This window comes from Schistocerca gregaria, chromosome 3, assembly GCF_023897955.1.
Source record: "Schistocerca gregaria isolate iqSchGreg1 chromosome 3, iqSchGreg1.2, whole genome shotgun sequence".
Taxonomy (NCBI): Eukaryota; Metazoa; Arthropoda; class Insecta; order Orthoptera; family Acrididae; genus Schistocerca; species Schistocerca gregaria.
In genome coordinates, this window is record NC_064922.1 from 324,764,550 (window position 1) to 324,908,728 (window position 144,179).

General features: G+C 40.9%; 1 protein-coding gene and 1 pseudogene across 2 annotated transcripts; both read right to left on the reverse strand.

Annotated features, from left to right (window-relative positions):
* Positions 1–19,506: 19,506 nt before the first annotated feature.
* Positions 19,507–95,716, reverse strand: LOC126356245 (uncharacterized). Of its 2 annotated transcripts, none has more exons than XM_050007075.1 (6): positions 95,010–95,716; positions 76,153–76,272; positions 68,267–68,324; positions 50,159–50,451; positions 39,176–39,689; positions 19,507–23,176 (listed from the first exon to the last, which is right to left on the reverse strand). In XM_050007075.1, the coding sequence occupies exons 1-6, from the start codon at positions 95,166–95,168 to the stop codon at positions 23,145–23,147; spliced, it is 1,176 nt and encodes a 391-aa protein (XP_049863032.1). In that variant the 5' UTR covers positions 95,169–95,716; the 3' UTR covers positions 19,507–23,144. The 2 variants fall into 2 exon arrangements, with proteins under 2 accessions (XP_049863032.1, XP_049863033.1); XM_050007076.1 differs by having other exon boundaries at positions 39,608–39,689; positions 95,010–95,385.
* On the reverse strand, positions 68,903–69,020 carry LOC126356741 (5S ribosomal RNA; annotated as a pseudogene).
* Positions 95,717–144,179: the final 48,463 nt, after the last annotated feature.

Below are 144,179 nucleotides of genomic sequence, written 5' to 3' on the forward strand. Positions count from 1 at the left end.
AAAAGAGCACAGGTAGTCCCAGTCTTCAAGAAGGGTCGTCGAGCAGATGCGCAAAACTATAGACCTATATCTCTGACGTCGATCTGTTGTAGAATTTTAGAACATGTTTTTTGCTCGAGTATCATGTCGTTCTTGGAAACCCAGAATATACTATGTAGGAATCAACATGGATTCCGGAAACAGCGATCGTGTGAGACCCAACTCGCTTTATTTGTTCATGAGACCCAGAAAATATTAGATACAGGCTCCCAGGTAGATGCTATTTTTCTTGACTTCCGGAAGGCGTTTGATACAGTTCCGCACTGTTGCCTGATAGACAAAGTAAGAACCTACGGAATATCAGACCAGCTGTGTGTCTGGATTGAAGAGTTTTTAGCAAACAGAACACAGCATGTTGTTATCAATGGAGAGACATCTACAGACGTTAAAGTAACCTCTGGCGTGCCACAGGGAGTGTTGTGGGACCATTGCTTTTTACAATATATATAAATGACCTAGTAGATAGTGTCGGAAGTTCCATGCGGCTTTTTGCGGATGATCCTGTAGTATACAGAGAAGTTGCAGCATTAGAAAATTGTAGCGAAATGCAGGAAGATCTGCAGCTAATAGGCATTTGGTGCAGGGAGTGGCAACTGACCCTTAACATAGACAAATGTAATGTATTGCGAATACATAGAAAGAAGGATCCTTTATTGTATGATTATATGATAGTGGAACAAACACTGGTAGCAGTTACTTCTGTAAAATATCTGGGAGCATGTGTGCGGAACGATTTGAAGAGGAAAGATCATATAAAATTAATTGTTGGTAAGGTGGGTACCAGGTTGAGATTCATTGGGAAGAGTCCTTAGAAAATGTAGTCCATCAACAAAGGAGGTGGCTTACAAAACACTCGTTCGACCTGTACTTGAGTATTGCTCATCAGTGTGGGATCCGTACCAGATCGGGTTGACGGAGGAGATAGAGAAGATCCAAAGAAGAGCGGCGCGTTTTGTTACAGCGTTATTTGGTAACCGTGATAGCGTTACGGAGATGTTTAACAAACTCAAGTGGCAGACTCTGCAAGAGAGGCGCTCTGCATCGCAGTGTTGCTTGCTCGCCAGGTTTCGAGAGGGTGCGTTTCTGGATGAGGTATCGAATATATTGCTTCCCCCTACTTATACCTCCCGAGGAGATCACGAATGTAAAATTAGAGAGATTCGAGCGCGCACGGAGGCTTTCAGACAGTCGTTCTTCCTGCGAACCATACACGACTGGAACAGGAAAGGGAAGTAATGGCAGTGGCACATAAAGTGCCCTCCACCACACACTGTTGGGTGGCTTGCGGAGTACAGATATAGATGTAGATGTAGATACTCTGTATTTCTACTAACATTTTACAACTGTTGATGAATTTCATTCTTCATGTTTTTAAATAACTGAGATACTAAAAGTCTCTTCACTATTGCCTTTTGTCTGCCATCTGTCTGCAGGTAAGGACACATTTCTTTGTTACTTGTAACTTTAATAATAATAATAATAATAATAATATTCAATTATACCTTTATTTAGTGGACATTTGCTTAAAATCCCTTTACTAATGATGGATTCAAAATTTGTTTATGTTTCAGCTGTTTAACTTCTTTGGGAAACGATTAGTTTGGTGACATGATGATTTTGCACCATGATATGCATATTTGTGTTTCCTATGTGTTGAACCTTGCAATCTAACTTTCTCTTTACAAATTCCAATTACTGTTTTTGTGTTATGTCAATCATTTGGGTGCATTATATTCTGCACCATCTCAGTCTGCCATCACCCAAGCTTTTCTGCTACCCAATGATGACTCTGCATCTGACAGTAAAAGAAAACCCAAAACATGCAGGTAAAGCAGACATTGTTTGCCAAGTTGGAGTTATAATACTATCCAATATGGAAATTTTAATTATTCATGATTTTAATGTGCTCACCGTGTGGTCATTGAGATGTATCCCACTTCCCAACAATTAGCTTTTGGAAGATTTAAATTCAATCGTTTTATTACACATTCATTCCTTACTTTTTTCATGGAATACATTACAAAATTCTACAAATGTACATTCCATTAATGGTGTCCCATCTAGTATTTTCCCTGTGTAGTTATACAAATATTACAGACTGATTCTGTAATACTCACACAGGATGATGCACATTGTCTCATTCTGTTGTGTTGCAACACGCTATTTGCACAACTGATTGCCAAAATCATCCATTCTGAACATTCACTTCAGCAATTTTCAGTGTTTTCTAGTCTGCTTTTGGTTAACCAGATTATTTTGAACAGAGCTTCTGAGTAAATACAGTTACAGAACAACAACAGAAAACCAAAATACTACATTTGGATTCAACTATAGGGATGCAAGAATATTAAAACAACAGTACAGTATCACCTATATGGATACAAGTTGAGCAATTTGTAAAAGTCCAGTCAGCAACTGGAACAGCAAAGTAAACTGAGAGGCTCTGAGTATGCGGGGTTTGAGTGTTTGCTAACTTTCCCAACAAAGGGCGGTGTTTGGTTTGAAAACTTAGCTTTTATTTTGCATTTCCTTCATCCCTTTCTGCTGTTGTTGGCCCCATCTGTCATTTACCTTCATATAAGAGGGGCGTTCAATAAGTAAGGCAATAATTTTTTTTTTCTGGAAACAGGTTCGTTCCGTTTAGGATTCCAGTAGACCATATTATTCCCCATACTTTTGGTCACAAAACAATCTCCCCCCCCCCCCCCCCCCCCAACATAATCTTTATTCAATGTGATAGTCTTAAGTCACCTCACTGGGAGGGCTGGTATGCTCCCCACATTATACCACTCTACTGTCGACATTGGCGCCAACATTGTGCTGTATCAATAACTTCCCCATCATCCAAATACTGCTTCCCACAAAGTGCATCCTTCACAGGGCCAAACAGATGGAAGTCAGAAGGTTCAAGATCCAAGCCGTAATGTGTATGTGGAAGAACAGTCCAATGAAGTTGTTTGAGCTTCTCTTGGGTGCAAGGACTAGCATTACGCCTTGCGTTGTCATGGAGAAGGGTTTCACTTGCATTTTTGTGATGATGAACAGACTGCAGTTGTTTCTTCAATTTCCTGAGGATAGCACAATACAATTCAGAGTTGATCATTGCACCATGAGCGAGGATATCAAACAGAATAACATTCCAGAGTCGCGGAAGACAGTCACATGACTTTACCTGCTGAATGTGCTGCTTTGTGAACTTTTTGTTCGGAGAAGAGTTGGTGTGGAGCCACTCCGTTGCTTGCCATTTTGTTTCTGGTTCAAAGTGATCAACCCATGTTTCATTGCCTGTGATGATGTTTGACAAAAAGCTGTCACAATCAGCCTCATAACATACAAACAATTACACACAGCTGGCTCTTCATTCTTCTTTATCGTCTTCTGCTAGGTGGTAGGAAATCAAGTGGGCACATACCTTTGAGTATCCCAACTGGTGGCCGAGTGTGGCAGCACTTCAAACGGAGACATCCAGTTGAGTAGTGAAGTGTTTGTTTGTGATCCGTCAGTCACCCCGAATGAGAATGTCCACTCATTCCAACACTGAAGGTGTCATAGCTTTGTGTAGCCAGACGGAAAGCAGGAGATCCAACAGGTTTTCGTGACTTTGTTGTGATGGTGACAGATCCCTTGCCCAATGACTCACCATACTTTTGTGCACTGCCAGGCCTCCATAGATATTCTACAAATGGCTATGAATATCTGTGACGCTTAGATTTTCCACCAAAATTCAATGATAGCTCTCTGCTTGGAGCATATCTCCATTACATACACCGTTTCTAAGGCTACATATAGTGCTGCCACCTATTGGATATTCGTGAAACTATAGAGGCCAAAGTGGGAATGTTCCATGATGTCTCACAACAAATCCCACATTTTTTTGACTGAAATTGACCAAGAAAAAAAAAATGTACTGCATTATTTATTCAGTGCACCTCTACATAATCATATTACATTCTGATGTTTCCATGGTTGTATTAATATTAAGCTGTAGAACCAATAAAAGGAAAGAGAGGGGTGGGGGTGGGGGGGGGGGGGTGGGGGGAGCTGCCTATGCACATAAAAATCAAACTTACATCCCAGGCAATACAGATCTTACTGAACACGTTTTTGAATGTTGTACCACACAAGCTAATAGTACTGGCATTGTAAGTAAAACCCACTGTCAGTAAACATCTTCAATTTCAGTGGTTTGATAGAGATTCAGAGAGGAACAATTACACTAATGAGCCAGACTGTTATGGTCACCTACTTAAGAGCATGTTGGTCCACCTTTGGAATGTAATACAGCAGTTATTTTACATGGTATAAATTCTACAAGTCCTTGGTAGGTTCCCAGACATAAGTGGCACAATTTGTCTACATGTATGTCATGCAGTTCCTGTCAGGTATGGACCTGCTGTCCCAACTGTGTTCCATTGGGTTTTGATCAGGAGAATATGGTGACCAGTATGTCAATGTGAGTTCACTATAATGTTCCTCAAACCACTGTAGCATTATTCTGGACTTATCGACTGTTATCCTACTGGAATATGCCATCATTGTCAGGGAAGACATCAAGCATAAACAGATGCAAGTGCTCCACTATAATTACATGAGAATGTTCCCCATAGCCAACAGTGTCTCCACCAATGTGCTTTCGTGGCACAGTGCATGTTTTGAGCAGCCTTTCACTTGAGTGACAGCATATCTGGACATGGACTTTGACCTAGTGTAACAACAAATGTGATTCATCGAACCAGGTGACAAGGTTCCATTGATCCATGGTCCAATCTTGATAATCCTGTGCCCAATGTATTGTAATTTACAATGTATGTTGGATGAACATGAGGATACATAGGGGGTCATCTGCTGCAGAGCCCCATATTCAACAATGTACACTGCTAAACATTTGCACCTGAACCAACAAAGAACTTCATTGTTATATCTGCCACAGATTTCCACCTATTCTGTTTTACAAAGCAGGCAAGCCTTCAATCTCTGTGTTCTTTAATGAGGGACAACATACAACACTTGGTCACCTTTCGTGATATGACCATTCTGCAACCACTTTGCATATATGCTCACAGCAGCAGCATTGAACATCTGACCAGCTTTGCCATTTCTGAGGTGCTCATCGCAGGTGCTGGGTCATAACAATGGTCCCTTGTCACAGTCACATTTGTTAGTGTTTTCCCCATTTGAGGCCCATATCATCACTAGAATGATTCCCCATTCATCTTTGCTCCAGATTTCCAGATTTCAATAATTTCATGCAATGAATTTCCGAACATATTTTGCACAGGGGGGTGGTGCAACAGCCAGTGACAACTCAGGGTAGCTACTCAAACTTGGAAAACAAATTAACCAAGAATTCCAACTGTGAGGAGGAACATGGTGTCAAGAAGTTCCTAATAAATAATTAATGGTGTGTGGAGGGAGGGGGAGGGGACAGCATACCACAGTAATGACTTTTCTACCCTCTCAGTTGAACAATATACCCGCCGTAAGCGGTAGTTCAACCACAGTTTTGAAACATCAATAATTTATATGGAATAATATTCTTATGATTAATGCAATTTAAGATACTAAGTATTTTAAAACTTGTGATTTATAAAACTCAGTAAAATTCAATTTCAATGTTAGGTCAGAAACACAGAGTTCCCTGAGGTTTTATAAAATTCTCTGAGATTTCCCCTTTTTTCAGGTGGTACGTGATTCCCTGAGAATTCCAGGTTTTCAACTTGTAATTTGTCTTTAAGCACTAACTACAGTAATTTAAATGTAAATGTGATGATCAACTCTTTGTCTGCCATAACATCAAATGTTAACAACATAATGCACTGGTTACTTAAATTTTTATCATAAAGGAGACTACTGTGTAACAGAATCAAAACAAATGAGCCTGCCAGCTCAGAGATAATCTGCATGAATACCATTGGGAAAATATTCACAAAGCAGACAATGTAGATTTAAACATGTTGTAATGTCGTGGTGGTCTTCCATCAGAAAACTGGTTTGACGCAGCTTTCCATGCTACTGTATCATGTACAAATCTCTTCATCTCCAAATAACTACTGAAACCAACGTCTTTTAGTATCTGCTTACTGTATTCATCTCTTGGTCTCCCTCCGAATTTTACCCCCACACTTCCCTCCATCAAACGATCCCTTCTTCTAGACAGGTGGTGCCACAAATTTCGTTACTCCCCAGATCTATTCAGTACCTCCACAATAGTTATGTGATCTACCCATTTAATATTCAACATTCATCTATAGGAACACACTTCAAAAACTTCTAACCTGTTCTTGCCTTAACTGTTTATCGTCCATGTTTCACTTCCTTACATTGCTACACACCATACAAATACTTTCAGAAAAGGCTTCCTGACACTTAAATCTATATTCGATGTCAAAAACTTCTCTTCTTCAGAAATGTTTTTCTGTCCATTGCAAGTGTACATTTTATATTCTCTCTACTTCGGCCATCATCAGTTATTTTACTTCTCAAATAGCAAAACTGATCTACTGCTTTAAGTACTTCCCAATGTAATTCCTTCAGCATCACCTGATTTAATTCAACTACACTCCATTATCCTTGTTTCACTTATGTTGATGTTCATCTTAAATCCTCTTTCAAGACACTGTCCATTCCACTCAATTGCTCTTCCAAGTCCTTTGCTATCTCTAACAGAATTACAATGTCGTCTCTAACAGAATTACAATGTCATCGGTGAATCTCAAAGTTTTTATTTTGTCTCCAAATTTTTCTTTGGTTTCCTTTACCACTTGCTCAATGTACAGATTGAATAGCATCAGAGACAGGCTACAACTGCATGTCACTCACTTCTCAACCATTGCTTCTCTTTCATTCCAGTAGGAATCTCCAAAAACAAATAAGAGGAGAATTAAAAATTGAAAGGGCCAATGGACAGATAACAACTGGAGTTAGAGTAACTTATGCTAACCCTACATAATTCAGCCCCCCATGAACAATGGACCTTGCCGTTGGTGGGGAGGCTTGCGTGCCTCAGCGATACAGATGGCCGTACCGTAGGTGCAACCACAATGGAGGAGTATCTGTTGAGAGGCCAAACAAACGTGTGGTTCCTGAAGAGGGGCAGCAGCCTTTTCAGTAGTTGAAGGGGCAACAGTCTGGATGATAGACTGATCTGGCCTTGGAACACTAACCAAAACGGCCTTGCTGTGCTGGTACTGCGGACAGCTGAAAGCAAGGGGAAACTACAGCCGTAATTTTTCCCAAGAGCAAGCAGCTTTACTGTATGGTTAAACGATGATGGCGTCCTCTTGGGTAAAATATTCCGGAGGTAAAATAGTCCCCCATTTGGATCTCCGGGCGAGGACTACTCAAGAGGACGTCGTTATCAGAAGAAAGAAAACTGGCATTCTGCGGATCGGAGCATGGAATGTCAGATCCCTTAATCGGGCAGGTAGGTTAGAAAATTTAAAAAGGGAAATGGATAGGTTAAAGTTAGATATAGTGGGAATTAGTGAAGTTTGGTGGCAGGAGGCACAAGACTTCTGGCCAGGTGACTAAAGGGTTATAAACACAAAATCAAATAGGGGTAATGCAGGAGTAGGTTTAATAATGAATAGGAAAATAGGAGTGCGGGTAAGCTACTACAAACAGCATATTGTGGCCAAGATAGATACGAAGCCCACACCTACCACGGTAGTACAAGTTTATATGCCAACTAGCTCTGCAGATGACGAAGAAATTGAAGAAATATATGATGAAATAAAAGAAATTATTCAGACAGTGAAGGGAGAAGAAAATTTAATAGTCATCGGTGGCTGGAATTGGAGAACAGGAAAAGGGAGAGAAGGAAACATAGTAGGTGAATATGGATTGGGGGAAAGAAATGAAAGAGGAAGCCGACTGGTAGAATTTTGCACAGCGCAGAGCATAACTTAATCATAGCTAACACTTGGTTCAAAAATCATAAAAGAAGGTTGTATACGTGGAAGAATCCTGGAAATACTAGAAAGTATCAGATAGATTATATAATGGTAAGGCAGAGATTTAAGAAGAGGTATTAAATTGTAAGACATTTCCAGGGGCAGATATGAACTCTGACCACAATCTACTGGTTATGAACTGTAGATTAAAACTGAAGAAACTGCAAAAAGGTGGGAATTTAAGGAGATGGGACCTGGATAAACTGAAAGAACCAGAGGTTGTACAGAGTTTCAGGCAGAGCATAAGGGAACAATTGACAGGAACGGGGGAAAGAAATACAGTAGAAGAAGATTGATTGGTTTTGAGGGATGAAGTAGTGAAGGCAGCAGAGGATCAAGTAGGTAAAAAGACGAGGGCTAGTAGAAATCCTTGGGTAACAGAAGAAATATTGAATTTAATTGATGAAAGGAGAAAATATAAAAATGTAGTAAATGAAGCAGGCAAAAAGGAATAAAAACGTCTCAAAAATGAGATCAACAGGAAGTACAAAATGGCTAAGCAGGGATGGCTAGAGGACAAATGTAAGGATGTAGAGGCTTATCTCACTAGGGGTAAGATAGATACTGCCTACAGGAAAATTAAAGAGACCTTTGGAGAAGAGAGAAACACTTGTATGAATATCAAGAGCTCACGTGGATCCCCAGTTCTAAGCAAAGAAGGGGAAGCAGAAAGGTGGAAGGAGCATATAAAGGATCTATACAAGGGCGACATACTTGAGGACAATATTCTAGAAATGGAAGAGAATGTAGATGAAGACGAAATGGGAGATACAATACTGCGTGAAGAGTTTGAGAGAGCACTGAAAGATCTGAGTCGAAACAAGGCCTCCGGAGTAGACAACATTCCAGTAGAACTACTGACAGGCTTGGGAGAGCCAGTCATGACAAAACTCTACCATCTGGTGAGCAAGACGTATGAGACAGGCGAAATACCCTCAGACATCAAGAAGAATATAATAATACCAATCCCAAAGAAAGCAGGTGTTGACAAATGTGAAAATTACCGAACAAACAGTTTAATAAGCCACAGCTGCAAAATACTAACACGAATTCTTTACAGACGAATGGAAAAACTAGTAGAAGCCGACCTTGGGGAAGATCAATTTGGATTCCGTAGAAACATCGGAACATGTGAGGCAATACTGACTCTACGACTTATCTTAGAAAATAGATTAAGGAAAGGCAAACCTACATTTGTAGCATTTATAGACTTAGAGAAAGCTTTTTTTTCAAATTCTAAAGGTGTTAGGGGTAAAATACAGTGAGCGAAAGGCTATTTACAATTTGTACAGAAAACAGGTGGCAGTTATAAGAGTCGAGGGGCATGAAAGGGAAGCAGCGGTTGGGAAGGGAGTGAGACAGGGTTGTAGCTTCTCCTCGATGTTATTCAATCTGTATATTGAGCAAGCAATAAAGGAAATAAAATAAAAATTTGGAGTAGGTTTTTAAGTTCACAGAGAAGAAATAAAAATGTTGAGGTTCGCCGATGACATTGAAATTCTGTCAGAGACAGCAAAGGACTTGGAAGAGCAGTTGAACGGAATGGGCAGCGTCTTGAAAGGATGATATAAGATGAACATCAACAAAAGCAAAATGAGGATAATGGAATGTAGTTGAATTAAGTCAGGTGATACTGAGGGTATTGGATTAGGAAATGAGACACTTAAAGTAGTAAACGAGTTTTGCTATTTGGGGAGCAAAATAACATGATGGTCGAAGTAGAGAGGACATAAAATGTAGATTGGCAATGGCAAGGAAAGCGTTTCTGAAGAAGAGAAATTTGTTAACATCGAGTATAGATTTTAAGTGTCAGGAAGCCGTTTCTGAAAGTATTTGTATGGAATGTAGCCATATATGGAAGTGAAACATGGACGATATATGGTTTGGACAAAAAGAGAATAGAAGCTTTCAAAATGTGGTGCTACAGAAGAATACTGAAGATTGGATGGGTAGATCACATAACTAATGAGGAGGTATTGAATAGAATTGGGGAGAAGAGGAGTTAGTGGCACAATTTGACAAGAAGAAGGGACCGGTTGGTAGGACATGTTTTGAGGCATCAAGGGATCACAAATTTAGGATTGTAGGGCAGCGTGGAGGGTAAAACTCATAAAGGGAGACCAAGAGATGAATACACTAAGCAGATTCAGAAGGATGTAGGTTGCAGCAAGTACTGGGAGATGAAGAAGCTTGCACAGGATAGAGTAGCATGGAGAGCTGCATCAAACCAGTCTCAGGACTGAAGACCACAACAACATAATTCAGAAGATGGACTATCCAAGATTTAGAGGTAAACTACCAACTATCATTGGCAAATTAAACATAGAATGCACAAGAATAAAACATAAAGCAAACTATATCTTGAGCCGTACAGTACTCCTTATTAAAAAATAGAACAGTGAAAAATCATACAGAATTTCCTGTTATTATTTCTAGCAGAAATGAATGACCACAAACGTTAATGATAATTTTTTACCAGTGACAGCAAATATGGGACCAATAACTATCAATCAAATGCAGATGCATTTGATTTCGCCTGACAGCCAATGAATAAACTCATTGAGAGACATTACTTTTGAGAAAAAAATGCATTTTATGAAATTTCAAAAACTATTAGTCATTGAGTCAAACCACACACCAAGAGTGATCAAGACACCCAACAGAAGATATCTGGAGTATGAAGCAGGTGGTCGTAATGTTTTAGTTCACCAATGCATGCCTGTTAACTTGTGTTCACAAACTTCATCAATTCAGTGTCATAACTGCATTTTGTATTACAATATGACCTTTCAATCCACTATAGTTACAAATATTGTTAAAGAAAGCAGCTAATATTAAAGTTTTTACACTACTGGTCATTAAAATTGCTACACCACGAAGATGACATGCTACAGACGCGAAATTTAATCAACAGGAAGAAGATGTTGTGATATGCAAATGATTAGCTTTTCAGAGCATTCACACGGGATTGGCGCAGGTGGCGACACCTACAACATGCCAACACGAGGAAAGTTTTCAACCCATTTCTCATACACAAATAGCAGTTGACCGGCGTTACCTGGTGAAACATTGTTGTGGTGCCTCATGTAAGGAGGAGAAATGCGTACCATCATGATTTTGACTTTGATAAAGGTCGGATTGTAGCCTATCGCGATTGTAGTTTATCGTATCGCGACATTGCTGCTCGCGTCGGTCGAGATCCAGTGATTGTTAGCAGAATATGGAATCAGTGGGTTCAGAAGGCTAATACGGAACGCGTGCTGGATCCGAACGGCCTCGTATCACTAGTAGTCGAGTTGACAGGCATCTTATCCGCATGGCTGTAATGGATTGTGCAGCCATGTCTCGATCCCTGAGTCAACAGATGGGGACGTTTGCAAGACAACAACCATCTGCACGAACAGTTTGATGACATTTGCAGCAGCATGGACTATCAGCTCGGAGACCATGGCTGCGGTTACCCTTGACGCTGCATCACAGACGGGAGCGCCTGTAATGGTGTACTCAACGATGAACCTGGGTGCACGAATGGCAAAACGTCAGTTTTGCTATTAATTCGGGTTCTGTTTACAGCATCATGATGGTCGCACACGTGTTTGGTGACATTGTGGTGAACACACATTGGAAACATGTATTCGTCATCGCCATACTGGCGTATCACCTGGCGTGATGGTATGGGGTGCCTTTGGTTACACGTCTCGGTCACCTCTTGTTCGCATTGACGGCACTTTGAACAGTGGACATTACATTTCAGATATGTTACGACCTGTGGCTCTACCCTTCATTTGATGCCTATGAAACCCTACATTTCAGCAGGATAATGCACGACCGCATGTTGCAGGTCCAGTACGGGCCTTTCTGGATACAGAAAATGTTCGACTGCTGCCCTGGCCAGCACATTCTCCAGATCTCTCATCAATTGAAAACGTCTAGTCAATGGTGGCCGAGCAACTGGCTCGTCACTATACGCCAGTCACTACTCTTGTTGAACTGTGGTATCGTGTTGAAGCTGCATGGGCAGCTGTACCTGTACACGTCATCCAAGCTCTGTTTGACTCAATGCCCAGGCGTATCCAGGCTGTTATTACGGCCAGAGGTGGTTGTCCTGGGTACTGATTTCTCGGGATCTATGCACCCAAATTGCGTGAAAATGTAATCACATGTCAGTTCTAGTATAATATATTTGTCCAATGAATACCCATTTATCATCTGCATTTCTTCTTGGTGTAGCAATTTTAATGGACAGTAGCGTATAATCTGTGATACCATATTATCCGCAGATGTCTTGGTACACGTTTTCCTGCAAGTAAATAATTTCAAGATTATCATTTCGGCACAAATGAAGCTAAAAATCTGGAAAATGAGAGTTGAAATGGTATAAACCATTGAAAAAACTGTAGTCAGATACTTCTTGTAGCCATTTTAACACATATTCAGTGGCTCAAGTTTATTAACCAATGTCATCAAATATTTGTGTTAGTTAAAATTTTCTTTGGTTCTCACTCTAACTCTTATATTTAAGACTGGTCATATCTTTTTGAATTAATTTAACTGCCACAACAATTAACTTCACAATTTTGTCATTTATGTGTACATTTTTGTTGAGTTTTGCTGTTCTTTACAATTTATCTTTATTTACATTTTCATTAATTTTACTATGTTCCCTAAATTACTTTAATGGAACTACAGTGGTGCCATGACTGAAAATGTAGGGGGTTGCAACAGGGTAGTAAAAATTAAGTGTTTTGTGGGGCTGTATATTTGGCAGTATACTTTTGAGGCATCAAGGGATCACAAATTTAGCACTGGAGGGCAGCGTGGAGGGTAATACTCATAAAGGGAGACCAAGAGATGAATACACTAAGCAGATTCAGAAGGATGTACATGACAAACTTTTGTACAGATCCAGGAATCAGAGGAAATAGTTATAAGTGTCATCCCAGTATATCTAGAGGGTGAAGAATTTCAATTGAGGTCAGCTGACAGAAGACATTAAAGCATTAAATATGGATCCAAATAATCACCTATCAATAGTTGCAGGGACATTTTAAAGACTGACCATTGCTTAAAGAAACAGTGTCATGGGCACCCCAGGTAAATTAGAGGGTAAGATTGGAATGGATTGGATTTTAGGGTCACCAGTCACTCCATCCTGGGAGTATGAAACTAATAAAAACAATTCTAAAGGAAATGACATGTTGTTGTTGTTGTTGTGGTCTTCAGTCCTGAGACAGGTTTGATGCAGCTCTCCATGCTACTCTATCCTGTGCAAACTTCTTCATCTCTCAGTACTAACTGCATCCTACATCCTTCTGAATCCGCTTAGTGTATTCATCTCTTGGTGTCCCTCTACAATTTTTACCCACCACGCTGCCCTCCAATGCTAAATTTGTGATCCCTTGATGCCTCAAAACATGTCCTACCAACCGGTCCCTTCTTTTTGCCAAGTTGTGCCACAAACTCCTCTTCTCCCCAATTCTATTCAATACCTCCTCATTAGTTATGTGATCTACCCATCTAATCTTCAGCATTCCTCTTCCATTTCCATAATATTGTCCTCAAGTACATCGCTCTTGTATAAACCCTCTATATACTCCTTCCATCTTCCTGCCATCCCTTCTTTGCTTAGAACTGAGTTTCCATCTGAGCTCTTGATATTCATATAAGTTGTTCTCTTCTCTCCAAAGGTCTATTTAATTTTCCTGTATGCAGTATCTATCTTACACCTAGTGCTTAGCCATTTTACACTTCCTGTCGATCTCATTTTTGAGACGTTTGTATTCCTTTTTGCCTGCTTCATTTACTGCATTTTTATATTTTCTCCTTTCATCAATTAAATTCAATATTTCTTCTGTTACCCAAGGATTTCTATTAGCCCTCATCTTTTTACCTACTCGATCATCTGCTGCCTTCACTACTTCATCCCTCAGAGCCACCTATTCTTCTTCTACTGTATTTCTTTCCCCCATTCCTGTCAATTGTTCCCTTATGCTCTCCCTGAAACTCTCTACAACCTCTGGTTTAGTCAGTTTATCCAGATCCCATCTCCTTAAATTAGCAGCCAAATAATTTCTTAATATTTTCACCAAATGATAACTTGCTTATGTGGAAAAATGTTCTTGAACAGGCCATAGTCACAAGTATAAATACAAAAATAGATATGTCACTTTAGTTTCACAAACACATAAATCAACATGGTGCATACTGGGTTTGTTTCACAGCCAGGACCCTGATGTCACACAAATGGGTTTTTGGCAGCACAACAGGACATTGAGAATTTCATTTCTGTGGTGTCGTCCAACATGTGAGGTCATAGGTTACAGTTGGTACCTCACAACAGGGCCACAAACTAAGGAAAATTGCTGCCAGATACAGCCACAAATGAAAGACCTTAGCGAAGGCAAGTCTTCAAGAAGTTCTTTATGCCGCTGGATGTCTCCTTCCATCAGAGAGCAGCTCCACTGACCCCACTCCATGACAGCCAACTATGAGAGCAGCAGCATCACAGCTCAGATCTGGTAGCACTTATATTGTTAGTCAGAACTGTGTACCAATGTTTATAGTTAAACATACATTAATATGTGACATTCATTCAGTACTAGTCAGTGTTATGAACAGTTATTCTTGTGCTCTGTGGACATGGACTGCATCCAAGTTAAGTATTCTATATTAAAGTCTTAAAGTCATTCAATACTTTATGGGCACTTTAGTACCTACTCGTCTTTCTCCTGAGGCAAATCTAGGCTTGCTATGAAGACACAACAGTTTCAGTATTTACTGAATATTGTTTTTACTATTTTGAAAGTTGGTGGTGACAACCAGATCTACAGCAAAGCCTGTTTGCTGATATAAGCAAACCAAGCCAATTCCACCGACTCAAATTTGCACATTTGGCAATGTTTAAGTACTGTATTTGCATTTATACTTCAGCACTATGAAACATGCATCTTAGTTGATGCCCCACACTAAGCACCTTTAAAATTGGATCATTTTGGTATAAAGTACGCTGCTACAATTCAAAAGCCCACTTGAAGGCAGCAGTTGACAAATGGGTGATGTAGCATACAGAACAATACTGCTGTGACCTCATTGCCTGGGGGCAGGATTCACCAAATGGTGCACAGAAGGCATGCAATAGGGCCACCTGGCAGGTACATGCACTAGCTGCACCTGTCCATAAGCAAGGGTTTCAACTCTCTGAGACTGCAGACATGTGTGCAAGTTGCTTTTACGCGCGTGTGTGTGTGTGCTTTTACGTGTGTGTGTGTGTGTGTGTGTGTGTGTGTGTGTGTGTGTGAATCTTTTTGTCCTGCTATCGCGACTCAGCATCTCCGCTATATAGTGAGTAGCAACTTTTCTTCTCTGGTATTGTTACATTCCATCCTGTATTTTCCGTTGTTTGATTTTTGCCCATAAGCAAGCTGATACATACTTCCCAGCTCCCATGTCACCTGGGGAAATGCTGGAACAGCCGATTCTGTAAACTTAGGAAATGTGACTTCGGCAGATACAACTTATCAGCCGAAATCATACCTAAGGCACAGTTGTTTGGGAAGATGAAGCCTCGAAAAAGTCAAGATCTAGTTTCAACAATAAATATCAGTAACCAATATTAATAAACTACTGTCTTCAGATTTACATTTTTTCCAGGTAATGTGGAAAATGACAAAGTTCACAATATTTGGAAAGGCCACATATTTCGTGTCATGCTGTAAACACTGATGACTTTGCATTGTGTGGCACATTACTGTTTATGCTAAATTTTATTGTTCTTTTTCTGGGTCATAGGAGGAGGACAGAAAGGAGGCAGAGAGGGGGACTGCAGCAGGAAGATATGTTACAAAGGCTCCTAGCTATGCCTATGCACCATTCATGTGATCAAGAAGTAGTTGTAAGCCCTCTGGGGGGATTGTTGGTAGTGTGTGGCTCATCATGGTAAAAATAAATAACAATTACTTTGTTCATAATGCTTTTATTCATACAAAATGAATTACATTGCACACAAAGACAAAAGGAACAACCACTCAGAGGTGGGCCACACCTTACAGACAGCAACTAAAAAGATGAAAAAGGGAGCCAGATTACCATTACAGGGGTTAGGGAATGAAACTGTGGACACAAAGATTACATTTATTGAGGTTTTGAAGCAATACGAAAAGTGTGGTTCAACCACGAGTAAGGTGTGGACATTTCTCATGAACATTGCAGAATGGTCATATTGAATCTTGCTAGTTAGTGATACGGCACATACAGACATACTGTTCAAATTATAGCTTACAACTTCACAAATTAGAAGATTCTTTTCAACTGAGACTTTAAGGAGGGAGATGGGAGTGTCACTATTACACATAGTGAAACTCCCTTGCAGACAAATACATTTTGTACAAATAATTCATAAATTTCAAACACCTTACAGAGAAAAAAAAGATATGGCAACACTTACTACTATACAACAAAATATTAGAGGATTAAAATCTCAAACTGCAACTCTGTTTCAATGAATTAGAAATTATTGGGCTGTTGCTGACTGTACAACATGTAAACAAAGGAATACAGAGGGGTACATGTGCGACAGAAAAAATCAGCACCCCATCATCATGCAAAAAAATGGGAGTGGTTATGTGTGTGAAGTTACCACAAATTCAAATCTATATGTATGACTATTCCAAATGTGAGGTACAGATGTCTACTACCACATACCTAATAATTACAGTTTACAGAGCTCCTCTATGAAACTTTCATTAGTTTCTACAAAGATCTGAAACATAATTGTGTTTCCCGTCAGATAAACAAGTAGCAAAATAGAAGATGTTACAAATTTTCAGGGATGATGGAGAAAGGTAGAATCCACACAGGTTATGGTGGCTGATGTGCAGTGATCAATTTTCGTGCAAAGTGCCGGGTGAGTTCATTTGTTTGTTCGGAATGTGGGTCCAGATTCGTAATCACTGCGCCACCTCGCTTGGCCATGGTGTCTGTGTTTCCTTGTCAATGACTGAGGAAAACAAGACTTAGTTATCTCAGTTGGCTGTAGAGCACAGATGGGTTTTTCTGTACTCAACCATAACTACACGAGTGGAAAGCAGCAGTTTAGTGCTGCTGTTGTATGATCTGCCAACACATGATAATGGTTTTCACCGCCTTGTCTGGCACATGTCTTAGTGGTGGATTAGCAGTAAGTGATCAATTAGTCTTGTTCTGCATATAGGAAAACTATCGCTTTAAGCATAGGCTAACACGTGTTAACTAGGCTACTGCCAACCTAGTGACAAGGGGGCTAAACCCTGCCAATTACTAAGATCTAAATTAACCCACACCTACTGGCCCAAAGGGTTAGTCCCATACTTGTAAATTATAAGACCCAAGTCAACTTGATGCCTTACTTGAAGTGATATTATAGTTATTGAGACTAAGCAGTTGTAAGAGGACAGTAGTTTGGGTATAATGAAATCAAAGGCCACTAGACTGGCAGCTTTAGAAGTTTAGAAAGAACAAGTGTTGCCTGCAGGGGGAGCAACTATTAAAACTTAACAAATGACTTTAGCGAAATACTAGGAGCAACTTGTGGCTGTTTCAAAAATTTAACCTTACAAGTTACTGTCACTAATTTAAGGTTTGCTGGTATGTGTTCTGTGTAACCGTCTTAAAAATCTTACATGTGTTGTGTGTGTCAACCCTGTGAAGTGTAATGTCCTTGTATAGTGATGTCTGGTATTTTGGTGTTCACTTACTGTAAGACGTTTCTGAACAAGGTGTTACTGAAGTTTAGGAGGGTTTTATTATCAGTATTAAGAGAATCCTATTTTTAGTATTATAAATGTCAAAATTATCTAGTTGTAGCTTTTGCCAGAGATTTATAATATTAAATAGCTTGGAGTTATAGAGTTTGCTCGAGTCACTGTTTATTCATTCCATTTGGTTATTTGATGTTTTTGTGGTTGTATTGCTTTAAAAGAGCAGATCTGATGGCTGGGTGCACAAATTGAAGGTTCGTGATCAGTTTTTTTTCAGGTTTCTGTTACAGAACAATGTCCTGACCCCAACTGCTTCCCACATAGGGACCCTCCAAAAACAAGCTGCTTCTGCCATCACCATCATGTGCCCCAGCAGTGTGAAGTTACGGTGCCTGGTATTTTGTCTCCTTCATCAACATATCGCTGGGCCTAAATGGCTCGGAGTTCTGTGGAATTGGAATTTTGAAAGCGTAAGTATAAAGGAGCAAGATTAATACAAGAAACTTGAATCAGCTCAATCTACCCTCAATTAAAAAACCCAGTGCTCCACTCCCAAATTTCCTTGGATTTAAATGGTGCCCCAGAAGTGCAGAACTGTGATTAACTGCTGAACACAATGTGACACCATTCTTTAGCAGTAGAAGCTTCCCAGTCCCAGTGCCACTCCAAATGCAGCTGTGTGTTTAGGTATTAATTGCAGCCTATGCATGTGATAATAATTCCCTAGTTCCACTGCTGCTAGTCTCCAGACCATGGTGCTAGATGACACAATGTTGCAAGGAGTCTATCACTTGCTCTTGGATAGGTGTGGTGTTATCTATACAAATGTATGCTATAGGTTTGCAACTTTCGACTGACGAAGTGAAATAGCCTATCAAAAGAACATTGCTACAAATTCCAAAACGTCCCTTTATATGGCGGGATAACGCTCTCCCATATAACAATTTCACACGTAATCTGTTAAAAAAGATCTCCGTCAGTGGGTTTCAAGCTCGGGACCTTTAGAATGACAATCTGACACACTACCAACTCACTTTTAATGACCTTTTACGCATTTTCTACTAGACAACAGCACACATCACTAACTAAATTGGTGTTCTGGTTTATACTCTACCGACACACAATGCTTGGTATCCATCTGAGTGTCTGACATCTGGACGTTCAGGTGACAGTGCACAATATGGTATCCTACCTCATGGTCAGACATGGTCACCCTGAACCTTCACGGTGAGTTCTCTTGCAGCCCGACCACACGCAACTGTCACATTTGGATATTGCACAATTTGAATAGCCAGCCAATTGGAGACTCACAATGATGCTCCCAATAAATCCCGTCATGTACTAATAGTTCCATCTCAAACGAATATGTGGCATCTTCATATCCTTCACAGAGACCAACTCAACATCGAGCACTGTTCGCGCCTCTTATATAACATACCATGGCTGGCAACACCACTAAACATGAACACTAAAGCACTTTGGTAGCTGTTCTACCTATAAAAAAAAAAACTCTAATCATCCTTGCCGATGCCATTTGCATGTACAAATTTACACTTACATCCAACTATATCTTTTGGGTGCTTCACTTTTTTTTGTCAGGCTGCACATGTTTCTCAAAACGAAATATCTAACATCATTAAAGACTCAACAGACAACTTAAAATGCACCAGCTACCTGCAAGATAAAACTTGAGCTGACATCATGTAATTACATTAATCAAAAAGTCAAATTGTGGTGGATCCATATATGGTAGGAGGTTTATTAGAGAACATCATTTCAAATGAAAGTGTATTAAAATCTTTATTTTAGAGATAAGAAAAATCTATTAAAAACTATAAATCAACACTTTTTTACAGGTTACAGACATACTTTATTCACAGGATATCATTTGAAACAATCTGTCTTCCTCATCAATATAACTAAACAATACACATCATTACAACATTCTATTTATTTGTCATTTTTAAAATACATCTTTGCACTATGTGCTCAGTGATGGAATGTTTTTTTAATTAAAAGTTTACAGGTACAATGTAACAGTATCATTGGTACAAACATTTCTTTAACCACAGAAAATGTGGTTCAACTTCTTAAATGCAAGAATGTAAAATAAAATCCTCTCTCATCCCCTCTCAACCATATACAAAATACATACTTAAAAAAGCAGACCAAAGCAAATGAGTATTTACCAGCAACTGATTTATCCAACTATCTCAAACGCAACAATGCTTCTAATATGTATTTAACACACATTCAGTTTAAGATACTGAGTGACAAAGATATGGCACAACAGATCAACAATGAAAAAACAACCCATGGAGAAAAGTGACACTTTGCATCACTGTTCCAAAAGAATCATATGGTGGTAACTTCTCCCCATACAAGATTGTAAGGAGTGTCACCGCAGATGGTTATCTGGTGTTAATGACCATGGGTTGTCATAGCATTTTCCAGGTATTTGCTCTGAAGTACATAACATTCTTCTTTCATGACAACATATGAAAGTCCAGAGTTGCTTTTTTCCTTTTCTTTTGTATTGCTGGCATTAATATTGTTAATCACTCATTAGGAAGAAATTTGGAATCTGATGAAATTATGAACACAATTCTGCTTCAGCCATCCATCATCTTCACTATACACTGTATTACCAAAGCCATGCAGATAACACAGGCACTTTAGAAATTCTGTTTACCCATTAGATAGAAAAAAAACTTTAACTCTTAATAATTAATTCATATAAGAATTTCTTTGTAAAGGAAACACTGAAACGCAAGTTAATATACTCACATTGTTTTCAAACAAATAACTATAGTGGAAACAAGACATGAATCACTATTTTCAGTATTGATTTCTAACATATTATTACAGAAAATGCAATACCAATTTTGCACTTCTGCTATGGAGCTAAAGTTTTGCTACCTCATAATTCATATCTTAATTTATACTAAGTGAGATGGCACAGTAGTTTAGAAACCAACCTCTTATTATAAATGAAAATGTTCAGATTAATTAGCCACTTTAAGTAATGTACAGTTTCTATGTTTTACTTAATTTTTTCCCAGCAAACACACTATGATAGTTCCATGAGCAAATCTCCAGTTGCTAACTTCCATACACCTTCCCAAATGAGTTATTTAAATGCTAACCATCAAACTGACAAATGTCAAAATATCTTGGCCGAAAGCTTATGTGCTTGCTGGTATTTTTGTTGTGACTGTCTGTGAGTCAACATCACTATGCAATGAGTAGAAGTCTACTCTTTTCATAATATAATCTTTATCCTGGTCTGAACTTAGGTCAGAGAATTACTTCTGGATTTACTTGCAATAAATGTGGAACATTACAAGCAGTAACATTCCTTCTAACGAAAGGAATTTTTTCTGTTATTCTCATACACTCCTTCTACAGTAGCTTATCTTCAGTGAAGTTAATTAAATATTTCTAATGACTATGAAAAATATAATTTTGATATTCTCTTGATATTAATATACAATACCAAAATAACGTTGTATATATTGGACACCATAGAAATAGAAAGCAATGACTAGCTTTCAGTTACTGCCCATAGTTAAGCCACAACTAATTCATTTGTAAACCACATGAGGTACACAGTAATTGAAACACTCGCACTGAACAATTAGTTAATGGTAAAATAAGATTCTGAATGGTTTATTTATTTCACTTCATTTTTCACTAAAAAAAGCTTAATGTTCATATGGTATGGAAAACTAACAGAATGTAAATAACTTAGCAGTAAAGGTAAAAACTCACAGAATAGTAGAGGCACTGAGTCATCTAAAGCACTTAGACAAGGTTGAAAAATTCACATCAAGTATTCAGTCTGGTTTATGTTTATGTGCGTGTTCACAAATCAAGTTCAATGCTTGAAATAATCCCAATAAATGGAAGACAAGGTACCCAGAAGAGGGAGGGACAACTGTGATCAGAGAAAGTGATAACACTCTAATCTCTCTCACTGACTTACATATCTAATTTATGGTCTCTGTTCTCCAAGTTCTCATATATTAACACTAATCAACACAGCTGCACATGAAGGTGCTGGGAGAGTAAATCGAAGGGCCCTCTACGCTGTTACTGTAGCAAGTAATTAAAATTCTTTGAAATGATAAAAAAACTAACAGAATATCATTTAAACAAAACACATGGTAACTGCAATTACCTACTATTCACTTATTCATCCACAGTATTCCATAAATCTAATCAAAGGGAAGCATTCAACAATATGAAATGAGTGAATGTTTATATTATTAACAAGGAGCCAAACTTTTTTATTTTGTATACAGTCACAAACCTGCATTAAAGACAGCCAAGCAAATAGGGTGATTATTTGGGATTTACTTCATTACACACACACGCGCACGCACGCGCACGCACACACACACACCCACACACACCCACACACACACACACACACACACACACACACACACACACACACACACACACACACACACACTTAAATAAGGACTAGCAGGAGCCACAGAACTGGAAGTGCAGGCTGGCCAGACACCAGGTGGATGGATAGCCGTGCGTGGGAAGGAGCTAAATAGCTATAAGATATTAACACACAAAGTGGGCCTTGTGTATTCTAACAACAGAGCCATTGACACGGACTAATTAAAGATAATAGGAGGGCAGCACATCTGGTTAGAGAGCATGGGACGAGAAGAAGAAAGAGAGAGGGCCTTTTGGTGGGACGGACCTACGTCATGAGAAGCCAATGAATAGCTTAGGATGCAGTGTATGACCATACTGAGAGGCAACTCTACCCCTCCACCCAGGCTCTGAAGAATGCGCTTAACAATAATGCACAAATACCATCAATAATGTGGCAAAAAGCCCTTAACACTAAGCCATGCCAAGCACGTGCAGGGAAAAGAGTAACACAACTTGGCAGCAGGACACACCAAGCAGATAGTGTTGGCAACAAGTCTTAGAGAAGTTGTTGGCAACAGTTGCAGGCAGGCAGCTGGTTGGATCTAATTACAGTTCATCACAGAGCTAGTCACCATATCAGATGCGCATTTAGGCAGTGGCAAACTACAAGAAGCTGTGGCAACTATCACCATAAGTAGGAGTTTTGCCCCACAACAGCTGAGTCCAAAGGGAGTGCTGGCGGGTGCAGGGTAACTTAGGGCTACAACAGCACACAGCGCAGATCTACAATGCACAGAGGTGCCCAAGCAGCCAGCACTTCACAGGTTTGAAACCACGGGTCAGGGTTCAGCAGCAGCAGCAGCAGCAGCAGCAGCAGCAGCAGCAGCAGCAGACTTAGCAGAAGCAGATGAAGCAGCTGTAGCAGCAGCAGCCAAGACGAACGATGGAGTCGGCTCAGCCAAGCAGGTAACGGCCAACACATAGCAGATCATGGGCACTTGGGCAGTGCACATGCACCAGGTTACTCAGAGCAGCTCAACTCGTCTCGATACACTACAAGAAAAGTGGGTCGTATTTAGTTGACATTTTAACAGCATACTGTCCTGAATTTTAAAGTGTTACAATAGTTAAGTTTGGTAAGATAGCTCCTGTAGAAGCATCATTATGTACGAGTGCTGTTAGATTGTCAGTTAAGATGGCTTTATGTATTACTTCCAAGGTAATAGAGGGGAATACATGAGACCTTAGCGACTTCATAGGGAACAAATGCCAGTTTTGAATTAGTCAAGCCAGAGGAACACAAAACCTTGCTGAAATTCATTAAAGCAAAAATAATTGGTGAGGCAAGGTCAAGACTGCGAACACGTGAAAGAACAGGTACACGGGAGAAAGAAAGTGTGTTCTGGAAGAAAGTTGCCCGTCTAAACTGACAATAGACTACTACCGTTGCAAAGTGTTCTGAGCTAGGGAAGGGCAAGGAGAGCTAATTTTGTTGTGGGCAACTAGAATCAATCACATGCAGAGGGATTTTAGAGAAGCTGTAACTAGGCTTACAAGTCAAGAGAAGAACTGGTTTATTCAGGACCTAAGTATGATAACAAACAATAGTAGGAAGCAGAAAATACAAAACTGGGTTGGCAGCAGCAATGGAGTTAGATCTCCAAGAGGAAAGTATGATATTATCAATGAAAGAAAATGGAAGGCCCTGAGGATAAAGTTTGATTGTGGAATGGACACAGTGAAGGCCTCAAAACAAGTTAAAGATTTAAAAATGTTTACATCTGGCTTGCAAGGACACAATGTGAGTAAATGCAGAACGAATAATCCAGAAGGCAGGTTCTGAGTCATGACAGGTAAAGAGTTCACTAACCTGGGTGACACCAATGCAGAAAGTTGTGCAAGACAGAGGATATTGACTCCTATAGATGTCAGCAAATTTGGGGGAAATCATAAAGAAACCTATGGAGATTTATGTGAATGGAGATGTCTGCAAAGTAGCCTACTAGGTAATTGTGGCATCCCATCTATGAGGTACAAAAATGTGAATTGTTTCAAGTGCAAGTGATTGGTGCATTACGCCAAGGGCTGCCCATGAAGTCATGTAGCATGCATAGAGAAAGAGCACAGTGCCAACACCAGGTAAAATGGGGAAGGCACAGGGAAACTAAGGAATGCCTAAGCCGTACAGTTGGGCTCTGTCGCTTTAAATAAACCCAAAGATATGGTGATACACTGTGCAACAAAAAATGATATTTTAGTGTTATATTGTGTAGAGTTAGGAAGGAATTAAAATTGTAAGTAGACACAAGAGCACAGTTCTGTCTTTGAAGTAGAATGACTATTACCGTAAACTGAAAAAAAAAAAAAAAAAAAAAAAAAAACCAGAAAGGCTTGATCTGAAAGGTGTCATCAGCAAAGCAGTGGCAGTGAGAACAATACACATGCTGTGAAAATACACTCAAATGTGGATGGTGTAGAAAAAGTCTGGCATAAGTTCCATGTGTATGGGTATCAGAATTAGACATACCATATGATGGGGTGATATGAAGAGACTTTCCCAACAGAACATAAGGTCAAGTTACATTATGCAGAAAAGTCTTAAAACTGGAAAGACAACATATACCCTTGATAGCAGAAGAAAAACCAAAAGGTTATGGGTTTGAAGGGGATCAAGAATTCAACAGGGCAATAGGGTTCTGACAGAAGAAAAAAAGTAATGCTGTTGAGAGTGGAAGGCAAGGTACCATGAGGAAGTGAAAGGGAAATAATTATCCTGAGGCAGGAGATTGCACATAGTGTGCTTGTGCCTGAATCATTAGTGAGAGTTTGAAACAGCAAATGCATAGAGAATGCATTGAAATTCAATTGAAGAATGTCAGGTTACTGACAGTGGAAGAGAGCAATTAGAAAGAGTACACCAAGTAAAAGGCAGCACGGAAGCCACAAACAAAACAAAGTTGTGTTAGCGCTTTACAAAAACAGCTGAGACATTTAAAAGAGGTAGGAAAAAATGCCTGTTGGTGTGCACTGAGTACGGAGATGTATACCATCTACCAGGTGACAAATTGTCATACACCTATTGATAGCACTGGATCATGCAGGGAAGGTAGTGAATGCTAGACCATACCGGATCCCCAGAGCACTAAAAGAAGCTTTAAATGAGCAAATTGAGCAAACGCTGAAAGATGACTTAACTGTCAAAGCGAAGAGTAGCTGGTATGCGCCATTATTATTAGTACTGAAAAAGACAGATTCCAGTGGCAAACTGAAGTGCAGAATCATAGTGGATTAAATGATATTATTGTAGATGATGTGCAGCAAAGTACTTCTCAATGCTTTATCTTGCAGGCAGATACCATTGAATATTGACAGACGAGGACAGAGAGAAAACTGTGTTCAGTTCAAATTATCAGTATTATGAATACTGAAAGGACCCCAGGATGCTTCCAGTGATATGTGAGTTCAGTTTTGGCAGAGTTGCAAGAGCATAATGTTTTGTTTATTTAGACAGTCTACAGATGAAACCTGCAGGGGCATAATGAGAAGCTTCATGAAATTTTTGATAGGCTGTGAGAACATAACCTGAAGTTGCATCCAGATGGAAGTGAGAAGAAAGGAAGTGATCTTCATAGGCCATTGTATTACAGAAAAAGGAATCTCACAGAACATGGCACAAGTGGAAAACACAAAGTTTTTTCCACGGTCAAGAATGACAAAAGAATTGAAAAGGTTCTTAGGATTAATAAGGTACTACTGGCAGTTCACTGTACACATCAGCAAAATTGAAAAACCACTCCGTGAGTTATTAAAGAAAGGAAAGGAGTACAACTGGGGTTAACAACAAAATAATGCGGTCAAAGAACTGAAGGAGGAATTGATAAATCCTCCACTACTTCAGTACCCAGACTTTACAAAACTGTTTTTTTCCACCACTGATGTTAGCAGCACAGACTTGGGGACAGTTTTGTCACAAGGAAAGCAAGTTGGTGACTACTTGTCCACTGCATATGCATCCAGAGCATTGAACAGGGCGAAACTAAATTGTAGCACTATGGAGAAAGAATTGCTGGCTATAATACATGCACTGAAACAGTTCCGACTGTATATATACTGAGGAAAATTTACAGTGGTAACCAACAATAAGCTATTAAAGTGGATATTTAATGTAAAGGATCCGAGTTCGCGACTGCTGAAGTAGAGAGTGAAGCTCAAAGAATATGATTATTTGGTAATATACAAACCAGGAAGGTTACCCTAACTTGTATGCTCTGAGGAGAATAATGCCCAGAGAGCTGAAGACACTAACGTGAAACAGAAGGTAGACACAATGAAAATCCCTGTAGTGAAAGCAAGTGGAGAAAGTGACCTGTGAATGTGCAAAGGGTGCAGGTAACTCCAGAAATACAAAAGCATACAGATAGCAAAAAGGGAATCAGTCTCCAAGATGAGAACAACACATTAAAAGAGATGCACAATGACCCCTTGGGAGGGCACCAAGGAATGCATAGGATATTAGAAAGAATAACAGCTTACAAGCAGTGGTGCAGAATGAAGCGTGACATTGAGGATTACATAGAAAGGACTCCACCCTGTCAAAGAAATAGGCACACACAAGCAAAAACAAGAATGTCTTTAGAAATTACTGATACCGCAAAGACAGTGTTTGAAAAATGTTCAATGGACATGGCAAGCCCTATAGACATACAGACATACAGGTATACGTTAACATTTCAAGATGATTTAAGCAAATTTACTGTAGCAGTTCCAATTGAAAGGCAAGACACAGATGCTGCCGCTGAAGCATTTGAGGGGCTCAGGCGTAAAACATGACAACTGACATTTTAGCCAAAAATGACTTACACCACTTATGATGTAGTATCTTGCTTGTTGAAATAAATAGATGAGTTAGTTTCCAAAAATTCTTCACAGATGGCAGCAGAATACAGCTTGTTTTTTCCTGGTAAGTTGTGACATCTGCATGTATAACATAACTGTGAGAAAATGGCTGCAGCGAGGAAGTTGAAGTTTGGAGGCATGAAGAATGGACAATTTTGCGATGATAGAAGAGCTATTAAACGGTGATTTTGAGTGTGATGACAATGATAAAGATCTAGACTACCACAAGACAGACTATGAAAGTAATGTCAGCAGTAATAATGAAGAAAGTAAAGTAAGTATTTACACTAACCTCATATTTTCCTTTTCATGTAAACAACGGTATCTACTGTAGTTAAGATGTTATAAATGCTATGGAGAAATGCAGAAGTTATTTGTTGTAGTTACCATATTATACATGCTATGGGTTAATACAGAGAATTACAACTGTGCTATAAAATTCTCCTATGCAAACATTTGTGAGCATATTATGTTTTAAACCATGTAGCTTGCTTGGTTAGGTAATGTTATATATCTACAAAATAATGTTCAGTGTATTTTTGATTAAGATATGTTAATAAGACCTGTAGTAGAATTAAAATTGTTAATGATTTTCAGTGTGTTTTTCGAAGCAAATCTTTTTGTATTTAAATGACATTAGGCCTACGGATTTCTTTATTTTTTCTTTTAGAATAATGCAGATCCTAAGAAAGGCGAACAGAGTCATGGAAAAAAAAAGGAAGAGGTGTATGAGCCAACAACGAAAATGCCAAGAAGCTCGCAATAGAGGTTTGCCTTATCTTCAGAAATGAGGGACAGGGAATGAGAGTCACATCTGCAAGCCTGGTCCTAACTGTAACCGCAAAAAAAAGCTGTTTCCAGTTATTCAATGAGGGAGAGAGAATGGATATCTATCAGAAGTTTTGGACTATGGGAAATTATGATTTTCAGAATGCCTACCTTCATGGTTGCATACAAGCAACCAAAACAAAGAGAACAACAATGAAAACTGACAGTCCATCGAGACAGAGCACAATCTAGTGTAAAGCACAATGAAGTTTGTGAGACTTCGCTCTTTAATATTCGTGGACTGCAAGAAGTAGGGGCATTTAGAACACTTAACATTCAAAAATAAAGGAACATTGAAAAACCCCTTCAGGAGATGGAAGGTGAGAACACCAGCATCATGCCAAAAAGTATTTGAGTGCAGATAGTGAATTTGTCAACACTTTCATAAATAGACTGCCAACAAATACCAGGCATTACAAAAGAGTTGACAGTCCAAATAGGAAATTCATAAGCATGGGGTACACAATAGAAATCTGTTATGATCAATAAAAAGAAGAATGTGAACAACAACAAAAATTGCCTGTATCCAGTGATAAATTTCGATGGCTTTTTGTAGGAGAGCACAACATAGCCTTTGAAAACCCTAAATCACACATTTACAGCATATGTGATTGACTGGATATTAAAATAGAAAATGCAAAAAAGGAGAAAGACCAAAACTTATGAAAATCCTTATCTGCTGAACTTGAGTTACATCAGTGCAAAGCAAAAGCAGGACAGGATGTTATTACACTAGCTACAAAAAATTCAGAGAAAGATAGAGGTATTTACGACATTACGACTGACTTGCAGCAGGCCCTACCAAGTCCCAAACTTTCAACTGGTCCTGCTTTCTACAAAAAGAAACTCTTCTTTTACAATTATGGTGTCCATTCTTGTCCAGAAAAAATACGGATATGTCTATGTGAGAGATGAAGGAAATCCAGGTACAGGAGCTCATGAGATTGGCAGTTATTTCCTGAAGCACTTTGATGGACATGACATTCAGGGAGACAAGTTGATAGCCATACCTGACGTCTGTGGAGGCCAAAACAAAAACTGGACCATTGTTACAGTATGGTCGAAACTTATAGCAGAAGTTAGATTCAAAATTGTCACTCATACATATCTGCAAATAGGGCATACAATGTTGCCTTCCGATTGTGACTTCGACTTAGTTGAGAAATACATGCGGAATCACTGCCAGTGTGTATTCTCACGAGTGGATACAGGTATTGAAGAAGTGTCCCAAGAAGAAACCTATGGTTGTGTACTGTACGACCACAGGTGACTTTGTGAAGATTTCAAACTTGCGCAACAGCTTCAATCAGGCTTATAAAACAGGTTCTGGCAAAAAGTTTGGAATTAGAAAAGTTGTGAAGATGGAATTGTCAAGGCAGGAACACGAAAAAAATGGAAGAATGTAATTCATACCATGGTGAAATGGATACTGTATCACTAAAGCGAAGAGGTCGTCCAGTACATCTCCTCAAAGGCTTCAAATGTCCTCTACCAATCCTACACAGAGGTCCAAAGCCCACTGACACTACCAAACTGAATGATGTTCTATCTTGTTTACCTGACATACCAGAAGTACATCATGCTTATTGCAAGACATTAAAAACAGCTGAGCAATCCAAGGCAAATGATGAGAGCAGTGACAGTAAAATCTGAATACCACTATTAGTGTTTTCAGTTATTAAAAGTGTTAAATTTAATTACATTATGCCATTAATATGTTGGCTTAAATTATTATCAACTAACTTCATAATGTCAGATTCTCCTGTGGGAAACGAAAAAAATTTTAATGCAATGAATAACATGTTATCTACATTTTACATTCACGAATAACATGACATCTACCATATAATGTGTGTCAATGTGTTATGTAAAGCTTCTTTTTTCCAATAAAAAAATTTATTTCCATTTTGTGAACCTTATCAGTGCATTCCTTAATGTTCAAATACTTAGTTAAAACTTGAAGAAAAGATATAACATAGTTAAATGTGTTGTTATATTTTTGTGGAACTTCAATTCTAATATCTCTAAACCACTAAAATGTCAGTTACCACGTTGCACACCTGAGCCCCTCATTCGTGGAACATATAATCAGATATAAAATTCCATCTGTTCTTTTAACAGGGGAAGGTTTGAAATTCTAAAGACAATTTTTTTTTTTTTTTTTTTCAGAGAAGTGCGTAAATTGTTAAACGTGAAGCATATACAGCCTTTCAGCTTACCATGCCAAATCTAATATTGCTTTGGGAGGAAATCTAATATTGCTTTGGGAAGGAAGCCATCAAACACTTGCCAAATACTAAGTCACTTCGTAACAGGTAATCAAAGTTCACAGGACAAATGGGTACCATATGCAGTCTTTGTGTTTAATTCTACACCATACGGCAGCACAGGGCACACACCATCCAAATTACCATATAGGAAGGAAACTAATATACCAGGAGACTGCAACAAGACTCAGCACAGGTAAGTTACTATTATGAGTAATAAGTCGACACGCTAAAAGTGAGAATGCAGGAAGCACACACAACTGCACCGGTATGGAAACTTACGAGAAGAAGCAAATTTTGGAAGATAGCGAAGTAGGTGACAGGATGTTGCTCTATGATGGGAATGGTAAATCTAGAAGGTTATATTCACAATGGAGAGGTTCATTTGAAGTATTGAAAGCTGAAAGCACTAACATCACGATGTCAAAGTTAGCGTAAGGAGGGCTATGCGTGAAGAGTTCAGTGAATTCGAAAGTAAAATTCTATGTACTGACTTGACAGAAAATCCTAGGAAGTTCTGGTCTTACGTTAAATCAGTAAGTGGCTCGAAACAGCATATCCAGACACTCCGGGATGATGATGTCTTTGAAACAGAGGATGACACGCGTAAAGCTGAAATACTAAACACCTTTTTCCAAAGCTGCTGTTTCACAGAGGAAGACCGCGCTGCAGTTCCTTCTCTAAATCCTTGCACAAACGAAAAAATGGCTGACATCGAAATAAGTGACCAAGGAATAGAAAATCAACTGGAATCACTCAACAGAGGAAAGTCCACTGAACCTGACGGGATACCAATTCGATTCCACACAGAGTACGCGAAAGAATTTGCCCCCCTTCTAACAGCCGTGTACCGCAAGTCTCTAGAGGAACGGAAGGTTCCAAATGATTGGAAAAGAGCACAGGTAGTCCCAGTCTTCAAAAAGGGTCGTTGAGCAGATGCGCAAAACTATAGACCCATATCTCTGACGTCGATCTGTTGTAGAATTTTAGAAGATGTTTTTTGCTAGAGTCCCCCCATGAACCATGGACCTTGCCGTTGGTGGGGAGGCTTGCGTGCCTCAGCGATACAGATGGCCGTACCGTAGGTGCAACCACAACGGAGGGGTATCTGTCGAGAGGCCAGACAAACGTGTGGTTCCCGAACAGGGGCAGCAGCCTTTTCAGTAGTTGCAGGGGCAACAGTCTGGATGATTGACTGAACTGGCCTTGCAACATTAACCAAAACGGCCAACCAAAACGGCCTTGCTGTGCTGGTACTGCGAACGGCTGAAAGCAAGGGGAAACTACAGCCGTAATTTTTCCCGAGGACATGCAGCTTTACTGTATGATTAAATGATGATGGCATCCTCTTGGGTAAAATATTCCGGAGGTAAAATAGTCCCCCATTCGGATCTCTGGGCGGGGACTACTCAGGAGGATGTCGTTATCAGGAGAAAGAAAACTGGCGTTCTACGGATCGGAGGGGGAATGTCAGATCCCTTAATCGGGCAGGTAGGTTAGAAAATTTAAAAAGGGAAATGGATAGGTTAAAGTTAGATATAGTGGGAATTAGTGAAGTTTGGTGGCAGGAGGAACAAGACTTCTGGTAGGTGACTACAGGGTTATAAACACAAAATCAAATAGGGGTAATGCAGGAGTAGGTTTAATAATGAATAGGAAAATAGGAATGCGGGTAAGCTACTACAAACAGCATAGTGAACGCATTATTGTGGCCAAGATAGATACGAAGCCCACACCTACTACAGTAGTACAAGTTTATATGCCAACTAGCTCTACAGATGATGAAGAAATTGAAGAAATGTACGATGAAATAAGAGAAATTATTCAGATAGTGAAGGGAGACGAAAATTTAATAGTAATGGGTGACTGGAATTCGAGTGTAGGAAAAGGGAGAGAAGGAAACATAGTAGGTGAATATGGATTGGGGCTAAGAAATGAAAGAGGAAGCCGCCTACTGGAATTTTGCACAGAGCACAACTTAATCATAGCTAACACTTGGTTTAAGAATCATGAAAGAAGGTTGTATACGTGGAAGAACCCTGGAGATACTAAAAGGTATCAGATAGATTATATAATGGTAAGACAGAGATTTAGGAATCAGGTTTTAAGTTGTAAGACATTTCCAGGGGCAGATGTGGACTCTGACCACAATCTATTGGTTATGACCTGTAGATTAAAACTGAAGAAACTGCAAAAATGTGGGAAATTAAGGAGATGGGACCTGGATAAACTGAAAGAACCAGAGGTTGTACAGAGTTTCAGGGAGAGCATAAGGGAACAATTGACAGGAATAGGGGAAAGAAATACAGTAGAAGAAGAATGGGTAGCTCTGAGGGATGTAGTAGTGAAGGCAGCAGAGGATTAAGTAGGTACAAAGACGAGGGTTGCTAGAAATCCTTGGGTAACAGAAGAAATATTGAATTTAATTGATGAAAGGAGAAAATATAAAAATGCAGTAAATGAAGCAGGCAAAAAGGAATACAAACGCCTCAAAAATGAGATCGACAGGAAGTGCAAAATGGCTAAACAGGGATGGCTAGAGGACAAATGTAAGGATGTAGAAGCTTATCTCACTAGGGGTAAGATGGATACTGCCTACATGAAAATTAAAGAGACCTTTGGAGAGAAGAGAACCACGTGTATGAATATCAAGAGCTCAGATGGCAGCCCAGTTCTAAGCAAAGAAGGGAAGGCAAAAAGGTGGAAGGAGTACATAGAAGGTTTATACAAGGGCGATGTACTTGAGGACAATATTATGGAAATGGAAGAGGATGCAGATGAAGATGAAATGGGAGATACGATACTGCGTGAAGAGTTTGACAGAGCACTGAAAGACCTGAGTCGAAACAAGGCCCCCGGAGTAGACAACATTCCATTAGAACTACTGACGGCCTTGGGACAACCAGTCCTGACAAAACTCTACCACCTGGTGAGCAAGATGTATGAGACAGGCGAAATACCCTCAGACTTCAAGAAGAATATAATAATTCCAATCCCAAAGAAAGCAGGTGCTGACAGATGTGAAAATTACCGAACTATCAGTTTAATAAGCCACGGCTGCAAAATACTAACGCGAATTCTTTACAGACGAATGGAAAAACTGGTAGATGCAGACCTCGGGGAGGATCAGTTTGGATTCCGTCGAAATGTTGGAACACGTGAGGCAATACTGACCTTACGACTTATCTTAGAAGAAAGATTAAGAAAAGGCAAACCTACGTTTCTAGCATTTGTAGACTTAGAGAAAGCTTTTGACAATGTTGACTGGAATACTCTTTTTCAAATTCTAAAGGTGGCAGGGGTAAAATACAGGGAGCGAAAGGCTATTTATAATTTGTACAGAAACCAGATGGCAGTAATAAGAGTCGAGGGGCATGAAAGGGAAGCAGTGGTTGGGAAAGGAGTGAGACAGGGTTGCAGCCTCTCCCCAATGTTATTCAATCTGTATATTGAGCAAGCAGTAAAGGAAACAAAAGAAAAATTTGGAATAGGTATTGAAATTCATGGAGACGAAGTAAAATCTTTGAGGTTCGCCGATGACATTGTAATTCTGTCAGAGACGGCAAAGGACTTGGAAGAGCAGTTGAACGGAATGGACAGTGTCTTGAAAGGAGGATATAAGATGAACATTAACAATAGCAAAACGAGGATAATGGAATGTAGTCAAATTAAATCAGGTGATGCTGAGGGAATTAGATTAGGAAATGAGACACTTAAAGTAGTAAAGGAGTTTTGCTATTTAGGAAGTAAAATAACTGATGATGGTCGAAGTAGAGAGGATATAAAATGTAGACTGGCAATGGCAAGGAAAGCGATTCTGAAGAAGAGAAATTTGTTAACATCGAATATAGATTTATGTATCAGGAAGTCGTTTCTGAAAGTATTTGTTTGGAGTGTAGCCATGTATGGAAGTGAAACATGGACGATAACTAGTTTGGACAAGAAGAGAATAGAAGCTTTCGAAATGTGGTGCTACAGAAAAATACTGAAGATAAGATGGATAGATCACGTAACTAATGAGGAGGTATTGAATAGGATTGGGGAGAAGAGAATTTTGTGGCACAACTTGACTAGAAGAAGGGATCGGTTGGTAGGACATGTTTTGAGGCATCAAGGGATCACAAATTTAGCATTGGAGGGCAGCGTGGAGGGTAAAAATCATAGAGCGAGACCGAGAGATGAGTACACTAAGCAGATTCAGAAGGATGTAGGTTGCAATAGGTACTGGGAGATGAAGCAGCTTGCACAGGATAGAGTAGCATGGAGAGCTGCATCAAACCAGTCTCAGGACTGAAGACAACAACAACAACATCATGCCGTTTTTGGAAACCCAGAATCTACTCTGTAAGAATCAACATGGATTCCGGAAACAGCGATCGTGTGAGACCCAACTCACTTTATTTGTTCACGAGACCCAGAAATTATTAGATACAGGCTCCCAGGTAGATGCTATTTTCCTAGACTTCCGGAAGGCGTTCGATACAGTTCCGCACTGTCGCCTGATAAACAAAGTAAGAGCCTATGGAATGTCAGACCAGTTGTGTGGCTGGATTGAAGAGTTTTTAGCAAACAGAACACAGCATGTTGTTATCAATGGAGAGACGTCTACAGACGTTAAAGTAACCTCTGGTGTGCCACAGTGGAGTGTTATGGGACCATTGCTTTTTACAATATATATAAATGACCTAGTAGATAGTGTCTGAAGTTCCATGCGGCTTTTCGCGGATGATGCTGTAGTATACAGAGAAGTTGCAGCATTAGAAAATTGTAGCAAAATGCAGGAAGATCTGCAGCTAATAGGCACTTGGTGCAGGGAGTGGCAACTGACCCTTAACATAGACAAATGTAATGTATTGCGAATACATAGAAAGAAGGATCCTTTATTGTATGATTATATGATAGCGGAACAAACACTGGTAGCAGTTACTTCTATTAAATATCTGGGAGTATGCGTGCGGAACGATTTGAAATGGAATGATCATATAAAATTAATTGTTGGTAAGGCGGGTAACACGTTGAGATTCATTGGGAGAGTCCTTAGAAAATGTAGTCCATCAACAAAGGAGGTGGCTTACAAAACACTCGTTCGACCTATACTTGAGTATTGCTCATCACTGTGGGATCTGTACCAGATCGGCTTGACGGAGGAGATAGAGAAGATCCAAAGAAGAGTGGCGCGTTTCGTCACAGGATTATTTGGTAACCGTGATAGCGTTACGGAGATGTTTAGCAAACTCGAGTGGCAGACTCTGCAAGAGAGGCGCTCTGCATTGGGGTGTAGCTTGCTTGCCAGGTTTCGAGAGGGTGCGTTTCTGGATGAGGTATCTAATATACTGCTTCCCTCTACTTATACCTCCCATGGAGATCACGAATGTAAAATTAGAGAGATTCGAGCGCGCATGGAGGCTTTCAGACAGTCGTTCTTCCCGCGAACCATACGCGACTGGAACAGAAAAGGGAGGTAATGACAGTGGCACGTAAAGTGCCCTCCGCCACACACCGTTGGGTGGCTTGCGGAGTATTAATATAGATGTAGATGTAATAATAAGAATTAAAAGAAATAAGGAAACAAAAGTTACTTGCCAATAGACTGAAACAATTCTTTTAAATTTCAGGTATGCTAATCTGACAGAACATATTCCAACTTCTCATAATGGTAGCAACATACACACAATTGACATCAGCACACCTGCCACATGACTTTCAAGTTATGTAGTTTCCACCAACTTCAGCATTACACTATGATAACTTAGGACAAGTCTACATATACCGTACCACATGGAAAACTGTGATGTATGTAAACCTGGACTCTAAAGCAGAGCAATTTTTAAAAGTCTGAATGATACATATTGCAGCAGTACAAAGGTGCAGAGACATACTACAACAACTGAATGTAGGATTAATAGTGTGTCAGTTATTAGATCAGCAGGTAACACATAACGAAGAAAAAAATTAAAAGTCTGCACCAATTAGTACAACAGCTGACAAAGCATGAGAGATTAAGAAAAGGAGGAGTCTCAGGCCAGGTAAGTAAAATACTTTTTGGCAGACTAGATTAAGCAGATGCAGCATACAACAAGGAACATATAAATACCATGGAAATGGAAGGTCCTCCAAGGTTGATGAAAAAATGTGGCAGTGGTGAGGACCACATTGTCTGGAGTAAATAGAACTGTTTATGCTTTAGAGGCAAATGAGCATGTCCCAAAGATGGGTGGAAACAGTGGAGTGTTTCATGAAAACAAAGACGTGGGGTTTAAGAGGGTAGCTCCATTCATAACCATAACAGAACAGTTATTGCAGCTGTCAGTGATATTTGGCCAGATATAGGAGGAATATGAGCAAATGAATGGAATTGCAAATACACAAAAGAGGATACTGCAGCCTCATGTAATGAATCCTGTACAGATTGTGAAATATTTAAGTTTGACATGTGATGAACTAAAATACATTAAGTTTTCTGTTCCTCTTGCTGAATCATCTGGTTATTTACTATTAAGAATAACTGAGTTAGATGGTTTTCATTCGGTTGTATATTAGGATATGTAATCAATATCTTGTTTATTGATAACTATGCTTTTAATTTGTACAGAGTACTTCCATTATCTACAGAAATTCCTCAAATGAAGGAAATACGTTTTCACAAAAAAAGTTAGAGTTCTTGCTGACAGAAGAGTCTAAACAGCAATATGCGAAATTAAAAAAAGAGGACTGTGTAGACAGTTCTTCACATTAATATCAATCTTTGACCCAGAAGACTGTGAAGCAAAATTATTGCAACCAATAAGAGAAATCCCAGAAGATTCCTCGACAAAACAGTCCCACTGAATCAAAGCACTGGGCACATCTGAACAGTAATGAATGGTTATACTTAGCTGCAAAGGAGTGTTTCATGTGAGAAAGAAGCATCTAAGGACCTAGTAATGGAAGATACTGGTAAAATAATTTTTTATATTAAGTGCAAAGATTACGGAATGAGATTATTCATACAGATAATGTGATTCTCAGTTAAAACCACAAAGAACGACATAATACCACAAATCAGTTTAGAATCAGACTGCTGAATTGTAAATGAAGGGAAAGAAAATATTTCTGTGTTAAGATTAGACTTATCATTAGACACCCACATTAGTTATAGTAATGTGTTGTTGTAAGCATTGAAAATTTTGTAAGAAGTATCCCAGAAGTATATGGAAATACTTTGATGATCCTGATTGTTGTGGGAAAATACATGTATGGACCACTATTGTAAATCAACATCCCGAGATCAGTATAGCTCAGAGCCCCCTCAACTGAGAGACTGAAATAGTTATTTATGAAAGGAGTGCTAATGAATGAGTCAATGTCCTTTAGAGATAAACGCTAAGATCAATAGAACTTTGTAAACTACACCAGTAAAATGTAATTGTTATCACTGAAGGAAAAGTATATGAAACCAATGTACTTTTTACAATGTGGAATAACTGAATGTAATGCATAAAATGAAATATTAATATCAATGTATAAAATGTGTTTCAATGTAATAGAAGAAACTTAAATAAAATTAATGTAACAAAATCAAAGAATGTAAAAATCTTTAATGTAGCTATGCCAAAGGCAAATAATGGCCATTTCTGTGACAGTGGAGGTGTCATATCCATAAGGAACGTCTAGTCTGAAGTACAATGTATAATACCAAATTAAGCACAATGTTAGCAGCAGTGGTAACCTATTAACTCTCGGGATGTAGCATGAGGAGCCACAGATCCAGAAGCAAGCTCACGAGACACCAGGTAGATGGGCATCTGTGCATAGTAACGAGCAAAAGAGCTGTAAGATATCAACACACAAAGAGGGCCTTGTGTATTCTGACAACAGAGCCACTGGCACAGACTAATTAAAGACAATAGGAGGACAGCATTTCTAGTTAGAGAGACAGTGTGGAATGAAAGAGAGGGGGCCATCTGGTGGGACTGCACTAAATCATGATAAGCCAATGAAGGCTTGGGACACAGTGTATGACCATACTGAGAAAGTCATCTCTGAAGAATTCTGAACAATAATGCAGAAATACAGCCCATAATGTGGCGACCAGTGCTTCACACTAAGGCATGCCAAGCAAGTGCAGGGAAAAGAGTAACAAAATTTGGGAGCAGGATGCTCCAAGCATATAGTGTGGCGACCTATCTCTGAGCAGCTTTAGAAAAGTTGTTGGCAGGAGCTGCAGGCAAGCAGGCAGGCAGGCAGGCAGACATCTAGGTGGATTTACTGAGAGTCCACTGCAGAGTTAGCAACTGGAGCAGATGCACAGTTAGGCAGCAGCCAAAGGACTGTATTTTGTGGTGTGGGTCACACTGACAGTTTCCTTAAAGCAGAAGGAATGGTGTTAGTCAGTCGCCATATCTGTATCAGACTTGACCATTTTGTGGACACATCTTATCTAGAGCAACTGGGTTGATTTGCTTAAATTTAAATAGATCTCATTTTGTTGAATGTTCTGAAGAGTTAAATTCAATTAACTCCAGCCTTTTACCTATCACAAAGGAGACTGCAACATCTTAGCCAGGTCGAAGTCTCCCTCACACTATGGCCAACCAGCTAAGTCTTTTGTTATAAACCGTGTCACTCAATCACAGGCAAAAACCCACATTTGGGACATGACAACAGGCACTTTGCTTTGTTCAAAACTGTATAAAATGTATAGATGAAGAAATCAATATGAAAATTAAAATTCATTATATAACATCTCATTGTAAATACAAATAAAATATATAAATCTTTGTAAAATGTTTAAATTACTCTAATGGAGGAAAATCTTTTGCAGAATGAATCTGTAATGAGTTATAGTCTCTCAGTTCTTCGTGTGGACTGGAAGATTCTGAAAAACTGTGTGTTGGCACTGATCCCAAGCTACACACTGGTTTGATATAATCTGATAACATAATTTGTTTTGGATGTGAATTGTGTTTTCTAAGAGAACTCCACGAAAGATTTTCCTTTGGAGTGGTAAAATTGGTTGGCGAGGATGGCAAACTACACCAATACTCTTTTGTCCTTTTAGTTCCTGACTTAAACTGCGCACCTAAGGCCTTACGTGACGAATCTTGTTTTTTCTGATCACCCTGTTTCCACCTTGAAGTCTCTCGGTCCGCACACAAGAAATCTGGTAAGGCTGACAATCCTGGCAAATCAAAACTGTTTGGAGCTGCAATAGATTTGACTTTACTGTTTTGTCTAGACATCTGAGATGTGTAGGAGTTGACTTCATGTACAGGTGAACTCTGTGATCCACCAGAATACATGGATACAGGACTGTAACTGGGGACTTTCAGTTTTCGAATATCCGACCAATTAATGCACTGCTTCTGAGACTCCCTGTAAGACTGTCCCTGATCACATATCTCCGCAGATTCTACCTCCATTTTCTGTGAAGCCACATCTGGCATTGCCAGTTTGTCTTCAGTGACAGAGTGAGAGAATCCATTAACAAACTCAGTTTTTAAAAGTTTTGCACCTGGTGGACATTTATCACTGGGAATGACATCCTCTGCAAAACAGCCAGCTCCTCTTTCATGGCAAGTGATGGGAGGATCAGTCTGCAACAACAAATTAATTTCAAGAAATCAAACAGAAACAGCTGTTGACACTATCATCTACTTAATATTTGCCATCAAGACAATCACTCCCAATGCTAAAGAAACATACAAGGCAGCAAATAAAAAAAGGGCACATGACAGCAACAGAATGAAATATTTTATTAATAGTTGGATACACAATTTCTTGTAAGTTAGATAGCCTCACACGTATGTCATCATAAGGTTTACAATTATTGTCAAATGTCTAATACTATTATGTGATTAAAATAACTTGTGACTTGACAGTGTAGGGGACACAGTCAATTAGTCAGGTAACTACAGTGACGAACTAGCTTTCCCTACCAAATCACCAAAAGGTGGGCAGGTATAGTACACCATGCTGCGAGTGAACAGTAGCATGTGGTGCTGATCATTTTCTTCCAGGCTTTCTCAGCTCTCCAACACAATTATAATGTACTCGAGTACTGAAGTATCCTGTGTTCGTCAGCTGTTGTGAACGAATCATTTTGTAATAATGTTGTTTTTGTAGCTATTTCATACATTTGAACACAAGGATCACCTGAAACATCTGCATCTACATCTACACGATTACTCTGCTAGTCACAATAAAGTGCCTGGCAGAGCATTCGATGGACCATTGTCAAGCAGTGTCTACCATTCCACTCTCTAATGGCACATGGGAAAAATGAGCACTTAAATTTTTCTGTGCGAGCCCCGATTTCTCTTATTTTATCATGATGACAATTTCTCCCTATGTAGGTGAGTCCCAACAGAATGTTTTCACAATCAGAGAAGAAAACTGGTGATTCAAATTTCATGAGAAGGTCCCGTCACAACAAAAAACACCTTTGTTTTAATGATTGCCAATCCAATTCATGTATCATGTCTGTGGCACTATCTCCCCTATTCTGCGATAATACAAAACGAGCTGCCCTTCTTTTAACTTTTACAGTGCCATCCGTCAGTCCCACCTGATACATATCCCACACTGCACGGCAATACTACAGAACAGGGCGGACAAGTGTGGTGTAAGCAGTCTCTTTAGTACCCCTGTTGCACCTTTTAAATGTTCTGCAATGAATCACAGTCTTAGGTTTGCTCTACCCAAAGCATTATCTATGTGATTGTTCCTATTTAGGTTATTTGTAATTGTAATCCCTAAGTATTTAGTCAAATTTACAGCCTTCAAGTTTGTGTGAACTACTGTGTAATCGAAATTTAGCAGATTTCTTTTAGTACTCATGTGAGTAACTTCACACTTTTCTTTATTCAGGGTAAGTTGCCACTTTTCGCACCATATTTATATCTTATCTAAATCATTTTGCGAGTCGTTTTGATCATCTGATGACTTTACAAGACGGTAAATACCAGCATCATCTGCAAACAATCTATGTGGGCTACTCAGATAGTCTCATACATCATTAATATAGATAAGGAACAACAGAGGGCCTATAACACTTCCTTGGGGAACGCCGGATATTACTTTTGTTTTGCTCGATGCCCTTCCGTCTATTACTATGAATTGTGACCTTTCTGACAGAAAATCACAAATCCAGTCGCACAACTGAGGTGATATTCCACAGACACACAGCTTGGTTAGAAGACGCTTTTGAGGAACGGTGTCCAAAGCCTTCTGGAAATCTAAAAATATGGAATCAATTTTACATCATTACTTCATGATTATAAAGAGCTAGTTGTATTTCACAAGAATGATATTTTCTGAATCTGTGCTGACAATGTGTCAATAAATCATTTTCTCCAAGGTAATTCATAATGTCTGAACACAGTATTTGATCCAAATGCCTAATGCAAATTGACATTAGTGACATGGGCCTGTAGTTCAGCAGATTACTCCTGTTTCCCTTTTTGGGTGTTGGTGTGACTTGAGCAATTTCCCATCTTTAAATACAGATCTCTCTGTGAGCGAGCATTTGTAAATATGGAGCTATTGTATCAGCATACTCTGGAAGGAACCTGAGTGATATACAACCTGGGCCGGAGGTCTTGCCTTTATTAAGTGATTTAAGCTGCTTTGCTACACCGAGGATATCTACTTCTATGTTTCTCATTTTGGCAGATCTTCTTGATTGGAATTCAGGAATATTTACTTCATCTTCTTTGGTGAAGGAATTTCAGAAAACCGTGTTAAATAACTCTGCTTTAGTGGCACAGTCATCTGTGACTTCACCGTTGTTATCGCGCAGTGAAGGTACTGATTGCTACTTGCCACTTGTGTGCTTTATGTATGACAAGACTCTCTTTGGGTTTTCTGCCAGATTCCAAGACAGGGTTTCACTGTGGAAATTTTTATAAGCATCTCGCACTCAAGTATGCGCTGTCTTTCGAACTTCAGCAAAACTTTGCCAATCTTGGGGATTTTGCGTTCTTTTAAATTTGGCATTCAGCCTAGCAGCAACTGCCTTGTGGTCGCTAATCCCTGTATCCATCATGATACTCCCTATTTGTTCAGGATTATTTGTTGCTAAGAGGTCAAGTATGCTTTCGCAACCATTTATGCTTCAAGTGGGCTCATGAACTAATTGTTCAAAATAATTTTCTGAGAAAGCATTCAGTACAATTTCCGATAAGGTTTATGCCTGCCGCAGGCTTAAACATATAATTTTCCCAACATATCGAGAGTAGATTAAGGTCACCACCGACTAAATTATTTGATTGGGGAATCTATTTGATATGAGACTCAAGTTTTCTTTAAACTGTTGAGCAACTATATCTTCTGAGTCAGGGGGTTGGTAAAACGATCCAATTAATAGTTCAGTCCGATTGTCAGATATAACCTCTACCCATACTATTTCGCAGGAACTATCTACTGCAATTTCACTACAAGGTAAACTACTTCTGACAGCAATATTCCCCCGCCAACTGTATTTAACCTATCCTTTCTGAACACTGTTAGGTCATTTGAAAAAAATTTCGGCTTAGCTTATTTCTGTACCTGGAACTATTTGATCTTCAGTGCTTTCTATTAGGGCTTGGAGCTCTGGTTCTTTCCCAACACAGGTACGACAATTTACAACTACAACACTGATAATTCCTACAACTACCTTACTATGTTTTACCTGCCCCCTTTTAGATGGATGCCCTTTCTGTGGTTTCCGAGACCCTCCCAAAAAAAAAAAAAGTCCCTTCCACACAGGCCCCACTACCCGTGTAGCCACTTCCTGTGTGTAGTGAGACGCAGTCATCCAAGAATACAGTCACCTGCTTCAAGAGTATTGAGGATGGAAGTGGAATTACAATCTACGACCAAAGCTGTGAATTTGTGAGCAGTGTGTGCAAGTACTTTTAACTGGGATGCAATATTTGGGGACTCATTCTAGATGTTAAATAAGTGGAGGACAGAACAGGCTTGAACATTTATTGTCTATGATGCTGAGAACTGAGAACTAAAGAAAATGGGAAGGAATTAGGTTGGGAAAAGTTGGCAAGAAAAGTAGTTATGACAGATGAGTAACCAAGATGGATGCATTCCATCAGTATACAATATGCAGACAAGTAGATGGTTATCATCAATGCCACGAATACCCTACTTCAACAAAATTCTTTTCAGGTTGAAAGAAACTGTGTTTGGTTTCTGTCATGAGAGGTTTTCATCTCTGACATCTATTATCAAGAGAAGCAACAGTGTCTCAGAGATGTCAGTATTTGCATGTCATTAGATACATTTTGTTTGGAGACACTGATTTGTTGAGACATGGGTCAATGTATGTCAACATTAACAAAAACCTAGATGAATCACACAGTACAAGTAATAAACCAAGCACCAAAAGGTCAGTTTTACTGGATAATCATCCTTCACATTGTCTCAGTTCATAGCTTCATACCAAACTGCTTGTTGCTGTTTACTTCCATGAAGCAAAGCAACTATCATGAGGAATTGAGCACCATTGTTCTCACAGAACGGTTTGCTAATTTTCTGCTAAAAGCACATGCAACCCGAAAAAAGTATGATCCACAGATAAGTGTTCTAAGATGTAATTTTCTTGCTCATTGACAAACATATTTACAGAGAGAGCACTATTTTAATATGTGCTTAATTTTAATTGTCATCACCGAATTCGGCCACGAGTTAAGTGAACTTAGCCAATTACCTCAGAAGCAGAAGAGAACCTTGTCATCACCGAATTCGGCCACGAGTTAAGTGAACTTAGCCAATTACCTCAGAAGCAGAAGAGAACCCACTGCGGGATTAGAGAATGTGAGGGAGTAATGTTTCATTGTATGTCTTCCGGTACTGACAACTGACGAGTGTGTATGACTTTACCTGTCAACTGCTATGGTACAAATTTTGACCCATAAGTAACATGGATTAGTGTGCGCACATTACAGAAATGTGCATCTTTAAATGTGGTACATGTTTGTGAAAGGAATATGAAATCAAATTAAGGCTGTTGTAATACAAGGCAAAATGTAGAAAAAAACACATTCTAAACATTTAGTGAACATTTATGATCATTTCTCATATTGCATAATGCATTTAAATATGAACTACAGTTACTGTTATTAATCAATCATCCACCCACATACGCAAAACAATACTTCATCCAGCAATTACAATGTCATCTTTGGTATCCCTGAGGTGCAACAACTTTAAACAGATCAGTTGACATGAAGTGTTCCAAGTGAAGCTGCCTTTTAACAATCAGTAACACACTAATTTATTTCAGTTACCAACTAATAACAAGATCAGTACATACAGGGCTTGAGGTGCCACCCTACAACGTTAGTACTGGCTCCTGAACAAAAAAGTTCGACCATCACTGAAGTAGAGCCAGGCTTCCTCCATACCATACCCACTTCCATCCAATATAACATCATCTATGCACCCAGGTAAAAATAATGTGGCCAAAAACAATCCAAAAAAATTCTCTTATGGAATTCGGGCTAAGAAGCTACTACAAAACTGTTGTAGGCCTGGTCCCTGTGCGGTTGCTGGAAAAATAGATCAAATAGATGCTGTAGGAAAGTTCTTGTAGAATATAAATATTTTTCACACACACACACACACACACACACACACACACACACACACACCTACATGGTGCCTGCTAGAATAATGGCAGGTGGTGGACTGGTTGTAGAGGGTAGGGTGGGTAAAGAAAGAGTTGGCTAATGGCTCGGAGGGAGGCATGCAGATTGCTGGCTGGGATTTAGGAGGGAGAAGTGGTGGGTGTATGGACTTGCATGACTATAGCAGCCACTGAGAAGCAGTACATGTTCAAGACAGTGTGGGGGATGTGAATTAGAAGAGGGTGACAGGACATAGGAAGGGGAAACAATTGGGTGGAGGGTGTGGAGACAGTGGGTCATCTGAGATTGAGGCCAGGACAATTACAGAAGCAGATGATGTGTTGCAAGGATAACACCCACCTGCATAGTTCTGAGAATCTGGTGGTGGAGGGATGGATCCAGATGGCTCAAGCAGTGAAACAGCCATTGAAATTGAGCATGTTGTGTTCAGCTCCATGTTGTGACAATAGTGGCCATTCATCCTGGTGGGCAGTTGGCAGATAGCGATACCATGTGAAAGGCTGTACAGTGTTTGCAGCAGAGTTGGTGTATGACCCAACTGCCTTAAAAGGTGGCCCAGCCTCTGCTGGGTAGGGCAGGCCTTTGGCAGGCCTGGAGGTGCTGGGTGGGTGGATTGGACAAATCTTGCACCTTGGTCTGCCTCAGGAATATGATCCCTGTAACAAGGATTTGGGTGTGAGAGTGGCATAAGAATGGATTAGGATGTTGTGTAGGTTGGTGAGCAAAGGAACGCCAGTTTAGGAGGGATGGGAACAATCTTGGGTTGGATGACCCTTGTTTCAGGGCAGAATGAGAGATAAATCCCTGGCAAAGGATATAGTAGCTGTTTCTTGAGGTTGAAGGGAGGATTGGGGTGTGTGTGAGGAATGGCACAAGGAATCTGACTGGGGACTAGGTTTCTTCTGGGGGAGTTCTTATCCCCGCAGACACATTGTCCATAGGTAGATAGGCTGAATGGAAGGCATTTCATTGACATCTTCATATCTGGACTCAGGCCCAAGGCCCTATCCACATTCCTTTAAAACCTCTACACACTTTCTCCCGTCCACTTCACCTGGTTCTCCTCTACACAACACATCACCTTCTTGGACATTGACTTCCACCTTTCTGAAGGCTCCATCCACACCTCCGTCCACATTGAACTCACCAATCCACCTGCAGACTATATACCTGCAGAGACGAGAAATACCTTGTTAGTATGCTGAGGGTCTAACAAAGGCCTTCAAAGACAGGCAATACAACCCAAACCTAGTCCACAAACAAATTTCCTATGCCATATTTTCACATAAATCTAATCCTCCCACCATCCCCCAGAATCAGCTACAAAGGAGCACCCCACTCTTCACTCAATATCAACTGAACCATAGCCTGCACCAGGATTTTGATTATCTCTCATTCTGCCCTGAAATGGAAGGCCTCCTACTGAACATTCTTCTCACCCCTCCTAAAATTGTGTCTCATCACCCACCCAGCAACATCACATCGTAGTCCATCCCTATGCCACTCCCACTCCCAGCCCCTTGTCACACGATTATAATCCTTGTGGCATACCAAGGTGCAAGACCCAGTCCAATTCACCACCTATTCCAGTCCTGTCAAACAACTATCCTACCCCACCAACCAGAGGCTCAGCCACTTGTGAAAGCAGCCATGTCATATACTAACTCTGTTGCAAACACTGTGCAGCCTTTTACGCTGGTATGACTACCAACCAGCCAGCCAACAGGATGAACGGCCACAGTTAAACTGTTAAGAACAAAATTGACATCTGAGGGCACAAGTTGCAGCTCAACACGACATGTTCAATTTCAATGGCTGTTTCACATCCCGAGCCACCTGGATCCTTCCACCTGTCACCAGTTTCTCTGAACTACACAGGAGTGACTTATCCTTACAACACATCCTCTGCTCCCATAATCAACCTGGTCTCAATCTCAGATGATCCACTACCACTACACCTTTCACCCAATATTTTCCATTGTGTCTGTCCTATTGCCGCTCCAAATTCACATTTCCACATTGCCTTCAGCATGTGCTACTTCCTGCCAGCTGCTACAACCATACAAGTCCGTATACCAACCACACCTCCCTCCCTCCCTCATTCCCTGCTGGCAAGATGGCTGCATCCCTCCAAGCTGTTAGCCACACCCCCACGCCCTCTCCTTGCCTCCCACCTTTCTCTCTCTACCCCGACCACCCAACACTATCTCCACAACTAGTCCACCTGCCATTAAGACTAGCTGGCACCTATAGTGTGTGTGTGTGTGTGTGTGTGTGTGTGTGTGTGTGTGTGTGTGTGAGAGAGAGAGAGAGAGAGAGAGAGAGAGAGACCTCCAAAAGCTAGCAAGTTTTCTTCCTTTTGTGTCTTCCTATAGACAACTCAACGCATCTGCTTTTGAGTGAGTGGTCTTCTTTAATCCGAAAGATCAAAATAGAAGATCATTTCTGTCAACTCTAGCACTATTTTAAGATCCGATGAATAGGTCAGACATTCTTAGACTTCCATTGCACCAATTATACCATAGTTGCATTTTTTTCTAAAATATTCATTGATGTTATTGCCCTGTTTGCCACAGTCATTTGTTTATTACTTAACAATGTTCCTCTGATGGCCAGCTAATAATTATGCATCAAAAGTGAGTGTGACACAAGCTGGCAAAAATGTGCCCCTCTGCTTGCTCTACACAGAACTGCCGAAAGTATCAAGTTATTTTAATTGCACAATAAGACTCTACTGAATGTCACTAATTGCACTTTTATGTATGAAATGAAATATGCCATGACAAATTTTATCTTATACACTCAGCAACTGGAACCAAACTTAGATTACAATGATAATTAACTGATTATGCTACAAATCTAACTTGGACATACTTAGAAAGGTACTTAAGTTTGCATGTTTGTTTAATATCAAGTTCATAAACATATGTTTTATCTCAAAGTTTTCAATACATGCAATCATCATATTTCGAAGCCACCCGGCTAATTCTTGCAGTTCTGTATCAGCAAATTTTTCCTTGCCTGTGAGGGCTAACCAGCAGCAAACAATGAAGTTACAAAGATCTTAACAGAAGAAGACATCTTCTTAGCACTAAAAGAAAAAAAAAAAAAAATACAGTGAATTTTGGTATTGCTGAGCGACCTTCCAAATGGCATGTTGAAGCTCTTCCATGTCAAATATTTGAGTGAATCACTAGATTATTCTAGTAATTTGATGTACTACCCTTGCTAAACTTCATTGGACCCTATCATATATGGGCAGGTTAGCTGCCAAGTGGTGCAAGTCATAAAAATTGAAAAATGGCCAGACACCACTTAAAACAGGTAGATATTTGTATCTGGGAAGTGGCACGAGTCCTAGTTCCACTGTTCACTACTACACAGCACAAAGAGAACGAAATATCATTACAATAAACAAAACTGCTACGCACCTCGGTAATCAGGTGGTTTATGTTAAAGTGCTTATAGCAGTCAAGCCACTACCACTATCTGATAACACTGATTACTTGTGTGCTCCGTGATCTGCTGTGTGCAAAACATTCATGAAATTACAATGAAATGAATACCCTTAGCTGCATATAGGCGTTGATATAAGTCAACGGGGACAGTACATATATAAAAAACATTCATATTATCACATTTGTGTGGTGAAGACAGAAGTAACACGGCCTGTGTGTTAAAGACCGTAACAATATGGATGTGACTGCTGCAGATCTACAGTCCAAAAAGGTAAGTACATATGATGAACATCAATATATTGCAAAAAGGTTGTGAAACAGTGGCAAATCTTACAAGGGTCATTCAGATAGACTCATGTTACCTAAAAGGATGCTTTCAGTTAAAACTTTTGAACACTATATTTATACATTGTGATTGAAAGTTTACATTTAAAAGTTATTGCCGTGCCATAATTTAGTCAAGAAATACATAATTATGGGCTTACAGCGAACTGCGAACTTTAAATTTGCTCTCCAGAAAAAGTCGACTTTAGGACATACTCCACTTGACAGCCAACCTGCCCATCCCATCAATGAGCACACAACATGGATGTTGCTTCTTCCGTTACTTGTGTTTTATGCAAATGCAGATTACCTACATTCCCCTCTTCAAGCTATCAATGGTACCTGAGCATAGTGGATCAAGAACACACAATAACTGTTTATTACACATCTTAGCATGTATCTTGCAATAATACAATATCTGTGTAGGACAATTGTTGCTTAGCAAATAGATAATTTGCTAAATGGGAAAAAAGCCTGTAAGTGAGAAGGCTAAATCAGTTTAAAAGATATAAAATGGAATAAGTTCCAAAGAAAAAGCTAGAATGGAGCACAAACAAGACAGATGAAGTGAAAGGCTGGTGCTGAGACAGGATTGGGCGTTGGAATGCAGTGGGAACAGTTGTGTGAGACTCCAAAGTTAGTAACCCATTCCTGGTTTCAGAATTACATAATGGCTGGGTTCATAACAACATCCATCAGCAAATACCCAAATAAATGAATGTCTGGAACTGTACAAAACACACTGCTTACGCTGAAGAGTGCCTACATTTTTTCCATCATTTTGTTTTTTCTCAAATAACTACAGAACTGCTCACAAATGACAAACTGAATTTCTGCCTTACTAGAGGTTTTAAAATGCTGATAGGGGGTCACCACCAATTTCAGGTATGAAAGGAACCAAAATTCTACTCTAAATTTATACATTCAGTACTCCAGTATGGTATCACTGTATTGCAAGACATGCCTAGTTTGTACAAGACAGTAAAAAACTGTGTTGATACACATAAATAGCATGTTTGTATCATGCAACAATATCCTATTCCATACTCATCAGAGAAGCACTGTAGCATCTTTTGGGGCAGTTATCCAAAGAGCTCCAACATTATTACCCTGAAATCGGTACCATGTTTGGTCACCAATTTTTAAATAGCAGTTAACAAATCTGCCATTACTACTCAGAGTTGGCACATTTCCTACTTGTGAGACACACAAGTTAACAGAAACTACACGAAATGCATTGAAGGTGTCAAGACAAAGGGGCTACAGATTGCAGAATGCACGGTATAAGGTCAAGTGGCCTGCACTATTTCTCATTCATTGCTCTATTTGTGAACTATGATAAGCCATTTATGACACCAAAACTAAACTGGAAGGAGCATCTGGAATGAATGGGAGAAATAAAGATTCCAAAGATGGCCTTACTATGGCAACCCAAAGGAAAAAAGAATATAGGAAGGACAGTTAAAAGACCGGACTGAAGCGAGAACAGGTTTCTAGGCCTAAACAGTTATAAAGAAGAAGAAGAAGAAGAAGAAGAAGAAGAAGAAGAAGACTGACCTCTTAGTACTGACTCCTCTTATGCAGAATATACAAAGGCACTCCAATAATAACTACCTGAAGTTTCTTCCACATACATACCATTTCTGGTTCATCAGACAGCTGCAAAATTTTCCTGCGGGCTAGGCTATTCAGTAGAGCATTACGGCTAGGTTTCAGCTTTGGAGGATGCACAAAAAGTCTTGGTCGTGAATGCTTTGCACCAGGTAATACTAATTCTGTATTCGAAGCCTGAAGCTGTGAAGATGCTGATTTATTTAATGTCAAGGTTGTACGCTCTTTGTCAGAGAGAATTAATTTGTTGCTTGCTTCTTCCAGCAAATCTTCAACACCAGTATCGCAAGAAATACCATTCAATTGTTCTTGGCTGCGGCCTGGAAAATAACAAAAATGAAACATAAGGGATTGGATGTGGCAGGGAGACAGGGATCAACTAGAGAAGGCAACTTGAGCCACACAGAGAATTTTCAGTAAACTGTAAAGACCAATGTTGATATTTAGCACCAAAAAGAAAACACACACACACACACACACACACACACACACACACACACACACACACACACACAAAGCAAAATATGCCGGAAGTAAAACCATACGAGCTAAAACTGTTTCTAAACGGCTCATTGAAGAGAGTAAAAACACAAATTGAAAAACAACACATTTTGCTGCTCTATTAAATAAAATTGTCTTCTTATTATGCCGATTTTTAAAGTAATTAGTCATTGAGGGAAGGTTAACTTGCTTTTTTAAATTATTTAATACTTTCTTAAAATGGTTTCAAGGAAAACTACTATAGTTAAATAGCTAGCTTTAACTTTTTGAAATAAGTACCCCACGCTACACACTGTGGTAAAATTAATTGGTCTCTCTGTTTTTATCTAGAGGATTTCCTTTAACCTCATCGGGTAAATAATTTATATCTTTATGTTGTTCATGGAGATACATCTCGCAAGCCACAGGGCGCATAACAATGCCGTGAAGAGATATTTTTTCAGTGTATATGGATGCTACTAATGGAGCACCCCAAGGCTTTTTATTAGACCCTTTATTCTAAATTTTGGTAACAGATACAGTGCACTATTTGTCAGTGGCGAATGCAGCGCCTGAAATAGTCTTATTACAGGGAACTGCAAAGCTGGTTTACTGCACAAGATTTACACTACAGCATAAGAAGTGTGAAGATAGTTGAGGGATCAATACATAATTGTACCTAACAAGAAAAATAGCAGGGGTGAGTTTCAGAGACATAACAAAAGCCGTAAGTATTATACTGCTATAATTACAAGTCTATGGCATTATCAGAGATCTTACTAAAATCAATGAACATAGGTTAGATGATTTTTTACAGTGGTAAAAGTACATGAAGTACTGAAAAATAATAAGCAAATGCTACATTTAAGAGTTTTTTGGGGTTGCTGGAATAGTGAAACAGAATTATGTGCATACTATTCAGATATCAAAAGGCTTGTATGATTTGGTTTGATGTTCAGGGGCCACACAGTTTTAAGAAAACAATCATTTATACTTCAGAAATAAGTGAACAGGATAACGAATGGTGTTAAGAATACAAAACGATGAGTGACCATATTTACAGGATTTAAAATCAAGACTCTCTGAGGGTTATATGTATATCAAAGTTTGCTTACAGGAAGTGCACAGGCAATTTTCAGCATTAAGCACCCAAGTTCCTAACTACAAAAAGAGGAGTGGAAAAGATTTCCATTATGAAATGAGTAGCTATCTGCATCTACAAGATTACAATGCCATTCATATGTAAGTGCTTGGCAGAATATTTCTCTACGGCTCCACTCCAGAATAGCATATGGAAAAAAATAAACATTTTCATCTTTTGATGCAAGCTCAAATTTTCCATATTTTACCACAATAATCATTTTTCCCATTGTAGGTGGGCATCTTCGAAACACTTTTGTATTTGGAATAGAAAGCTGGTGACTGGATTTTCATGAAAACATCTCAATGCAACAAAAAATGCCTTTGTTTTAATTACTGCCACTCCAACTCGCATATCATACAAAGTCAGATCATAGATTTAATGTACAGGGACTTATCAACACTGTAATTACAATTCAAATGTATTACAGGAACAATATATAATAACAGCATTAATATAAAAAAACTACTACAGTCATTTATTTGAAATAAAACTGCTAAGCTTAATTAACAATCATTTGCTTTTTTGCCCAGACTTTCACATCATTCAGAAACTATTATTGGGAATAATAGCATTTCTGCGCTAACAACTTTCATAGCTTTTCTTTCAGTTGCTCTAGCTCCAGGCGGTGAATTTGTTTATTTTTTAGAATATTGTAATTGTCATGTCATGTATTCTGGGATTTGTGCATATAGCAGGGAAGCATGAAATTTCCCTTGTTTCTAGTGCTGTATTGATGTTTAAAACTATTGTCTATGAATAACTTAGGGTTACTGTATACAAAAATTATCAGTTCATAAATGTACAAACAGGGGGCACTTAATATAGTAGAGCCACGGTAATTCGAGCTAACTGGGACTGAGGCTACCTCGAATTAGAAAAAAATCTGAAAATATGGTAACATCATTAAAACAATGGGTAAATTATGAATAAATGGTTAATAAGCACAATAATTATTAAAAATAACTAAAAAGCCAATATTGAGCATAGCTGTGTTATATGTACATATATGGACACACATTTAAAGTTGCAAAACTATAAGTTACACTTTAAAGAAATTGTCCACAGTCTTGTTTCAAGATAGAACTTAGTTTTCTAGCAGCAATGTTGTATCTTCTTCTATGAGGCACGATGTCAGTTGGTGTAGCTTCCACTTGCCACTCGATATAATGCAATGCCACATCTAGTGCTGCCAAATCCTTGATTTAAGTGATCACTGGTATAAATTCTTCAGGAAATTCCTTGTCATAGCTGTCTTCAGCAGGTTCAGTAACCGTTTCAACAACTGCAAGATCTGCAACTTGTAACCGTTCATCACTGTTCGTACATTCTCAAATATTACTCGCATTTTCATCAGTTCTGCCAATTGTAGGTCTTATTCATCTGTAGTGTAGGTATCCATTTCATTCCATAAAATCTGGTTCCGAGACATTTTAGTGCCTCCGCCTTTATTTCAGACTATAAATCAGCTATCCATGAAACTACATCTTTTATCATCATCTTTTTTTAGAAATTATTTGATGATTCCTTCATCTTCTGTTTGTAAAAGCATTCTCTTTTTTCAAGCATTGTAAAATGCCTTAGTCCTATTTGTCATCATAGTGTGAACCAACATTGTCAAGCATTAAGATTACTTCGGAAAGCAGGCACTTTTTCTAAAATCCACTTCTTAAAAATATTTTTGTTCATACAAGCACATTTTTGGAGAACATACATAACAGGCAGTGCAGAAGCAGTGATATTTTTAATGCTCTATGCTTAGCAGACTTCCCTATTACCAACACCTTCAGTTTATGGTATCCACTTGCATTCAATGCAGCATGAACTATTAACCTCTCTTTACCCTTTTTTTTTTAGCCCAGGGCAGCCTTTTCTCCTTTTGAGGCTATAGTTTTAGAAGGAAGCATTTAATAACTTAGCCCTTACAGTTGATCAGCAGTGAGACTTTCTTCTTGTATAATTTTTATTAATTTCTCACCAACTGTGTAACAGTTTGAGAAGCTGCAGAAAGTTCTTCACTGCAAATTTCAAGCTGCCTTATGCCATATTGCTTCTTCCACCTATCCCATCATCCTGAACTTTTAGTGAAATGGTCCTCACCTTCTTTAAACTCAATCCTAAAAAATACTGCTTTTTCTTGTAGAATAGGCCCTGAAAATGGATTTCCTTCTTGTAACAATATTATGAGAAGGAAAGTGGCTAGTCACCATATAGCTGAGATGCTGAGTTGCAGATAGGTATAAAAAAAGACACAATTATAGCTTTCGGCCATTAAGGCCTTCTTCAACAATAGATTCTCACAATATTGTTACATTCCATACTAGATTTTTCATTGTTTTATTTCCTTTTTGTCTTTGTAAAGTAAACCAAACAAACAAAGGTTAACTTGTTTTTTTCATACTCCGATTTCTCAATTGACTTTCAGTTCAAATGAAGAAACGGAACACTTGTCTGATAAAAATTTCAATTTGGTCTCTGTTTCTATGTCAGTCTCCAACTGTCACTTCACCAACTCCACACTCAGCAAGTAGTTTTTTTAAATCTTTCTTAATGTTTTTCCTTTGTCTGGCCTTTTGAAAGCCTCCAGTTTCACATTCAACGGCACAAATTTTCTCTTACTCCTACCACTCATTGCAATGTATGAATTAAAACATTAAGAAAACACACAGTTACATACAATGAAGAAGCAAAGAAACAGGAACACCTGCCTAATATCATGCAGGCCCCCCGTGAGCACGCAAAAGTGACGTAAAATGACATGGCACGGACTCCACTAATGTCAGAAGTAGTGCTGGAGGGAACTGACTCCATGAATCCTGCAGGGCTGATAAAAGTGCGAGGCGGTGGAGATTTCTTCTGTATAGCATGTTGCAAGACATCCCAGATACGGTCAATAATGTTCATGTCTGGGGAGTTTGGTGGCCAGCGGAAGTGTTTAAACTCTGTGGAGTTTTACTGGAGCCACTCTGTAGCAATTTTGGATGTATGGGGTGTCACATTGTCCAGTTGGAATTGCCCAATGCACAATGGACATGAATGGATGCAGGTGATCAACAGGATGATTGTGCATGTGTCACCTGTCAGCATCTTATCTGAATGCATCAGGAGTCCCATATCACTCCAAACGCAAATGACCCACACCATTATAGGACCTCTACCAGCTTGAACAGTCCCCTGCTGACATACAGGGTCCACGGATTCATGAGGTTATCTCCATAACTGTACACATCCATTTGCTTGATACAATATGAAATGAGACTCATCCGACCAGGCAACGTGTTTCTAGTCATCAACAGTCCAATGTCAATGTTGACAGGCCCAGGCAAGGCGTAAAGCTTTGTGTCGTGCAGTAATCAAGGCTACACGAGGGGACCTTCGGCTCCAAAGTCACCATATCGATGATGTTTCGTTGAATGGTTCACACGCTGACCCTTGTTGATGGCCTAGCATTGAAATCTGCATCAATTTGCAGAAGGGTTACACTTCTGTCACAGTGAACAATTCTCTTCAATCGTCGTTCATCCCGTTCTTGCAGGATCTTTTTCTGGCTGCAGCAATGTCGAAGATTTCATGTTTCACCAGATTGCTGATATCCACAGTACACTCTTGAAAGGATCATACAGGAAAATCCCCCCCTCCCCTTTCAAACCTGCCATTGTAGCGGCAGTAACCAAACTACCAACTGCACCAGACACTTTTGGTCTCATACAGACATTGCCGACCAAAACAACGTATTCTGTCGGTTTACATATCTATGTATTTGAATATGCATGCCTATACCAGTTTCTTTGGTGCTTCAGTGTATGTACAGTACACTGTGCACACATACAACACTCTAAAATTAACGTGACACAGGTAGCTCACTACAGTACACATGTTACTACACAACCAACTACAGCAGATACAACAATGGTCAGCCAATGTTGTAAAATGTGTACTCTACTAAATGAGCATTGTTGCTGAGTAGACAACGATAGGGGTAACAATAAGGATGGTATGTACCGTACAACAGATTGTCAGGCAGTCCCAGCTAGTTAACGGTCGATAAAGAAAGAGCAAGCACACTCTTCAAAGCCTAATGATATCATGAAATGGGGTGATTTCAGACACCGGGGCGGATTCGGACAGCACGGCTTATTTGCTCTTTGCTACTACATAGAAACAAAGAGTTACTTACTTTAACATCTGTGTGCCAGTTATTTTAAGTGCAAGACTGCATTTATCACTTTTCACAACTTTTATTTTGCATTAATTGTTTCCCTAGGTGAATAATTGATGAACAGTCTCAGTGTTTAAAGTCCATGCATTATCATAAAATGGTAACTTTCTATTGTTGCGCCAAGCGGGAAGTTATTGTAACCACAATTGTTGACGCACTCAGTAGCTAACAGCATTGAGAAAATTTCTGTACAAGTTTGTAGAGTTTCTCGTATAACGTTATAAAATAACAACGGTTTTTGTAAAACTGTGTACTGGTGGGGTGATTTCATACAATGCCAAGAACGTATCAGAGCAGGAGAGGTGTAATTATGACCCGGAACTTTTAGATAAAGCTGTTCGTGATATTCAGAGTGGTAAATTATTGTACAGGAAAGCGTGTGATTTGTATGGTATACCTAAATCAACCCTACAAAATAAAAAGCAGGAAGCACATCCGATAAAATGGGAGAACAGCCAGTGCTAAATAAAGAAGAAGAAGAAGAAGAAGAAGAAGAAGAAGAAATGTTGAAGCAAGACATCTTGATGGCTGCACATTTGGGATTTCCCTTCACTAAACTGGATATTAGGTATTTAGTTAAAGGCTACCTTGATCAATCTGGCCGAAAAGAGAAGAAATTTCGTAACAATTTGCCAGGAGAAGAATGGGTGCATTTATTCCTCAAACAACAGTCAGAAGATCTTTCCGTTCACTGAAGTGAAAATTTCAAACAAGCTCGTGCAGAAGTCAACAAAGAGACTGTTTATTTAAATTCTTGCAAAATAAAAACTTATTTGTAATATGTAAACTTTATTATATCATTCTATATTGCTTATTTGTAACATAGGGCTACCTTAAAATGTGTAAAATGTCACCAAAATCAAATAAAGGGGGGGGAAAAAGGTGGGGGGGGGGGAGGCAGTAACTGTCTGAATACGCCCTCTATATATTGTAACTTCAGACAGAGATTTAAAAAACACCCATGTCCGAAATCACCCCAATCCATGGGGTGCCTGCGGACACTTTAACTGCCTCAGGTAAATATACCTACACATACACTTTCTGGATTTGGGATATTTTATTCGTTACACATATACCCTACCACTTCCATAACAATCAATTTAATCTAACAATATATATAAAAGTTACAATCAAAATAACAACAAAACCGTTCAATATCACCCTGTTTGACAGTACCTGTCCATCGGTAATAGGAATGCATTAACACTCTGAGGCAAAGGTTATTTCTGTGTATTATGAACTAAAACCCCCCCCACACGGGACAATTTTAACTGTACTGTATACAGAAAATTGAAAGAAATTTCAAAATGTAGTACATTCAAAAGTGTGTAAAATGTACATGAGCACAATGTATGAAAATGGGTTTTTACTCCAATTTCATGTAAAATTTTAATTTTCTTAGGACAATTTCAAATTACATGGAACTTTGAAATACCAAGCCTCTACTAAATTTTTAAATTTATAAGCAGTGGGTGAAAGGATTCCTTTGGTTTTGCATAAACCATATTTTTAATAATTGATTTTTGTAATTTTAATATTCTAATCATTTTGCTTCCATTAACCCTATAAAACCTTATAAATTACTCAAAATAGCTGTGATAAACTACTTTTCTCATCTCCATGCTAGTTGAAAATGACAGATTCTTCAATACAAGGGTCATACTGTTTAATTTATTTGCTATGTACTTTATATGTAAAGAACAGGATAAAATTGAGTCCAGATGCATTGCTAAAATTTTAACACACCCCACTTCTTTCAGTTCTTGGTTCCTATGATTAATGTGGGCTTCATTTACCTTTGAGTTTTTAGTTTTGAGCTGCAATAAATGTGTTTTTACAATATTCATTTTCAGTCCATTGAGTTGGAATCAGTTTTCTAAACTATCTAGTAGATTTGTGACTTGTTTTCAACAAGGGCAGAAGTGTCATTGGCATATGAGACTGAGTGTGAACTTACATTAAGGTGTAAGTTGTTTGTATAAAAATAAAGTTGGAATTAGAATCAAACCTTGTAAAATACCTTGAAAAATAATTATATATTCAGAAAATAAATTTGCCTGGCTCGATGATATAACTATCTTTTGTGTTATGTTTGAGATATGACTGAAACCACTTTGAAGCACAACACCCAATTCAGTATCTTTCCATTTTATACAGGGGCAAGTGATTCTTTACATAGTCAAATGTTTTTATGAGGTTGCAGAATAATCCCGTAACTTTTCTCGACACGTCTATGGTGGAACTGATTTCTTTCACAAACTCATTAATGGCATCTATTGTGCTTTTTGCCTTTATGAAAGCCATATTGATTATCTGAATTGATGTTGCTTTTTCACCTTTTTAATTTGCGTTACCACCACTTTTCAAATATTTCTGAAAATATTGGATAATAGAAATTGGACGGTAGTTCCCCACAACTTCTCTCGAGCCGTTTTTAAGCAAAGGTTCTACCTCTGTATACTTTAGAGCATCTGCAAAGCGGTCTTCTTGAAGTAACTTATTAATTATTGAGCAAAAGGGCTGAGCTATTATCCTGGCAGCTGCTTTAAAGACTTTGCTAAGTATGTCATTTCAAACAACATAATTTTTATTTTTTAGACATAACAGTTTCCACTACATCTTAAGGATGAAATTGTCTCAAATTTGTTGAAGCATTTTTCTGCCTTCTGGTCTAAATGTACTTTTTCCATATAAGCATTGACATCTACGACTGATTTTGCTACATTCATAAAAAGTTTATTGAATGATTCTGACATTTGAGCAGAACTTGTTACAATTTTATTATTATCTTCATTGTCAGTTATAATTCCCTGTGCTGATTTTACAACAGGCCACACTGCCTTTGATTTGTGTCTGTGAGCCAAGATGTAATTATTGTTAAGCATTAATCTTACTGTTTCCATTACCCTTTTAAATATGCTTTTATACTGTTTGACATGATTAATGAAAATGGGGTATTTGTTGCACTTCATTTCCTTGTGAAGTTGCCTTTTTCCCCACTGGAAGTTTTTATTCGAGCAGTCCGCCAACTTAGCTTATTTGACACTTCTGTGTGGCATATTCTAAGAGGAAATATTTCCTTAAATACATGTAAAAAAATTTAAAAGTGTGTTAAAAAGCACAAAGATTGGAATATCTTGAACTTGCCACCCCCATCTCTTCTAATTTAGAGCAGAACAATTTTAAATTTTTAAAAGTAAAATGTCTCTTACAGTATGTTTTTCTAGTGTCTGGTGCATTTGCATTAGTTATTTCAATAAATAAAGCACAGTGGTCTGAAAAGTCCTAAGTCTACATATAGCTTCCTCACGTCATCAAATTTATAATTAGTTAAATATTATCAATGTATTTGCTCTTGTGACTTCCATGAAATTTGCCTTGAAACCAAATTTTTGGATTAACTCCATAAACTTCATTGAGTCACTGGTTTCATTTGATAAATTTATATTAAATCAGCTGCTATTAAAACTTCTTTGGCCATGGAGTGGGAGCGGCACCTGTAGAGGAGATCATGGGAACTGCAGGGGAGGGGAAGAGGAGAGGGGGACAGGATTTTGGTAAGGAGGAGGAAAGGAATTAACAGAGGGAAAAGCGGAAGTCATCAACACAGGGCGAAGTCTGTCATATTTCTGACAAAAGCCTCAGCTTAAGATAAACGATCAAGGGTCCTATACTGAAGCACCTCGTGGGTGGCTGGACATACGGCTTCATGTCACACCAATAACACACAACCTTGACTTTCTCTGGGAAGCTATCTCCCTCAAAAACCAGAATAAAGGCACCGGTATTGGTGCCATTGTCCTTAAAACCTTTCTGCACATGCCAAACAAAATGAACACCCCATCATTCCAGATCCTCATCAGTTTGAAGGATGAGGTTCCTATGAAAAATGACTCCCTGAACCATATTCAAGGACCGACGATGTGTAACGGACACAGGGATGTCGCTAAGATGATCACAAGCATGAAGAGCTGCAGATTTGGCAGCAGTAGTAGTTCTGATCAACAGAGAACCGGAAAGCATCTTACAGAGAAAGTTCACTTCATCGAACTACTATTTGATATTTCCTGCAATAAACAGCAGCTTTTTGGTGGAGAATATGTCCCCAGCCATCCTAGCAGGGAAAGTGTTTCACTCCAAGCCAGCGAGCCTGGCGCTCCTCCCAGAGTGCAGCTAGGGAAGGGCAAGCAGCAGGGTCATAAGAAGCAGAATTCAATGACCTGTTACCAACTGAAGAGACAGCCTTAGAAGAACGGTCAGATTTCCAGAGCTTGGTACGATTCATACACAAGGTATCTGCACTGATACCACTCCCCCCCCCCAGGTGTCAACCAGCCACAGCAAGGGCCACCTGATACTGAGTCCATTGCAAAGATTTCCAATGCTCCAGAATGACAACCATACACCTAGGCATGCATGGTGAGGCAACAGCTTAGGTATAAGACATTGTGATCCCTGTATGTCAAGGGGCTCAGCCAGATGGGTACACACCAGCCCCAACTCCTGGACTGGCTACGATTGCTGGTGAACTAGTGGGGAATGTAAGGGCAGAAGGAGGGGCGGAAGGAAGGGCAGAAGGAGGCATAGAAGAAAGGGGGAGGGGAATCTACACCGTAGACACTATGGAGGGAGTTGGGGGGAATCTACACCGTAGACAATAAAGAGGGAGTTCTTCCCCAAACAGCTCACACTATGGAGATAAAATTTAAAAGTGGAGGTCAAATCACAAAGGGGGGGGGGGGGGGGGGGGCGCAAAAATGTCAAAAAGGATGGATGTAAAAGGAAAAGCGAGGGAAACATAAGCGTAAGGAATACAGGAAACCAGCTGGACTGCCAGGTTGACATAAGTAAGAACACCGTGAGAGGGAAAGGAGGGGACAGTGGGGAAGGAGCAAGGGTGGGGAAGGAGGGGTATGGGAAAGGAAATGCAGCTCAAGAAGAAAGAATGGGCTGCAACATCTCCTGAACCTGCGGGTGCCAAGCACGAATTCACAAAGAACCGTGAGCCCCCTGGGGAATCTGCAGGGAAAACATTGCACTGTGTCTGACCCGCACCAAGCTGTCAACAGCAAGAGTTCTAATGCTTGAAGAGCTAAACCAAGCAACACCATACACAAGCCAGAAATATCAACAGTGCACTTAATATGACAAGAGAGCAAACTGAGAAAAATGCAACCATCTAAGTGCGGCAGAATAACAGCAGGTCAGTCTTCAACAGCTGCTTTAATTTTGTGCTTCAGAAACCAGAGGATCTCTCCAATACACACAGCACGGGCACACACTGTTGGTGGCCACGGTATCGGGTTCGCTGGCTGCTTGCACCATTGGTTCCACGTCCTTCATTGCCAAGACAGATTATCGGCAGTCACAGATACAAAATCCCTCTCCCCTTTAATTTCTATGTAAGGGCTAAAGTGCCCAGGTCTATGTTTTTAAATGTCTGGGGGGGGAGGGGGGGGGATGAAAGAAACACAGCCAGCAGTTCCATCCAGATGCCAGTCTCCACAGGTGTGGCTGCTGGATCCAAGTGTGGCTCAAAATACATCTATTGTTCATTGTTTTGAATGAGACACTGAGGTGGCATTGGAAGAAGTGGCTCAACCACCACTGCTCACTCTCCCCAAACTGCGTAAGATGAACGCTGACATGACCGTAAGTAATAATCACGGTGCGGGGGTGGAGAGTCCCACTGCCTTATATGCTGAGGGGAAATACAGACGTCGTCAATACAGGTTGAAGGCCGTGTAGTTGGCTTGTGAAGTGGCTGGCTATGCTCATGTCACTTGGTTTCTGTGTTTTATACACCTATTGTCTCTGAGCACGATGTCAGAAAGTTGCCAACTCCAGTGCTGTTTTATCTCCCACCGTAAACTGGAGACCATTATCAGAGACCAGCGTGACTGGTGCCTCTTGCATTGCAAATATAGTCTTGAGTGCCATGATGGTGGACCTCACTGTTGTACAGGACATCCGTGCTGTATAGCAGAAGTTGGACAGGGTATGCAGCAGTATGGCCCATATTTCCCCAAGAAAAGGGCTGGTGAAATCCACATGTACTCTGTCCCACGGTTCAGATGGTTGGGCCACAGCGAAAACTTCTAGGAAGGGGCCACTTAGTTCTTTGAACAGGCATGACACTGACTCATTGCATGTTTGATATGGGTGCTGAATGCAAGCCAATATACAAGTCATTGAACTAAAGATTTCATGCTAGAAATCTCCCGTAAGAAGAATGCAACAACTGAAGGATTTGCATATGGCATGAAGGTGGAACTACTATGTGGCACTTGTCACCCTCTGCTGTAGGCAACAACTCTCCTTGATGTACAATGGGTCCCTCTTTCACATTGAAATAAGGTCAAAAACTGGGATGGGCATTCTTAGACAGGCACGCAGACCATTCCGACTGAACCGCTGCAACAATGGGTCATGACTTGTGGCAGCCACTGCTACTTTTCTTGCTGTGATGGGAAGGTCTTGCAGTGTTGTGTCTAGTGCACTTTCAACCTCAAAACAAAATGATTCCTCCTTGTCAAACTACATATTCGGACCCATGGGCAACCTGGACAATGTCTCAGCATTCACATGCTATGTGGTGGGCCAAAACTGAATATTATAAAAAGAATTGCTAATAAATAATGCCCAACACTGTAGTCTCTGAGCCACCTCATCATGGAGCCCAGCCTTACGATTAAACAGCAATACCAACCATTCATGATCACTGGCCAAGTGAAATTTGGAGCCATACAGGAAAATAAGAAACTTTTTAACACCATAGATGATGGCCAATTCATCATTCTCTCTCGATGAGTAATTCTTATGGGCAGATGAGAAGGTCTTAGACGCAAAATTAACTGGTTGTTCTGACCCATCTGGATAGCTGTGGACAGTATGGCACCAATCACATTCTGCAATGCATCAGCAGCCAGTATTAAGCTTTTCTTTTGATAGAAGGTACCATGGCAAGCAGCAGTACATAATGTTTTAGTTCCAGAAGAGCTAGCTGACAAGTGCCTGACTAAACAAATTTCATGCCTTTGTTACACAGCTGACAGTGGTTGAGACACCTCCGATGCATCTGGTATGAATTTGTTATAACAGTTTACCTTGCCAATGCAGCTCCTTCAAGTTCCAAGGGAGAGGCAACTGATCAATTGTTGCGATGTGGTCATCAAGTGGTAATGATCATCTTACTTATGATGTAACCTAAATACCTGAAACTGGGTGAAAAAAAACTTACATTTTACCAACTTACAATGTAGACCACTGTTCTACAGTACCTGAAACACTGCCTGCAAGTTTTGCAAATGTTCTTCCCTGGTGTCACCAGTGACAATTGCATCATCCAGATAAGTTGCACTTTTCGGGATATGGTGAACACACTATACAATAAAATGCTGAAAAATTCCGGGGACTGATGCAACACCAAAAGGTAAACTGGTAAACTTAGATGTCAAACGGTATATTAATAGTGAGCAACTGCTGTGACTCAGCATCGAGGGGCAACTGCAGATAGGTTTCTCACAAATAAATCTTCAAGAAATAGTGTCCATCAGTCAATCTCACCAATAACTTCTCAGTGTGAGGAGGTTAGATAAACTTAACCTCATTGAATATTAATTGTGGATTTAAAATTTCCACACAACCAAATCACATCACAAACAATGATACCGACTAGCTTGATGCTAAGGTGAGATAAGCCTTAATTCCTGCAATCTGTCTAATTTAGCTTTAACTACGTATCTCGTAGCATATGGCAAAGGATGAGTACGACAAAACTTAGGGGTCGCAGACAATTTCAATAGAATGTGGGCCAAATAATCCTTTGCTTTACCCAATGCTGGCTGAAACACTTTTTTATGGACTGCAAAAGTGACTCGAGTTTTTGAAAAGGAATAACTGGAGATGTTAAATTAATGTGATCAACCATTTGGAAATCAAATCCCATAAAAGCATCCAATCCACAAATATTTTACACCGAGGTACAATCAATCACTAATAATATAAGTTCATGCTTGACATTTTCATATTTTGCTGCCACAACCAGCAGACCCCATGACAGAATTCATTTGCAACTACAAGAAACCACTGTTCAGGTAACTGCTCACAACAGGGGGCTACACAGCCATGATACATATCTAAATTGATTAACAAGGCCACAGCCCCAGTATCAAGCTGAAACTTCCTGATAAATCTTAAAACAAAAAACTGCACCCATTAACAGATATGTGAGCATGGCACGGAAAGCGCAATAGTAAACAACTGGTCAACACTGCGAACAGTATGCCGTGTAGCACAGACAGCAGCAATGTGGCCCCAGCAAACAAACTTTATTTAAATGTGGACACTTCTGCCACTTTTCTGTGTAGGGCAACTGGAGAAGCCCTAAAATCTAAGGAACTACCCAATGCCAAGGAAGGATGGCCATAACTGCCTGCCGTACCAGACCAGGAATTGCGACAGCCATTGTGCTGTTTGCATGTAGGATGGTCCAATCGCCAATAATGCAATCTGCGCAAAGATACATCACACTGACTATGATCAAACAAACAAGCTCTAGGCAAACCCTGTGACTCAACCCTGCTATCCATTCCACATATGACTCATTAACCCACTTTCATTACTGATTTAACTTAAGGTGTGCTGCCACATTAGACTGTGGTACAAAATGTGCAGTGAATGTCACACATGTCTCTTCAAATTTCAAGGCAGCCAGTTCCACACATGGACAAAGCTTTTACACCAAATTAACAGGAAGGAGCTAGGAGAAAGGAGTAGTGTACTCATATCCACCAGGTCAGCAACTTTCCTTACCTTGCAGTACAGCAAGAAATGGTGGGAGGGGGGGGGGGGGGGTGATGTGGCCTAAAACACCTGATGTCGTGGTGGCTTTTAAGACACCAACACTTGCTGAAACTCAGCATGTTGTTGCTGTAGTTGCTACTGCCATAATTCCATAAACCACTCATCCATGATGATTCAACCTGACCGAGGTGAACACGAGACTGACTCACAGCCATTTTGGCAATTCATTCCAGGGTTTTGGAAGTATGAATTTGTAGTGGGAGTAAAACACCACACTGTGTCCGAGCCGTACACAGTTGTCAACAGTGAGAGTTCAAATGTCTGAACAGCTAACTCAAGCAAAACCGAACACAGGCCAGAAATGTCAACAGTGCACTTCATGTAACTAGCACAAACTGGGAAGGACATCTCCCTGAGCAAACAAATGTTTAAGTGTGGCAGACTGTCAGTAGGTCAGACTTCTAAGTCAGCAAACACGCAAGTGATCTAAGTCAGTTGCCTCAGAAACTAGAGGCTCTCTACAATACACACAGCACAGGCGCACCCTGTCAACAGCCACTGTAACCAATTTACTGGCTGCCAGCACTGTTGGCTATGCATCCTTCATCGCCATGGTGTTATTGGCACATGCAGATACCTAACTTTACAAACCTACCTAACTTTTCCATCCAACTGTCTGCTGTTATGCATACTGTATTGAAACAATCCACATGGGAAAAAAAAATTAAAAACAAAGATTCCATGACTTACCAAGTGCGAAAGCGCCAGTAGATAGGCACAATAAAAAAACACACACACAAACACACACACAAAATTTCGAGCTTTCGCAACCGGCGGTTGCTTCATCAGGAAAAAGGGAAGGAGAAGGAAAGATGAAAGGATGTGGGTTTTAAGGGAGAGGGTAAGGAGTCATTCCAATCCCAGGAGCGGAAAAACTTACCTTAGGGGGACAAAAGGATAGGTTGGTGTTGGTGGGAAGTATCCAGATAACCCGGACAGTGTAACACTGTGCCAAAATGTGCTGGCCGTGCACCAAGGCATGTTTAGCCACAGGGTGATCCTCATTACCAGCAAACACTGTCTGCCTGTGTCCATTCATGCGAATGGACAGTTTGTTGCTGGTCATTCCCACATAGAAAGCGTCACAGTGTAGGCAGGTCAGTTGGTAAATCACGTGGGTGCTTTCACACGTGGCTCTGCCTTTGATCGTGTACACCTTCCGGGTTACAGGACTGGAGTAGGTGGTGGTGGGAGGGTGCATGGGACAGGTTTTGCACTGGGGGCGGTTACAAGGGTAGGAGCCAGAGGGTAGGGAAGGTGGTTTGGGGATTTCATAAGGATGAACCAAGAGGTTACGAAGGTTAGGTGGACGGCGGAAAGACACTCTTGGTGGAGTGGGAAGGATTTCATAAAGGATGGATCTCATTTCGAGGCAGGATTTTAGGAAGTCGTATCCCTGCTGGAGAGCCACATTCAGAGTCTGATCCAGTCCCGGAAAGTATCCTGTCACAAGTGGGGCACATTTGGGGTTCTTCTGTGAGAGGTTCTGGGTTTGAGGGGATGAGGAAGTGGTTCTGGTTATTTGCTTCTGTACAAGGTCGGGAGGGTAGTTGCGGGATGCAAAATCTGTTTTTAGGTTGTTGGTGTAATGGTTCAGGGATTCAGGACTGGAGCAGATTCGTTTGCCACGAAGGCCTAGGCTGTAGGGAAGGGACCATTTGATAAGGAATGGGTGGCAGCTGTCATAATGGAGGTACTGTTGCTTGCTGGTGGGTTTGATGTGGACGGATGTGTGAAGCTGGCATTGGACAGATGGAGGTCAACGTCAAGGAAAGTGTCATGGGATTTGGAGTAGGACCAGGTGAATCTGATGGAACCAAAGGAGTTGAGGTTAGGTTAGGTAATTCTGGAGTTCTTCTTCACTGTGAGTCCAGATCATGAAGATGTCATCAATAAATCTGTACCAAACTTTGGGTTGGCAGGCTTGGGTAACCAAGAAGGCTTCCTCTAAGCGACCCATAAATAGGTTGGCATACGAGGGGGCCATCCTGGTACCCATGGCTGTTCCCTTTAATTGTTGGTATGTCTGGCCTTCAAAAGTGAAGTAGTTGTGGGTCAGGATGAAGCTGGCTAAGGTGATGAGGAGAAAGGTTTTAGGTAGGGTGGCAGGTGATTTTCCCCCTAAGGTAAGTCTTTCTGCTCCCGAGATTGGAATGACTCCTTACCCTCTCCCTTAAAACCCACATCCTTACATCCTTTCATCTTTCCCTCTCCTTCCCTCTTTCCTGAAGAAGCAACCATTGGTTGCGAAAGCTAGAAATTGTGTGTGTTATTTTATTGTGCCTGTCTACCGGCACTTTCCTGCTTGGTAAGCCTTGGAATCTTTGTTTTTAATATATTTTTCCCATGTGGAATATTTCCTTCTATTTTATATAAACTACCTCTAGCTGGATACAAGCTCTCCTGCATGATATACTCATTTCTGTAAGCCAATATATTTTTTTTTTTTTTTTTTTTTTTTTTTTACAACATTCCATCATTTCTGCAATATTTTGATACCTGTATCGTGCTCTTGTTCATCTGGAGATTGCTTGACCCCCACCTTTCCCTCCCCTGATAGCGAAAACTGTGCACATTCTCCACCATTCACCAACAATCCTGTTAGTCTCTGAATTGACTCCCTTTGTCTTTGTGTACTATGGCTTGTAGGTAGCTTTCAATGCAATTCCAGCAAAATTTTCCAATGCATTTTTTTGCATCTCCTTCATTCTCATGTAGTAATGTTGTGTCACTGGTAAAGGTTAGAAAATCTGCAATGGTCTTATGCTTCATTTTGTATCTAATTGGCACAGCTTCAATAGCCATTGCTTTGCTCATCAGATTCCTCTGTTTCAACCGTTCATCCAACATCAAGCTGATCGTAATTGTTCAGAAACCATTTCCTTTGCAAACTCGTTTTTATTTTAAAGCTTTCCTACACTGAGCTTTGGTAGTTGTCTAACAGTTGTGTGTCTTACTAAGTCATGTGTTATGGTGTGTGTCTCTCTGTCACAAAGAACACTAAGTAATGTACAATGTAAGAGTAATGTATAATGTATGAACACTGAGTGATTTATTTCAAAGGTTTAATCTTTATATAGAGAAGACAGCCTATTCAATTCCACAGTTCCTTCATTTACACACAGACTCTTACTCTCTTCACATTCATCCTCAGTCTATACATTCAATACACCTACTTTTGTACAGAAAACACTGTAACTATCTTTGCAACATACCAAGAATTGTCCAGTTATCGAGCAGAACAAAAAGCATACCATGCTTCATACATACAGTAAAATTTGGGATACAAATTTCAGAAGCTTCTTTATAATTTGCAATGGTTCAGTTTCACAATTCTGGTGACATGATTTTAAATACTGGTCATTTATGTTTAAATTGAGTTTCAGTATACTAAATATCAACTACTACAAGAAAAAGTGTTTAAACTTACACTCTGTTTGTCCAAACTCCTCCTCTATCAATTCATTAGAGTAGCCACGTCCACAAATCTGTGGATATAAAAACCAATTTTTTTTAGCTACAATGAATTCTGAACTGAAAGCAATGAGACACTAATTTTTTCCATGTATGAGAAGCTAAATTCAGCATATTTTATTACATTATCTTTATCTTAATACAATGACTGCAACATAAATAAAAGGAGAAAAAAATCTTTATTCTCAAACTGTCAACTGACAAATAAGCTCAACAGGAAAACTAAAAATACAATTAACTTAAGATTTCTGTAGGTCTTTGTTCATGTTACCTATAGCTTCAGAAATGGTAATTGCAGATAGCTGAGCAGACACGCGTTGGTAAAAATTTATCTCTGTTGCTGCGACAGCAGTTTTTCCACCTCTTTCTTGTGAATTTTAAACAACAGTTATCTCTCCGTATTCAGGCCACGAGTGGCCTACAGGAACCATCCAACCGCCATGCCATCCTCAGAGGACGATGCGGATAGGAGGGGTGTGGCGTCAGCACACCGCTCTCCTGGTCGTAATGATGGTATTCTTGACCAAAGCCACAACTATTCGGTCGAGTAGCTCCTCAAATGGCATCACGAGGCTGAGTGCACCTCGAAAAATGGCAACAGCGCATGGCAGCCTGGATGGTCACCCATCCAAGTGCTGACCACGCCCGACAGCACTTAACTTCGGTGATATCATGGTAACCAGTGTATCAACTGCGGCAAGGCCGTTGCCAAACAACAGTTATAGTCTGTATAATAATATATAATGTATAATAGTGAACTCATAAATTTCATTTAAAAATTGAACTGTGCAAATACCAAGAAACACCACAACTTTTTCGAATGGAATGGTTTCTGCTGTCCTTGGAGCATGTTCACAAGAACAAGTGCACTTTTATTGTCCTGTGTTTTGAGATATCTGAGTATTCCATTAATGCCCTCTTCGCTATGTCCACTCATTATCTCTCCTCCCCACCTCTCACCCCCTCCAAAAAAGTCAATGCATGTGCATAAAAATGTGCGAAATTCTACAACAGGTTTGTTTCAGCAATATAGGCATATAAACAATGACACCTACCTCAAGACCCTTATTGGCTATAGGAATTACATGCATTTTTTCCAGTTGCTTGGCACACTTGGTTGCTCCAGCAACCTACAACGAAGTACTGCTAGAAGTGGAGCACTTTTTTACTTTTATGAACTTTTGTGTAAGGTACTAATCCATATGGCATGAGAACACCATTTAACATAGGTATGCAGGTTACTGTAACCTCTTCACTTGAAGAAACTTGCTCCTGTCTTGTCTTTTTAGTCTAAGACGGGCAGATCTGGTAATTAAAGGCTATGGCAGCTATCTCAGCAACTAGTTCGCAAACAGCATCTGCTGCTCTGTAGTTTGATGCACTGTCACCATGAAAAACAAAGTGATTTGAGAAATTAATGTGTAATGTATCGGTTGCCAGTAAGTTTGCACTTCTAACAACAGACTTGTTCCCATTTGATAATGCTTTTACTTGAAGTATTAGATTAAGGCTTTTTTTGAGCAATTTTTTACCTGTACCATCAATGTTTTTGTCCAATGGTGTTTTAGGAAAATCTAAATCAGGCATGGCCAAGATGGTCTGCAAGCTATTTCCCTCCAGTTACTTCTTCCCCCTCAACTCAACTCTCACGGTGAAGCCACGGCCTCGCCGCAGCCTATGGTTTGCTTGTTTATCAGCAACTGAGTGTGGTAGCATCTTTTCCACAAGTTCTTTAACAAACAGGCTCTTGCACCTTTTCTCGCTGTTCAGCTCTACATTTTGTTCATCCACTTGGTCTCACTGTTGTTCTGATTTCCTCTCCTTAATACTGCACTATTGCTCAGGTTGTCCTTTAGGTTATTACTATAGTTATTATTTTTGTTTGAGACTAGTTATTACTGTGGCTATTTTTCTATCATGATTATCAAGAATGTTGAAAAGAAAGAATACTAGAAACTATGTTTTCAATGAGGAGTGGAAGATTATATACTTCTTTGTACACAACTCCAACAAAAAACCCAAGGATTAATATGTAAAGCAAAAAATCAAAATAAAAAACCTTAAATCAAAACAAAGATAGTAATCTCACTCAACAGCTGTCTTCACTCCATAAACAACACATGGACATTACTCTCATGACGAACACTGTGCTTTAGTAGATAAGTTAAAGAAAGAGATACACGAATTGCCCGAAAGATCGAGTCTTAAAGAAAATAGTTTAACTGCATCACATGCGGTGCCCTTACAATTAGTAAAAGCTCAAAAATGCTTCAGCAACAGCATACTCGTGATAGAATGTGGAATAGAAATGGCGAAAGCATCTGATTATGATGATGCAGCTGAGCACTTTAAAACAGTTGCTTTGTCATGTAACACAGTAAAAGACTGAGTTCTTGATATGGGGCATTGCATAAAAAAAATCTAGATAATTTAGTGCAAACTGTCAGCATTATTCTTTGTTATGGACAAGAGAAATGATACAACAGATCTCAGCCCACTACTATTTTTTATTCATCAAATAATACATGACTCTTCTGTACATAAAGAGTTACTCACTTTATTTCCATTGCTCAGAACAACAGGTTTGCATATTCTCAACACAATTACAAACTGTATTGAACAAAATGGCAGTTTTAAAAAGTACTCTGGAATCTGCACTGATGGTGCACCACCTATTGTCAGTAGCGAAAGTAGTTTTGTTGATCACTTAAGAAAAAATGGAATTAATTGTTTAACTTTTCAGTGCATTATACATCAGTAAGCAATATGTGGGAATAGTGTCAGAATGCAGTGGGCAATGAAAGAAGTGACAAAATTACAAAGGTAATATGAGGAGGAAACCCATCACTGTCTCATCAAAAATTTATACAAATTTTGAAAGAACTTACAATGAATACAGATATAAATGCCTTCATTCCGAAATTCATTGGTTGAGTGCATCGAAATGCTTAGCTCATTTTCTTGCACTCGGTAGAGAGCTTTTCAGGTTTTCAAGTGAAGTAGTAAAACTGCATACTATAGAATTTGGAAATAAACTGAAGTATTCACTTTTTTTATCAGAACTAGTATTTAAACAGATTTTACTGATAATTTAAATAATTTTAATTTATGTCTGCAAGGAAAGCAACTTCTGATTTGTTTATGGATATTAGTGGATTCCAGTGTAAACTTATGTTACAATATAAGAACTTAATATGGAAAGTTTGTGTCATTTCACAAGTTTCTGTGAAATGAAACAAGAATACACAGAACTAAAATTTTCAGGATTTACTTCCACTACTGATGAAGTCTCCAATGAGTGACTCATTTTCAGGATTTTAAATCTATGGAGCTGGTTATCATTTTCTTTAACAATACAATGAAAATTAATCTACAAAGTGTTATCGTGTTCTTCAAGAAATAGTCTACAATTTAAAAAGTGATCCACTCACTCAACCTATCCAAAACCGAGATGCATCAAGTTATGAGGCCATGCCATAAGGTCAGTATCCAAAACTCTCATACTTTGCTCTTAAAATAAAATCTTTTTTCAGGTCAATACATTTGTTCAACTATATTTTGTTCAATGAAGTACATTACATCTGCTCAGCATAATGCAGTGACCAATGAGTCATTGAAACATCAGCTTTGTTTTGCTACAATGAAAACTGAAATACTGGTAGATATTTCAGAACTTGTAAAGATAAAGTTAAATAAATCTAAATATCTACATATCACATTAATGTAAGTACAAGAATTTGAGATAAATAACCAAATAAAAATTAAAGTTTTAGCAATCTACTAACATTTACATATTGGGATTAGGCAGGCACCAGCTGATTAGTCATTCTTGAGACTGGCCAGTAAGGCTGTGGTGGAGCCGTGACAGACAGCAGGGTACAAATCAAGTTGGAGTGGAAATACTCGCTGGAGAGGAATGTCTTGTGAGCCATGCTTTGCCAGGCCTTATCATGTTAAGACAGTCCGCCCCATCCCTTCTTCTAAATTCACAACATATTTCAACTGTTGCCCTAGAAGAAGAATGTTCTTCAACAGATATACATCTAAGAAAAACTTTACACAGGAGACACAACAAACTTTGTGCCCTTGGAATAGATCAGTTCTAATTCAGGCTCCAGATAATAACCAACTTTTTCTGGGAGCACATTTCCTTCAAAGGCTAAGATGAAAGTACTTGTATCTCTGATTATTCTGGGACATTTTTGTCCATCCTGGGCAAAATTTCACCTCGCCATTCGAGATTGGTTCGTAGTTCCTCATCTGTCTGTAGTGCAAGGGCTCTGTGGAAAATTAACTCCTTGTACCACATTCAAAGTATTATGTGGGGCAGCAGTCACTGGTATGTCACCCAGTAGTTCTCATGCCTGAAGTCAACTTCTCCAAATCTGTCTTCTCTGTATTCCATACAAAATAATGGTTTTGTTGCTGTAAAAGTATCTCCATCTGTTCACGTACACACCAGGTATTTAGTAAACTGCTTTGCTCCCAGTTGTCTGGTTTGTCCCTCTCCCCCCATGGGGTAGGCAAGGTAGGAAAAGCAGTGTAATTGTAAATGTCTGCACTGAAATACCTAGACCTGTCTGTTGAGAGGGCTGAATCAGAATGGGCACATTGTGTCAATAACACACATTTCATGTTCAGAGTGTCCATCCTCATGTCATCTACTTTGATCAAGGGTTATCCCCACAGCCACCTCCCAGCCAGAGCAAAGATCAACTGGTATGACAGCTATTGCCAGGAGTCGTGATGCTTCAAACATCTGGTTGCAAATGAGTTAATGTGTTGAGTATTTGATGGTAACCAAGTAAGCAAGAAAACATTTTATAAATGTTTTAAATTATGTATAAATCTTGTTGGAAGTCACTAAACGCTCTCATTCACAAATACTGGACGAATATAGCCTGGGTAACTGTGCACTGTAAGTTATGCTGCCTCAGTGCATGTAAACAGTTTCTAACTGTAATAGTTGTCTTACAGTGTTAAACTTTGAACACAAATGTACTACTACTACTACTACTACTACTACTACTACTACTACTTTGAACACAATGTGATACTTCTTAATAAGCAGGTTATGATAGCATTTAATTTTTTTAAATTCAGTCAATAATTATACAAGATGTTCAAAATCCAATTTCCATTGCCTCTGGAAGCTGTTAGACAAGCAACCTACAACTGGGACTGGGAACCTCATTAGAAATTGAGTAATATAAATAGCTTCTTCAGGCAGCATAATATTTCCTTGATTACAATAGAGTTTTACAAAGTAAACAGGTAACAACATGTCACAACAGGGGACCGTTTACAGTACACTACTATTACTCATGCAGGTTGACAAAACTGCTACTTGCCATGTGGCTAACAAAAATTTTCAATCCTTGAATCTACATATTCTTGTAATTTGTGAAACAAGATACTAATGAGTACGTGTCTAATCTTCTTTTGAACTGGCTGGGATTGTCAATTCACTACTTTGTGTTAATGGGTGATCACTGAATAACTTTCCAGTACAGTGTGCAACTCCCCTTTGAACCCCAGTAGAAGAATTCTAAATCAGTACCACATCTTGCATTATGCTTGCACAAGTCACAGTTAAGCCAAAATGAGTTCTAATCACAGTAACAAACACCATTAAGGAACCCATTGAGAAGCAAGCATATGAAAATCTAGATCTTTAAAAGAATGCCTGGAACACTTACAAGTAATTCTTCTATTGAATAAATAATTTATTCACTTTTAGTGACTCCTGCAAAATTACGTAAGGAAATACAGTGAAAAAATTTAAATATGCCACCTATGTTGTCTTTCAATCAACATTATGAGGTACACTTCTAAGACTATCTGTGTGTTAACTCCATTTTAACTTGTTACCAATGGATCCCATGGAATTTTACACACACTGTTTCAGTTAGCATGTGAGCATTAACATCTTTTTCTGGTGACTGAAAGTTATTTTTACTTTGTTTAAATTGTGTAATATGAGTATTTATGAGATTAATCTTTCACTGTTTGCTGTTGACCAGCCATAAGCAATCTCAATTATGAACAGAACTGTGTCTCATAAGGCTGACTTTGAAATCCTGATCAGTGAACATTGCAATTTTTGACCTACACTTCAAAGTCGTTGGTAGACCACTCATGCAGGCTAAGAACAAGGTTTGACTAAGTGCTGATCCTTGTGGGACCCCACTTCTTTTCTTTCCAACTCCAAGGACATTTTATTTCTCATGATACTCTGACAATTTGACACTCTGCTTTTTGTTATGAAAGTAAGACTCCAACCAAGCAGGGGAGTTGTCATAAATGTGATAACATTTTAGTTTGCCTCTCAGTCCACACGATCCAAGGGTTTGGTAAGGCCACAATAAACGAATTACCTGATAAATTTGGTTTCGGCTGAGGGATTACAATTTTTAATCTAGTATCTGTTGGTGATACACACCGTGTCCACAGAAGCAAATCTAATACATCTGTTTTTGGTTGTTTATTAGTGGGCGTAATGTTTTCTGCTACTGTGAGGAAGTAATCACAGTTCCCACCACGGCTTTTTTCTAAGAACTCAATTTCATTTGATTTGTTATTTTCATTTAATAATGTTCCAAATTTTTATTTATGCTTTGAGTGTTTCATTTACTGATCATATTGTGTATGCTTCACATTTCTAAAACAGACTATATGATTTTACAATGCAGGTGATAATGGTGTCACAGTTCTTTATGATAGCTTGTCCTCAATTATTCATTTGTTCTTAGTATAAAATACTTGAATTGTATGAGTCATTCACCTTTGTCCTTCCTCCAGTTCAACTTTACCTCTGTGCTACATGAATACGTTTAAGTTGAATTTAATATGCATTTCACTCTCATTTTTTAATGGCTGCCTGCCTTGGTCAGACATTCTCTTTCTCAAATAACTGATGATTGGTGCCCCTTTCAACTGGAAGCTGATCGAAAATATTTTTTACTGTAAAGTTCTTGAAAGCAATAATGGGTGCTATGTCAAAGGTTTTTATTTTGGGGGGGGGGGAGGAAGTTTCACCAATCTCCGAACATCTTTATGTAGTTGCCACCCTTGCTGATACATACCTTCTAATTGTAAAAAACAATTCTTTTGCCCCTGCGTCAGAAGTCATAGTTTTTGCAAATACGTCGTCACTTGCCACACAGACAGTATAGCACTTTGAGATTATTTAAGTTACACATCCGCACATTATAAAAAACTATTAATGTTGGGCTGACAGGTGACTGTTTACTTTCAGTTCCTTCATGCTAGCAAAGCAGACAAGTGTACATTATTTTCCGTTAACAAATGGAAAACAAAGACACAGTACTTGCTACAATTACAAGGTTGCCTCAAAAGTGAATGATGGCTGTGTTGGTCCACACTGGGTCTTAAACAGGTTACATAATCCATTCTTCCGTTCAGCCTGCTCTGGCCCCCATTGGCTTGGAGTCACTGGACCATTAGATACTTTCTAAGGACACATTCAGCTTAGGAAATTGAAGTAAACAACATGTCTACATAAGCCTATCAATGAATTTATCAAGTAAAAGTAATAATTATGCATATGTGATGGTCTTTCTGGAAATTTATCCAAAATCCACATAGTGTGCACAATATTAAATAAAAAGAAGTGGTGAAATAGTAAAAACGAATTGTTCCCAAGAAGGATCACAAGTGAACTAGTTTCCAGAAATGACGAATTTGCAAACCTCTAGTTCACTCTCTCACACTCCAATTCTGGTATAAATTTTGCACAGAGCTTGCTGTGAAGGTTTAATTTTTCATGTTCGTATTTTTTGTAAGATATAAAACACTTGAAAAAATATAATAAAGATTTACCTCTCTCAGCTGCAAATAAAGGTCTCTATCTCTTTCCCATGTTGTTTCATCTTGCATCTTACTGGGTGGTTGTTCTTCCATACAACTCTGTGGCACTGGGATTTTAGGTGGCGGTGAAAACTGCAAATTAAATTGACATCTTACTTACTTTCATTTACATAAGTAGGTCTGTGGAATGAACTACAGTCCTTTTTCCCTCCCATGCATTTACTTTCACCCAGATTCATTGTTCTCAATTAGCAGATTGACGAATGCTTCCAGCAAAAATACATGTTCTTCTGAAAAAATATATTATTATTCTATGTTCACCGAAAGTTCCCTCAATTACATGAGGGAACTGAGAGCAAAGAATTTACACACACACACACACACACACACACACACACACACACACACACACACACACACACACACACACCATTATACAAACAATGTAGCACACATTTCCCCCCTCTTCGAATTCACAGATTATGAAATCGCATCCAGGAAAGTCATGTTATATAACTGTGACAGCATGCAAGAAGACAAGCTATATCATCACTTGATGTAAAGACTAGCAACTGACTTTCAACATAACTGAACTGCAAATTCAACAACAAAATTGCTCCTTGGGATATTCAGTCCTGCCACAATTGCTTTCCTTGCAACTGGACAAATTACATAATGCTCCATCACACACACCATCAGGTCACGAAGTGTCCAAAACAGGTCCCTGTATAAACATTACAACCCTTCTTCTGAAAAGTGCTACTGGGGAGTGGGGATTAAGGAGGGTGGGCAGGCAGGGAGGATGTATGTTAAAGAGCCAATGCACAGAACAACTCACATTCTGCATGGACTGACCGAAATAGTAACATGATGGACTGCTACAAGTCTGCATAGTTTCAGTCTACCTCAATATTCACGTGGCATTTTTAAACTCCCTACTAACTTTTTATCCAGATGTACTTCATTCTCCCACAAAAAGGTTAAATTACATTTGAAAATGCCGCCATAGGAGCACAATATTATTTGATCTTCTTGGCCATTATTAATGCCAGCGTAAAACAATACAAACCATCAAACACACTGCATGTAGTCACATGGCTGGTCAACAGTTGCTGTCATGTTAATTCAAATCACTGTGCCACAACTGCACACACCCAGATAGCCTAACATGTTAAATCTCTGCTTCTGAGCCAGGGAAATGCCTTGGCCCTGGATGAGTGGATTAACAATACATAGCCTAATGCGTTAAATCTCCGCTTCTGGGGCAGGGAAATGCACTGGCCCTGGATCAATGGATTAATGTTGCTTGGTGGATGTGGTTTTTAGGCTGTTTCCATGCATCCCACTAAGTGAATATGGAGCTGGTACCCAAGTCTCGTCTCAGTTACACAACTCACGAACATTTAGTAATCTTTCATTCACTTTCCCCACAGATAACACTTCTCTGAGGCAGCTGGGATACACAGATTCTGACCCAGGAAGTAATGGTATGGTAACAGGAAAGTTATCTGGCCAACCCTCAAATTAACCATGTGACATCCATTAATAACCATGCTGCCCCTGTGCCAATGCAGAACAAGAATACAAGAAAATTTGAATATACCACAACAGTATGGAATAACACACTGGCTAACAATTTTTGGGACATTAAGTGGAATGATCACATAGACAAAGTCAAGGGTAAAGTAGGTGGGAGATTTAAATTCACTTGCAAGAGCCTGCAGTGTTGCCACAAGTTTCCCCAATTAAAATTCTCTGATCTTTTCCTGATTTCCAGACATGTTTTAGCATTTATCCCTGACAAATTTTGAGACTGATTGAGTGAGTGATTAATTGAGAGGGTTTATGGGGCCAAACAGTGAGATCATCAGTCCTGTAATTCCTAAGTTACTTACAGAAAAGAGAGGGTCAACTAAAAGTGGATGGATCCAGTCAGGGAAGTCAAACACACACAGTAAAAGGCATAAAAGGTTACAAACAATCTAAAAACTGGAAATAAAAGTGACCTTTCCATAGGGGAATGGTCATGGGGTCCCAGACTGAGAAAATGTGAAGAGAGGCACCAACCACAATGACCCTGCCTCTGTTCAGGAGTAAAGAAAAATCTTATATCTGGAAATAACTACTTTCACAGAGGAAACTGAGGACCAGTTCAAACATCCGTGAATTTTCTGCTGGTATTAAAATTACGGAAGACCATACATAGCACAGAGGGGACATTCTACCAATATGTGGGATATCATCAGTCTGACTCCACAACCATATTGTGGCAGTGGTTCGTTACACAGCAGAACACAATGGGTGAGCCTGGTATGACTAATGTGTAGATGGCTTAAAGCAGTGGACTCCTAAGAGGAGCGGAAGGAACGGCATCAAAGCCAGCAGTCTCCTTGATTGTGCGGAGTTTATTACTGAGAGCAGTAGTGCACCAGATGTCATTCCACTTTCGAACAAAGAGAGATTTGACATACAAAGGGGATGGAGCGTCAGTATCAGCTTATCTACCCAAACAGTCAACCCGTTCATATCCTGGGATACCCTCATGACTTCGGACTCAGAGAAAGAAACTAAGCAGGTGGCACAGTCAAGGAAGGAGAGAAAGAAGACTAAAGTAGCAGCCTGCTCAATGAGTCGGTACATACAGAATGTACATAAAGTCCAGAAACACTTTCAATTATTTATTGCACAAGAACAAAACATTGTACACATATCGTATGTCATTTTGAAGTGAAACCCAACTTCTGGGAGGAGACTTAGGGGGACCAGTGTGAAAGGCACCAATAGCCAGACGCACCCACAATGGTCAACAGGATCAGTATTTTCTGAGCAGAAAGAGCCACTGCGCCATAAACCTGGCTTCCATAATATACAGTGTGATTCAAAACGAATACCACAACTTTAAAAATGTGTATTTAATGAAAGAAACATAATATAACCTTCTGTTATACATCATTACAAAGAGTATTTAAAAAGGTTTTTTTTCACTCAAAAACAAGTTCAGAGATGTTCAATATGGCCCCCTCCAGACACTCGAGCAATATCAACCCGATACTCCGACTCGTTCCACACTCTCTATAGCATATCAGGCGTAACAGTTTGGATAGCTGCTGTTATTTCTCGTTTCAAATCATCAATGGTGGCTAGGAGAGGTGGCTGAAACACCATACCCTTAATATACCCCCATAAGAAAAGATCGCAGGGTGTAAGATCAGGGCTTCTTGGAGGCCAGTGATGAAGTGCTCTGTCATGGGCTGCCTGGCGGCCGATCCATCGCCTCGGGTAGTTGACGTTCAGGTAGTTACGGACAGATAAGTGCCAATGTGGTGGCGCTCCATCCTGCTGAAACATGAATTATTGTGCTTCTTGTTCGAGCTGAGGGAACAGCCAATTCTCTAACATCTCCAGATACTGTAGTCCAGTTACAGTAGCACCTTCGAAGAAAAACGGACCAAAAACTTTATTGACTGAAATGGCACGTTAGGCGAGTCACATTCATACTGAGTTGTTTCCCGCAGATTCTCAGTGTCCCATATACAGACATTGTGACGGTTGACTTTCCCGTTAGTGTGGAAAGTTGCTTTATCACTAAACACAATCTTTGAAACGAAAGATTCATCTGTTTCCATTTGAGCAAGGATAAAATCACAGAAATCGATTCTTTTAATCTTATCAGCTGCAGACAGTGCTTGAACCAATTTCAGACGATGAGGTTTCATAACCAACCTTTTTCGTAGGACTCTCCATACAGTTGATTGTGGAATTTGCAGCTCTCTGCTAGCTCTGCGAGTCAATTTTCCTGGGCTGCAAACAAATGATTGCTGGATGCGTGCTACATTTTCATCACTCGTTCTCGGCCGTCCAGAACTTTTCCCTTTGCACAAACACCCATTCTCTGTAAACTGTTTATACCAACGTTTAATACACCACCTATCAGGAGGTTTAACACCATACTTCGTTCGAAATGCACGCTGAACAACTGTCGTCGATTCACTTCTGCCGTACTCAATAACACAAAAAGCTTTCAAGTTGAGCGGTCGCCATCTTAGCATCAACTGACGCTGACGCCTAGTCAACAGCGCCTCAAGCGAACAAATGTACAACTAAATGAAACTTTATAGCTCCCTTAATTCGCCGACAGATAGTGCTTAGCTCTGCCTTTTGTCGTTGCAGAGTTTTAAATTCCTTAAGTTGTGGTATTCTTTTTGAATCACCCTGTAGTATGGGTATGGCCAGAGCACTGTGAAGATGGAGAAGAGTAGCATGGTCTGCAGCCCAGGATGTGTGGGCCAGGAGGTGGAGAGAATTAAGCTTCCACATGCATGTAGTCTTCAGGCAGCGCATAAGGAGCAGCCACATCAGGTTTTCAAAAATAAGGGCGGGGGGGGGGGAGAAATGGGACTGTGCTGTAACATCTAGGAGCTGGTCACCTAAATAAATTTCTGGATCAGGGTGTAGTATGAAATGACAAAAATGAATAACCCACATTTTGGAGGGAGAAAATTTGAAGACTTGGGAGACAGCCCACACAGATGTCCGTTGGGTGGCCCCTGGGAGCCGACACTCAGCAGATGGCACCGAGTGGGAGGTGCACCAGATGCAAAAATCATTGACATATAACGCTGGGGTAACCTGAGGGCCAACCGACATTACATGCCCGTTCATGGCTATGAGTAAGAGTGTAACACTTAATACAGTACCCTGTGGGATACCATTTTCCTGAATCCGAGGTGTGAGTGAAGTGCCAACTGGAACCCAGAAGAGGTGGTGGGATGAAAAAAATCATGGATAAAAATTGGAAGGGGCCCATGAGAGCCCCGCTCACAGAGAGTAACTAAAATGCAATGGTGTCAAGCCACGTCATATGCCTTATGTAGGACAAAGAAGACCATGACAAGGTGCCAACCGTTAGTAAAAGCCAGTCAGATTGCAGTTTCGAATATGAGTAAATGGTCAGTTTGAGATTGTCCCCCCCCTACGCCACCTGATACGAAGACAAAAGGCCCCGAAATTCAAGTAGCCAACAAAATCAGAAGCTAACCATCCTCTCCAGCAATTTATAAAGTACAATCGTCATGCTAAATGGGCAGTAGCTGTTGAGAGATGTTGGGTTCTTCCCAAGTTTAAGGACAGGGAAAATTAAACTGTCTCGCCACTGTGGGGGGAAGGTACCCCTGAGCCAAATGTGGTTGAAGACCCTTAGTAGAATTGCCTCTGGTAATGCCCAACTGTTGGATCATCTGGTTGTGGATGGAATCTGGGCCTGGAGCCGTGTCATGTGAAGAGGTAAGAGCCTGCGAGAATTCCCATTCAGTGAAGGGTCCATTAAAGGGCTCAGCTTGGTGAGGGTTGAAACAGAAGGTGGGTCTGTTCAACTCCATGTTTCTGCCGGAGAAAGGCGGCAGGATGGGAACAGAACGCCGATGCTGTCGCAAAGTGTGTTCTGCAAGGACCAATGGTAGTCAGAGCACCTTGGAGGACAAGCCCCTGGACAGTCGACTGTCAACCAGAAGGCTACAGGGCTTGAACCAAACCTGCAATGAGGAGCCATAAGTTCCCAAGTAAGAAACATAGTACTCCAATCATTCTGTTTTTTTTTTTTTCCCCTGTTTAATAAGGTAATGAGCCTTAGCACGGAGATGCTTAAAAGGGAGGAGATTGGTCAGTGAAGGGTATCATTTAAATTGCTGCAGTGCTCGTCAGCAGTGCTGGACAGCAACTGCTACGTCCTCGGTCCACCATAGTACTGGTCGATGACGAGGGGGATTTGTGGATAGGGGGACAGCAGTGCCAGCAGCATTAAGACTAGTGACAGAAATACCCTGTGCAACCACATCAATGGAGTATGAGAGAGAGATGTCTAAGTGCACAACAGACGTATATAAAGGCCAGCTGACCCTGCGGAATGCCCAATGTGGGGGCCTGTTTGCCTGGTGGCGGCAGGGGAATAACGGTACCTCTGGAAAGTGGTCACTGTCACAAAGATCATCACAGGGCAACCAATGTAGTCAAGGCATGAGAGCAGGGGAGGAAATGGTGAGATCGAAAGCAGTACAGGTTCCATGAGCAGCACTGACGTGGGTAGGGCAACCGTCATTGAGGAGACCAAAATCAAAGTCTGTAGTAAGTTGATCAAGTAGAAGAGCCCTACCCAATGAAGTGGCACTCCCGCATGTTGAAGTTCCCAATTCCCAAGGAGGAGATATGGGGGGCGGGAGTTGCTGTATTAAAGGAGACAGTTCAACGTAAGGAAGTGGCTACCTGGAGAGAGGTAGACATTGCAAACAATGACTGTCACAGTCATCTGCACTCTAACTGCTGTCACTTCCAGGCTGGTATGAAGGGAGATCCAGTCACTAAAGACATTGGTGCGAACCAAAGCGCAGACCTCTCCAGACACTATCCCGGGGCCTGCACAGTTCTGACAGAATGCTCAATAACACGAAACTTGAAACAGTGGACATTACTAAAGTGAGTTTCTTGAAGAGCAAGACAGAACAAAGAGCAGGTCGAAACAAGGCACTGTATTTCTGGGAGGGGGCAATAATATCCTTTTCAATTCCACTGGATTATCATGTGGTGAGAGTCCAGGTGAGACATAATGAAGCCGAGGGCAGGTCAAGTCACTTGGTCAGTGGTCTTCACCAATGAGGATTGGGTGACATCCATACAAACTGGGTGTTATTCAGGATGAGGTGGAGGGGTGAAGCCCTCCGGGAAGCCAGGGAAGCCTCATCTTTCGGCTTATGCTGCTTCTTGTTCTTCCTCAAAGGGAGGGAGGAGGCATTATCAGCAAGGGAACAGGTGGCAGTGATGCCAAGATCAGACAGAGTGAGTGGCTTTGGGGCCATCAGAGCACGGATCTCTCCTCTGTACCAAGCGTGCAAGCTTCCTGTCCCGAGAATGCCAGGAAGGGGTGTTCCAAGATGGAGCCCCATCCCTAGCACGAGCCACAGAAAACCTTCTCTTCTGAGAAGGTTTTTCCCTGGCCGAGGAGGAGAAGCAGTTCCTGGAGGGGAAGGGATAGGAGCTGCCGAGGGTGAGGAAACAGAAGGGGGGTAAGGGGGAAGAGTGAGGAGGAGAAAGCGAAACTAAGGTAGAGGAGAGATTTACAGGGTGAAATCTGTAAAACTTCTTCTGGGCTTCAAACTAGCTGAGACAGTCAAGGGTCTTTATTCCCGGAATTCTTTTTTCCTTCATGTACACTAGACACTCCAGTGAGTGAGGAGAATGGAGACCAGAGCAGTTTACACAGTTATGTGGATGAGTGCAAGGGCTTAGTGAAGAGGGCGACCACAACCGCCACAGATGGAATGGCATCGTATCGCGAGGGCATGTGGCCGAACTTGAGGCAATGACAGCAATGCATGGGAGGTGGAATGTACAGTTTCACATCACATCTTTACGCCATTATCTTGACCTTCTCAAGCAGGGTATCACCTTCAAATGCCATGATGAAAGTGCCAGTGTCTACACTATGATCCTTAGAGCCTTTCTGGACATGCTGGACGAAATGAACGCCATACTGTTCCAGATTAGCCATAAGGTCATCATTGAACTCGATGAGAAGGTTTCTATGGAAAATTACATCTTGTGTCATACTGAGTGATTTGTGAGAATAAATAGCCATGTGGGGTCTCCTAAACGGTCACAGACACAGAGAGGGAGGCTAGCTGACGGGCAGAAGTTGTCTTTATAAGGAGAAAGACAGAGCTCATCTTGTTTAATGAATCATCTTCGCCGAACTTGTCCTCAGTACATTCCACAGAGAAAACAGGTTTACTGGTGGCAAAAGTCTCCCTGCCGGTCCTCGTACAGACCAGGAACCGTGGAAAGGGTCTCGCCCCTAGCTGGCGTGTCTGGCCCTCCTCCAAGGGTGCACCCAAGGAGTGTAAGGCTGGAAAGGCAGAAACAGGAACTGAGACAGAACAACATTAAGGAAGAGACACAGTCACAGTAGTGCGGCCAGAGAGATTAACATATTTCATGTGCCAAATGTCCACCCTGGTACCACACACTCCAAACAGGAGCCTGCCTTGTGGGCACCACCTAGCCACAGCAATGGCAGCTGGGCAGGATGGTCATTGCTAGGAGTTCAGATGCCCTGAAAAGATGGGCAGCCACTCATTGGCCTGTATACGGAATTCGCAGCACAGGTACCAGCAGTGTTATCCGCGATCCCTGTGGCATCAGGGGCTCAGCCAGATGGCTACATAACAGCCCAACCACATGGACTGGCTACTGAGTTGGTGACCTAGCCAGGGGGCAAAAGGGCTTTGACAGAGAGGGAGGGGAAGGGGAAAAGGGGGAAGGGGAAAAGGGGGAAGAGGGAGAGGAATCCACACCAAAGATGCTGGTGAGGCAGTTCTCCAACTGGCTCGCACTACAGATTTCAAATTTAGAAATTGAGTTCAAACACCTTGGGGGGGGGGGGGGGGGGATGGGCAAAAAAAAAGGCCAAGAAGGAGAAGGAAAAGCAACCAACCAAAACTGCAAGACAAAGGAAAGTCATGAGGATAGCCAGCCCAACACAAATAAGAACACCAAAAGAAGGAATGGAAGGGGCAAAGGGAAAGGGAAGGAGAAGGAAGGGGAACAGCCCAGGAAAAAAATAAAATAATAATAATAAAGGCTGCAATAGCTCAGAGACCCATGCACACCACTCTAGTACCCACCATACAGCTGTTGGCCCACTGGGGAGACAAACTTTGTGATCACAAGGGTAAGTAATAACATAAGTTGATAAAAAAAATGCAAGGACTTCTGTATTTCTAAACATGTGAGCATAAATCTTAAATTTTAACATCAACATATTTGCAATGAACTGGTTTTAGATAGAGAAAGCAAGTCAAATGTTATATATGTTACATTAAGACTACAGATGTTATTTTATTTCAATAAAACAAAACACATTTGGTGACAAAAATATGTATTTCATTGTAATCGCAAGACAGATTTAAAATATCTTCAATGATTTCAGAAATAACTTCAGAAAAAAGTAGACCTCTTAGAAGAAGTTGATTAGGCAGGGAAGAGTTATGTAAACCAACACTATAGGCAACTGCAAATAAAATGGTTGTTCTATTATGTTTTTTATTGTTGATTATTATTGCCTACTGTCTTATGACTATTATTTTACAGATATTGTGTGGTTTTTCTTTCACAAAATATGTGAGTACATAGCGCACAAACTGCCAGTGACTGCCACTATTTTCTCTCCTCTTATCAGCCATACTTCCTAATATATAAACTACTTTCAAAGTGACAAAATGCAACGGAATAAATAAAAGTCTATAAAATGCCACACTGTACTATGTTCTTGGGGTGATACAGTCGCAATTTCTGAAATCCATTGCATGTGGCCTCTGGGCTGCTGAGGAGCACCACAGTCCTGAGTCCATGGATAAACCATGAAAATCAGCCTCATTACACCACACACAAACAGGCCTGGCCTGTGGGCAGATCGGTGAGACTAGATCCAACAGGCAGGGCGTGCACATTAGTGGGAAATTATGGGCTTCAGAAATGGCCTGCGGTTTTGGCCCATCATGGAAGTCCACTGATGTGGTCACCTATTTACACATGTCACAGACACCATGTTGATGAAATGAGACTGCTGTGATCAATCCATGCAACACACAACTTGTGTGAATACTCTGTAAATCAATACTAATGATGACAAGTAGCAACTCACCATATAGATGATCACTGAGCTGCACACACACACACACACACACACACACACACACACACACACACACACACACACACAACTAATTTTTTGTCCACAGCCTTTGTCAGGAAACAAGAGCACATACACATTCACACAATTATTCCGACACAACTCATGCACACACGACAGCTGTCTCTGGCCACTGCATCAACAGCCTCTGAGAATCAGATCCAAACAAACCTCTCATCACACCTCTCTGCCTCTCGTCGGCAGCTGCTAGGCTAGCAGCAAGAAGTGGTGACAGCACTGGCTTAAAGCTGAGGGGAGAGGCAGAAAGGGGAGAAGCAATAAGAATGAGGGAGTTGGGAAGCAGCTCAACTACTCAGCTGCACCCAGCCAGCGACAATGCACGACATCTCAGTAAACAAACCATTTCATCTATTGAGAGAAAAACGAAATTTTTCCAGTATTTTTTCCCAATTTCCCTGATTTGCCTGACACACTTGCAATTCCATGATTTCTAGGACTTGTGGTAACCATGGCCCGGGAAAATGCAGTCAGTCGACAAAGAAAACTGCTTATAAAACACTCACTCGACCCATAGGTAGAATATAGCTCAAGTCTGTGGGATCCGTAGCAAATAGAACAGGGGAACAGGAGCAAATAGAACAGGGGGTACAAGGGAAGAAGAAGGGTAGCACAAATGGTCTCAGATTTGTTTGACTCAAAGGACAGTATGCTGATGAACTTTAAATGTCAGATTCTAAGACAGATTAACTATCCCACAAAGACCAGCTTACAGAGTTCTAAGAAACATTGAGTGACCAGTCAAGGAGTATCCAACAAGCTCTAGATAAGACAAACCACAGTATACAGAGGCATTAAATCACTACAGGTATACAGGACCGTTTTTTTCAAGAATGGCTCTATCAATAAGTGTGGCAATTATGACATCATACAAACATACGTATTTCATCTATCAAAGCATCCCAAGCAGTAATAATGGGATTTTGGTTAAGATATTATTTACACCCTCAAACACATTACTAACTCGAAAATAACAGCCCATAGGAAATTCACTGAGGGTAAGTACAATTACAGAATGTAAGATTTATATATCAGAAGTTGCTCCGATACATTTGTTGGTTTTGCCAACTCGCAAACATAACACAACCTTCAAACCACACCTAGATCTCCAGATATGGTAGTGATGAGATTGACAACAACATTAATTTCCGAAAAACAGGTTGCTGTGATGACACTTGCTTCAGACACTAATAATCTAAGACTCATGTTCTGACCTGACCTAGACCTGAGGCTAGTTACAAATTAGTGTCACCTCAGCCTTCATTTAGTGTCTAAGATGCCAATACAAAATAACTGCTCATAATCTCTAAGTTACAAATAAGATCAGAATGTAACGGAAAATTATGATAAGAGTATTCTTAACATCAAGGGAAACTACTGATTGTTGGGATAAATCACACTACAATTTGTTATATACTAATTAACATAATCAAAACAGTGAAGTGTACACACTTCCAGGAAAAAAGTGTGTTCACTTAGCCACAAGATTACCTAGAACTATTTGAAACACAGAAAAAAGAGAGACAAGAAGAGCAAATGAAGCAAAACAGGAAACTAATTTAAAAGGTGAATAGGGAGCTTATTTCAGTGAATCCTAAAAACAACATTTTTCTGTCCCCAAGCCTAGCAGATAATTCAGGTTACAACAAAGCTCCATACATAGTGTAGAGTTTCTAAACAATAACATAGGAAAAGACAGACAGCTACTTATCGTAAAGATGACATGTTAAGTTGCAGGCAAGCACAATTAAAAGACTTTTACACATAAGGTTTCAGCCACAGCCTTTGTCAGAAAAAGAAAGTCACACTTAACACAGATCATTCATTCACACAAGCAAGAACACGTCATGCACACATGACTGCCAACTCTGGCAATTCAAGACCAGAAAGTTAACTATCACATGGAAAATGCCAACTGGTGCAGCATCAGGGGGCTAAATAGGGCAGGGAGGTGGGGAAAACTGGGAGAAAAAGGAGAGGAGTAGGTACAGCCAGGAGTGTGCAATAGCAGAAGGCAGCAAACAAAGACGACCGGAGACGAGGCTGATGAGGAGTGAAAGTACAGAGGGTATGGAAATTGTTAGGTGGTGGGTGTGGGAATGGTATGTTACCATAGTTTGGGGCCAGGATAATTACAGGAACAGAGATATACCAAAAACATAACTCCCATCCACAGTTTGAAAAAGCTGCTGCTGGTGGTGGTGGTGGTGGTGGTGGTGGTGGGGGGGGGGGGGGGGGGGGGGAGCTTCCAGATGGCTTGGGTAATAGAGCACCTATTGAAATGAAGCATGTTATGTTCAGCTGTATGTTGTGCCACAGGGTGGTCTACTTTGCTCTTGGTGGTGGCTGTTCATCCTGGTGAACAGCTAGTTGGTAATCATATCAATATAAAAATCTGTCTAATGACTGAAGCAGATCTGGTAAATAACTAGGCTGCTTTCACAGGTGATCCAGCCCCTGATGAGGTAGGATATATCAGTGACAAGACTAGAATAGGAAGAGCTGGGCGGCTGGATTGTACAGGTCTTGCATCTGAGTCTTCCACAAGATATGATCTTGTGGCAAGGGGTTGGGAGTGGCATAGGAATGGATTAGGATGTTATGAAGGAGGTCGGGTGGCTGATGGAACACCAGTTCAGGAGGGGGTGAGAAGGAGCTCACGTAAGATGCCCTTCATTTCAGGGCATGATGATACACAACCAAATCCCTGGCAAAGGATGTGGTTCAGCTGGTTGGTTGGTTGGTTTGTGGGGGTTAAAGGGACCAGACTGCTACGGTCATCGGTCCCTTTTTCCAAATACTAAAAACACTCACAGAGGATAAAAACGATCAACAGACGATAAGACAGACGACACAGAACAAGACAAACGTAGACAAAGAACAGACAAGACGAACTAAAATCACACAGAGTGTGACGGTGGTTGGCCGACCATACAAACAAAAGGGGAAAAGCCAACCACCGAGAAACACATGAAAAAAAAAAAAAAAAATCAGACAAATCGTAGGCCATAGGCCAGAATCAACACAAAACACACACTTACATTAAGCGATAAAATCCCCCTGCCCGAATAAAAAGCAGAACTATGTCCGCTATGGAAGAGTCGTCAGATAAAAGCGCAGAGAGCGTATCAGGCAGCGCAAAAGTCTGCCTGAGCACAGTTAAAAGGGCGCACTCCAACAGAATATGGACCACCGTCAAGGACGCCCCACAACGACAAAGAGGGGGATCCTCACGACACAGTAAATAACTGTGCGTGAGTCGGGTGTGGCCAATGCGGAGCCCACAAAGGACGACTGATTCCCTGCGGTTGGCTCGCATGGATGACCGCCACACAGTAGTCATCTCCTTGATACGGCGGAGTTTGTTTGGCACGGGCAGGTTGCGCCAATCAGTGTCCCATAAATCGAAAACTTTGCGGCGTAATAGTGCCCGCAAATCAGTCGCCGGGAGGCCAATCTCCAGAGATGGTGCACTAGTGGCCTCTTTCGCCAGGCGGTCAACAGTTTCATTTCCAGGTATCCCAACATGGCCCGGGGTCCAAACGAAGACCACAGATCTGCCGCAACGGGCAAGAGTATGCAGGGACTCCTGGATAACCATCACCAGACAAGAATGAGGGAAACACTGGTCGAGAGCTCGTAAAACGCCAGAGCCCTGATACGTGGCCAGGATGGAATAAAAGCGGCGTTGCAAGGCCACCGGAGGGACCGAGTCCTTCGGGCCCTGTGCCAAGTCGAGCCAAAGGCAAGGGCGAGGCACACACCATGGGGGTGTATGCAGAGGGGCCCGGAAAGGAGGTGGTACAGGGAAACACTCAAGCCCGTAGAGAAACTGTTTGACGCGTACGGCGTTCGGACAACCCGACCGGGGCCGACGTTCTGGCAGACTGACTGCGGGAACAGGACACGATAATTTGGATGCCCGGGCGAGCTAAAAACATGGGGAGAATAAGCAGCCAGTAATTGTTGGCATCGTAACCGCAGTGGAGGGACACCTGCCTCCACAAGTATGCTGTCCACAGGGCTGGTCCAGAAGGCACCAGTGGTAAGGCGTATCCCGCTGTGGAGGATTGGGTCCAGCAGCCGCAACGCAGATGGGGATGCTGAGCCATAAGCCAGACGGGACTGGATCAACGCCTTGTAAAGCCGTAGTAGAATAGATCGGTCGGCGCCCCACCCGGTGTGGCATAGCGTTTAGATGCCGCCAACACGCCTGTTTAAGCTGCCGAATATAAGGCAGCCAAGTCAACCGGGCATCAAAAACCACCCCCAAAAACCTATGTGACTCCACCACTGAAAGAAGCTCGCCGTCAAGATAAAGCCGCGGCTCCATGTGAACAGCGCGTCGCCGGCAGAAATGCATAACGCAGGTCTTGGCTGCCGAAAATTGAAAACCATGCGCTACAGCCCAAGACTGCGCCTTGCGCCCTGTAGCTGACGTTCAGCAGCTGCAATGCCAATAGAGCTGTAGTAAAGGCAGAAGTCGTCAGCATACAGCAAAGCGGACAGAATTTCCCACGGCCGCAGCAAGCCCGTTAATGGCTATTAAAAACAGAACCCTGTGCCACACCGTTCTCCTGGACTTGGAAGGAACTATATGAGGCCGCGACGTGCACGTGGAAGGTACGATACGACAGAAAATTGCGGATATAGATCGGCAGAGGGCCCCGAAGGACCCATCCATGAAGCATAGAAAGGATGAGATGACGCCATGTCGTATCATACGCCTTCCGCATGTCAAAAAAGACAGCGACCAGATGCTGACGGCGGGCAAAGGCAGTACGGATGGCCGACTCCAGGCTCACCAGATTGTCGGCGGAACCCACCCTGAGACGGAGCCAGAAGGCCCCGAGACTCCAGTACCCAATTCAAGCGCCGGCTCACCATCCGTTCAAGCAACTTGCAAAGAACATCGGTGAGGCTAATGGGACGGTAGCCGTCCACCTCCAAAGGGTTCTTCCCCAGTTTCAGGATGGGGACAACAAGACTTTCCCGCCATTGCGACGGAAACTCACCGTCGACCCAAATGCGGTTGTAAAGGTCGAGGAGGCGTCGCTGGCAGTCCATTGAAAGGTGTTTCAGCATCTGAGAGTGGATGCTATCTGGGCCAGGAGCGGTATCAGGACAAGCGGCGAGGACACTGCGGAATTCCCACTCACTGAATGGAACATTGTACAATTCAGGATGGTGGGTGCGAAAAGAAAGACTCCGACGTTCTATCCGCTCTTTAATGGAGCGGAAGCCCAAGGGGTAGTTGGCAGAAGTGGAATTCAGAGCAAAGTGCTCTGCCAAGTGGTTTGCAATGACATCGGAGTCAGTACAAACTGCTCCATTCAGTGAGAGCGCAGGGATGCTGGCAGGGGTCCGATAGCCATAGAGGCGTCGAATCTTGGCCCAGACCTGCGATGGAGTGACATGGAGGCCAATGGTGGACACATACCGCTCCCAGCACTCCTGCTTGCGTTGGCGGATAATGCGGCGGGCTCGCGCACGCAGCCATTTGAAGGCGATAAGGTGTTCGATTGAGGGATGTCGCTTGTAACGCTGGAGCGCCCGCCGGCGAGCTTTAATCGCTTCAGCGATCTCAGGCGACCACCAAGGCACAGTCCGCTGCCGAGGGGACCCAGAAGAACGGGGAATGGCAGATACGGCGGCAGTAACGATGCCGGTGGTGACCGATTGAACCAATGCATCAATGTCATCGTTAGAGAGAGGCTCAATAGCTGCAGTGGAGGAGAACAAGTCCCAGTCAGCCTTATTCAGAGCCCATCTGCTAGGGCGCCCAGAACACTGACGCGTTGGTAGTGACAGAAAGATCGGAAAGTGGTCACTACCACAAAGGTCGTCATGCACTCTCCATTGGACAGACAGTAAGAGGCTAGGGCTACAGATCGAAAGGTCAATGGCGGAGTATGTGCCATGCGGCACACTGAAGTCTGTGAAGGCACCATCATTTAATATCGAGAGATCGAGCTGCGCCAATAAATGCTCAACGATGGCGCCTCGACCTGTTGCCACCAACCCACCCCACAGATGGTTATGGGCGTTAAAGTCGCCCAGTAACAAGAAAGGCGGCGGCAATTGGGCTATCAGAGCAGCCAGGACATGCTGTGCGACATCACCATCCGTTGGAAGGTAAAGACTGCAGACGGTAACAACCTGTGGCGTCCACACCCGAACAGCGACAGCCTCTAAAGGTGTTTGGAGAGGTACGGACTCGCTGTGAAGAGAGTTCAGGACATATATGCAGACGCCACCAGACACCCTTTCATAAGCTGCCCGGTTCTTATAATAACCCCGGCAGCCACGGAGGGCGGGGGCTCGCATTGCCGGAAACCAAGTTTCCTGCAGAGCAATGCAGAGGAGCTTGCTTGTGAGAATGAATGATGTATGTTTCTGTTTGATAAACAATGTAAAGAAGCTGAAGATAAGGTTATGAGATTACGCAGGAAATGGCTACAAGCAAACAGGAATCCTCAAACATAATTTACTTATCAGCACACCCAAAAGCAAGTTCATACAACAAGCTATACAAAAAAGAAACAGTACTCAAATCAGAATTAATCTATTAAAAATCAATACAATAGCATTCAGAAAATGTATGGCACAGTTCACAAAATTAAAAGGTGTTTTGATTACAAACCTCAGGTGATTAAGGATAAGGATGGCAATATGGTTTTTGAAACATGCAGAATTTTATCAACAGGCAACGGATATTTTGACAATCTACTGAATTATTCTGATCCAAATCACAAATTCCACCAGCAGCCCTAACAAAGGCCAGATTTCAGCACTGACATATGAATTAGTGCTCGGAATTATCAGAAACATAAAAAATGAAAAGGCATCCAACAGTGACGAAATTCCAGCTGAGATACTAAAACATGAAGAAGTGAAGCATAGATGTTTGTTTCACCCAGTACAGCTAATCTGGAAAAAAAGAGAATTTACAAACACAAAGGAAAGAACCATTAATATTCCTAAAACATACAAAAGGAGATAGGAGAAGACTTCAGAAACCCTAAGGGAAAAATCATTACCTAACATAGCATTTAAAATTTTATCCTGCTTATTGCTAAACTGCTTGAAAACATATGCAGGAAATATAAACAGGGATTATCAAAATGGCTTCACACAGTCAACACATTTGTACAACTCAATTCACAGGCAAAGCCTGCGGAATGTAGTGATGGACTTCGGATATCCAATTAAACTTGTAAACCTCTGCAAAATATGCAGTGATGATAATATAGGCATGGTTTTGCTAAATGGAATAAAATATGACCACTTTAATAATAAAACTGTAGTAAGAGAGATGCTCTGCCACCTTCTATCTGTAACGTTCATTGGAGAGTTTTTAAAAAACTATTACCTGCTAGGATCCCCCCACAGAAATAAAATGAAGGTTTTGGCATATGCAGATGATACAGAAAAAGAGAAATGGAGATTAGACAGTTATTTGTGGAGCTTTTAGAAGAAGCTTCCAAGTCTGCCCTAAAAATAAGCAAACAGAAAACAAAATACATGACAGTTAAAAGATGTAGAGATGAACAAGACCACCAATCACATTAATAATTAGAAAGTATAAACTCAAACATGTTGTACAGTTCAAATTTCCACAAGCAATGATACAAGAACAACATCAGAAACAATTAGAAGTGAAAATGATACTACAAAATGCTAGCAGGCCTGCTGTTCTACTTAAAAACTTCTAAGGTCTAGACTACTGACAAGTAAACTAAAACAAAGCTATATAAAACAATCATCAGACCAATCCTAACCTATAGAGCAGAAACAGAGTTTAACAAAAAGAGAACACCAATTACACCAGTATTCAAAAACAAAAAGGACAAAAAAAATCTTTAGTTCTTGTTATGATGATGGACTGCAAAGCTCAAAAAGACGACACACACATTATCACAACAAGCAACAACAATGAGAATAAAAAAATTCTAGAAGACTTCAGTTGACAGGGTATCTGATCAGAATGAAATAGAATCAAGCAGTTTGAAGAATATTCATGGAGAAATCATTTTGTAAGAGACCAAAGCAGAGACCCAGGAATACACGGGAAAATGAAATTAAAACAATATGTGATAGGTTGGGCATACATACTTGGCAGGATGTAACACAAGATAGATGCAATTTGAGGTAAAATGTGAAGTAAGTGAATAAGCTTCAAGTGCTTTAGAAGCCACGAAAAGGAAGTCAGTATTAGCACTTATCACAAATTGCCACAACATCGGATATGTTCACAAAAACAAGTAGGGTAAGTTTTTTTGAGACCAAAGGCAGTTCACGGACTGGGAAAAGTCACGCCTCTGAATTAAAAGGCACAATAGCTTAGCTAGATTTGCATGAACAAGATTACAGCTAAGAGTCATTTTAAAAATAAGAACATCAATCCTGTTATAAGAATTATATCCAGTGTCCTTTGCAGAACATCCCACAGCTACCACTTTGAAAAGCAAGTATTGTGATAATTCCCTCACGATATAAATATTAACCAATCTTTTTTGTTACCAATATTTTCTCTCGAAAATTTACGGTTTTCATGCTAGGTCTAAAAACAATGTCTATGATGGGTTTAATGTTAGTACGGATAGGAATCTGATGAATATGTAGGTGTCCAACTTATCACCAAATCACGCTGAACGTTTTGTGCCTAAAAAGAGTTAAAAAACAAAAAAATAATAATTTCATGTGGCAATTCTTACTCCACTGAAGATGACTTAACCCTTTGGACGGTTAGTGTAGGTAGTCACAATCAAAGTGAGAAACGAATTTCTTTCTTTTTCTCTCTCTCTCACACACACACACACACAATTGCCAGTGTTTAGGGAGATTTGAAAAAACTGAAGTATTTGAAAAGTGTATCATCACCTAATTTCATGGCATATATAAAGTTTCTCTTCCGCTGTACCGAAGAAAACATTGTTTACAACTGGAAGGAGGAAAGAGTTATTCGAAACGCACCCACAAACGTTTCAGTTGACTTCAGATAGTTCATAGTTAGCATATATTATCGTTCAAGTACACATTGAATGTAACACACAGAATGTCAACCTAGCGCAATACAGTTGGTATTTTTGCTGCACGCGCGATATAATACCTGAGCAACCCTCGTTTTTCTTCCATTTCGATCTTCCTTGATTATCAGCTTTCCTCTACCAAAGGCGTTCAAAGAAGGATACGTTACATTACTTCTTCCAAGTCCTGACAGTCTATCGAGGTCCCTGAAGACATCAAATTCGTTTGTCCAGGTAGACATTTCCTCGCACAAAAGCTTCGAAACGTTGTGCTATCTTGTTGACAGTATTCGCATGCAACTGCATGAAAAACACAACATTTATGTCGTCACAAATATAGCCCACAGTTGCGCAAAACACACAAGCACACTATGTCATGCAACAAAACCGTCTGCGGTCTGCGCATGATCTAGCTTGAATCCAGCTGCTCACTATCGTCGAACTATCGATACTTTTGATAGACAGGCGAATGTAAATCGATTATTCCATGATTTTTTTTTTTCTAAATTGTATTTGGGCTTTAGGAGCTGCTGCACCATTGTACAATACAATTACCAAATTCCACAAGAAAATGAGGCATTATCAAAGCATGTTAAGGTGGTTTTTACAGACGATGTATAAAGCAAGTTTCACATCGGACGTCAACGGAACGGAAGTCAGGACATCAGAGTGTATTCATAATGGACGTCATTTAACCACAGTCTAGCATAAAATGTTAGACTGTAATTTCATGTCGTCATTTCACGTCACATCATGTGATCGGATTCGCCATTTCACAGCATAGGAGAATATTTTGACGTCACGTGACCCAACTTTCAGTCGACGTGACGTTGTCCACAGTGCGAATTGAATTAGCCCACTATCGAAAGGTGAAAATGAGGTCATGGCATACCATACGTGACATAAAAAGTAGCAGTATAGTGTCGGGATTGAGAAGCTAAAGGCCAATTCACTCTGGCCGTCACGTCCACGTTTACATCTGCATCTAAACTCTATGCACCACTCTGAAATGCCTACTGCACCAATTATTTGAGCTGTTTACCGTTCCACTCACTTATGGAGTGCAAATGGTTCAAATGGCTCTGAGCACTATGGGACTCAACTGCTGTGGTCATTAGTCCCCTAGAACTTAGAACTACTTAAACCTAACTAACCTAAGGACATCACACACATCCATGCCCGAGGCAGGATTCGAACCTGCGACCGTAGCAGTCGCACGGTTCCGGACTGCGCGCCTAGAACCGCGAGACCACCGCGGCCGGCCTATGGAGTGCAGGAAGAATGATTGTTTAAACGCATCTGTGCGTTAGGTAATTAATCTAACCTTGTCCTCACGATCCCGACGGAAGCAATAAGTATGGGATTGTATTATATTCCTAGAGTCAACATTAACAGACGAATCTTGAAAAAAAATCATAACAGGGCATGGCATCTTTGCTCCAGATGCCAAAACCTATTTACTTCGAGTAAACTATTAACACAGCATCTGCTGGGTTCCTCTATGCACTACCCAGTACACCTAGAGATGTTCATAAGATGAATAAGGTTTTAAAGCTCAAGAATTTTCGGCGCAAGGACTTTGAGTGCCTCCTCCCTCCTGAGGTGGGCTGTGAAGGTGACCCCACTACCTCATAAAATGACACCTTCTGCAGCAATGTATCAAGCTGAAACTTCTTGGCAGATTAAAACTGTGTGCCGGACAGAGACTTGAACTTAGGACCTTTGCCTTTTGCGAGCAAGTACTCTACCACCTGAGCCACCGAAGCACGACCCACGCCCCGTCCTCACAGCTTTATTTCCGCCAGTACCTCGTTTCCTACCTTCCAAACTTCACAGAAGCTCTCCTGCGAAAATTGCAGAACTAGCACACCTGGAAGAAAGGATATTGCAGAGACATGGCTTTGCCACAGCCTGGGGGATGTTTCTAGAATGAAATTTTCATTCTGCAGTGGAGTGTGCGCTGATATGAAACTTCCTGGCAGATCAAAACTGTGTGCCGGACCGAGACTTGAACTTGGGACCTTTGCCTTTCAAGGTCAGAAAGTTTTAATCTGCCAGGAAGTTTCATACCAGCGCACTCCACTGCAGAGTGAAAATTTCATTCTGGAAACACCCCCTAGGCTATGGCAAAGCCACGTCTCCGCAATATCCTTTCTTCCAGGAGTGCTAGTTTTGCAAATTCCGCAGGAGAGCTTCTATGAAATTTGGAAGGTAGCAGACGAGGTACTGGCGGAAGTAAAGCTTTGAGGACAGGGCGTGAGTTGTGTTTGGGTAACTCAGAAGGTAGAGCACTTGCTTAATTGAGGACATTTTGAGAACATTTGCGAACGATTCTGGAGCGCATCCATGGAAACATACTACACCACACCAGGGAATCCTTGGGATACTATGCCCAAACCCACACTTGTCAACATTGCAATCCTAACCAGTGTCGATACACTGCTGTTTTTCGAGCGAGTGATTGGCGAGGAGCTTTGACAGTATGCCCATAGGCATGCCAAGACAGATGACCCATAAATGGGTGAATCGTTCAATAAAACATCTGACGATTTAAGTTACTCAATTTACATTCATATGAACAGCTTATATGGGCATATCATACAACATTCTCTATCCATTAGAGGGTTTGGATAGCTTTCAAGAAATCATTGGATTGGATAATACCTCTTTTGTGGCAGCTGATCTGATGTAGGCCAGTTCTGAACATAGACTTAACACTTGATAATAACATCACCAAAGTTCACGATTCCGTATTTATAGCGCACAAAAATTCCTTGTTTACCTGTCGGTGCTTATACAGGGGTTCATTTTAGCTGAAGACCTTGAAGTATCTCGAAAACAACACATTGGATCAAAAAAGTTATAATTCCAATTTGTTTATGTCAGATGGGGGCATCCAATGGTATCACATTAAATGGGCCATCCCCTCTCGTGTGTGGATGGTGGGGGACAACTTTGAAATTTGTAAAGGGAAACCCCCATTTTTTATTACAGATTACGATTCTAAGGCAGAATGTACATAAGTTTTGTCCGAAGCATTTTCTTCAGTTCGCCACAGATGGCGCTGTAATCCGAAGAATAGAAATAGGTACACAATCGTAATTTATGACATGCTACTCAATCGCCCTTGAATATCTAATGGCACATGGGACCCCACCTCCATGCTGCGAATGTAGGACAAGCCAGTATTTCATAACTTCTAATTGGCAAGCCCTTTCACAACATTGTATTCCTCCGACTCATCAAACAGGTGACTACTCAACACGCCACCATGGCCCTACCCCAAGGTAGTGTCATAGGCCGTTTGCTGTTCCTTGTCTGTATAAATGATATGGGAGACAATCTTAGAAGCAGTCTCAGGTTTTTTGCAGATGATACTGTCGTTTATCAACCAATAAAGTCATCAGTAGATCAAAACAAACTGCAAAACGATTTAGAAAAGATATATGAATGGTGCAAAACTTGGCAGTTGACCCTAAATAACGAAAAGTGTGAGGTCGTCTGCATGAGTGCTAAAAGGAATCCATTAAAGTTTGGTTACATGGTAAATCACTCAAATCTTAAGGCTTTAAATTCAACTAAATACCTAGGAATTACAATTACAAAAAAATTGGAAAGAACACATAGAAAATTTTGTGGGGAAGCTTAACCAAAGACAGCATTTTATTGGCAGGACACTTAGAAAATGTAACAGATCTACTAAGAGACTGCCTACACTATGATTGTCTGTCCTCTTTTAGAATACTGCTGTGCAGGGTGGGATCCTTACCAGATAGAACTGATTGATGGAGTACATCGAAAAAGTTCAAAGAAGGGTAGAACGTTTTGTATTATCGCAAAATAGGGGAGAGAGTGTCACTGAAATGATAAAGGATTTCGTTGTGATGGAATCTCACAAAATTCCAAACACTTACTTTCTCCTCCAAATGCAAAAACATTTTATTGACACCGACCTACATAGGGAGAAACAATCACCACAATAAAATAAGGGAAAACAGAGCTCTTAAGGAAAGATATAGGTGTTCGTCTTCTCCGCACGCTGTATGAGATTGGAATAATAGAGAATTGTGAAAGTGGTTCGATGAACCTTTTGCAGGCACTTAAATGTGATTTGCAGAGTATCCATGTAGATGTAGATATTGATGTAGAACTACGATGTATCATAACAGGCAGTACACTGTGACCAGAGCTCACATACTGTGCAGACGTAGGACAGATAGCGTCTCTAACGTCTCTAAACATTATAATACTTGAATAGGGGGCAACTTCATACAAGTGCATTTTGTTAGTAAGGGGCAGGTAAGCACTCAGGGGCAAACCTATTGTTCTCCTTTGATTGACATGTCCTGTCATTAACCTGTTGTTCTTCTTTGAGTGAAAGGACCTTAACCTATTGTTCTGCTAAAAGGCCCTTCCTTTTGATTGACAGGTCCCTAACCTATTGTTCCCCGGCCCCCTTCGCCCCCCCCCCCCCCCAGCCCTCAGGAAACCCCCCACCCCTCGCTGCTACAGGTGCACTTTCAGGTCTCAGTTATTGGAATAGCCCATCTCACTCTTAATCAATCCCCATTCCTGCCACCCAATCTCCGCCCCCCTCGCCCCCTCCCCTCTTCCCACCCTCCTCTACCTGCAAATTGGCGGCTCTGTGGTGGAGAGGAAGGATCTCACGAAGGGAACTTCAAGGGAATATTGATTTTTATTAAAAAAATCAGTTTGCTGGTTTGGATTTCCCTTGCTCCCACATTCTCTGTTGTTTTGAAGGATGCCGGTCTTGTTAGAAGTAATTACATTCATCGCATTTCTTTTTTTACTCGGACTGTGCAAGGAATACCGTCATGAAACACACATCACAAGTAATTCAATGCACTTAGAAATCTATCGATTGCGAAGCATGGGCCGCCCGCTGTCCCCTGTCCACGGTATCACACAGGACGCTACCGCACACGCTCCCAGGAGTCGGGATGCCCTGCGAAGTGACGACGCGGCCGTCAGCTGCCGAGCCACGGACAGGTGTCAGTTCGGGAACCGACAGCATGAGACGGCAGCATCCCTTTCTTACTTGACACCTGAGAAATTCCTGTCGAAATACGTGTTCACCTAGGCGCTGTTGCTAGAGCAATGACACATGTCCTTTGTACCAGTGGACCGGCGAGATGCTCGCATAGCGGACCACCCACAGCGAACTCTTCCAAAGCGCCCCTGCGCCGACGCCTCGACCCACTGACAGACAGATGATTACAGGGGCGCGAGCTATTGCTCCCAGTTCGCTGCCGACGGCAGCCAGCAGGTGAAAGTCGCGTCTGTTTGCAGGTATACACTTAGAGTTCTTCAAGTGTTATACTGACATCAAATGTCTATGTAAATAAAATCCAAGTCACTCTCTGGGCCTCGCGTGCGTGTTTACCGTTGCTGGTGCGATACCTCTCTAACTGTGGATACTGACGTCACAGGTCGCACTATAGAAATCTCTTTCAATGTTTCCCAGAATAGTGCAGGGTGCATTGTTCATTGCGATCCTAACACGACATGTGAGCTGCATCTAGCCGTGCACGCGTGTTTACCTGCCCAGTGTGGCTGACACATTACCGTGAAATGTTCGGGTAGCAACTCACCATCTGAAAGGTTCTCAATGTTATACGGACGTCACGTGGCTATGTAAGTAACAGTCAAGTCGATCTCTAGGAAAATGTCGCACAAATAGTTAACGATCGCCTTTGTAGGAGCTTTCGTGATGTCTCAGTTTGCCTGCATGGAAATTCTTGTCCTAACAGGACTTGTTTACGAAAATAGCCCGAATAACACCGAATGTATCTTCCTGATGATCCTAATGGGACAGCCCATGTCTTACTGAATTTACCTGTCAAACTTCTGCTGCTGCCAGTGTGGGAGCACTGTCCACCTTTTTTTCTGAAGATGAGACTTTCAGTGTCAATTAAACTCTGCAAAAAGTGGTCTACAGATGGCCAAATACATCCGACGTACTCACCGTGCCGCAGTGAGTGCCAACGGAGGAAACTGCCGCCGTAAACACGGTCCATGACCGCAGCCACAGAAGTGCATGTCAGCCAGAGAGAGGCCAGCCAGCCGTGGACTAGCGCCCACCCCAGGAGGACCTAAGTGGTAGGAGTTCGAACGCTATCAATACTCCCAGTGCAAACACTCGTCATATTGAATCTCTCAAATTTCCGCAGAGTAGACGCAAGACACACACGGTCCCGAAGGCAACCCAATGCAAACTGGGTATTAGTTCACTATTCACCCACCCAGTGGGAGCCGCAAGCCAATTCGTCATAAGCTGGAAGCTTTCTCGGACTCTCTGAATTGGGGTTCAAAGTATGGGTAACCCCGTCTCGGAACAGAGGCGTCTGCTGAGATGCTGTTTCCTGCCCTGACGTGCTTGACTGTTGCTACACTTTCTACGGCCTTCCCCAGACTCACAAGTATATTGGGAACCAGGCACATATTTATCAGTGTAACTACAATTAAATAGGATTGCTGTGACAGTCTGACATCGAGCAATGTACTGCAAATGTCACTTCTTGACGGCCATGGTTCTGGAAAGAATCTCAATATCTATAGCGCACATAATTTTCCACGTAGAAAGAAGTCTTTCATTCCCCTTACAGCTATCGATCTGCTGAATCTGTACCTCCCTCACGATAAGAGACACAGTAATTTTCTCTGTACATGTGTGAGCTTAAGCCACAGTAACTTTACACTGCAACTTGCACAGTTCAGACAAATAGTGCAGTTAATGTTTATATGTGTACAGCATCCAAGAAAATTATGGCATGTCCATATTCACACTAGCTACATGTTTCCCTTCTCTTCAGTTCTAGTAAATTATTTGAAGTTAAGTTTTCCAGTCAGCTCTTCCAGAAGGTACTGCATCCTGTCAAGGCACTCTCAAACAAGTGTAATAAAGCACAGGCGTCCTGCACTATGTGATAATCAACAACACCCCTTGGTCAAAAGGGTTGGAAAGATATCTTTGATACAGGTTGGTCTACTGTAATCAACATCATTGTCGATTATGCGAAAAGGAAAACGCGAGGATAGGCTTAATGTGTGCCATCGAGGGGACGTTTTTTTTTTTTTTACAACCATATTACCCGTCATGCAAACTACAGCAGGCACAGTTGAGCCCTAGCACTGCTATATTGTGCAGCCGTTTACGAAATGAAACTCTCATGCCTTACGTTCTGATATATTCCTCAATGCGTTCAAATTACAATTCACCACATTAAGTGTATCCTTCCCTTACGACTAGACATATGCTATTTTCTTTTGCTTGAATAGTAGGTTGATTACGTTCTATAGCCATCTGGTCACATGTCGGAACATAAGCCACAGTCCCTTTACATAGTTCTTCTATGTACGTAGATGATGTCAGTCATTTCACGTTATTGATATTAGATTGCACAGTCACAATAGGGGTCAGAGTTGGGCAGTTGATTAGTAATTTTACTTAGGAAATGTAAACTTTGTAATATAAAGGTTTTTTATCTACAATAAATATATACACAGGAACAACGTTTATCATTTAGTAGGATTTATGTTTAGATTGTAATTTATAGAATTAAGAGATCCTAAGATCTGCTTCAGGGGTAATCAGACAGGGCCAACTCTTCATTTTGGCGTTTATTATTTTCCGTTGCGCACATTCATTTTACACTCGCTTGGTGTAGCATCTTGGAATATATCCACACACCATGTGTGTCTTGTAAATATAATAGATTTTAAGTTTTTCACCTGCCACTAGCCATCCAAGTCAGAACAGTTTTAAGTGTATAATATCCATATAGCTCACAGTCCATCAGAATTGTTATTGTAAGAAACCCTTGCTATTGGGGACTGTTGAAATCAGTTTCTAAGCGTGCACAGTCCATCAGAATTATTGTAAAAACCATGCTAATGGGCCTTTGGAATTAAGTTGTACCTCAAGAATTATATTGTATTTGTGTGAACTGAATAAACCAAGAAAAAATTCTTCACCATACCTCTTTGTTGTTGTTATTTACAAAAAGCCCCTTCCCCTATTGCATTTTGTATGTATATGTATACATATAGAAAGGCTGTCCAGGTGACAAATGACATTAGTTTTTCTGAAGATGAGTGCTATTCAAGAGGTGTATTTTAAGATGGAAGATAACAAAATATATGGAATGGTTACATGGAATTACGCCTACCATGCAGCACAAATTCGTTTATGGGAGCAGGATGCACGTGATCGGGTCCGCTTCCAAAGATGTATAGCAGACATGTCCAAAACCATATCTCCAGTGCTTGAAGAAAACCACAGATATAGCATGTGGCTAAAACTGTACACTGTCAAAGTGGGAATAAGGTGGGAAAAAAGAACTCAGAGGTTGTGAGGCAAAAATTCATTTATTTCTCAGCCAACTAAAAAAGTAATTTTACGTTTTCATAAGCAGACACAGAAACACTATTTTCACATATCTTCTTCTTCTTGAGTCGAAGGAGAGAAGGACACCCATAGAATTCCAGGTCTTGAACAGCAGGTAATTTAAAGATTCGATGCATCCATGAGATCTTCTCCTTCCCCTTCACATAAATGCTGGCATCCGTATAGTCGAATAATTGAAGTGACGTCACCATATCTTTATAGCTTATGCTAGGATCATCCCAGAGAATTCCATGGTCGAAATGTGGTAACCACTTTGCACTCTTCCATGTCTTAGCACACTTCACATACTTCAAAGACCTAGGTGATGAAATGTTTGCTTAGAATGTCTCTAGCATTTATGCATCTTCTTTGTACACCATATCTTTAAATGTTATCTGTCAACGCTCATCATCATAGGAACCGCGAAGTAAAGAAATAGGTCATTAAAAAAGTAATAGCATTTTACTTGGCTACAGAACAGACATTATTATTATTGATGTATTCAGCTGTGCATCCAATACAATACATCTTAACTGACGGTGGCTCATCAGTGTGGCATCTCGCACTCGAGACATAAGTAGTGGAACAAAGTGGGGCCACCCCACTCTCCATCCATTGTTGCCAGATGTTTCAAACAACGACACTGGGTCACAGGGAGCGTCTCTTGTGACTTACAGTATAGTTTGTGGGATACCGTCATCCTCTTACAGTATAGGTGATGAGTCTTTAAATTGGTCTGAGCTGTGGATCAATAACTGTATATTTAATAGCATCGTCATGCATTACCGTTTCTGGTCTGGTCCTGCTTGCTCGTTTGCTTTTCTACACCCATCTCCAGACTCTGCAAGAGCACATTAATTTTCGCTTGGTTACCGTAATATTATACCATTTTCGCTGTACTCCTCGATATCAGGCAGTATCCTACCAGTCGCTCGCGCAGCATAATTCCGAAGATATAGACCCGAAATTATTTCTGTGCAAACCTTAAACATTAGCGAGGTGGAGTGTGCTGTAAACCACTGAGTAACTAGAAACTTATCCCGTCTGCGAAGACCTTATGAGAACTCGAAAAAAATTGATGAAACTGATATTTCCACTAGCGAATACCGATATCGGTGATGTAACAGATTCCAAATCATCCCTATAATTTACAAAGTCAACTAAGGCGTTTCTCATGTCTAGAGAGAACCAGAAAACGTGTCTTCCACACATCTTTCACCTGCTAGATGCACACACCACAACCGATATTCTCTCAACTAAATAAAGGCGCGAAATGCGTAGAAGCAGTCAACCGGACAATTTACATGGAAGGGCATAACGGTTCAGCGCAAACACAGGTCCTTATTGAATCTTCTCAAAAATTTCCGCGCAATCACGAAAGCTATCCAACACGTACTAAGTATTAGTTCGCTATTCGGCTGTCAAGAGAACAACACGGTTAAGTCAGCTACATTCCTACTCTCCAACAGGCCTCTGCATTCAGACAGCTCCTACAACTAACGGGAAACGTGAATCATTCCCGCACTGGCTCTGCACGCCAAGCATGCGTAGACAGAATCGACCTAGGAAAAAAACTAGCCTCATATATATTTTATCCCTGTACTTACAGCTAAATTTTACGACTGCAGTCTCAGTTGAACGACATTCGACAATGAGCGAGGTATCGGAAATACACCCTGCTGTTGGATGTGGCTCTGGAAACAGAAATATTGGTACCATTCTTATGACTTGATGTACTCCTCCCTTTGCTATCACAGTACTCCATGTCAGATCTATTACTTCCTTACGACTGGACATAGTCATTTTCTTTGCACATGTTGGAGCACAAACAAATACTTTATAAGCCTGATGCTCAAGGCGAACCTATAACGCACCCCCTACCACTAAGTATAATACTTTGTTAATAACCGATTGCTGGCGATACGAAATAATACTGACCTAAAATCAACCATGGGTGGACATGTCTCATAAGTTTTTCTTGCGAGTGCCTCCACCGTGTCTTAGAAAGAGAGGTGTAATGTCTTACAAAATGCTATATGTTACAAAAACACAACCATATTACCATCACAAGTGGTCTTGGTTCTACAGGTGCAGACAAGTATCCATGTTAAAAGCTATACTGGCTTTATAAATGCACGTACGGCATTACCTATGAATGATGTAGTTTTTCCAGACAAATACCTTGACACTGTATATTATCACATCAGCAGTGCGTTTAAGCGTCGCCGACAGTGCACCCTCGACATAAAATTATCTAATTTTGAAAATGATTCCTCTAAGGAGCATGGTATGAAACCGATATTTGCAACTCCCTCACGCCGCCGACACTAGATATTTCTCTAGTATTTGTAATGCATTGTGTCTCGATGCCATGTCAGAGGTTCAGCGATATATCCACTGAGTTATAGGCGATGATTGATTGAGAAGGATCACAAATAGTAGTAGATGGTGTGATGACTGAGGTCGTAAGAAATGTACACTAGCTTTTCAGGTCGCTAATGCCACGTTTTCGGTAGAAATGATGTCTATGATTTGGAATCAAGTCTTTCCATTCAATCACATACCTGCGCTGGAGCCTATGGAGAAGTCCTTTAATTATTACGGCCACTAGTGAATCAAATTTCTGGCACTCTCAAATCTCGAAATGAGCCACCTTTCTCGAATCTATCTGCTACCGTAAAATTCCACCATGATTTTAGGTAGCCCCTATGCATCTTGCAACTACCCCTCAGACTCTGCACTACCATCCGTGCAGCTTTGCGCACGTGACTGTTCCTGTTCCAATGTAAGTCAGAACTGAGCAAAAGTCGGAGAAAGCTATATCTATCACCTTCTGCAACCTGTGTAAAAACAGGCAAAGCTGAGCTACTGCAACAGAACTATGTTTTGACCAATCGACGGAAACGAGGCCTGCTCCTGCAACACAAGGCAATATAGAAGACAGTACAGGAACTGGGGGAAGGACATGGATTTTGCTGCTGCATTGTGGTGCTTCTCCAAATTACAAGCAGGTACTACAGATCCACATCCCTCGGGGCCCATTCACGTCTATCACCCCAACATTCTATCATCATTATTCTGTTCCATCCACCAGAGAAAAATTGTGAACTATAAATCTCCACTAACTTCATCAGATAGAGAACTCGATAAGATTTTTACCGCATCCCTCTCCTCCCAAATACCGCATGCATACTGGCTTCGAGCACATGTGACGATCCTAGTAAATATACAGGTATTGATCGACTGCACAGACCAGTTCTAAAGTTTCATCACCTATACTGTAGGAGGATGACCGTGACCCACAGACTATACTGTAAGTCGCAAGAGACGCTGCCTGTGACCTTGTGTTGTTGTTTGAAACATTGTTTTCTTTCTGCATTAACACGCTTTGTACACTGTCATACATTTTGTTTTACTCCCATGACTTCGAGGTCTGTGTCAGGTTCTAGACTGACATTAACACACTCTGATCCACAGCCTCTCTCAGAAAACTAGACATCACATGGTTTAAGTCATGTTGTTACTGCGTCTACCATAACACGCCACACACACTCTGGATGATTTGAAATAAAAGACAGTTACAACATAAGGGAACGGGAAGAGTTTGGCGGCGTTATAGAGAGTTTCCAAACTGCTGTCCGAAGGTGATTGATGACCTCTACATTTAAAACTCATCTGTCACAGTGATGGAATATCTGATGGCTCTGCATTCCGTTTCGACTGATTCCTCATATTGTAGTCATGCAGGCGATCACTATTTTGGTGCTATCCATCCCCCAGAAGCTGCTGTCCCACCGGCAAAATTCTTTCTCTATTTCAAACAAGCGATTTCATTATGTGGTAACCAACAGCACACATGTGGACAGATGGACTGGAAAAGATGCCCCTGATGAACTGAAATAAAAAGAATTACAGATGATTGTGTGAACAATTTTACCAATTTTACAGTAATGTCTACACCAATGATGTGACAACGTGTTTCTCAGTATGAATGGTACAATAGTTAATGGGATGGTGTGTTTCAGTGGGTGACATGAAGCAGAACAGCAGGCGAAGTGCAGAACACTAGGTTAATCTCGATAATTTGCATGTAAAATGCAGTACAATAGTTTAATGGGGTGGGTTACAAAGAAGAATACGCCAGAAATGGCGTTCAAGTCATGTGAAATTCGAAAAGTGTACCATAAAATGGTGGGAGGACATTACTAATTACTTAATTTGGTATCAAATTCGGTACAATAGTTTAAGTAAATGGGGGTGACATGGAAAACCACTAAACAGAACAATAGGTTAAGTGCCAACAAAGGGCCACACATTAGGATAAGGCACCCAGAGTACAGTGCCGAACATTAGGTTATGCAACATGTTTGCTCCATATAATTTCGTCTTCTAGATGTTTCCAAACAGCAGAGAATGATGAGCAACAGAAATCCAACCCCCACAAACTTATGTATTTATAAATAAACAATATATCCATGAATTTCCTGTTATGAGACCCTTCCTCTCCACCACCAGACGACCATCTTGGATTATGTCACGGAAGGGATGACATCATCCTCTGGTGGCGGTACTGTCTACTAGGCCCCAACCCAGACCACCATCGTGGACTATGTCATGGAATGGTGACAGTGCCCTCTGATGGCAATACTGTGTACTCAGGACCTCGTGGTGAACACACTGGCTGGAGGTACTGTCTCTAATTCTTAAAATAAAGACTTATTACCAGCACAGTTTGAGTCCTCTTCCCACCATTTCCTAGGAAGAGGTGGCAGTCGGATGAGTTAGATTAGGGGAAGTAGCCTAAGTGCTCTTTCTTTCCAGCCATTTTCTTAGGTTAGTAGGGATAACCCAAGTGGCCTTTCTTTACTGCCAAAATTCAAATTTCCCTCCAATCCCTAGGAAGCTGTGGCGGTCGGATGAGTTAGGTTAGTGAAGGTAGCCCAATTGACCTATCTTCCCCGAATTTTCTTAGGTTAGTAGAGGAAGCCATGGAGTGTGTCATTATCCTGATGGAATTTGAATTTCCACCTTTTTCTGATGGAAAGGAGGGGAGGGGGGGTTAGGATAGTGGAGGTAGGCCAATTGACCTATCTTCCTACCAAAAATCAGCCACCTTGGATGACGTCACGGCGCCATTTTGGATGACATCATGTGCTGTTCCGTCACGGCCGCCATAATGGATGACATCATGTGCTGTTCCCAAGTCTACAGGCTGTCATCTTGGATGACACTATCGCCGCCTTCTATACCCAGGCCAGTGAAACATGTCACTTCAAGGACACTCCCCAAGCGCCATAGATTTGGTAGTATAACTAACAAACAAGTGAAGAACGGGAGGCGCCACGTCTTCTGAACCAATAACAGCACCGAACAAAAGCTGGTTCTGGCGTCGACGCTAACACGTTGACGGCTTCTGTGTAAACATAGTATGTTAGTGAGGGAGTTCCTGCTGATGTGTTGTGTTACCACCTTGACTACAGTTTTTGTTTGTTAAACAAGGTCACCAAAACGAAATATTTCACCAAGTAACAATCCGTTGCGCCGTGGAGTGCCATTAAATAGTCAGGCTTTGGAATTGCTATGGAGGATACATGAGTTTTACAAGCAAGAAAAAGAATTTGTTTCTGTTCTTGGGCATGCGTTGATTCCTGCCAATAAAGTTTTAGAGCGTAACTCTAAAACTCGCACAGGATAGAGTAGCATGGAGAGCTGCATCAAACCAGTCTGCGGACTGAAGACCACAACAACAAAAACTCTAAAACTCCAGGACTCAGTGAAAGAACAGTTATAAGAAAAGGGGTGCTACTTCAAGACTTACATGACAGTGAAGTAAACAGTGTGGAAGAAAGCCCCTGTGGAAGAAACAGTGTGTTTTTAAGTACTCTGAGCAAGAAAAAAAAGCATCCTCATCCTGTTACAGATATTGATTCTTTCCTATCCGATGCAATTCGTCTGCACATATACAGATACCATAAAAGGAAAGAATACCCCTCAATAGTGAGTTGTTAATTTCTATAAAACAAAGTGAACTTTTCTTAGGAGGGAAAACGTCACTTAAGACGATTTTAAAAAGTATGTACTTCCGTTTTAAAAAGTTAGATTGACGAAAACAGTTACTAGAAAAAAAGCTCATGACGTTGCAGCTCGTACCATTTTCTTACATAAAATTGTAGGAAAGGACATACACTCAGTCATATGGTTAGACGAAACCTAGGTCAACGCTGGAGAATCAGTTGAGCAATGGTGAACAGATGATACTCCGAATAGCAGCAGTCATCAGCCAACAGGAAGGGTATCTCGATTAATTGTGGTCCATGCAGGATCTTCAAAAGGCTTTGTACCTGTAGGACTTCTAGTTTTCCTATCGCAAAAAAAACTGGTGACTATCATGAGGATATGGACCACCCACGGTATCTACAGTGGTATAAAAATGTGTTGCTCCAGTTTAGTGTTCCGACAGTTTTTGTGATGAACAATGCACCGTACCATTCCATGATTTTAGATAAAACTCGCACCACCAGTGACCGTAAAGAAACAATGGTGCAGTGGTTGCAGGTGAGAGACATTGATTGCTGCAGACATGAGCATGACAAAGCAGCTGTTATACCTGCTCGTGAACCAAAATAAGCCTGTGACACCTAAATACATTGCAGATGAAACTGCAAGCAAACAGAGTCACTTGGTAATTAGGCTACTGCCTTATCACTGCCATTTTAATCCAACTGAATTGGTTTGGAGTGAAGTCAAGGTGTAAATTAGAAGTAACAACAAGACTTTTACTACAAGAGAAGTGGAAAGACTGCTACGTGAAGGTCTTGCTATTGTAGACGCTACCTCATGGAGAAAAAAAGTAGACCATGTTGCTAAACTAACAAGAGAAGCAAAGAGAATAGATGGCATAAAAATGAAAACGAACAATTAGTGATTTCTCTTAATGATGATGATGATGATGACGAAGACAATGGTTTTGGCGCCGATTCCGAAGATAGTGAAGGAGAACCGGATGGAACTGCGCCATTGACATCGTAAATTGGTGAGTGTAAAAATACACAGAATTAATTCTTTTTCTCTCTGCAATCGGGTAAGCTATGCATGGTTTGCTTTATTTGTTTCTATGAGTGTGGATTGCATGTTATTTGGTATGCATAGATTTACATTATCATACAACATTTTGGATGTAGCTATTACTGTAACAATTTGGAATGACTTTTCATAGATATTGTCATTCACTTTGGTTGTTTTATTTCCCAGTTTCATATACTATCAAACATTTAGTCTCCATCGTTGTTCTCTTTATTGTTATAAAAACGTACTTTATTACACTTACGTATAAACATTGTTTGTAGCTTACATTTACAAAACGTACTTTGGAGTTGTGGTCCTGTTCGATGGCAGATCTACAATCTCGCAGTTGCAGTGTAGCCAACCACATGTGAACTGTCAAGTGATATGTTTCATCGGCTCAGGTATAAGTATACATCTGGCAACAATCGAGAGTGGGGTGGTGCCTGCTTTGTTCCACTACTGCCACAGTGCTTAAAGCGAGGCTCATACTTTGCAAATACGTCAGGAGGCAAATAAAATATATACCACAGAGTAATGGTACAAGTTGTGTAGGGGACATGTAATAATCGAAAGCGTTCACATGGCGACAACTCTTTACCAGTTTCATATAAATATCCAAGAGCGCATTACGTGCATTTCTTGATTTCGCCAGCTCAAACACGCTGTAAGCACTAACATTCTCTATTTCATTGAATTTGTAGATCTCACGGTTAATGGTCGCTGAGTTCTAGAGTTTTCGAGGAACACTCTAAAACTTTATTGGCAGGAATCGACGCATGCCCATGAAAAGAAACAAATTCTTTTTCTTGCTCGTAAAACTCATGCATCCTCCACAGCAATTCCAAAGCCTGACTATTTAATGGCATTCCACGGCGCAACGGATTGTCTCTTGGTGAACTTCGTTTTGGTGACATTGTTTAACAAACAAAAACTGAAGTAGAAGTAAGACCTATGGAAAAATTTTTCTAATCTCTGGCTACAGTCTCTTGTTGAACAAGCAGAGTCGCGCAGTCACTATCCCCCTTTACTAGCGATAACTAAAGTATGACCATACTTTGGACACTACACTCACTACCACTGCTTAGAACAACGGCATTACCTTATTCATAGACACTTGTAGTTGAATAACTGAATGACGATGGATTCATAGTGATTATTCAGTTACATAAAGCTAATGCGCTGAAAGAGATGAATAAAAGTCTATTGGACGCTTGTAATAAAGCATTCTTTGCATCAAGGACTGACTGTAGGAGGTTTATACATAACATGATATTCCTTTTTTAAAATTCAGCTCCCGCGCACACGTTACTCGACCTATACAGGGCTGTATCACTAAGTCACCGTTTCTCGCACATGTAACAAACAAAATCTTAGTATGACGCTCTAACAGGCTCTTTTGTTTTTTCGTAACAAACTTAATTTCGCCAGATGAAACAACAGATCCGTCTCGCGGTGATCCTCCTCCTGCTGCGAAGTGTTAAATAGGTACGGTGCTTAGCAACATGAACTTCAAAATGCGCTTAGACTACAACAGTTTTGTGGTTTCTCCACCCAACTGCTCCGCCCATGAAAATTAACTCCGAGTGAATGTACTCTAGTATATTTTGCACTCACAATAATTTCTTAGCCAGGAGATACTTGTGTGATCTGGATGGTGGAACCTATGTATGCAATGCACTGGCACAAACCCCGACTTGGCGGTCTGAATATATTAAAGACGCCACTGTGTGTTGACTGGATTTACAAGTATCGAAAATACCAAAAGGTTTCATGGAAGTGATGAAATCGATAAACCGAAAAGATTCTAGGGCTTTCTTAAAATTGTAATTACAACCTTTATTCATCGACAAGTATATAATGGCGGGAGGCTTTCTTGCAGTGAGAAAACGACACCCAGCTGGTGCTTGTGTGGACGTATCATAATTTTTTTATACACTTATTATTGATAGTCAGTAATGTCATGCTGCTGCTTGAACGTAAAGGAACTGTAGCTTAGGTTCCGATATGTCACGCGTTTATGGGACGTAATCAAACTACTATTTACGTAAAAAAGAAAATTACGTATGTCTAGTCGTAAGAGAAGGATACATTTGACGTGGTGAATTGTAATTTCAATGCATTGAGGAAAATATCTGAACATAAGGGGTGATAGATTCATTTCGTAAACGGCTGCACAATATAGCAGTGCAAGGGCTCAACTGCACTTGCTGTTGTTTGCAAACACGACGGGCAATACGGTTGTAAAAAACCTTCGCCTCATTGGCACCCCCTAAGCATATCCTCGCGTTTTCCTTGAAGCATAATCGAAAAAAAAAAGATTCAAATGGCACTGAGCACTGAGTAGTCCATGAGCAAGATATGCAACATGAAGAAGAAGGTCGGCTAACGAGCGCCGTGGTCTCGTGGTTAGCGTGAGCAACTATGGATTGAGAAGTCCTTGGTTCAAATCTTCTCTCAAGTGAAAAGTTTAATTTTTTATTTTCAGACAATTATCAAAGTTCAGGCACTCACACATAATAAACTTCGCTCTCCAAAATTCCAGGACATGTTCACATTTGCTTGGACACATGCAGGATTTGACGGTCTACACACGGAAACATTTGAAAACGTAAAAAAACATATGTTTTGACAGAGCACAGGGAAAACTGTGCGACTGTGAAACTTTTGCATTCATTTGTTGCAGTTTATGTGACAAACTCTTTTGTTTTCATCACTTTTTTGGGAGTGATTATCACATCCACAAGGAAACCTAAATCGGGCAAGGTAGAAGAATCTTTTTACCCATTCGCCAAGTGTGCACATGCCGTCACCAGTGTCGTATAGAATATATCAGACGTGTTTTCCTGTGGAGGAATCGGTTGACTTATGAACTTGCGATCAAATGTTTTCGGTTCCTATTGGAGAGGCACGTCCTTTCGTCTACTAATCGCACGGTTTTCAGTGCGGTCGCAAAGCACAGACACTAAACTTATTACAGTGAACAGAGACGTCAATGAATGAACGGTCAGATCGTAACTTTGCGAACATAAAGAAAGTAAAATTTCACTCGAGGGAGGACTCAAACCAAGGATCTCTCGCTCCGCAGTTGCTCACTGTAACCAGAGGTCTACGGCGCTCCTCAGCTTGCCTATCTTGCACATGGACTACTCAGTTTGTATATTTTGCTTATTTTTTCATATTTCCACACAACTTCTTCCTGTTTTCTCGATTGATCTGTGTTCAGTTTTTCAAGGCCTATCCACTGTGTCAATTTATAACGAAACCTGAGGGGGGGTGCGATGGGGAGGTTCTTTTGTGAGTATTCAAGTGGCATTGTGTACACGTCATAAATTACGGCTGTGTGCCGATTTCTAGTCCTCGGATTACAGCGCCATCTGTGGCGAAACGAAGAAAATGCTTCAGACAAAATGTATGTAGATTTTGCCGTAGAAGCGTAATCTGCAATAAAAAAAACGGCGGTTCCCATCGAAGATTTCAAAGTTGGCCCCCGCCATCCACGCACGGGCTCGGGTGGCTGATCGAATGTGGTATCATTGGATGTACCCCTCTGAGACAAACAAATTGGAACCATTACTTTTTTTGATCCGATGTGTAGTTTTAGGCATATTTCAATGTTTACTTAAAATGAACGTCCTGTATACTCATATCGGAGTCGCAGTTCGTTGCATATGTGCTACCGCAACGCCCTCAGATACGATTTTTTTGATCGTCCCTTACATTATTTTCAAACTCTCTACTTTTTTATTGTTCACTGGCATAACTACAGTTGAACAAAATGTGTTATGAAAAGTTCATTTTTGGGCTGTTTGTGTAAAGAATAACCAAATACCAGCATTCAGCTATATAGATGAGGAAACTTCCCAAAAACACCCGCGAATTGGCCAACAGAACTGACTTAACTACCTAGGACTGACTCACAATGGCCCTTGGTTCAAATGGTTCATATGGCTCTGAGCACTATGGGACTCAACTGCGGAGGTCATAAGTCCCCTAGAACTTAGAACTACTTAAACCGAACTAACCTAAGGACATCACACACATCCATGCCCGAGGCAGGATTCGAACCTGCAACCGTAGCAGTCGCGCGGCTCCGGACTGAGCGCCTAGAACCGCTAGACCACCGCGGCCGGCTCAATGGCCCTTGTCTCCCAAGTTTGATAAGTTCTGTTATCCTGCAGCCATGCCAAATGAGCTGCACAATTCACAACTATATAGCTGCAGGCTTCGAGCAGATGTCAAACTTCAGGAGCGGACATATATTCTTACTTCAAAATTTCACTGTTTTTTTCCCTTTCAAGTCGCAGACGGTGACTTTTTCTCGTTCTGACTGTTGCATTTGCACCCACATAGAAAGCACACATGAGCGAACATATATACAGTTCTAAGTGTCGGCATTCTTCAGGGTCTACTAGCAGCTCTCGGACGTATAAAACAGAATATTTCACCTAGCCTGCCTGACATGTCTTGTACGTGTGTGGAGAAAAGTTTACTTGCTGTTACGATTAAGTTACGCAGGTGCGAATCCCTGTGGGAATGACCAAATGGAGACAGATTCCTGTCAGAATTACGTTACAGCCCTGTTTATGTTGCGCTGGTGAGGGAGGAGTAGAGTATCTTTATAACGAACTCTGCGTGCTAGAGTGTTGACCTGGTCGTTTCCTGGAGGTCGATACGGTTAGCACCAGTCATAACTGCAGCACTGCACTGAAATTGCAGCTGAGGCACAATTCCTCTCCAGAAAAGCCTGGCAGACAAGCAAGCCTAAGTTATATAGTGACTGTTAATGCCACCAGTATTATTTGAAGCGCTTCATAGTGCTAAAATGCGATTTAGCAGACCACAGACAATTGATTCTTGAAATCAGTGAGAAATCTGTAAAAATTAAAAGTCCGTGCCCTGGACTCCAGCAATTGGGGGCAGGTACTCCCTCTTCCAGCCCCCCCTCCCCCCCCCCCCCCTATCCGCCACACTACTCTCCCTCCCCCTGCTCTGCAACTCGCACACTCCGACCCCTTGCATATCCCTTTAGGCCCATATTATACTGTAAAAGATCTGTTATAAATGCCCTTTGGCAGTCTACTGGGTATAATTATATACTGAAACGTCCCCTTAGAAAAATTTATACAAGACTGTGCTTAAACTGACACACAATATTTTTTTTTGCGCAACGCAATCTGACTTTCAGTAATCCCTACAACAGAATGGCCCTGACTAACATTAATCTATATGTTTCACAAATCACTTACCTCACAAAAATCTTCGTTACTCGAACTACTGCAATACAGCAAGCGCCACTACTGCCAGCTAACTAAAAGATTCAAACTACGGAAGTCACTAACTACTGATAGGCACAGTTAGCAAATAAAAGATTTTACTAGAGAACAAACAATGTATTTACCTTAATAGTCATAATATATATAGCAGTTCATGACACCAATTCTTACAAATTTCAAAACCCCGCCATCTCTCTCCCCACGTCCACCACTGCTGGCGGCTCACCTCCAACTGCGCAACGCTACGCGCTGTTAGCATCCAGCTGCCGCTGCCCAACACTACAATGGCAGACAACAATGGATACTAAACACAGACTGCACACGGCACAGCCAGTGATTTTTTCATACCGAGCGCTATGTGGCGTTACCAATAAGAAAACCTAAACAGCCTACTTACAATACAAGATTTCTTTTATCAAAGATCGTTGGTGAAAGTTAGAGCAAGGTCCTAGTTTTTGTAAGAGTTCGCCATTGTAACTTGGCGCTTTGTTTCTAGTCCCTTCCTTACCTTATAGAATGGCGTCGAGATGTATAGGATGTGTGGCTATCACCACAGCGATCGTAGCACAGGGCGAAGAATACGAAATTCTTCGTAACAAAAAGCACGCTGACCACAAAAGCCACAATAAGCGGTTAGAATCTTACAAGGAAATAGCTGCAGCGATCAGTTGCATTCGAAGTGGAGGCAGTGTGGTTATACAAGGAAGAAATTAAATGGTCTAAGTCGTCAGCAGTTGGTGGAAATGTTGAAAGTCAGTTCACACAACTGTGAACTAATTATTAATACATTTACTTTACGAAGTGACAACACATTGCTCACTCACGTTCACGTGTCAAGAGCTATGCGAGTGTAAAAGATATTTTTAAAACTGGTACCCATGAACGAGTTTCCTTGAGAGAACAGCAAACGCCAGTGAGGGGCATGATAAACCTTGTATGATTGTAACCGCTTATTGTGGCTTTTTGTTACGAATAATTTCGTATTCTTCACGTTGTGCATTTTATTACTTATAGAATGAGACAGCAGAGAATGATAACAGTTCATTAAATACGCCATCATTTTCTTCAAGAACATCGTCACGTGTTTCATATACGCCAAAGTGGAAGAAAAAGAAAACTATTAACTCTCTTAGATTATGTGTAAATCCGTATGTAGTTAATAGACTGAAAATAAGTGAAATAAATATATTTATTTGTTATTCGAAGTATGTTGTGCTTCATAATTCCTCCTTAAGTTCAAATAGCTCTGAGCACTATGCGACTTAAGTTCTGATGTCATCAGTCGCCTAGAACTTAGAACTAATTAAACCTAATCAACCTAAGGACATCACACACATACATGCCCGAGACAGGATTCGAACCTGCGACCGTAGCGGTAGCTCGGCTCCAGACTGTAGCGCCTAGAACCGCATGGCCACTGCGGCCGGCTCCTCCTTAAGTGGTTTATGTATTGTTTCACATGTCTGTAGAACAATGCGTGAAATAGAACACTGCGGTATGGGAGTACTATATTGCAGATTAGGATACCTTTCGCCTATTGCCAAAAATCTTAATGTAACCATCAGATCTTTAACAGAAATGGCATTCCCTGAATGAGTATCCTGCTTGGAGATGTGAGGACCTACGTTCGTCAGGACAAATTGAAAAGTTTGGTTGTCTGTTCTCAAATAATTTTCGTAGCTCTTTATGTCCTCGCATTGAAGCTCACGGAGCAGATTCAGGTGAACGCTTCGAGCTTCTCGCTATACACGGTTTCACCCACAGTCGTTTCCGTTCTCTTTCATTTCAAACAATGAGCTCACCACCAGCATTGTATTAAATGCTCCTGCACAGACGATTAGCTGATCGACTTCCAATCCCGAGCAACCATGACGGAAAATGTTACGACAGTAGAGTTGTTCAAGTAGCTTTGTCACACAAGTTCGATAAAATGTTTGACAAAGATCCTTGACAAATATCTTTGACAGTGTAATATGGGTCTTAGCAACGAGAGGAGGGGCCGTCCTAGAGACCAGCATGTTTGCCCAAGGCATATCAAGTAGAATACGCTGAGACAGCCGCGTCAGTGGACACACAAGGCGTGCTTTGTGGACTCAGTTGGTCTGGCGGGCTCTGGTAATGTGCTGTCAGCAGGCTACCTACTCGACTTCTCTGTAAGCGCTCCAGTTGCCGCTTCTCAATGAGGTGACAAAAGTCACGGGATAGCGATATGCACATATACAGATGCTGGTAGTATCGCGTACACTAGTATAAAAAGGCAGTGCACTTTCGGAGCTGTCATTTATGCTTAAGTGACTCATGTGAAAATTCTTCCGATGTGATTATGGCTGCACGACGGGAGTTAAAGGATATTGAACGCCGAATGGTACTTGGAGCTAGACACATCTACATCCATACTCCGCAAGCCACCTGACGGTGAGTGGCGGAGGGTATCTTGAGTACATCTATCGGTTCTCTCTTCTATTCCAGTCTTGTATTGTTCGTAGAAAGAATGTCGGTATGTCTCTGTGTGGACTCTAATCTCTCTGATTTTATTCTCATGGTCTCTTCGCGAGATATACTGTACGTAGGAGGGAGCAATATACTGCTTGTCTCCTCGGTGAAGGTATGTTCTCGAAAATTCAACAAAAGCCCGTACCGAGGTACTGAGCGTCTCTCTTGCAGAGTCTTCCACTGGAGTTTATCTATCATCTCCTAAACGCTTTTGTGATTTCTAAGTGATCCTGTAACGAAGCGCGCTGCTCTCCGTTGGATCTTCTCTATCTCTTCTATCATCCCTGACTGGTATGGGTCCCACACCGGTGAGCAGCATTCAAGCAGTGGGCGAACAAGTCTACTGTAACTTACTTCCTTTGTTTTCTGACTGTATTTCCTTACGATTCTTCCAATGAATCTCAGTCTGGCATCTGCTTTACCGACGACTAATTTTATATGGTCATTCCATTTTAAATCACTCATAACGCTTACTCCCACATAATTTTTAGAATTAACTGCTTCCAGTTGCTGACCTGTTATATTCTAGCTAAATGATAAAGGATCTTTCTTTCTATGTATTCGCAGCACATTACACTTGTCTGCATTGAGATTCAATTGCCATTCGCTGCACCATGCGTCAACTCGTTTCAGATCCTCCTGCATTTCAGTACATTTTTCCATTGGTCATGAGGATAAGATTAGAATAATTGCTGCTCACACAGAGGCATTCAATCTATCATTCTCAGCGCTTCAAACGTAAATGGATCAGGAAGAAACCCTAATAACTGGTGCAACGGGACGTACCCTCTGAAATGTACCTCACGGTGGTTTTCAGAGTATAGATGCAGATGTTGATGTAGATGTGAAATACACTCCTGGAAATTAAAATAAGAACATCGTGAATTCATTGTCCCAGGAAGGGGAAACTTTATTGACACATTCCTGGGGTCAGATACATCACATGATCACACTGACAGAACCACAGGCACATAGACACAGGCAACAGAGCATGCACAATGTCGGCACTAGTACAGTGTATATCCACCTTTCGCAGCAATGCAGGCTGCTATTCTCCCGTGGAGGCGATCGTAGAGATGCTGGATGTAGTCCTGTGGAACCGCTTGCCATGCCATTTCCACCTGGCGCCTCAGTTGGACCAGCGTTCGTGCTGGACGTGTAGACCGCGTGAGACGACGCTTCATACAGTCCCAAACATGCTCAATGGGGGACAGATCCGGAGATCTTGCTGGCCAGGGTAGTTGACTTACACCTTCTAGAGCACGTTGGGTGGCACGGGATACATGCGGACGTGCATTGTCCTGTTGGAACAGCAAGTTCCCTTGCCGGTCTATGAATGGTAGAACGATGGGTTCGATGACGGTTTGGATGTACCGTGCACTATTCAGTGTCCCCTCGACGATCACCAGAGGTGTACGGCCAGTGTAGGAGATCGCTCCCCACACCATGATGCCGGGTGTTGGCCCTGTGTGCCTTGGTCGTATGCAGTCCTGTTTGTGGCGCTCACCTGCACGGCGCCAAACACGCATACGACCATCATTGGCACCAAGGCAGAAGCGACTCTCATCGCTGAAGACGACACGTCTCCATTCGTCCCTCCATTCACGCCTGTCGCGACACCACTGGAGGCGGGCTGCACGATGTTGAGGCGTGAGCGGAAGACGGCCTAACGGTGTGCGGGACCGTAGCCCAGCTTCATGGAGACGGTTGCGAATGGTCCTCGCCGGTACCCCAGGAGCAACAGTGTCCCTAATTTGCTGGGAAGTGGCGGTGCGGTCCCCTACGGCACTGCGTAGGATCCTACGGTCTTGGCGTGCATCCGTGCGTCGCTGCGGTCCGGTCCCAGGTCGACGGGCACGTGCACCTTCCGCCGACCACTGGCGACAACATCGATGTACTGTGGAGACCTCACGCCCCAAGTGTTGAGCAATTCGGCGGTACGTCCACCCGGCCTCCAGCATGCCCACTATACGCCCTCGCTCAAAATCCGTCAACTGCACATACGGTTCACGTCCACGCTGTCGCGGCATGCTACCAGTGTTAAAGACTGCGATGGAGCTCCGTATGCCACGGCAAACTGGCTGACACTGACGACGGCGGTGCACAAATGCTGCGCAGCTAGCGCCATTCGACGGCCAACACCGCGGTTCCTGGTGTGTCCGCTGTGCCGTGCGTGTGATCATTGCTTGTACAGCCCTCTCGCAGTGTCCGGAGCAAGTATGGTGGGTCTGACACACCGGTGTCAATGTGTTCTTTTTTCCATTGCCAGGAGTGTACATGAATACTGGAAGAGAGGTCTCCTACATATATCTGTTGACTTTGTACTGATCACTGCCCTCGTGGTTCTTTTCTAAGCGAGTGATTATCATGTTAAAACACTATAATATGCTGCCAGTCCATAATATACCTAAGAATGACATTCTGTAAAGTTAAGACGTAAACGACTTTCATTAAGAAATAACGAGAGGCCTGAAAGATTTAACATACAGATGTCGAAATATGTCTTGTGAACACAATGTTTTATTCTACTATAATGACCATTCTCAGCTGTTCAGCCACTTTCAATTGTATCTACGTTCATACTGTGGTACCAGTAACAGGTCGTACATTATGTCATACAAGAAACGAAACATGAGAGAATATAAAAATAGTAGAATTTCGAAAACCACACTCTAAACCATACCAGTAATCAATGTTACACTCTGCATACATATGGCCAGATTCAAGAGAAGTAGGCCTACCTGGTATTATGATTTTCATTGGTATTTTCGAGCCGACTGTTCTTCTAGAATATTCTCTCGTGATTCATTATTTATTACGGCATTATATATACCCTGTCAGTGCTCTAACCCTGCGTTACTCGCGCGAAAATTCGTGACATCGTCATTCACGCGGATGACTGGTGTCATCCACAAAGCAAGCGCTCTATTTGTACACTTTGAACGGTCTTTATGCCTGGTTTTATGAGTTTTTATTAAATCTAAATACAATACATTTAATATTTGTACACAGTATAATATATTCTAACGTTTGAAACAGTTTGACCATTCGAAGAACAATATCTTCAGCTGAATTACTGACATTACATGGTCCCACTTGTTGCTTACCGACGTACGGTTCTAAATTCAAAGTGTAAGCTGGTTTTACATCAACCAAAGCAAACATTTTTAACTCATACTTTGCTGGTTTGCTAGGAATATATTGACTGAACGGGCAGTTTCATCTAAATGCCAAAAGCTGTTCGTCAACAGTAAGATATTCACTAGCTGAAAAATATTTTTGGCAATTGTTCGTGAATAGTTCAAGAACCTCTCTGATAGCTATGATATCAGCCAACTTGTCAATCTCCCTGCTAACACCTGTATCACGGATATTATCAAAACTCTGACATCTCAAGAGAAACCTGAATCGGTTTTCACTTATGCACGAATAACATGATTCAAGTCCGTTTCCTTTTGAATTATCCTATCGTTTCGATATACCCTTCGTAGAACATCTCAAAGATCCACATAGATATAACAAACCAATGAAAGCTCTGATCTCTATCGCATCCGTCTCTTTGGCGTCCCTTTCCCTAGAGAAGTTACCACGAACTTAATTGATGTATATATTAGCAAATGTTGCGATAATGCTTATTATGTTTTTCCCCAAAATCAAATTAAGAATTTCTATTTCTGTTTTTTTTTTTTTTTTATACCAGCTTGTTTCTTGGTCCAGGCAAATGCGTAATAAAATTATGTTTCAAGTTGTGGCATCAGAGCTCGCGCGCATGACAAGTGTCCTCCAGACTACAATAATGTTTCATAAACAATGTATCTTTCGTAACTGAAAGACGACAATGATTGGAGCTAACAGCCGGAGAGTTAACAGAAAGGTAATGAAAATGGCGCGAACTCAATCCAGTCCTGCCAGACAAACTTTAGCGGGCAAGTGATATGGACGACGAGTGTCAACGCAGGGTTAACGAGGGATGAGAATGGGGTACTTGAAATTGAAAGAACAGTTGAAACGAGACAATAGTGTGGAATGAAATGATTTGTTTCAAACTGACAGCCCTAGCAAAAAAAGATTAGGTCCATTTTTGCTGACCAATGCAATCAAGCACAAGGAAAAATCAGATTTTTAAAAGCACATTTAATTTCTCAAACAACTTCAAAGTTCTATAACACAATTTGTGCTTGCTTTGCTAGTAAAGTAGGAATTAAATCAGAGAGTTAAAATAAGTTAATTCAACAAGTAGCGTTTCTTTAGTCTAACGCGACATGCATGTATTTAAATTAATTCAACAGCTTTTGTGTACGTGCGATGTGTTTTCGTCTGACGAGAAAGTTGCCTCACTGAATAGTACTTTTAGCTTTGCGACCTTTGCTCTTTGGAGTCACCGAAATAAATTTCTGTGATGAGTCGAAGCTAGCTGTGACCGCTCATTGGTCGTGCCCAAGGAGGTATATAAACTACATAGAGTGGCTATCTGTGAGGTAACAGCGCTCCCAGCGGCAGCAAAAAGCAACACCGGCCGCCATTTTTTTGAAACGTCTACATGTCAGTATATTTACATTTGGTGTATAGTACTAGCTTTAGAAAATCACTGTTTTCCGGTTATAATTTGTTTTAAAAGTCTTATTGACCGATCGCGAATCATGCCCAGTGTATGTGCAGTGTGCAATTGCGCTAATAGAAGTGACAAAACAACTGGAATATCATATTTCAAGTGAGTATCTAAATGCGTGTTGTACTTAGCGTCTTGTGCATTATTTTCGCGTTTAAGCTGTATACAAAATGTAAATAAACTACTGTATACACGTCTCTTTATTTTTAGATTTCCTCTGAAAAAGAAAGAGCTGTTAAGCCGGTGGGTAGCCAATATGAGGCGAGATAAGTGGCAGCCAACTCAATATAGCTACATATGCTCGTTTCACTTTGAAGATAGGTACATGTGTAGTATAAACGAGAAAAGGCGACTTCTGGCAAACGCAGTACCGACAATATTTACGTTTCCTGACCATCTGCAGAAAACAACTATAGTATAGAGACAACCAAGGAAATGGCCTGCCAGTGAAGAATCAGCTTCCTTACCAAATGAACCAGGTAAGATAGTTTTCCTGTTATTTATTTGCTGTATGGGTTATGTGTGAATTTTACTATTAATCAATGTATGTTTAAAGTAAAATAAAGCTTAATGATAATACTTCATTTTTGTAGGTGAAAGAGTGAATCAGAATGATCACACGGATCATTCTTATTGTTTTCCTAGCCCCAAAAAATTGAAACCGAATTATGAATCACTATAGAAAAGGACCGAGAAGCTGAGGAAGCAAGCGAAACATGCAAGGCAAAGCGTTTCAAGAAAGAAGAAACAAATTGTGACATATAAAACAGTGGTTGCAGGCCTAAATATGAGACTTCAGGACTGAAGTGATAGGATGTGACAAAAATAGTGATATTGTGAAGCACTTTTTGCAATGCAAAACAAATGTTCAATTCCTGAATATCCTAAAGAAAAAAAAATTTTTCCCTTACACTCAGTTTTTACTCCTTCAAAGCTTATAATCATTTGAGGAAGTCTGTTAAATTACGCCATCCTCGAACACTCCGCAGGTGGGCAACTACAGTAAATGGCAGTTCTGCATTTACAGAAGAAAGCTTAAAAATTAGCAGATGAGGTTCAACGTAGTTCAGGATCTATTTTAGATGCACTTACGTTCGATGAGGTGGCTCTAGACCTAATATGGGATGGTAGTAAGGCCTGGGGTTATGCTGACTTAGGGCAAGGATGTGAGGAAAGTGATGATACCCAAATAGCAAAAGAGGCACTAATGTTTATGGTCACTGGGATTAATAAGAGTTGGAAAATTCCTGTTGACTCTTGTTTTCTTAATGGTTTAACAGCATGCGCGAAACTTAATTTACTGCAGCAGTACCTTCCTAAATTGGAGGAAACTGCTGGAAAACAGGTTTCATTGCAATAAAATGCATCAAAAATAGTTTTTATACTGCTCCAAAGGGTGAATGCAAATTGTTAACAGTGGCAGAAAGGGTTTTAAGGGACTGTGAAACCTTAATATGGAAAAGAACTTTCCTTCTGTAGTTGTGTGTGGAATTGTTCAGAATGTTGGGTGACGGCCGAATTTATTTACTCCATTTTGACCATCTAATGGTGCCAGCTGAATTTGGAGAATAGTCACATTACTCTTTTTTAGTCAGGATGTATTTTAATTGTAGATTACACCATTTGTGCAAAAACCAGGCCAATGGAAGAAAGAGGGAAACATATTCGGCAAATATATACAAACTTATATTGTTTTTAGGGCACAATGAAAGGTCCTGCGCTTTCAATTGATCGTTTTTGGACCTACTGAACTATTTAAAATGGTTTTTGACATAATCTATATGGCATATGGCGAAATGAACTGCAACATTTCGTAATAAACTTTTCAATTAATAGATGTCAGAAGTGTGTTTCATTTCTTTTAGCCTTCATCACTACATGTTTTACAGTAGAGAAATCAGATCGTCAGTGCAGATTGGCTTTTTTTTTTTACGCCATGCATAGCAAACAATAACAACATTCAGTATTAGCAGACGACGTGTAGGCTGCACCTTGACATTACAAGACATGGCGGCTCAGTTTTCAAGTTGCTTCAAAGATGGCGGTGCCATAGCCAGTCTATGTTGTTTATATAGGTCGTTGGTCGTGCCCATAAAGCAAATATCTCTGGAGTGAACTTTCACATGCGCAGAACAGATTTTGCGTTGTCAACATACATTGCCGGCCTGATCACGTGTTCTCGGGACGTCGTGTGTTTGTCCGTATAGCACCCCGTATATTTCGAATGTCACTACATCCCTAGTACAGACCGATCCTTTTCGTACGAGTCGTGGATTATTTATATATGTTGCGCAGACATTTTAACACCATCCATTTGATACCGGGAATAAACCAGCTACGTAACTTTTAAGGGCAAGTGATATTGCATTCTACTTCTTTGCGATAGGTGTCACAGTTCAGATGCAATCGGTTTTTTGTAGTTTTCGGTATGATACGGCACTTTATAGTATTATAGAGCCTGACGTACATTTTTGCAGTGAGTCTCGCAAAACGACTTGACAGTACGCTAGTACTTTTGCAAGTGTCCGAAAAACACCGAATTTGCCACATAATAGCGATTATATCCCTGTTAATTCGTCCTTTGTTTCTGCTATTTCTGCGTATTTATTTTCTCGTTTTTGTGAGCTAAAGCACAATTTTTCTTACTGGTGACACTTTGAAGTGTCACGCATTTTACGTACTTGCTCCCAGTTTATTAAATAAATAGTAGACTGAGTAAGAAAGGGGGGAAAAGGCGATCGGAGAATAAATGTACTGTAAAGCAAATACAGTTGGTCATGTAACTGTCAACCCATATAACACCATTAAGGGATGTGGAAAGTGACACAAATGAAAGAGTTTGGGGACATGTTTACTAATATTTTACACTTCTTAATCAAATGGTGACGAAAATAAATTGAATGCAAAATACACCAAAGAAGATGAATGTGTACTTTGATTAGCTACACTATTGTGTTTTTTATTTGATTTGTGCAGAAAATGTATTTAAGTTGAATGCAGAAATTGGTAGTAGGTGCTGTGGAAAATTAAAAATAGTTGGTATAGCATCTACCTTCAGCCACACACATAAAAATTTTTCGCTGTCTAAGCATTCCTCTTCAAAGTGTTTTGAACATAATTTGGAATATTTTGTGGGGACAAAATTACTCCTTCTTATTTGCTGGAGCCACATCTTGACTCGTTGTTCATCCTTCAGGAAACTAAAATATAAATCACACATAATCATTCTCCATGTCCTAGATACACTTAACATGGTCTCTTACTGTAACATTATAGTAAACAAAAGGGTTTAGACACACATATTATACGAAGACAATTACAGACTCCCACTCTATTGAATTTATCTGTCTCCTGTCTTTCAAATCTATATACATAATCGACAAGTCACTGATAAACGCATGGAGGATAGTATTTGCTGAGACATCTAACCATTCCCTTTCCTGTTCCACTAACATATTTACCAGAGGATGCAATTGTTTGTAAGCTTTTGTACGATTCGTGATATCTAATATACTGTATACTCATAAAATCGTAGAAAAATAGATCTACAGAATCAAGCCTTAACTCGAATGCGTCCTCGAAATTTTTAAACATAGTACCCAAGAAAAGTTACTATCCCTCCTTTCACATATTTTTCTTTGCATCTGAAGCAACAACTGTAATTCACCATCGCTATTACACTATCAAAAAACGGTGAAAACACAACAAAAACTCTTCATATTATAAGCTTCAAAATCTGCCGAAAGCACACACGCACAGCGAAGTCCCGAAAACAGGTGACAACCCTGGTTTAATGTTGACATCATGCGCAGAACGCAATGCTCATTCCAGAGATATTTATTCTATGGTCATGGCTCGAACAGCTTACAGCTAGTCATAACCCACTGGAACTGGGAGAATGTCTCTTACGAAAGCAATCGCGTGATCGTGACGCTTATGATCGTTATTCAGAATAAACTATGACCTCAATATACGAGAGCTGTTCAACAGAGAATCATCATAATTTTTTATGGTCATAATTTCTCTCGTTAAAATTTAATCTTACGATATTCTGTTAGCTTAATGTGCAACAAATATGCCGTAATAGTTTCATTGTTGGGACTCCTGGTTCTCTCCTGTGAGAGACAGGCAAGGTCAGACATGTTCAGTATCGCCGAGCGTTGTAATGGAGGTAAAACGCGAGGAAAAATAAGCGGCTTTGAAATTCTGCTTTCGTCACAACAAATCTTCAGCTGAGGTCTATACAATGTTACAGGAGGCCTATGGAGAGTCTGTTCTTCCCTACAGCACAGCTCGAAGGTGGTTTAAAATGTTTAAAGAGGGGAGACAATCAATTTCAAAGGAAGGTGGGCGTGGTGCACCAGTTGCTGCTCTTATGGAAGAAAATATCAACACTGCTGCTGTCATTGTGAGAGAGGATCGACTAATTACTTAAGATCACTTTCTGAAATACTGAACATTTCATTCGGTGCCGCCCACACGTTGGTGACAGAAAAATTACATATGGCACGTGTTTGTGCGCGATGGGTTCCAAGACTGTTGATTCCGGAATAAAAGGACATTTGCGTGCAGGTCTGCATGCAGTTAAAGTCGATGTTAGAGGAAGATCCGGAGTTTCCGTCAAATGTGACCACTGCTGATGAAACTTGGCTACATCATTTTGATCCTGAGAGCAAACAGCAAAGCTCAGTGTGGAAATATCCTTCATCACCAACTCCCTAAAAAGCAAAAGTGGTTGCTTCTGCTGGGAAAGTAATGGTCATCTCATTCTTTGATGTTCATGGAATAGCTTATCAGCATGTTGTACCTGCACACACATCAGTAACTGGACAATACTACAGGGACGTCCTGAAAACATTGCAAGTTAATGTGTTTTGTTATCTTCAGTCCTGAGACTGGTTTCATGCAGCTCTCCATGCTACTCTATCCTAAGCCAGCTTCTTCATCTCCCAGTACGTACTGCAGCCTACATCCTTCTGAATCTTCTTAGTGTATTCATCTCTTGGTCGCCCTCTACGATTTTTACCCTCCACGCTGCCCTCCAGTACTAAATTGGTGATCCCTTGATGCCTCAGAACATGCCCTACCAACCGATCCCTTCTTCTAGTCAAGCTGTGTCACAAACTCCTCTTCTCCCCAATTCTTTCAATACCTCCTCATTAGTTATGTGATCTACCCACCTAATCTTCAGCATTCTTCTGTAGCACCACATTCCGAAAGCTTCTATTCTCTTCTTGTCAGAACTATTTACCGTCCATGTTTCACTTCCATACATGGCTACACTCCATACAAATACTTTCAGAAACGACTTCCTGACACTTAAATCTATACTCGATGTTAACAAATTTCTCTTCTTCAGAAACGCTTTTCTTGCCATTGCCAGTCTACATTTGATATCCTCTCTACTTCGACCATCATGAGTTATTTTGCTCCCCAAATACCAAAACTCATTTACTACTTTAAGTGTCTCATTTCCTAATCTAATTCCCTCAGCATCACCCGACATAATTCGACTACATTCCATTATCTTTGTTTTTCTTTTCTTGATGTTCATCTTATACCCTCCTCTCAAGACACTGTCCATTCCTTTCAAATGCTCTTCCAAGTCCTTTGCTGTCTCTGACAGAATTACAATGTCATCGGCGAACCTCAAAGTTTCCTCTCCATGGATTTTAATGCCCACTCCGAAGATTTCTCTTGTTTCCTTTACTGCTTGCTCAATATACAGATTGAATAGCACCCTGTCTCACTCCCTTATTAAACTGATAGTTAGGTAATTTTCACCTCTGTCTACACCTGCTTTCTTTGGGATTGGAATTATTATATTCTTCCTAAAGTCTGAGGGAATTTCGCCTGTCTCATACATCTTGCTTACCCAATGGTAGATTTTTGTCAGAACTGGCTCTCCCAAGGCTGTCAGTAGTTCTAACGGATTGTTGTCTACTCCTGGGGCCTTGTTTCGACTCAGGTCTTTCAGTGCTCTGTCAAACTCTTCACGCAGTATCCTATCTCCCATTTCATCTCCATCTACATCCTCTTCCATTCCCATAATATTGTTCTCAAGCAAATCGCCCTCGTGTAAACCCTCTATATACTCCTTCCACCTTTCAGCTTTCCGTAGAACGCCCGTTTTCTTTCCCCTGATAACGACGTCCTCTTGAGTAGTTGTCCCCCCCCCCCCCCCCCGGAGACCCGAATGGGGGACTATTTTACCTCCGGAATATGTTACCCAAGAGGATGCCATCATAATTTAATCATACAGTAAAGCTGCATGCCCTCGGGAAAAATTACGGCTGTAGTTTCCCCTTGATTTCAGCCAGGACGTCGTTATCAGGAGAAAAAAAACTGGCGGTCTACGGATTGGAGCATGGACTGTCAGATCCCTTAATCAGGCAGGTAAGTTAGAAAATTTTAAAAAGGAAATGGATAGGTTAAAGTTAGATATAGTGGGAATTAGTGAAGTTCGGTGGCAGGAGGAACAAGACTTTTGGTCAAGTGAATACAGGGTTATAAATACAAAAGCAAATAGGGGTGATGCAGGAGTAGGTTTAATAATGAATAAAAAAAATAGGAGTGCGGGTAAGCTACTACAAACAGCATAGTGAACGCATTAATGTGGCCAAGATAGACACAAAGCCCATGCCTACTACAGTAGTACAAGTTTATATGCCAACTAGATCTGCAGATGATGAAGAAATTGTTGAAATGTATCACGAGATAAAAGAAATTATTCAGGTAGTGAAGGGAGACGAAAATTTAATAGTCATGGGTGACTGGAATTCGTCAGTAGGAAAAGGGAGAGAAGGAAACATAGTAGGGGATTATGGATTGGGGCTAAGAAATGAAAGAGGAAGCCATCTGGTAGAATTTTGCACAGAGCATAACTTAATCATAGCTAACACTTGGTTCAAGAATCATAAAACAACGTTGTATACATGGAAGAGTCCTGGAGATACTAAAAGGTATCAGATAGATTATATAATGGTAAGTCAGAGATTTAGGAATCAGGTTTTAAATTGTAGGACATTTCCAGGGGCAGATGTGGACTCTTACCACAATCTATTTAACCTGTAGGTTAAAACTGAAGAAACTGCAAAAAGGTGGGAATTTAAGGACATGGGATCTGGATAAGCTGAAAGAACCAGAGGTTGTACAGAGTTTCAAGGAGAGCATAAGGGAAATATTGACAGGAATGAGAGAAAGAAACACAGTAGAAGAAGAATGGGTAGCTCTGAGGGATGAAGTCGTGAAGGCAGCAGAGGATAAAGTAGGTAAAAAGACGAGGGCTGCTAGAAATCCTTGGGTAACAGAAGAAATATTGAATTGAATTGATGAAAGGAGAAAATACAAAAATTCAGTAAATAAAACAGGCAAAAATGAATACAAACGTCTCAAAAATGAGATCGACAGGAAGTGCAAAATGGCTAAGCAGGGATGGCTAGAGGACAAATGTAAGGATGTAGAAGCTTATCTCACTAGGGGTAAGATAGATACTGAATACAGGAAAATTAAAGAGACCTTTGGAGAGAAGAGAACCACTTGTATGAATATCAAGAGCTCAGATGGCAATCCAGTTCTAAGCAAAGAAGGGAAGGCAAAAAGGTGGAAGGAGTACATAGAAGGTTTATACAAGGGCGATGTACTTGAGGACAATATTATGGAAATTGGAGAGGATGTAGATGAAGACGAAATGGGAGATAAGATACTGCGTGAAGAGTTTGACAGAGCACTGAAAGACCTGAGTCGAAACAAGGCCCCAGGAGTAGACAACATTCCATTAGAACTACTGACGGCCTTGGGAGAGCCAGTCATGACAAAACTCTACAAGCTGGTAAGCAAGATGTATGAGACAGGCGAAATACCCTCAGGCTTCAAGAAGAATATAATAATTCCAATCCCAAAGAAAGCAGGTGCTGACAGATGTGAAAATTACCGAACCATCAGTTTAATAAGTCACAGCTGCAAAATACTAACGCGAATTCTTTACAGACGAATGGAAAAACTGGTAGATGCGGACCTCGGAGAGGATCAGTTTGGATTCCGTAGAAATGTTGGAACGCCTGAGGCAATACTGACCTTACGACTTATCTTAGAAGAAAGATTAAGAAAAGGCAAACATACGTTTCTAGCATTTGTAGACTTATAGAAAGCTTTTGACAGTGTTGACTGGAATACTCTCTTTCAAATCCTGAATGTGGCAGGGGAAATACAGGGAGCGAAAGGCTATTTACAATTTGTACAGAAACCAGATGGCAGTCATAAGAGTCGAGGGGCAGGAAAGGGAAGCAGTGGTTGGGAAAGGAGTGAGACAGGGTTGTAGCCTCTCCCCGATGTTATTCAATCTGTATATTGAGCAAGCAGTAAAGGAAACAAAAGAAAAATTTGGAGGAGGTATTAAAATTCATGGAGAAGAAGTAAAAACTTTGAGGTTCGCCGATGACATTGTAACGGCAAAGGACTTGGAAGAGTAGTTGAACGGAATGGACAGTTTCTTAAAAGGAGGATATAAGATGAACATCAAGAAAAGCAAAACGAGGATAATGGAATGTAGTCAAATTAAATCGGGTGATGCTGAGGGAATTAGATTAGGAAATGAGACACTTAAAGTAGTAAAGGAGGTTTGCTATTTAGGAAGTAAAATAACTGATGATGGCCGAAGTAGAGAGGATATAAAATGTAGACTGGCAGTGGCAAGGAAAGCGTTTCTGAAGAAGAGAAAGTTGTTAACATCGAATATTGATTTATGTATCAGGAAGTCGTTTCTGAAAGTATTTGTGCAGCCATGTATGGAAGTGAAAAATGGACGATAACTAGTTTGGACAAGAAGAGAATAGAAGCTTTCGAAATGTGGTGCTACAGAAGAATGCTGAAGATAAGGTGGATAGATCACGTAACTAATGAGGAGGTATTGAATAGGATTGGGGAGAAGAGAAGTTTGTGGCACAACTTGACTAGAAGAAGGGATCGGTTGGTAGGACATGTTTTGAGGCATCAAGGGATCACAAATTTAGCATTGGAGGGCAGCGTGGAGGGTAAAAATCGTAGAGGGAGACCAAGAGATTAATACACTAAGCAGATTAAGAAGGATATAGGTTGCAGTAGGTACTGGGAGATGAAGAAGCTTGCACAGGATAGAGTAGCATGGAGAACTGCATCAAACCAGTCTCAGGACTGAAGACAACATTAACGAATTACTCTCTTCCGGAAATATTTTTCTCATGAAAGCCATTCTATACCGTCACCCTCTCCACTTCGGACATTATTAGTTAGTTTGCTGCCCAAATAGCAAAAATCAGCTACTACTTTTAGTGTCTCATTTCATAAACTAACTGTATCAGCACCAACAGATTTAATTCTACTACATTCCATTACCCTTGTTCTAGTTTTGTTGCTGTACACCTTATAAACTTTTCAAGACAATATAAATTCCATTCAACTGCTCTCCCAAGTCCTCTGACTTCTCTGACAGAGTTACAATGTCATTTACAAACCTTGAAGTTTTTATTTCTTCTCCTCGGATTTCAGTTCCACTTCCAAATTTTGATATCCTTTACTATTTGCTCAACGTACAGATTGAATGACATACAGTCCTGTCACACTCCCTTCTCAACCACTGCTTCCCGTTCATGTCCTTCGACTCGTATAACAACAGTCTGCTTTCACTAAGCGTCGTAAATAAACTTTTACTCCCTACATTATACCCCTGATACCTCTATAATTTCAGAGTCTGCTTCTACCAGTTTTTCCATTCTTCTGTAAATAATTCGAATGAGTTTTTTTTGCAAACCGTGACTTATTAAACTGACAATTCGGCAATATTCACAGCTGTCAGTATCTGCCTTCGACCTTGGAATTAGAATTATTGCATTCTTCTTGAAGTCTGAGGATATTTCAGGACTGTCTCATACTGTTGCACGCTGGGTGTAATAATTTTGTTACTGTTCATTCTCCCAAAGATCTAAACAATTCTGGTGGCTTGTTATCTACTCCAGGTGCCATGTTTCGACTTAGGTCTTTCAGTGCTGTGTCAAATTCTTCTCATGGCGTCATACCTCCCATCTTATCTCCAGCTACTTCTTCAGCCTCTTCTACAATGTTACCTTCAAGTGTATTTCACTTTTATAGACGTTTTATACATTGTTTACACCTTTTCCTTCTTTGCTTAACACTGGCTTGCCATGTGAGCTCTTGATACACAACCAGATGCTTCTCTTTTCTCAAATCAGCTTCTGCAGCGCATCCAAACGTACTGCCACTGTCTTTACATGGCTATAAAGCTTCATAAAGACGAAAACAGAACGTAAAAACCTTTACTTACCTTTCGTATTTACATGTTACCAATGAATCAACTTTGATAGTCCTATCAAATAACTGTTTCTGGAGCGCGAGTTATTTTTTCACTAATGTGTCTTTAATCAACTCTCCAATTACGTCTTTCTTATGAAGTCAGCTTATCAGTACTTTCAAAATAGCTTTAGTACAGACAGGCTATAGTTTCATTATAGACTTCACTGAGCTCATAAGAAGGAGGAAGAAATATATGTACACGAGGAAATGTTTAAAAATCGTATATACGCAATTAATGTTTTATCTTCAGCCAGTGATAGAGTATGCGAGCCTTTGTCACGAAAAGAAGGAGTCAGTATAGCAGTTAAGAAATTAGCTAGCTATACAGAATGTAGAGTTGTTGCCAATCAGTTCAGTTTTTTTCTATGCAACAAACGTATTATCAATTATGAATCTCTTTCCAGGTAATGAACATAAACAGTTTCTCTTTCATTTTATTCACTACACATAAAATTGCTTCATCCACATTAACCAATATTTTTGAAATCAAGTTTCTAAAACAGTTGAGCGTTTGGTGGGAGCGAGTATCGATTGTAGAAGAGACAAAATCCAGCAGTTAGAACCGATATTGAAATGTTTACATGAGCAACCGAATGCGATATTGAGAAAGTGGTTTTACAAAAACCGGATTCGGGAGCCCCACATAAAGGTAATATGCGCGACCGCGAAAGGTCTAGTAGCGAATCACTAAGCTACATTTAGCATTTGTAGATTTGGGGAAAGTTAATGGCAATGTTGACTGGAATACACTCTCTTGAAATCCAAACTGTGGTAGGCATAAAACACTGGCAGAGCAAGTTTATCCACAATTTAGGGAGTGTGAGATTATTTACAACTTGTACAGAAGCCAGACTACCGTTATATGGGTCGAATAGAGACAGTAATTGGGTAGGGAATGAAATGATAGTAAATAAAACCAAGGAGAAATTTGGAAAAAAGAATTAAAGCCTTCTAATTCTGTCAGAAACGGAAAAGGACTTGAGGGATCAGTTGAAGAGAATAAGAGATTATAAACTGAACACCAGTAAAAGTAAAACACAGGTAATCGTGTTAGCCGAATGAAATGAGGTGATGTTGGGGGAATTATATTACGACGTGAGACAGTAAAAGTAACATAGATGTTTTGCTATTTGAGCAGGGAAGTAATTGAATTTGGCAGAAGTAAACATAACATAAAATGCAGTCTGGGAATAGCATGGAAAGCTTTGCTGATAAGGAGAAATGTTATTTTAATATCGAACTCAAATTCAAGAGTTAGGAAAGCTTTCATGAAAGCCTTGCAATGTAGCGTTGTATGGAAGTACGACGTGGGCGATAGACAGTACGGATGAAAAGAGAAGCTCGTGGAATGTGGTGTTACAGAAGAATGCTTATGACCAGTTGTATACTCGTAGATCGAATAACTTACAAAGAGGCACTGAATTGAGAGGGGGAGTAAAAACCTTAATGGCACAGCTTGACTAAAGGAAGTGCAATGGAATACTCAGTCTAATAATGGAGGGAAATGTTGTTGACCACGGCTTTACTATAGAAGACAAATTCAAGTGGACGTAGGTCGTATCTGCGTCCATCATCTGAGAATTCCAGAAAAAGAATGCCAACACAGACAGTGTGGATTCCTCGAAACCTTGCGCAACAAGACCTAGGCCAATCAATCAGGTCTCCTCTATGCTCACCCCACTCGTTATTTGACGAGCTTTTCTATGTAAACGAGTATTTTCTAAATACAAAAACATCGCCTATTGGCATGTATGCAAAATTGGTCTTACCCGGATGTTCTGTACTAAGCAAAATCCGTGAATAGTGCTACAGTTTTTTTTTTTTTCATATGATAATATTGTTGTATGCATGACTTATTTAAATGTTTTCAAAAGTTGTTTCGTCTGATTTAGTTTTGCAAATGATCTGTATATGAATAAAAACCACCTAACTCAGTATGAATATCCATCAAGAACAAATCATTAAGTGACACGTGAATCCAACTTCTGTAGAAATTATTTCCGGAGTTTCAAATGTTCCACTGTACTGCACGCGGTATTTCAAGTGTAATTGTTTCATAGCGCGATACAGATACGCGTTTTGAGCTGTTGATAAATCACCAAACGGGTGGAGATATGCATCGTAATCTGAAGTGTTAATAGATAAGCGATAACGTTGTGGTTAAAAGTAAGACACTGATACTTGCGATTTTCTGCAATTTCATACTTAAAACACATGAGTTTAGCGACCAAGAAACTGGCGCTATAGCGACGCCTGTCGCAGCTGTAGAAAAAGCTATTATAGTGAAAATAAATAGAATGGTGTCCTATTTGCGCCTTCTCATTTGTCTGTTGGCGCTTCGGAACGCCAAAAAGTTGAATGTGCCTAACAAATCCAAGGATGAAAGGTTCTCCGACACACGTTGATACATCCTGTTTATCTGAAAGGAGTTCTCCTGTTACAAGAATAAGCAAATTTCATCTTTTACGAGGAGTTCGGCCCTTGGTTGTGGCTTATACACAACCATTAACACAGCTCAAGGGAGATAGGACATCGTACCTATCAACCACTTGAGTAATTCTTGCCTGGAGCATCCACACTGTGGGAGTGGGCATTCTCCACATCAGTAGGCTAAGTGCAAGCAGACACCCAGTTTCATGAGGTATAACTTGGAACCCATCCCCAGGGTTATGGGCGAGGACCATAACGGCACCTTCGGCAGAGAAGTAGATGGCGAATGAGGCAATCCATCCTCCCTGGGGATAATTAGAAGCGGACACCACTGCTTTGAGGAGAAGAGGGATCTTCAAAGGCTAAGGGAGTAAACCCTGAAAGAAAATCCCCAACTGTGTTAGGCGTGGCAAGTCAGCAGCTGAGCAAATATATACTGCTATCAAATCTAAACCAAGCCTCCGTTGGAAGAATAATCAGATGTGGACGAGAAAAGACAGAAATGGAAAGCTGTCCTGGAGCATAAGAAGATGACGAGCTCTTGTACACCACTCTTGGGAAAGTGGTGTTAGAAAACGATGATGATGAAGAAGAGGAGGAGGAGGAGGAGGAGGAGGAACTTGACCGGACATCGGGTTTTTGACGATCACTCTTTCTCTCGCCTGGTTCGTAGCCGAGGTAATGAACGGCCGTCTGGTTCAGACTGTGATTATTTTTCTTTAGTGAAGATACTGACTGCAGGATACGCTTTAAAATTCTAAAGCTATTAGATATAAAACATAAGGAGCGAAAGGTTAACTACGATGTGTGCTGAATCTAAACAGCATATATAAGAAACGAAGGATATGAGACGGAGACAACAGTTGAAAACGAGTGTGACAGAGCAACAGACAGACCCGAAGAGGAAGGGTGGGGCTATCATGGGGCCATAACCTCCCTCGCCTCCCCACCAAAGAACATTTTGCTTTAAGTGTTTATATATTTACGTATATCTGTTCTCAAATTTCTCAGCCTACTGTTGCAGAATAGCATAAACGTGTCAAGAAGTTGGCAAGTAATTCGAAAAAATATTTACATGTATTCTGATTCTCTTGAGTGTGATCATTTTCTCCTAGAAAGTCAACAAAACGTATGAAAAAAGTTTGTGACTTTCTGCATTGCACATATTTCTAAAGTTATGACCGGTTTCGGATCCACTGAACCATGTTCAGATGTGAGTATGTAGGTTACAAGAGCAATCCGTCAATTCTGTAAGCAATGTGCTACATCGTAGCACTCTTTTACAACTGAAATAATTCCGAGTTCCACTCCTCTGTCCACAGGATGATCACTCCTCAACGCAATTGCCTGGTCAGGATCTTTTTGCACCGTCGGCAGCCATTCGACAGCAGCGCTAATCCTTGTACTTCCCCTCCGCTGTGAAGCGCAGCAATTAAATGTATTGGTGAAAAGGTTTCATGTGAAATGGCGAAACCTGATATTCTATTCCTCAAAGAATATTCATGTTTGATTAACACGAGCGTACAGGATCAGCATGAATTAAGGAATTTCCTTACGTTCGTGTTTTTAATCGGAGTATGATTCATCGATCGATAAATAAATTTCGTGAAACGGAGAGTGTTCTTGACAGGAAACAGACAACCACGTACAATAATCACAGAAGAAACTCTGGACAACATTGGGCGTAACCTGGAAAGATCTAGAAAATCAGTTTGACGTCTTCCTCAGAAAATGGGAATTTCCTATGGCTCCCTTCAAACGAATATAAAGTTACTGATGTTACAACCTTACAAAATAACTGAAGTGCAAGAATTTACGCCGGGTGACCCTGCGAAAAGGTTGTGGTTTCGTGAATGGACTTTGAATAGTGTACGTGAAGGAGAAACTGACCCTCACCTAATTTCCTTATCGAACGAATCAAAGATTCCACCTAAGTTATTGGAGTTCTGAAAAGCTTAAAGTAATACAAGAGGCACCCCTACATGATAAAAAAAATTGGAGTGTGGTGTGCTATTAGCGGAGAGAGAATAATGGGCCCTGTTATTTTCCAGAAACTATTAACAATGAAAGATAGAAGGGGCGTTCAATTAGTAATGCAACCTACTGAAACCTACTGAAAAAATACAGTTGTTGTGGGACATCGTGGAACATTCTCGCTTCAGCCCATATACACTCCTGGAAATTAAAATAAGAACACCGTGAATTCATTGTCCCAGGAAGGGGAAACTTTATTGACACATTCCTGGGGTCAGATACATCACATGATCACACTGACAGAACCACAGGCACATAGACACAGGCAACAGAGCATGCACAATGTCGGCACTAGTACAGTGTATATCCACCTTTCGCAGCAATGAAAGCTGCTATTCTCCCATGGAGGCGATCGTAGAGATGCTGGATGTAGTCCTGTGGAACCGCTTGCCATGCCATTTCCACCTGGCGCCTCAGTTGGACCAGCGTTCGTGCTGGACGTGTAGACCGCGTGAGACGACGCTTCATACAGTCCCAAACATGCTCAATGGGGGACAGATCCGGAGATCTTGCTGGCCAGGGTAGTTGACTTACACCTTCTAGAGCACGTTGGGTGGCACGGGATACATGCGGACGTGCATTGTCCTGTTGGAACAGCAAGTTCCCTTGCCGGTCTATGAATGGTAGAACGATGGGTTCGATGACGGTTTGGATGTACCGTGCACTATTCAGTGTCCCCTCGACGATCACCAGAGGTGTACGGCCAGTGTAGGAGATCGCTCCCCACACCATGATGCCGGGTGTTGGCCCTGTGTGCCTTGGTCGTATGCAGTCCTGATTGTGGCGCTCACCTGCACGGCGCCAAACACGCATACGACCATCATTGGCACCAAGGCAGAAGCGACTCTCATCGCTGAAGACGACACGTCTCCATTCGTCCCTCCATTCACGCCTGTCGCGACACCACTGGAGGCGGGCTGCACGATGTTGAGGCGTGAGCGGAAGACGGCCTAACGGTGTGCGGGACCGTAGCCCAGCTTCATGGAGACGGTTGCGAATGGTCCTCGCCGGTACCCCAGGAGCAACAGTGTCCCTAATTTGCTGGGAAGTGGCGGTGCGGTCCCCTACGGCACTGCGTAGGATCCTACGGTCTTGGCGTGCATCCGTGAGTCGCTGCGGTCCGGTCCCAGGTCGACGGGCACGTGCACCTTCCGCCGACCACTGGCGACAACATCGATGTACTGTGGAGACCTCACGCCCCAAGTGTTGAGCAATTCGGCGGTACGTCCACCCGGCCTCCCGCATGCCCACTATACGCCCTCGCTCAAAGTCCGTCAACTGCACATACGGTTCACGTCCACGCTGTCGCGGCATGCTACCAGTGTTAAAGACTGCGATGGAGCTCCGTATGCCACTGCAAACTGGCTGACACTGACGACGGCGGTGCACAAATGCTGCGCAGCTAGCGCCATTCGACGGCCAACACCGCGGTTCCTGGTGTGTCCGCTGTGCCGTGCGTGTGATCATTGCTTGTACAGCCCTCTCGCAGTGTCCGGAGCAAGTATGGTGGGTCTGACACACCGGTGTCAATGTGTTCTTTTTTCCATTTCCAGGAGTGTAGTTTCATGACGTTCCGACGAGTGACGGCACTATACGTAGGTTTCAAAGTGGCGTCTGTAATGGAAGTGTAGTACATACAAAAAGCTTTCATCGAATTTCTTTTGGCGGAAAAACCAGAGCATTGCCGTCATTCATAGCCGCTTGCAGAATGCCCACGGAGACATGGCCGTGAACAAAAGCACGTTGAGTCGTTGGGCGAGGCGTCTGTCATTATAGCAACAAGGTCGGGCAATCCTGTCCGATCTCTCACTTGCCCGCCGGCCGCACACACCTCCTGCAATGTTGGAACGTCCGGACACTCTCAGTCGAGGTGATCGACAGATCACAAGCAAACAACTCGCTGCACAAATGGACATCTCTGTTGGCAGTGTTGACACACTCGTCCACCTGTTGAGGTGCTCAAATGTGGGTGCCCACTTGGTCCCTCGCCACCTAACAAAAGACCATAAAGAGCATCTGTTTGTCCCAATGAAGAATGAACTCCACGGGAAGTAGTGTATGGGTGACGGGGAGGTTACGTATGTAGAAAGATGTTGGCTCTGAGGTTCACTGTCAGAGTGGTACCATAGGGACATGCAGGCCCTCCTAGTGAGGTGGCTCAAGTCTGTAGATTTGAACGGCAATTATGTTGAAAAATAGGGTTTTGTATCCAAAGGAGTGGAGAATAATATGATATACCGGAATCCTAAATAAAACCAACCTGCTTTTGGAAAAAAATGTGTTGCATTACTTACTGAGCGTCCATCGTATGAGAAATACTTTGAAGAACTTGTACTATTTTAAGTACCAATAAGCTAACTGTTTCAACAAGCCTTTCAATATATTAATAGGGAGCAGTGGGAAAAAAAAAACAGTTCGACACCGTACGGGGGACATTGTTTGGTTCACCGCTGGGTCGAGATTAGACCAAGGCGTTGGGGCAGGGGTGTGTGGGGTTCAGTCAAGACTGGAGGGCATCATCTCTCTAGGAAATTTGGCCTCTGTATTCCAAGCTGAAATTACTGCAATCAGGGAAGGTGAGCAGGAGAATATGCGTAGGTCCTACAATGACTGTTGCATCTACATCTGTTCAGATAGTCAGGCAGCTCTGAAACCACTGGCAGCTCCTGCAATAAGATCCGAGCGTGTTGCAGAGTGCCACAGGGCTCTGGTGGAGCTAGGGGGAAGCAATAGGGTAAACCTAGTGCGGCTTTTGGCCACTCAGGGATCTGTGGCAGTGAAGAAGCCGACATATTGGCCAGGATGGGGGCAACGACTCCATTTATTGGACTGTAACCTGTCCTGACAATCCCGAGGCTATGATCAAACTAGAACTATGGAACTGGTTCAGGAAACAGCACGTAGAATATTGGACCAAGGTCCATAAACAGAAACATGGTAAGGTAATAATGCCCAAGCCATGTTTTAAAAGAAGCTCTGTAATCCTGGGATTGAACAGGAAAGAGATCAGACTCATGACTGGACTGATGACTGGCCATGATGATTTCAAAAAACACCTACACACAATGGGTATAACGGAAGAAGACCCTAAATGTAGGATCTGTGATGAGGGTGAAGAAACTGCATCACACCTAATCTTCGAATGCATGGCATTGGAGAGCAAAAGATACAGAATCTTCGGGACAACTAGACCTGAAGAAACTGTTGAAACGTCCCCTTAGAAAAATTTATACACGACTGTGCTTAAACTGACACACAATATCTTTAGCGCAACGCAATCTGACTTCCAAAAATCCCTACGAAAGAATGGCCCTGACTAGCATTAATCTATACCTTTCACAAATCACTTACCTCAGAAAAAATCTTCGTTACTCGAACTACTGCAATACAGCGAGCACCACTACTGCCAGCTAAATAAAAGATTCTAACTACGGAAGGCACTAACTACTGATAGGTATAGTTAGCAAATGAAAGATTTTAATAGAGAACAAACAGTGTATTTACCTTAATAGTAAAAAAATATATGATAGTTCATGACATCCAGTCTTACAAATTACAAAACTCCGCCATCTCTCTCCCCACGTCCACCACTGCTGGCGGCTCACCTCCAACTGCGCAACGCTACGCGCTGTTAGCATCCAGCTGCCGCTGCCCGACACTACAATGGCAGACAACAATGCAAACCAGCCACAGACTGCACACGGCACAGCCAGTGATTTTTATACGGAGCGCTATGTGGCGTTACCAATAAGAAAACCTAAACAGCCTACTTACATAGCCCCCATGCTCCCCACAAAAAAATTTACAAATTGTTTTGGGCAGTGGCCAATACAGGTTTGAAAATTTTTTTCATAATTACAATAACAAAGAAATGCACACACTTATCGATACAATGTTGGTCAAAAGCTAAAATTGTCTCACAGTCCATAAAGACAGTCCTGATCATTCATCAAAGTAAAATTGCAGTGTTTTTCTCAAAGTCTGAGCAGTAAAAGAAAATGCACACGGAAGTAGTGGATTTCCATGCAGTCTTGAGGAAGTGTTGTCCTTCCAACAGAAAGGCAGTGCTGACTCTTGACAAGCAGTCAGGTAATGGGCCACAGCAGAGTCAGTCGACGTTGAAAACTATCGGTAGGTAGGTCATCACAGAGCAGACCCACTGTAGTCCTGGTAGAGATTACGGTATTGGTGGGCCACCAGAGGTGCAGACCCATTGCAGTCCTTGTAGAAATAATGGTATTGGTGGGTCATCAAAGGTGCAGACCCACTGTAGTCCTTGGAGAGATGGCCAGCAGCCATCTGTTTGACTGTGCAGGCGCACAATCACCATTGAAGAGTCTTGGAGATAATATAGCAAGGCCATAACCACTACTTGTGCACTCACAAAAATTGTTTTTGAAATGTCCTTAGAACCAGCAATGCTGTTATGCAGTCCCTTACTGAATTATGAACACACGTGCAAACACTATCAGTCCCTACTTCTCACATATTGTCCATATACAATGACCAACAGAAACGTGTGCAGTGGAATGTAATTTACAAGTTACTTAATTTGATGAACTGGTGTCAATTACAATTTTATAACATGAAAATACAATAACAAAGGTACAAAATACATCTTTAAAGAACATAACAATACAGAGAACATTTGCAGTAGTACAGGCTTTACAAAAGAATCGAAATAGCAAATACATCAGTGTTACAAAAATTACGACATAAGTACATACATAAAAGATCAGAATAACTTTTGAAACATCAACTTCACACATGAGCATTAAAACAAAACAGAATAAATAATGTTTAAACATCTTTACGAAGTAAATAGCATGTTATTAATGCAAATTATATTTGAGGATAACAATATTTCTCATCATAGTGAATGTAGCTTAGTATTAGAAGAGAAAAAATTCTATGAAACAGTACACAGAGACACGAAGAAAACAAGTACACAAGGGTACACAAACAAATAGTGGGATAACACAAGGAAAGGACACGGTTTGTTTTACTGTAGTATTTTGCAAACAAAACTTTCTTACTTTTCGGAGATCTCCCTTCATTCTTCATTATTTCCAAAAAGTCATATCTATACCTGCTTTCTGTCCTTTTCTCATATAACCTCTCAGTGCATTTCTTCAAATCCATCGCAACTCATTCTCTTATATAGGCTACCCCCTCTTAAGCTAACTTAAATCTACTGAGCTCAGATGCTTAACTAAGGGACGAGGCAATGCAGCAGCACAAAACAATTAATACAAACAGCAATGACCCAAAAAAATGCAAAGCAAGCAGCAGTAAATGTAATAACTTATATCTAAACATGAAAAAACCCACAAGCAGAAAAAATAGTATACTAAAGACAACAATGCAGATAAGGGAAAGTTATAATCACATCTTAATGTCTATGTAATTAAAGTGGTGCACCACAACTTATTCTATGAAATAAATTACCAAGTACTTGAAAAGAAAATTATGTATGCAGTTCCTGTTACTAGTTCCTTCTTATTGTTCTTTCCTTTCCAAGTGCTCTTTTTTTTTTTTTTTTTTTTTTTTTGAAGAATGTGGATCATTAAATTATTATTTAACAGATCTGTTGACAGAAAGTTTTCACATTAGCAAATGCATTTACTTTTATTTTATAAAACCAATGTTGTAACACAGCTGGAAAACAGATATCAACTGAAATAAGCAATAATGCAAAGTAAAGAATAAAAACATCATTCAATAGCTTATTTGGCATTTCATAAGTCAGAAGAAGTTCTCTCAACTCTCGTAGAAAGACACTTGTCATAATCAGGTGTGCAGATGTAAGAATGTTTCCGAGAAATGAGCGTGTCGTATTTGCGGTGCTTTCTACAAAGGAATGTCAATAGCGAGGATAACGGCATCTTTTTTTTTTTTTTTTTCCTCCACCTGTGCCTCTGACAGGCACACACTAATGGCTTTCTTTTGTCAGGTGGTTGTCGCGCAGCTGGGTGCCCACGACGCATTACATGCAGGTGGTCACTTAACTGTCTTATCGAAATATTTACGACACCAGTTTCCCCTACAGTAGCAGTCTCATATAAAAAAAATTCACAGGTCAAGAATTTGCGTTACAAATCTGTAGAAATAAAATCATTTAAATATAATTGTGTCCAAAAAATTTTCGCCAGCATAGTGATACATTCACGCATATACACTCATTTCATAACTCTTAAAGTACGATTCTCGGTTTCCAACATCCTTTTTCACAAATCAGAGTCCCTAACCACTACTCATTATTTCTTACCTTATTACACATATATATATTCGTCGACACTTCTTCAATATTTCATCATAACAGATACGTAGCATAACCAAATAACTCAAATAGCATCAGCTTAAACATACCTCAGCAGTATAACACACATAGTCATCGTAATAATATCATAACATCTAAGTCAGTCCCCAAAATGTTGTAGCTTCCTCCAATAATTTAAAAACCTAAAAAAAATTCTATGCTCATGTCAAGTGTCATCTGCCTCAAATGTACTTTAAAAATCGTGATCCCATACCAAATATGTCATTCAAAGCTCTCATAGTCTCACAATGGTTCCGAAAAAATATGAACTGTTCA

Coding starts and splice junctions, on each gene's coding strand:
- LOC126356245 (XM_050007075.1), bottom strand. CDS start 95,168: ATGTCTACCTGGACAAACGAATTTGATGTCTTCAGGGACCTCGATAGA. Junction 50,452..68,266: donor GGAGTTTGGACAAACAGAGT/GTAAGTTTAAAC, acceptor GTTATTTTCCAG/GCCGCAGCCAAGAACAATTG. Junction 39,690..50,158: donor TGTCTGATGAACCAGAAATG/GTATGTATGTGG, acceptor TTGTTGTTGCAG/ACTGATCCTCCCATCACTTG.